Raw genomic sequence first — 144,179 nt, 5'->3', positions numbered from 1 at the left:
TCCTCAGCTGTGGAGAAGCTGAAAAGCTTTATGGGATCCTATTTGTCCGTTTTTTGCTTTGGTTACCTGTGCTTTTGGGGTGTTACTTGATAAATCTTTCCCCAGACCAATGACCTGGAGAGTTTCCCAATGTTTTCTTTCAGTAGTTTCATAGTTTGAAGTCTTAGATTTAAGTCTTTAATTTATTTTGATTTGATTTTATTTACAGTGGCTCACGCCTGTAATTTTTGATTTTTGTATATGGCAAGAGATAGGGGTCTAGTTTCATTCTTCTGCATGTGAATACCCAGTTTTCCCAGTATCATTTATTGAAGGCTGTTTTTCCCCAGTGTATGTTCTTGACATCTTTGTGGAAAATTCATTCACTGTAGATATATGGATTTATTTCTGGGTTCTCTGTTCTGTTCCACTGGTCTATATGTCTGTTTTTATACCAGTATCATGCTGTTTTGGTTACAATAGCGCTGTAGTATAATTAGAAGTCAGGTAATGTGATTCCTCTAGTTTTGTTCTTTTTGCTCAGGATAGCTTTGGCTATTCCGGGGCTTTTGTGGTTCTATACAACTTTTAGGATTGTTTTGAGCTTTTTAAAAGCAAGAATCATCTCTAAAGGCAGGGTACGCCAAGCACAGAAAAATGAGGGGTGATGGAAATTGAGCTCCATCTCATGCAGAGCATCTGACAGCTGAGACTGAGGGTCTGCCTACCACCTTATTGAGTGGACAAGCCCTTGAAGCAGGCTGCCCTGAGATGGAGCAGCCTCGGGAACACTTGCCACCTCAGCATTTTGTGAGCAATGCCTTGTTTTCCCCTCATCAAGAACAAAGCCAGAACTGTCCCCAATAGCTCCAATCCTCTATGCTAGGCAAGGGTAGTCTTCTGTCACTAACAGTGGGGAAACTGAGAAGAAGCAGAAACAGCATCACGTCTCCCCTGCCCCACCCCCACTCCACCCTGTGTTCTTCAGTAAAGACAGGTAGAGAGCAGAGGGAATAATAAACATTCATTTTAAAAGCCATCAACCTGGGCCAGGCTCACATCTGTAATCCTGGCATTTTGGGAGGCTGAGGCAGGAGGATCGTTTGAGACCAGGAGTTCAAGACCAGCCTGGGCAACATAGCAAGATCCCAGTCTCTACAAAAAACTTTTTTCTTTTTTTGAGATGGAGTCTCACTCTGTCACCCAGGCTGAAGTGCAGTGGCTTGGCCTCAGCTCATTGCAACCTCCGCCTTTCAGGTTAAAGCGATTCTCCTTCCGCAGTCTCCTGAGTAGCTGAGCATGTGCCACTATGCTCGGCTAATTTTTTGTAGTTTTAGTAAAGACAGGGTTTCACCACGTTGGCCAGGCTGGTCTCAAACTCTTGACCTCAGGTGATCCATCCACCTCGGCCTCCCAAAGTGCTGAGATTAGAGGTGTGAACCACCATGCCCTGCCTTACAAAAAAAAAAAAATTTAATAGCCAGGTGTGGTGGTGTGCACCTGTAGTCCCAGCTACTTGGGAGGCTGAGGGAGGAGGATTGCTTAAGCCCAGGGGTTTGAGGCTATAGTGAGCTATGACTGCACCACTGCACTCCAACCTGAGTGACAGGGAGAGACCCTGTCTCAAAAAAAAAAGAAGCCACCAACGTCATCTTTTTAATCAGTCTTGGTAGGGGAAACTGTTCTGAGACATAAGGAAACTTATTTTGGGTTTTGAATTCTAAACCCGAGACACCAAGTATTAAGTTCTTATAAATTGTTGGTTTGAGGAATTAGGGACAACTCTGCTCCTTATTTCAAGCAAATTGAACTATGCAGCATGATCACTTCTCTGATTCCGCTTTGCCCACTGGCTTGCTCTGTACCTCTGGCTTTTTAAATTTCCTGCTTAGACTTTGGGCAGGGACTGCTCAGACAGGCCTTAGCAGCGATTCTTTTTTTTTTTTTTTTTTTTTTTTTTGAGGCAGAGTTTCGCTTTTTTTACTCAGGCTGGAGTGCAATGGCGTAATCTCAGCTCACTGAAAGCTCCGCCTCCCAGGTTCAAGCTGTTCTCCTGCCTCAGCCTCCTAAGTAGCTGGGACTGCAGGTGAGCGCCACCATGCCTGGCTAATTTTTTGTATTTTTAGAAGAGACAGGGTTTCACCATGTTGGCCCGGCTAGTTTCAAACTCTTGACCTCAGGTGACTTACCCGCCTCAGCCTCCTAAAGTGCTGGGATTACAGGCGTGAGCCACCGCACCTGCCCTGATATCTATTCTTTAGTCAAGGAAATGAGACATTTGTTAAACCAGCTACTTTGGCAGCTCTCAGGCCATACTTGGCCCAGCAGACCATTCAGAACAAACAAATCCATCTCCAAAAGTTTGTAGAGGTAAGGCAGCTTTCACTGGATGTTTTACTAAAAGGTGCAATAAAGAAAAATTTATGCCACCCAATATAGCAGTTTCTCCCAGCACCGCCTCTTGTGGAGAGGGGAAGTCTTCTGCTTCATAAAACACACTCGACTCCCTCCTCTGGCCACTGGTGCTCTCTCTCCACATTCCTCTCCTCTCTTCTGTGCTTTCCTAGGCAGAACAGCCTAGCCTGCTATCAGCTTCTGCTCCTCTGCCTCTCATTCCAGCCATCCTGACTGGTCGTGACAACATATTTCCTGCACTTGAATGTTATCTGTCAAAACAGATCTGAAGGGCCTGGCACGGTGGCTCATGCCTATAATCCCAGCACTTTGGGAGGCCGAGGCAGGTGGATTACATGAGCCTAGGAGTTTAAGACCATCCTGGGCAACATGGTGAAACCCCATTTCTACAGAAAACACAAAAAATTAGTCAGGCAATGTGGCACACGCCTGTAGTCCCAGCTACTGCAGTCCCAGGCTGAGGTGGAAGGGTTGCTTGAGCCCAGGAGGCAGAGGCTGCAGTGAGCCATGAAACTGTGGTTGTGATTGTGACACTGCACTCCAGCCTGGGAGAGAGAGTGAGACCCTGTCTCAGAACAAAAACAAACAAACAAGAAAAGATGTGAGGGCCCACTCTCCCCAGTGACAGGACTCCCATTTTATTTACTGAGGTCTTTTGGGTTTGTATTAGTTTCCTATTGCTGCTGTAACAAATTGTCACAAATTGAGCAACTTAAAATAACATAAATTTAGTGTCTTACAGATCTGTAGTGCAGAAGTTCAAAATAGGACTTGCTGGGCTGAAATCAAGGTGTGGGGAAGGCTGCATTCCTTTCTGGAGGCTCAAGAGGAAAATCTGTTTTCTTGCAGTTTTTCCAGTTTCTAGAGGCCACTAGTTCCCTTGGTTCATGACCCCCTGCCATCTTCAAAGGCTGGCAATTGCATCACTGCAGCCCTGCTTTCATAGTCAATCTTTTTATCTGACTCTGGCTCTTCTTCTACTTTTCTCTCTCACATTTAAGGAACCTTTTGATTATATCAGCCTGCCCCGCAGATCCAGGATAATCTCCCTATTTTAAAGTTGGCTAGTTAGTGACCTTAATGCTATCTGCAAACTTAATTCCTATTTGCCATGTAACAACATAGTCACAGTTTCTGCAGATTAATACATGGACACCTTGTGGGGGTGGGGGGCATTATCCAGTCTACCACAGGGTTCAAAGGCCAATGTGGCTAGCAGTAGCTTGGGGAAGAATGGTCTCCTCTTCCTGTAGCCATAGACAACACAGGAGAGAGGCCGTGCTGGGTCCTAAGCCTGACTTGAATAGGTGACAAAGGGGCTAAGGAAAACCTTTCTCTAAGTTTAGCATGATGCCATCCTTTCTCAATTTTAGCTCTGCTCCAATCCTTGACCCTAACCTCCACATTCAGTAGGCAAAGATGGGTGGTGAGTGATTGTCAGAAGAAACAAAGAGAAGCAGACAACTTTATCCCCAGTTAAGAGATATTTGCTTTCCATGACCTCTTCCATCCTCTCCTGGTCCTCTTGGCTCACAAACATTGAGTCATTCAGATTTTGGTGGACGTCTTGGCATTTGATGTCTCTCCCATCCCCAGGTTAATGCCAGAATAACATTGACTTCTCGTTGACACAGGGAGGAGGAAACGAATCATCTCCCGGGGCTCTGATCTGTAGATGAAGAAATGCAAGATGGTCACCTACTTTGATTTGGGACCAATCATAACGCCAGATCCCCATGCTTCTGTGGTATAGTGAGATAGTCTCCAAAGATGGCTGTTGCCAATTCCCTTTCTTTCTTTCTTTTTTGAGACAGAGTCTCGCTCTGTAGCCCAGGCGGAGTGCAGTGGCATGATCTCGGCTGACTGCAACCTCTGCCTCCCGGGTCCCAGTTCAAGCAATTCTTCTGCCTCAGCCTCCCAAGTAACTGGGATTACAGGCACGCTCCACCATGCTTAGCTAAGTTTTTGTGTTTTTAGTAGAGATGGGGTTTCACCATGTTGGCCAGGCTGGTCTTGAACTCCTGACCTCGTGATCCGCCCGCCTCGGCCTCCCAAAGTGCTAGGATTACAGGTGTGAGCCACCATGCTTGGCAGGCTGTTGCCAATTCCTTATGTCCCTGAATCCACTGCTGCTCCTCACATTGAGATGTAGAGTCTAATTCCTCTCCCTGGGCTGACCTTAGTAACTTGCTTAACCACTAAAATGTGATGGAAGTGAGGTTCTAGGTCTTTTGAGGCTAAGTCACAAAGTTTTGCAGGGTCCTCTTGGGCATTTATTCTGTGAGAAGCCCAAGCCACATGGGGAGGCCAACCATAGGCTGTCTGGTTGATAAGACCAGATGAGCTCCCAGCCAACAGCAGTATCCACTGCTAGCCATATGAGTGAGTCATCTTGAATAGTTAGCCCAGTCAAGCCTTCAGGCAGAAAGTAGGCATGAGACAGTTTATATCTGAAAGAAGTAACATGGACAAAAATGACAAACCAAAAGAATGAGTAGATGAGAAATATGAATAGAGCTAATTGAGAACACTCATCTTTCAAGATTCAGTTCAAGTACCCTCTGCCAGGCAGTCACCTCCTCTTCCATTTTCCTAACTTCTGCCTTGCTTGAACTGCTTTTTTTTTTCCGCTTTAATCGTAGCCCCAGGAATATTTTGGGGTGCTATTTTTTAAATTAAATATTCCTGTTATGGTTAGGGTAAAGGTAAGTGTCTACAACAAAGATTTCTCAAAATACAATTGCTTAAATTATGTAGATGTTCCTTTTTCTCTCCCATATAAAAGTCAAGAGGTGAGGCCTCCTCCTCATGGTCATTCAAGGACCCTGATCCTTCCAAGTCATTGCTCCACTATCCTCCTTGGTAAATTCATCAACTGCTTTATAGAAACTTGGTCACCACCAGATCTGGGTTCCAGCCAGTCTGGAAGAGGGAAGACAGGCAGAGGAGGCAGGCCTGATGCCCTAGGCATAGAAGTGGCTGCATCACCTCCTTCACAGGTTTTTGTCAAGAACTTGGTCACATCACTGCACTGAACCCAAGGGAGACTTGCTGGTCCTTACAATAAGCCTGCCTCCTGATCCAGAGTGGAGCTTAATCTGAACCTGATGAAGGTATGAGTCTGTTGCAGCTAGCTAGGCTGGAAGTGATAAAGGTGAAAGCCGATGTGGGGACCTGGGAAAGAAGAAAGAGAAGACAGATGTGGAAGAATTTAACAGGGAAAATGCACAGGGCTTGATGAATCTTGCCAGAACCGAGAGCTTTGAATGTTATGATCCTTTGTGATCTAAGTTGACAGATCTTTGGCACAAGTTTAAAGAACTTGAGCTGAATAATTCACTTAACAGAAATTTGTTAAACACATTCCAAAGTTAGAAAATTCCTCAACTGTTTCAAAATCACAGGAAAAAGCATGCCTTGAGCTTGAAGGCTTTCAGGGTTCTCTGGTTTAATACTGCTACTGTTAACAGAGTTCAGCACCAAATTGCACATTAGGGCTTTCACCTGGCTGCCATTCCATACCACTGGCCATACCTTCCCGGCTTCAACAGCACCCTTCTGGATTGCTAACAAATGCTCCAGAAAGCAAATGTGTGCACTCATTCCCTGATGTCCAGACACTGGCTGTTTTCTAGGGAACCAGGCTCTGTGGCTAAGCACTGTTTGGACACATCATTCTTCAAAGTCGGCACAGGTTTTGGAATCAGCGCAAACTGAGTCTGAATTCTGGCTTGGCTACTTACTACCCACTTTAGTCACGTTGTTTCACTTGCTAAGCTTCTGTTAGTCTGTTAACTTACCTACTTAAGTTATAGCTCCTTCGCCTATAAAATGGAGACTGTATTGGGCCTACCTCACTGGGTGTATGGGAAGTGCATTAGTCCATTTTCACACTGCTATTAAAGACATACCCAAAACTGGGTAGTTTATAAAGAAAAGAGGTTTAATTGACTCATTCATCTGCATGACAGGAGAGGCCTCAGGAAACTTACAATCGTGGCAGAAGGCAAATGGGAAGCAAGGACCTTCTTCACATGGTGGCAGGAGAGAGAGCGAGTGTGAAGGAGAAACTGTCAAACACTTATAAAACCATTAGATCTCTTGAGAACCACTTACTACCACAAGAACATCATAGGGGAAACTGCCCCCATGATCCAATCACTGATCAGGCCCCTTCCTCAACATGTGGGGATTACAATTCAGATTACAATTGGAGATGAGATTTGGGTGGGGACACAGCCAAACCATATTATGAAGTAAATGAGGTTCTGGATATGAAGTGTCCCTTAGTAAATAAGAGTGAACAATAACCAGTAGCTCTTAAACTATTACAACAACTAGGTTTTCAGGCCTCTGTGACCTCTCGAGTCAAAAGGTATTACAAGTATAACAGAAATAATACCAGTTACAGCAATTTACTAAACTTAAGTGTGCAAAATGGAACCTTATTAATTTCGTGAGCATGTTTTAATTTCCAACTCAGTGACTCCAGCATGGTCCCTGGAAGATAACCTGACCCTGGTGCGTGCAGTCCCATGTCTTGACTTCTCAGCAAAATTTGGGATGACAAATTGGACTTGGAACTCCATCTTCACTTCCTCTTGTGCTCTCTTGTTTGGTGTAATCTGAGAATTTTGCTCATTGCATAGTCACCTCAAGGAGGGAGAAATGGGCCCCTTTTTAGGTCTCCTATGCTTTAGGGACTCATGTTGTTGTTTGTTACTGATGTTCTGTGGTCTATGATGCTCTTTCAGAGATGACAGCTGTGACAGCTCTCGTCAGTGGCACATTCTGTTCCATCCTACAGTCTTCAGTCTTGTTCTCCCCTCACTTCTAGGGGTCAGGCTCGTTCCTCCCTTACTTCTGGGGACAGGCCAACCTCATCCTTCCGGTGGGTAGGTATCTCTCACCTCACCCGGACCATGTTGGTTCTCACTACCAGCCAACTTGTGGCTCACTATGAGCTACAGAAGCCCTCCAAGCCACATTTGGACCTGTAAAAACCGGGACCTATTCATATCTAAATGCACCATGTCGCCATTCCTCTTGCTTCCCCTTAACAGAAGGTTATCCCAATAGAAGATATTTGCTCTCCATGACCTCTTCCATCCTCTCCTAGACCTCTTGGCTCACAAACATTGAGTCATTCAGATTTTGGTGGACATCTTGGCATTTGATGTCTCTCCCATCCCCAGGTGAAGGACACATCTGAGCAACTACAGCAGGGAAACTGAGCCTGCAAATCTTCCTTTCTCTTAGGTACCCCACCTCTACCCTGGGAAAGTTTCCTTTTTCCCCCTTCTCTTTCTCTTCACGTCAGAGCTCATGTTGGGGTTGGGAGGGGAATGTTCCAATACTTGTCATTATATTCTTCTATAATTCTGTCTCCTCTGCCTTTCTCCTCCCCAGCACAAAGCTCTTTTTATGTAGGTGAAAGGGACGTGTGTGTGTATGTGCATGCCTGCACACATGAACACACACACACATGCACACACACACACACACACACACACACACAGAGTGAAAACCAGTTCTCCAAGTTTATGCATACTTTGCAGGCTATTTTGTCTCCCATCCACCAGAGAACAAAACTTCTTTGAATTGAGAAGCTAAGAAAGTCTGCCATTCTTGTTAGTAGCAGGCCATTGGTGAATGCTGAGGGGGTGAACATGTTTTTGATGTCGCAACTATTAGTCTGCCATAAATGAATACTTCATGTTGCATCTGTCTTACAAGTTACGTGGGTGTTTACCAAGTTAGTGCATAGGAAAGAGGTCAGCCAGACTGCTCAGTACTTGGAGTGGGCAGAGGTCCCTTCATGGTGCTCCACTGGACCCTTCTAGTTACCATTCCAATCTTTGCATGTCATTTTTATTTTTGTCAAAGTTATACATACATATAGTTTAAGAAGTCAAATAGTTCTCTGAAATGCTAGAAAGACAACAGTCTTCTGGTCTCTTCTCCTGCCCTTCCCTCCCATTCTCACTGTACTTCTTCAGTTGACTCTTTTGATCTTTTCATCTACATTGCTGATTAATGGGATTACATTGCTGCTTGATTCTCCATTTTAGGGAATATCTATTGATAATGGGCATTTTACATCTTTTAGATTATTTTGGCAAATATCCATGGCCTATAGCTATTAAAGTCTGTTGCCATACTTTGCTTGCCAATCAACGTTAAATTCTGCCAAATGTTCACATATTTGTTAGCAAAAAGGCACAAAAAGACTCATAGCAATTATTTTTGCAACCTAGGGGATGTCCTCCCTTTCTACCTATGGGCATGTCATCCAGCTGAAAGACTGGATGCCCAGCTTTATCCTTTCCAGATCATAAACTTCATGTTTTATGCTTGGGCTGGGGAGAGAAGCTGGGCATCTGTATGCTTCTCAAAGAGATAATCATGTCTTCTATCCTTAGCCCTTCCTACATTCCTCCTTTCAGAGATACTTGGTGGCTCTAACTCCTGACTTACGTTTTTGCTAAGTCCGTTGCCACTGTTCTGCTTTCTGCTTCCAAAATGTAGTTACTGTTGTCTCTGTTCCCATTTCCCTTTGTCATTTGGTTTATGTCCTTAAAAAAAATCCCTTTCCTGCCAATTGAGGAGAGTTTAGGGAAATTGCAGAGATAAAAGTTGTGTTTAATCTGCCATCTTTAAGCAAAAATATCTCACTCTATTTTAGCCCCTTCTGGTTTCATTTGGGAACTATCCAAGCTAGATGCCATAATGTGTCACTTTAAACATCCTCTACAAGCTTGTTCCTTTTTCTTTCCACTGCTCTGTATTGGCATGCAAATATGAATTATTCCACAGGCCATCTTCTTTCTTTTTGAAAACAAACTGCTCAACACATAGGTTAGTGTTACCTCGGAGACTTCACTTACCAGTTTCAGCTTCACTCCCAACAACGCCCAGAACTTGAAGAGCCCTGGCCAATACTATCTTCCGTCCACCTCACCAACAATTACATATGTTCAACCCTGTTATCCATCTCCAACTCTACCCTACTCCTCTGTGCTTTCACCCAGAAATGACCTTTTTGATATTTCAGAGAGAATAGAAGAAACAAAATACGGATTTCCTTAACTTCTTTCTCCTCCTTCCCCACCCCACGTCTACATCTGAACCCATCCTGGCTGTCCTCTTCAGCAGTCTCTGGCCCCAGCACTGTAACAGACTCTGTTTATGAAGCTGCCTGAGATGTCCCTCCCACATGCAGACCACACTGTGCTTTCCAGTTCCAGTCCTTCCTGCCTCTTTGGGACATTGCTCCATCAGCTATCCCCTCTTATTTTTATAATCTTATATTGTATTCTTTTTCTTTAACTTTTATTTTAGGTTCCAGGGTACATGTGCAGATTTGTTACATAGGTAAACTCGTGTCACAGGGGTTTGTTGTACAGATTATTTCATTACCAAGATGCTAAACCTAGTATCCAAAATTATTTTTGCTGCTCCTTTCCTTTCTCCCACTCTCCACTTCAAGGAGGCCCCAGTGTCTGTTGTTCCCTTCTTTGTGTTCATGAGTCCTCATTATTTAGCTCCCACTTATAAGTCAGAACATGTGGTATTTGGTTTCCTGTTGCTGTATCAGTTTGCTAAGGATAATGGCCTCCTGTTCCACCCATGTTCCCATAAAAGACATGGTCTCATTCATTTTATGGCTGCATAGTATTCCATGGTGTATATGTACCACATTTTCTTTATTATATCTGTCTTTGATGGGCAGTTAGGTTGACTCCATATCTTTGCTATTGTGAATAGTGCTGCATTTCAATGCATGTGTCTTTATGGTAGAATGATTTATATTCCTCTGGGCATATGCCCAGTAATAGGATTACTGGGTTGAATGGTAGTTCTGCTTTGAACTCTTTGAGAAATTGCCATACTGTTTTCCACAATGGTTGAACTAATTTACACTGCCACCAACAGTGTATAAGAGTTCCCTTTTCTCTGTGACCTCACCAGCATCTGTTATTTTTTTTACTTTTTAGTAAATAGTCATTACTAAATAGTGTGTGAGATGGTATCTCATTGTGGTTTTGATTTACATATTTCTAATGATCAATGATATTGAGCTTTTTAAAATATTCTTCTTGGCTGCATGTATGTCTTCTTTAGAAAACTGTCCATATTCTTATATTCTGTAAGAGCAGCCTCATTTTGGACATGGTCACTTTTGGCACATTCCTTTTGGCTTAGAAAGAGCTTATATTTTTTTGATCTTAAAAGAATCCCTCTAAATCCCTATGGAGATATTGCTCCATCTCTCCCTACTCTTATATCAAGCTTTTTGAAAACATTGTGTTTAGTCCATTTTCATTATGCTGATGAAGATATACCCGAGACTGGGTAATTTATGAAGAAAAAGAGGTTTAATGGACTCACAGTTCCACATGTCTGGAAAGACCTCATGTCATGGTGGAAGGCAAAAGGCACGTCTTACATGGCAGCAGGCAAGAGAGAAAAAATGAGGGCCAAGCGAAAGGGGAAACCCCTTCTAAAAACATCAGATCTCATGAGACTTATTCACTCCCAGGAGAACAGTATGGGGGAAACTGCCCCTGTGATTCAATTATCTCCCACAAGATCTGTCCCACAACATGTGAGAATCATGGGAGCTACCATTCAAGCTAAGATCTGACTGGGGACACAGCCAAACTATATCGAACATCTTCTGATATCATGGTATCCACTTCCTTGCCTCCCCTTCCTTGTGTGACCTTTGCAGTCAGCTTTCTGCTTCCCACGGAGTCTCCCTCACCAATGCCCATTTTGTCAGCAGAGGCATTCAGCATGCCTCCATTCATGGCTTACCTCATTGCATTTAGCACAATTGACCACTGCCCCATTAACACACTTCTTTTTCTGGACACGATGACTACTCTTATGCTTCTCCTAACTCTCTGGTTACTCCTTCTCTGTAGTTTCTTATAGGATTACATGACCTTATTATATTTCATAATGCATGTTGCTATGGTTTAAATGTGTCCCCAAAGTCCATATGTTGGGAACTTGATCCCTAATGCAGCAGTGATGGAAGGTGGGGTCTAATGAGAAGTGTTTGGGTCATGGGGGCACCATTCTCATGAATCGATTAGTGCCATTATCTCAGGAGTGGGTTCCTTATAAAAGGACAAGTTTGGTCACATCTTGTGTCTTTCTTGCCCTCTTTTTGCCCTTCCATTATGGGATGACACAGCAAGAAGACCCTGCCAGATGTTAGCTCCTCATTCTTGGACTTCCCAGCCTCCAGACCATGAACCAATACATTTTTGTTCATTATAATTTACACAGTCTGTGGTATTCAGTTATAACAGCATAAAATGAACTAATACATATGTCAAGCATGCATTAGAGTGTCTGACATACTGCCCATGTTCAAGAAATGTCCTCAATCATTAGTAGTCCCAGCGGGAGGAAGAGGAGGGGGAGGAAGGTTAGCATTAATATTGCTACTAATCTCTATCCATCAGAATGGCACCACTACCAGCTATTTCCAGTCCAAACACTTGGGATTCATCCTTGGCCCTTGCCACTCACTTCCTACTTCCTCAAACTTTATTTAACCTATCATCAAGCTGTTGATCCTATTCCATAAATATCCCTCAGATCAGACCCTCTCTACCTGCTCCTCTGCCCCCATTTCCACCCTCACTGCCCTGCCCCGCCCCATTCAGTCCCCATCGTCTGTTACCCAGTCTATTTGAAAGTCAGAAAGCCATACTGCCTGGTGTCCCAGCCTCTGGCCTTACCATTTCCCCTCCAGTTCATCCTCTACATCTTCTCCGAAACGATCCTCTAACATGCTTGTCTGACCAGATCACATCTCTCCTAGGCATATTTCAGTAACAATTATAATTGGAACAGAGAAGAGAAAAGCTAATATTTAAAATCATAACAGACTGCAGCTGCATCATCCCCAAAGGCTTGCATGTCTCTGAGCACAAAGCTCTTTGTTTCAAAACACCTGGGTGGGGCCAGCCTTGGTGGTTCATGCCTGTAATCCCAGCACTTTGGGAGGCCGAGGCGGGTGGATCACCTGAGGTCAGGAGTTCAAGACCAGCCTGCCAAAGTGGCGAAACCCCGTCTCTACTAAAAATACAAAAATTAGCCAGACAGGTGATGCGCATAGTAACCCCAGCTACTTGGGAGGCCAAGGCAGGAGAATCGCTTGAACCTGGGAGGCAGAGTCTGCAGTGAGCCGAGATCGCGCCGCTGCACTCCAGCCTGAGCAACAGAGCTACACTCCTTCTCAAAAAACAAACAAAGAAACAAAACAAACAAACAAAAAACACCTGGGTGGACACAGAAGGTGAACAGTTGAATTTAAAACAAAGAGATAGCTAAACTCCTCTGCAGGAAATAAATCAGAATTTGGGGGCTGGTAGGCATCTAGAAAGGGAAGAGAATTGAGGAAAGCCTTAAGAGGCATGCTACCTCACCATCTCAGTGGGAGGCTGGAGGCATACCCTTAACCCCACTGTCCTTTGCCCTACATCTTTAATAAAGTTTATTACATAAACACTGCCCCTCATGAATCTAAATGGAGGAAAGGGGTGATGTTCTTTGAGGATCTGTTAGGAACAAGAACTGAGAACAGAGGTGGGAGGGCGTCCCTGTGACTCTGGAAATTCCAGGTAGGATGAAATCGGAGCCTGCAGACCCTAGGAACAAAGGGCTTGGACAGGGAGGACCTGATGTAAACAAAGGTGGGTGTTCAAGTCAATTATACCTAAATTTCAAAAAATATCGCCAGGCTCTTTGGTGCGATCTCATCACTATGGCAATAATGTGGCAGATGTTTTCTATGGGTCAGGCAATGGGCTGGCTGCTTTGAATGCACAATCTCATGTCATCCTCTCCTAAGGTCTGCTACAGAGTTGACATTACTGGATCCATTTACAACTTAGGACCTACCATTTACCTGGAGTCACAGAGTTGGAAGGGGTCAGGGAGTTGGGGTCTGAAACCAGATCTATATATTCTCGCTGTTATTCAGAGCTGTCTCCTTTCTCTTAGACAAACTCTCAGCATTTCCCCATTGGTTCCAATCTTCTAATTGTGGTCAAATAAAAAGTCAGATCCAGTCACAGGTCTGAATAAAAACATCAGGTCTATTCACTCATTTTGCAAATTGGAAGAGGTTGCTCCAAGGAAGTGCAGGGAACTGGGACCTCAAGGGAGCCAAGTGAATGAGGATATTTCTTTTCATTGTGAGTCTAATGTTCCTTTCACTGCACTCATTTCCCAAACTGGGCCTGCAGAACTGGTGATGCCAGTAAGTGTGCCATGAGAAAAGTATCCTGCAGTTAAATAAATCTGGACATTATTGAGTTAAAGTTAAATAGAGCTTCTCACAAGCCTCAATATATTACTGTGAATTTGATTTTCCAAAAGCAGGTGTTGGTATGTTCGTTTCCCACTTATTGGACAAAGACTTTGGTGGAACAATGATGAGCCTCTTATCAAGCTGGTGTATTGTGGAACAGAGTTTGGGAACTCTGGCTTCCTTTGCAGAAAAATCCTTGCTTTGAGGAAATACAGGCATTACATTCAGCAGGGGTTTCAAGTAATGCAAACTGACCACCCATAGAGATGGTATTTCCTGCAGGAAGGATGAGGAACTCCTGAAGTCCCGCAGGAGCTCACGTTTTTCCTGGTGGATATGAGTAGAGACAGACTCCATGTAGAAGGGATATGCTGAGTAAAGGAAGGAACTCCACAGAACAGGCTTTGGGAGAAAGGACAGGATCTAGCTGAAGGATTCTGAGAATGAGGCCAGATATAAAAGAACACGTAATAAACAGACGAGGCTGCTTTACAGTACTCAAAGCACAAGGATGATATACCTTTATTTTTCTCAAATAAAATCTGACTTTGAGGCCCACCCACTGCAAATGGCAAGAAGTCTTATACCAGACATTTTTTATTTTTGGTGACTCTTTTGTTTTGTTTTTGTTTTTGGTTCTTTTTTTTAGATAAAGTCTTTCTCCGTCACCCAGGCTGGAGTGCAGTGGTGCAATCGTGGCTCACTGCAACCTCCATCTCCCAGGTTCAAGTGATTCTCATGCCTCAGCCTCCCAAGTAGCTAGGATTACCAGGGCACACCACCATGGCAGGCTAATTTTCTGCATTTTTAGTAGAGATGAGGTTTCACCGTGTTGGCCAGGCTGGTTTCAAACTCCTGACCTCAAGTGATCTGCCCACCTTGACCTCCCAAAGTGCTGGGATTACAGGCATAAGCCACCCCGCCCGGCCATTTTCGGTGACTCTTACCCCATATCAGCATCTGGGGCTTGTCTAGTCCGGAACAACTGGGGAAGAGCCAACTCTGCTCATCGTGGATCCCCAAGAGAACCACTAGTGTAACTCCTGCTGTGCAAATTTGGACTCCAGCTTGGACCAGCACTGCCATTCCAGGCAGGATGCCAAAATGGCCCTCCCAGGGGTTTTATCACAGATAGGGATCAGCTACAGAGACCCCTGTGGTAACCAGGGCCACTACTTGGTGTCCACAGACATCCAGCCTCCTTACAGTGTCCGAGATACTCCTCTGCCCAGCCTCAGTGAAGTTTTCTTGGCAGCTGGCTATATTCTTCCTTCCCTGGACGCCCAAACTTCAGGCCCACTCCCACTCCCAATTCATCCAATTTCGCTTCTTTAACCAAGCTCTGAGAGCATGGGTCTGATAATGATACTCTGGGATTTGGGGAACCAGGTTGACCTTACACATTTAAGGAGAGCATGAACTAAACACCCCCTTGAATCAGGAGGAAAAATGCCTCGTCTTTCTTTGGCTAATGAATCCACAGCAGGCACTCCTAACATTTCCATTAAAAAAACAAAAACAAAAACAAGAACAAAAAAACAAAACAAAACAAAAAACCAAAAAATCAGCTGGGCACAGTAGCTCACATCTGAAATCCCAGCACTTTGGGAGGCTGAGGTGGGTGGATCACTTGAGGTCAGCAGTTCCAGAACAGCCTGGCCAACCTGGTGAAACCCTGTCTCTACTAAAAATACAAAAATTAGCCAGGTGTGGCAGTGTATGCCTGTAGTCTCAGATACTCGGGAGGCTGAGGCATGAGAATCATTTGAACCTGGAAGATGGAGGTTGCAGTGAGCTGAGATCATGCCAATGGACTCCAGCCTGGGTGACAGAGTGAGACTCAGTCTCAAAAAAAAAAAAAAAAAAAAAAAAAGATGATTTTTCTCAAGAATGCATCATGTCACAAATACACAAGAGAGGCAATTATATTTGCACTAAAAGATAGGAAAATGTTAGAGACAAATTTAGAATTTGGTAAAGCAATGAAGTCAGGGAAAGGAAATTCACTCCAGTAAGACCCTTGTCCCTTTGGAGTTTCTCTCCACATGGAGGGGTTGAAAAAACCTTGGAGTGATTCCGACACATGAGTAAGAATGACTCTGATGTGATCACTGTGATAGCACAGGTGCCTGGGAAGTATTGTGTAGCTGAGCACAGGAGTCAACATGCTGTAAACTTGCTTGACATCCACAACAATAAATAACATAAATAATCATGACCAGTAAAAAAGAAAAGAATAGAAAGGCTGGCTGTGATGGTTAATTATTATTATTATTTAATTTTTTTTTTTTTTTTTTTTTTTGAGACCGAGTCTCCTGCTGTCATCCAGGCTAGAGTGCAGTGGCACAATCTCAGCTCACTGCAACATCTGCCTCCTGGGTTCAAGTGATTGTTCTGCCTCAGCCTCCCTAGTAGCTGAGATTACAGGCACCCACCACTACGCCCTGATAATTTTTATATTTTTAGTAGAGATGGGGTTTTACCATGTTGGCCATGCTGGTCTCGACCTCCTGACATCAAGTGATCCGCCTGCCTCTGCCTCCCAAAATGCTGGGATTACAGGCATGAGCTCCTGCGCCTGGCCCATGTGATGGCTAATTATATGTGTTGACTTGGCAAGGCTAGGGTGCCCAATTGTTTGGTCAAACACCAGTTTAGAAGTTGCTGTTGAAGTATTTTGAAGATGTGATTAACATTTAAATCTGCAGACTTTGAGTAAAGCAGATTACTTTCGATAATGTGGGTGGGCCTCAGTCTAATCAACTGAAGACCTTAACAGCAAAGACTGGGGTTTCCAGAAGAAGAAGGAATTCTGTCTCAAGACTGCAAGACAGAAACTCTGCCTGAACTTATAGCCTGCAGACTCAGACTCAAGACAGCAACATCAACTCTTCTCTGAATTTCTAGCCTGCCAGCCTGCCCTACACATTTTGCCCTTGCCAGTTATCACAACCGCATGAGCCAATTCCTTGAAATGAATCTCTGTCTCCTATTGATCTGTTTCAGGGAAGAATCCTCACTAATGAAAAAGGCTTATGCCATTTTGCATATTATAGTGTCCACTAGAGATTAAGAATTAAAGACATGAGAATGGAACCAGGCAGCAAACTAGGTGCCCATATCTACTTTTCCTTCCCCCAGCACCAAATTCCACAAAGTGAACAACATTTAAAAGAAAGGGGAGAATGGAGAAGAGGTATAGAAGTAAGAGAAGGAGGAGGAGGAAGAGGCAGTGCATTTCTTCATATAGCACAATGCTTTGACTGTGACAAGAATTGCAAAGATTTTTCTCTCAGTTTGCCTCTTGTTTTTTGACTTTGTTTATGGTTGTGTTGTCATGCAGAAGTATTTTATTTCCTATAAATGAATTAGAAAAATGAAGACATCCTTTAAAAGACAGAAAACAGATGGTATCAAATTAACAGAGAAGCAAGATCAGAGAAAACCACAGCCTAAAATACCCTCAGTCCTGCTTTTGGAAGGGAAGTTGTTCTGGAACAGCTCCTAGTTCAGAGTCAATGGACCCAAAAAAAGGGATGGTACCCTGGGGCAACCACTGGGATATTCAATTTGGAGCAACAGGCCATGTGAAACCCTTTTCTCTTCTCCTTTTGTGCTGAGCAGGGGTTAGCAGTGGTGTTGTCTCCAGGCTAAAGCAGTGACTTGGGCACTGAGGTCAGAGATGCAGAGTGATGTCCCGGCAGCAAGTCATCCCCAGGATAGACAAGAAAAACCTCATGTCAAAAGATAAGCTAGCAGAGGTTCCCACACTCAGCAGAGGCACACTTTCATCACCATCTGCAAAATCCAATATAGCGTCACAAAAATAAGGATAAGCAGATGGTCAATAGTCAGGAAGTATCTGAGGAAAACCAATACCCTAAAAGAGAACAGCAGACTAACAAGCAGAAAGATTGATGTCTGAGGAAAGAGTTAAGAGCAAAGAGCAGAGTTTAAATACCTCTAATCAATTGCTTCAGAATGGTTAAGAACATGGACTCAGGAAACAAACTGCCTGAAATCAATTTCTAGTTCTATCCTGCTCTAAGATGTATGGATACCACTGGGGAAAGTTGTGCCTCAGTTTTCTAATCTGTGAAGTGGGAATTTGAATAATACCAATCTCATAGGATTATTTAAAAACTTAAATAAGATAATCATGAAAAAACAAAACTCAGTAATGAGCCAATAATAAGTACTCAATACATGTTCGATACTGTATTATTGTTTTTAAGAAGCAAGAACTGGCTGCAGTAGAGAAGCAAAAATTTGAGAATATAGAAATGAAAATCAATGTATGGCAAATTTATAAATGAGAAAGATGAATTAACCACATAATAGATTAAAAAGTGGGCCAGGTGTGGTGGCTCACGCCTGTAATCCCAGCAGTTTGGGAGGCCGAGGCAGGCGGATGACTAGGTCAAGAGATCGAGACCATCCTGTCTCTACTAAAAATACAAAAATTAGCTGGGTGTGGTGGCATACACCTGTAGTCCCAGCTACTCAGGAAGCTAAGGCAGGAGAATTGCTTGAACCGGGGAGGCAGAGATTGTGGTAAGCTGAGATCACACCATTGCACTCCAGCCTGGGCGACAAGAGCAAAACTCCATCTAAAAAAAAAAAAAAAAAAGTGAATTAGTTACTGAGGTTTTAGCCAGTGTGCCCAGAAGGTGGCGGTTTGTATATGAGGGGCCAAGCTTTCTAACCATCCTTTCCTTCTTTCCTTTCCCCTTCATGGAGGCAGAGCTTTTGACTGGCATGCCTGCAGGTGAAAGTGGGGGTAGAGATTGGTGTGCCTGGGGCTGAACTTTCAGTAGGTTTCAGTAGGTAGGGCCAGAAGTTTGTTTACCTATGGAAGGATTAATCAAATAAGCTGATCAGTTGAGGATAATGGGAACCAGGTTTTTGAGTTATAAATAGGGAATGAGGAAGGAATTGTGTGGCACTGGAATCAGAAGTACTGATGTGAACTCATGGATGTTACAGAGGTATGTAGGTATATGTGTACATACATATGCAGACATGTACATGCATACATACATTTGTTTCCTTGCTTTGTCTCCTGAAAGGACCTGCAAACAATATACAATGAGCACACCTAGTTCCCAAATCTTGGTTTCTAAATACCATTCTCTATGAAAAGGAACTAGGGCTGCTAAGAAAAAATGATTCCAGGGCTGGGCAGAAAAGTGCAAAAGGAGATAAAAATATTTTGTTTTTCTAAAAAGTAAGAAAATGCTCAGTGAATGCTAGAGACATATCAAAAGGACCCAGGAATCAGCTGCAAGGAGACCCACTGGCCAAACCTGGGACAATTCAAACATAAAAAAATATATAATGATAGTAATGGATTATAATCTACCAAATAATCTATGAATTCAGTTGATATAAATATATCAATCAATAAATGGAAGGAAAGGGAAAGTTCTCCCTTATGGTTAAATGCCAACTAAATATGGAAGAAATTAAAAAGTGAAAAAAATCATCAGTGGGTAATCAAACTAGTAGATAAAAGTTTGATGAGGAACAGGAGATTTATATAATCTCAAAGTATCTCCCCCAAAATTTCTTGTTAATTACAAAGGAAAATAACTTTACAGTGAGGAAATGTATTGGAGAACACCTTAAACAAGTATTTAACGTTAACATCACAGTAACAGACCAAGCCAATAACCCGTGATTCACTGAGAAGAAGATAGCAATTCTACAGTATTGCTGCCAAAACGTATAACCTGAATCTAATCATAAGGAAACATGAGGCAACATGGATTGAGCAACATTCTATACAATAACTGGTCAAGGGCAAGAAATTCAAGCAAAAGAAAGGCTAAGAAACTCAGATTAAAGGCGACTAAAAAGATATGACACATAAATGCAATTTATGATCCTAGATTGGATCCTGGACCAGGAAAAAAATAGCTATAAAAACTTTATTGAGACAATTAATGAAATCTGAATGTGAACTGTGGATAAGAAAATAGTATTATTATGAATGTTAACTGTCTTAATTTTGATAATGGCACTAGGGTTATAAAAAAGAATGTCCTTGTTCTTATGAAATACACAGTGAAGTATTTAGGCTTGATGTATGCAACCTATTCTCAAATAGTTCAGAAAAACGCCTGCCTGCCTGCCTGCCTGCCTTCCTTCCTTCCCTCCCTCCCTCCCTATATCTTTCTTTCTTTGTTTTCTTTCTTTCTTTTTTTTTTTTTTGAGACGGAGTCTCGCTCTGCCGCCCGGGCTGGAGTGCAGTGGCCGGATCTCGGCTCACTGCAAGCTCCGCCTCCCGGGTTCACGCCATTCTCCTGCCTCAGCCTCCAGAGTAGCTGGGACCACAGGCGCCCGCCACCTCGCCCGGCTAGTTTTTTGTATTTTTTGGTAGAGACGGGGTTTCACCGTGTTAGCCAGGATGGTCTCGATCTCCTGACCTCGTGATCCGCCCGTCTCGGCCTCCCAAAGTGCTGGGATTACAGGCTTGAGCCACCGCGCCCGGCCTCTTCTTTCTTTCTTTCTTTCGTTCTTTCTTTCTCACTCTTTCTCTTTCTCTCTCTCTTTCTTTCATCCTTTCTTTCTCTCCTTGATTTTAAAAATGGAGCTGATGGGCCGGGCGCGGTGGCTCGAGCCTGTAATCCCAGCACTTTGGGAGGCCGAGACGGGCGGATCACGAGGTCAGGAGATTGAGACCATCCTGGCTAACACGGTGAAACCCAGTGTCTACTAAAAAATACAAAAAAACTAGTCAGGCGTGGTAGCGGGCGCCTGTAGTCCCAGCTACTCGGGAGGCTGAGACCGGGGAATGGCGTAAACCCGGGAGGCGGAGCTTGCAGTGAGCTGAGATCCGGCCACTGCACTCCAGCCTGGGTGACAGAGCGAGACTCTGTCTCAAAAAAAAAAAAAAAAAAAAAAAAAAATGGAGCTGAGAATTTCCTGGAATTTCTGAAAGACACCAGTTCCGGGAATCTCAGTATCTCCACTTTCATACATCCCAGAGAAACTGTAGACATCAGTTTAAAAAACCTTTTAAGGCCGGGCGCGGTGGCTCACGCCTGTAATCTCAGCACTTTGGGAGGCCGAGGCGGGCGGATCACAAGGTCAGGAGATCGAGACCACGGTGAAACCCCGTCTCTACTAAAAATACAAAAAATTAGCCGGGCGCGGTTGTGGGCGCCTGTAGTCCCAGCTACTGGGGAGGCTGAGGCAGGAGAATGGCGTGAACCCGGGAGGCGGAGCTTGCAGTGAGCCGAGATCGCGACACTGCACTCCAGCCTGGGCGACAGAGCGAGACTCCGTCTCAAAAAAAAAAAAAACAAAAAAAACCTTTTAAAAACCCATAAGGAGGCCAGGCATGGTGGCTCACGCCTGTAATCCTAGCACTTTGGGAGGCTGAGGTGGGCGGATCACTTGACGTCACGAGTTCGAGACCAGGGTGGCCAACATGGAGAAACCCTGTCTCTACTAAAAATACAAAAAATTGCCGGGTGTGGTGGCTCACGCCTGTAATCCCAGCACTTTGGGAGGCTGAGGCGGGTGGATCACGAGGTCAGGAGATTGAGACCATCCTGGTTAACACGGTGAAACCCCGTCTCTACTAAAAATACAAAAAATTAGCCGGGCCTGGTGGCGGCGCCTGTAGTCCCAGCTACTCGGGTGGCTGAGGCAGGAGAATGGCGTGAACCCGGGAGGCAGAGCTTGCAGTGAGCCGAGATCGCGCCACTGCACTCCAGCCTGGGCGACAGAGGGAGACTCCGTCTCAAAAAAAAAAAAAAAGGAAAAATACAAAAAATTAGTTAGGCATGGTGGTGGGTGCCTGTAATCCCAGCTACTAGGGAGGCTAAGCCAGGAGAATCAGTTGAACCCAGGAGGTGGAGGCTGCAGTGAGCCGAGATTGTGCCACTGCACTCCAGCCTGGTGACAGAGCCAGACTCCATCTCAAAAAAAGAAAAAAACAAAACAAAAAGCAAGAGACAGATAATGTATCAAGGTGATCAAAGTGGCAGTGAAATATCATCGATGTTCTAGCAACTCTGAATTCTGTAATGAGTAAAACTATTTTTTCTTTAGAATAAGATAAGGCATTTCTACTCAAAAAAAAGCTGAGAGATTTTACCACAAAAGATCACCATAAAGTAAAATTTAAAAGATGAACTTCAGGCAAAAGGTAAATGTTTCCAGATGGAAGGTCTGAGATATGAAAAGGAATGGTTGTAAGTGTAACTAAGCAAGCACTGACAAAATCAAGTAACAATAACAGTATTAAACTTTTGAGCATGTAGGCATAGGCTAGAACTAAACTTGTGGACAATAAGAGCAAATGAGTAGGGGTGGTGGTGATCATAAAATGTTTTAATGTTCTCACGTTCTTCAGGAGGAGGGTAAATATATGGATTAAATTTAGACCTTGTTAAGTATGAGTTTCATATAACTAGAACGATCATAAAAAGAATAGCCATAAAGCATATGACTTCCACAAAAAGTAGAGACGAAAAAGTAAAATGAGAAGGAAAATCAATCCCAAAAAAAGCAAAAATTGGTTAGTGGCATGTGAGGAGAATAGCATAAGAAAGAAAATAGAAAATTTGTAATGAAATAGTTGAAATAAATCCAAATATACCTGCAGCTCCAATAATGTAGTGAACTAAATTCTCAAGTTAAAGACAAATATTGTCAAATGTAATCAAACAAAATCCACACTTAACACATTGGGACACAGAAATGTTGAAGCTGACAGGATGTAAAATGATATACAGGCAAATGCTAACAAGAAGAAAGCTGGCAAGCTGGAATGGCTTTATTAACTTTAGACAAAATAGACTGTAGGCAAAAAGCATCAATGGAGATAAAATGAGTCATACATAAGAATAAACAGCTCAAAATTTTCCAGAAGACACATCACTTTAAAATTTCTATGTCACTAATAATATAGTTCCAAAATATTCAAAGCTCAAACTGACAAAACTATAGAATAGATAAATCTATTATCTTAAGGATGAATTTGCATACAGTTCTCACAGTAAGAGATCAGGCAAAAACAGAAGAGTAAAAAGAAAGAATATTTGATCAACACAATAAAAAGGTTGATGGGTTGACGTAATGTACATTACATAGAACTTTGCTCTTAACTATTGTAGAGCATATATACTTTTCACATGAAACATTTATGAGAATTAAATGACATGCTACACCATTAATCTAGCTTTAACAAATTTCTAAAGATTGATATCTGAGCCCAAAGCTAATATCTATGAAGCTTTTAGATTTTTTTTTTTTTTCAAGAAGGAGTCTTGCTCTGTTGCCCAGGCTGGAGTGCACTGGCGTGATCTCGGCTCACTGCAACCTCTGCCTCCCGGGTTCAAGCGATTCTCCTGCCTCAGCCTCCTGAGTAGCTGGATTACAGATGCCCACCATCATGCCTGGCTAATTTTTGTATTTTTAGTACAGATGGGTTTTCACCATGTTGGCCAGGTTGGTTTCAAACTCCTGACCTCAGGTGATCCACCCGCCTCAGCCTCCCAAAGTGCTGGGATTACAGGCATGAGCCGCCATGCCCAGCCTTAGAATTTGACCTAGAGACACAAAAAGAACTGCCATGTCTCAGAGCTGTGGAAAGTTCAGTAGTTTCAACTAAAGAATTCCTAGAAAGGTGTACTGATCTGTTCTAAAATGAATTGTGATGGTGGTTGCACAGCTCTGTAAGTACGCTAAAACTCATCGAATTGTTAACTTTAGGTGAACTGTGGTATGCAAATTATATCTCAATAAAGTTTACATGTGTATCAACTTGAGAAGCTAGAAATCTGTGGATACTTCTCTGTTTCTATGAGGAATTTAAAAAAACTTTCAGAAAGAAACTACGAGCTAATGAAGCTAAAGTATTTGGGGGGAAAAAAGAAGTCTGACTTGCAAGACCTCAAAGAAAACATTAGACTTAAAAGTACTGAACACTTACTATAGAAACCAGGAGACATGACGAAGTGACATACTGCACTCAGTGAATTAACCAAGTAATAGTTGAAATCCTAAAGGCTTAGAAGAAGAGAATGAAATTGAAATATGAACTAATTGTATTCCACAACTAGAAGAACTGGAGGATCCCCAGAGTAAAATTTTAACAACTCAAAGATGATGGGCAAACAAACAAACTCCATTAACTCTAACAGAAAGTGATTAAAAACCATTTCCAACGCTAACTGAATAATGAGATATCAGCTAGGCGCAAGAGGAAGAACAAATTGAAAAGTTGCAATATGAACCTCTTTGCTTTATTCATCAGAAAGTTAAAATGAAAAATGTAATGGACAAAATTGTGTCCCTCCAAAATTCATATGTTGAAGCTCTACCCCCCAATGTGACTATGTACTTGGAGGCGGAGCTTTTTAGGGAAGTGATTAAGGTTAAATAAGAACAGAAGAGTGGGGGCCCTAATCCAGTTGAACTTCTATTCTTATAAGAAAAGGAAGTAACACCAGATATTTCTCTTTTTCTGTGGGGACACACAGTAGAGGTCATGTGAGGGAAGAGCAAGAAGGTGGCTATCTGCAAGCCAGAAAGAGAGGCCTCACTAGAAACCCATTCTGGCAGCACCTTGATCTTGGACTTCTAGCCTCCAGAACTGTGAGAAAATAAATTTCTGTTGTTTAAGTCACCTAGTCTATAGTCTTCTGTTACGGCAGCCTGAGCTGACTAACATAGAAAGCAAATACAGAAGCTTCTGATTAAAAATAGTAGAGTAAGAACATGCATTAATCTACAATCCCTTTTAAAATCCCTTGAATACCACCATTAAGAGATTTTTCAAAGGCATAAACAAACAGGACAAAAAATATGGCAGAGGAGACAACAGCAGGAAGATGTTCAAAGCTGGAAAGCAGGACATGTAGTAAATTATTTCGCTGATCTGAGAAAGAGGAATCCTAAGGCAGAAATAGGAAAAGCAGAGAATCAATCCAAAAGACTCAGGAATTGGTGGAACCAGTTAACTTCGCAAGTGAGAATGAAGATGGTATTGAAAATAAGAGAGTTGTTTAAATAGATTAAAGAGCTAAAAGGTTGTTAAACCTCCAGATACCTTCCTGCTATAGTTTGGGTGTTTGTCCCCGACAAACCTCATGTTGAAATTTGACTCCTGATGTTGCAAGGTGCATAGTGGCACCTGGTGAGAGGTGTTTGGGTCATGGGGGCAGATCCCTCATGAATAGATGGATGCCCTCCCTAGGGGTGAATTCTTTCTGTTAGTTCCTTCAAGTTCTGGTTGCTAAAAAGAGTCTGACACCTACCCCGACTTGCTTCCTCTCTTGCTATGTGACCCTTTTGCACATGCTGGCTCCTCTTCTACTTTCCACTGTTGAAGCAACTTCAGGCCCTCACCAGATGCAGATGCCCAATCTTGAACTTTCCAGCCACCAGAATAATGAGCCAAATAAACCTCTTTTCTTTACGAACTATTCAGTCTCAGATATTCTGTTATAGCAACACTACCTGGACTAAGACACCTCCCCAACTCAGCACAGCGAGAGGTCTCTCACTACCTCCCCCAACCTGGCAAAGTGCTGGAGTTTTAAACATTGGAGAGGGGCCGGGCGCGGTGGCTCAAGCCGGTAATCCCAGCACTTTGGGAGGCCGAGATGGGCGGATCACGAGGTCAGGAGATCGAGACCATCCTGGCCAACACAGTGAAACCCCGTCTCTACTAAAAAATACGAAAAACTAGCCGGGCGAGGTGGCGGGCGCCTGTAGTCCCAGCTACTCGGGAGGCTGAGGCAGGAGAATGGCGTGAACCCGGGAGGCGGAGCTTGCAGTGAGCTGAGATCCCGCCACTGCACTCCAGCCTGGGCGACTGAGGGAGGCTCCGTCTCAAAAAAAAAATTTGGAGAGGATAAAACTAAGGGCTAAGTTGAAGGCAAGGGTACCATATTAAATATCGGAAGATTTTGAGACATTTTATCTACATATTGATTTTAGGATTATGGGTCCTTCTTTTCCCTTGGCTGCTGGAATGCGATTAGTTGGGCCTGTACCCTTTAGTGAAGAGATGGGGAAAACATTCTGTGGGAAATTAGACCAGCCCAAAAGGTATGTGGAAAGATACGGACACTGGGGATTCCTAAATAAGTGGCCAGATGAGCCACTGAGAACTTCATAGTCAACAGATTCCATCCATGTCTATACAGTTTCCAATTCAGTTTTTAGCGCTCCTCTCTTCAATGAGCAACCAGGCAAGGTTGATTTCAGGAACTGGTCTAACAATAAAGTCTAAGATGAAAAACAAACAACTTAAAATAAAACGGAAAATTAAAACTATACAGAGAAATAAAACTTTTTCAAAAGTTTTTAAAAAGTGTTTTAAAAATATATTATTACTATCAGAGCTGTAAGAGAAGATAATTATTATGAAGCAAGAATATACCATTAGGCCTGGTGCGGTGGCTCACCGTATAATCCCAGCACTTTGGGAGGCCAAGGCGAGTGGATCATGAGGTCAAGAGATTGAGACCATCCCTGCCAACATGGTGAAACCCCATCTCTACTAATACAAAAATTAGCCGGGCATGGTGGCGGGCACCTGTAGTCCCAGCTACTCGGGAGGCTGAGGCAGGAGAGTCACTTGAACCCGGGAGGTAGACATTGCAGTGAGCCGAGATTGTGCCACTGCACACCAGTCTGGCAACAGAGTGAGACTCTGTCTCAAAAACAACAACAACAACAACAACAACAACAAAAATATATATATACACATACACACATATACACACACACATATATATACATACATATATACATATACTATATATATATACACCATTTAAAAGGACATTTCAGAGAACAAACAAGCTCTAGGAAATTAAAAATGAAAGCAGAAATGAAAAACTCGAGAAGAGTTATAAGATACAATTAAAGAAATTAGTTAGAAAGATTAGCAGCCAAAGAGATGCTTTAACAGCCAGAATATAGGAATTTTAGAAAGAAGATGGAAAACAGAGTGGGGATATCATCAAGGATATAATTCAAGAAAACATCCCAGAACTGAATAGCCAGTGTTTGCAGATTGAAAGGATCCGCAAAATACTCTAGACAACTGATTAAAATAGAAACACATCAAGGTGCACATTAAAAACTTTCAGAATATCAGGAATAAAGTATTCCAGATTTTTCCAGAGGGCAGAGGGCCAGGGGAGGAAAAGGAGAGAGGGAGAGAAGGTTTTATACAAAGGGTCAAGAACCATAATGGCATCTGACTTTCCAAAAGTTACACTGAAAGCCAGAAGACAATGTAAAAATGCCTTTGAAATTCTGAGGAAATGTTACTTTTAACATAGAATTCTATGCCTAGTCAGTATTATGAATAAAGTGTTCATAAAGATGTTTTGAATAAAGACTTTCAAATATGCAAACTCTCAAAATACTTATCTTCCATGTATACTTTCTTAGGAAAATGCTGGAAGAAGTGCCCACTATATAAAGAAGGCAAATCAAGAAAGAGGATGGTATCCAGGAAACAGGGAATCTAAAAACAGTTACACAAGGAGGTCCCCGCATGATGGAACATTGCAAGATGATCACTTCTAGGGAATACTGAATCCAGATGTCCAAGATGATGAAACTGATGGATCAGTTGATGTGTGTGAATAAATTGAGAAGGTTTAAACAACTGAGGGATGAATTTGGGCCTGAATTATTGATGAATACATAGAAACCCAAGCAAGTGAAGTACATGCTGACTTTAGCGGGGAAAAAGGCTGTGCAAGAAAGGAAAAATTATTGTCACATGGCTCAGCTGTGAATAGCATTTACACAGTCATAACTATATAAACAGTGTTTACGGTATGGATGGTAGTGAGAACAGGCAGTTTATATGTGTGTGGTATTTTGGAGGGTATAAAAGAGGGCAAAATATACACAGTTTTCTGCAGGGGCAAATCATTTTAATACATAATGCCCAAAATAGAAATATCAACAGGTTGGTCATATAAACATATTATTTCAAGTGATAGAAGTGAATAAACAGCTAAAGGGGTTTAAAGCAGCTGCCAGGTGAGAATGGAGAACAAGTGGTAATGTTGTTTCTTGGTAATATGCCTTGTAGAACGGTGGCTCACACCTGTAATCCAAGCACTTTGGGAGGCCGAGGCAGGCAGATCACCTGGGGTCAGGAGTTTGAGACCAGCCCGACCAACATGGTGAAACCCTGTTTCTTCTAAAAATACAAAATTAGCTGGGTATGGTGATACACGCCTGTAATCCCAGCTACTTGGGAGGCTGAGACAGGAGAATCGCTTGAACCGGGGAGGCAGAGGTTGCAGTGAGCTGAGACCACACCATTGCACTCCAGCCTGTGCAACAAGAGCAAAACTCCATCTCAAAAAAATAAGTAAATAAATAAATAAACCAACAACAACAAAAAACTATTTGACTCTTTAAACTATATTTGTATACAATTTTGGTAAAAATAAAAACTAACGGGCTGGGAGCGGTGGCTCACGCCTGTAATCCCGGCACTTTGGGAGGCCGAGGTGAGTCGATCACGAGGTCAGGAGTTCAAGACCAGTCTGGCCAACATGGTAAAACACTGTCTCTACTAAAAATACAAAAATTAGCCACGTGTGGTGGCGGGCGCCTGTAAACCCAGCTACTCAGAAGGCTGACGCAGATAATTGCTTGAACCCGGGAGGTGGAGATTGCAGTGAGCTGAGATTGAGCCACTGCACTCCAGCCTGGGTGACAGAGAAAGACTCTATCTAAAAAATAAATAAATAAATAAATAAATAAATATAATGATTTTAAAAACCCTAATTTTTTTTTTTTTTTTTTTTTTTTTTTTTTTTTTTGAGACGGAGTCTCGCTCTGTCGCCCAGGCTGGAGTGCAGTGGCGCGATCTCGGCTCACTGCAAGCTCCGCCTCCCGGGTTCACGCCATTCTCCTGCCTCAGCCTCCCGAGTAGCTGGGACTACAGGCGCCCACAAACCGCGCCCGGCTAATTTTTTGTATTTTTAGTAGAGACGGGGTTTCACCGTGGTCTCGATCTCCTGACCTTGTGATCCGCCCGCCTCGGCCTCCCAAAGTGCTGGGATTACAGGCGTGAGCCACCGCGCCCGGCCTAATTTTTTTTAAATAAAGAAAATGCCTGGGCTGGACGCGGTGGCTCACGCCTGTAATACCAGCACTTTGGAAGGCTGAGGCGGGCGGATCATGAGGTCAGGAGATGGGGACCATCCTGGCTAACACAGTGAAATCCCGTCTGCACTAAAAATACAAAAAATTAGCCGGGCGTGATGGTGGGCGCCTGTAGTCCCAGCTACAGGGGAGCCTGAGGCAGGAGAATGGAGTGAACCTAGGAGGTGGAGCTTGTGGTGAGCCGAGATCGTGCCACTGCCTTCCAGCCTGGGCGACAGAGCGAGACTGTCTCAAAAAAAAGAAAAGAAAAGAAAATGCCTGAAACATATTATAGCATAAAATAGAAACATTTAATGTTCTCTAAGCAGAAAGACATGACTCTGCAAATGTAGGTGACTTGAAACCAATATGAGAATGAAATGAAGAGAAGTTATCAGTTGTGGGAAGACCTAAAAGCTTATGAGCAGAAATTGCAAAAGGTATACACAAAATAAATTACAGAAAAAAGAGAAATATGCTGTCATGATAAGAAGGTTGGTGAAATCTGGCTTACTGCTTGTGTTATACGCTCTTACTTATTACCATGAGGACTATAGTAATCTGTTACAGTAGCAACAAAAAACTAATGATGGTGTCGCCCTCGATCAGTTGTACCTTTTCCTCGACTGTGGAGACCTCCTCACAATTTAAAAGAACATCACCTAGGTTTTCTCCTGGAATAAGGTCCTGTCTTCTGAGGGGCCAGACTAAATACATTAAATTAGGTTAAGACAAAGCCATTGTATCAAAGAGACCTCCAAATGGATTTAATACCATAAAAGTTTATTTTTCTGTCACATAAGAGTCCAGCCAGTCTCAGCTGACAGTTGGTTGTGCTCACGTGGCCCCGGAGGCTTCTGAGTTCGTCCTCCCTCGAGGCACCCTGCTTACCTCTGCAATCAAGGGGAACCGTCGCCACTCACACAGGAAGTGAGGAAGCAAAAGCTGCACATATCACTTTTGCTCACATTCTACTCGAAAGAATTTAGTGAAGTACAGGGAAGGCTGTGAAATTAGCACAGCAAAAATTCTATGAATATGGACAAAGGGGAGAATGGATTTCAGGGTACAATTTGTGTCTATCACCTGCATGACCCGGTCTTTAGATTCTTAAGTCCCTCAGCCTAAGGAAGTTTCTTCACTTTGGCCCCACATTGTGCATCCCCGTTGCAAGGTTCTGGACCACCTACCTCATTCTTTTGTGAGATGCTCACTTTCTTCCAACTTAGCAAAGATCCCTGGCTCCCTTGTAGGATAATAAAGAGGCTTCTCTAGGCTTTCAGCCCAAGACACTGAATAGGAATGTTTCTCATATTTCACATGCCAATGTAAAATTTACTTTGATGATAGACATCATTTTTGCAGAATTTCTTTTTCACCTTGGGGTGACTAAAATTCTGCACATTTGAGCTAAACAATTCAGCGTTGAGGTTTGTGGTTAAAAAAAATGCTTATGACAAGTGAAGATCCCCTATAATACTGTGACTTCTCATAGGATCATTTGCCTATTTTAGTTTCAGTTACTGCAGGTAATGCCATTTGGCAATTGTTTAAAGTGCTATGAAAAATGTAATTTTTAAAATCAAATGCTGAACAATCTGGAACTAATATCTAGATCAGCACTGCCCAATAGAAATGTCAGATAGGCCATAGACGTAATTTTCTAGTAGTTAAGTCAAAAAAGGTAAAAGAAACATATGAAATAAATTGTAATACTATATTTTAACACAATATATCTAAAATATTACCACTCTAACATTCAACCAATATAAAAATTATCAATGAAATATTTTACACATATATATTTTTTTAATACCAAGTCTTCAATATCGGGCATGTATTTTGCACTTACAGCACATCTTGATTCCTACTAGCCACATTTGAAGTACTTTACGGCCATGTGTGGCTAGTGCCTGCTGTACTGGCCAGTGTAGAACTAGATGATCTCAATGTGGAAGGTATGTGAAGAAAGAGGGAAGTGAGAGCAGGCTGAAATTCCTGTTTTGTTTAAAGTTAGATATAGCCACTAAGGAACATTCAGTAAATGTAATAAGTAGTGTTTGGTACAAATGGTTAGCCACATGGAAAAAATAAAATTGTATCATGTGCCACACATAAACATAAATTCCAGATAGATTAAGGAGCTATTTTTTAAGAGAAAAAGTACAAAATACAAAAAGTGTTAATTGGGGGCCCTGTGTAAGACACAAAATGCAGAAACCATAAAGGAAAAGATTGTCAGATTTATCTAAAATGGAAATCCAACATTTAAGTTAAGCAAAGAACATCATAAGAAAAGTTAAATGACAAGGGATACAGTAAAAGAAAACATCCATAAATCAACAAGAAGACAAACAAGCCAACTAAAAAATAGAAGAAGTGGGCAGATATTTCAAATAGTAATTTGAATAGGCAATAAGTATATAAGATGCTTAATCGCACTAGTGATGACAGCAATGCAGATTAAACAACAATAAGCTATTTTTCTTTCGCTAGACTGTCAAAAGCAAAATGAAAAACACTGGCATATTACCTTGTGTCTCTCATTTATGCCACTGTTGGAAATGTATATTTGTAAAATCTTTTGGAAGGCAATTCAGCAGAATCTATCAAAATTAAAACATAACTCCTTTGGACTTAAAGATTCCATTTCAGAGAATCTGTTCTTCTAAATATTTATACATGTGCACAAAGATGTATGTGCAAGGATTTGATGTGTATTACCAGAACTGGTGAAATCCATCAGTTCATCCCAACCAAAAGAACACCATAGGGGTGCCTCCGTATGCCCTGTCACGAGAACGTCCTCGAGATCTCAACTTATTTAGATCAGTCAAAAAAGCAAATCCTATAGACAACAACTTTTTGCATGATTCCATTTCTATAAGACTGAAAAAGAGCACACACATACAATTGTGTGTTTAAACACATATATGTGTAAGTAACTGCCTAGAGAAAGGGTTCTCAGAACATACACCAAACTGGGCAGTAGGTAAGAGAGAGGAGAGTATATGTGGAGGGACATATTTCTATTTTACTTCACGTACTTCTGTGCTGCTTGATTCTTTTACAATGCAAATGGTTTAATATATTAGGTTTACAGTGAGAGCCACATTCCCAACTGCTCCTGGCAAAAGAAGAGGCTGATTTCAGGACTTGGCGCTACCCCTTCTCCAATCACCTGCCCCCGCCCAGCTGAGTGGTCAGGTCAGGTCCACGTTGCTGAGTTGTCTCTGGGTGTCTGTCCTTGTGGGCACCAGGTATTCTCAGCCCACACCAGAGGTCAAACATGGAACACCCGTCATCTCTGTGTAGCCATGACCCCATGCTCCCACCTACCCATCTACCCTTTGGCATCTCAAGCCCAAGACTGGCTTTTTAAAGCACAAGTCCTGCTGATGGTATTTCCTGGCCATGCTGAAATATGTCTCCTGGAGGAGGAGAATAAGGTCAACCACCGTGACAAACAAAACCAAGAGCGGAGGGCCAGTGTGTGGATTGTGTTGATGACTGTGGCTTTCATTTCCCCAAGGCAAACCTCAGGAGGCGGTGGTCAGGGTTTCTCATTTTCATGCTGAGGCTTTTTGGGAAATTTCAAAAGTTGCCACCCACACCTTGTTAGGGGAGGGAGAGGAAACTTCCTCTTCAGGGTGGGTTGGGGATTGTGGGAAGGCCTTTGTGTGAGACCAAGTGTCATCAGAGACAGCAAGAGAGAGACTGAGAATCAATTCCTCCTCCGAGGGGTTAATTAAGGTGTGGGGAAGTTTGCGATCTTATTCAGAAGTTAACATCTGAGTATAGATTTGAAGGAGGTAAGAGATGAAGCCATGTGGGTGTCAGACAGAAGAGCACTCCAGAGACAGGGAACAGCAGTGCAAAGGCCCCGAGGTAGGATTGTGTCTGGTTTGTTGGAAGAACAGAAAGGAAGCCTTTGTGGTGTGGCAGGAGCTAAGGGAGTAGGCGGTGAGCAGAAGACAAGGTCAGAGGAAAGGGAGAAAGGTGGAGAGTGAGAACTACCTTGACATCCTGGAAAGACTTTGCCTTTTATTCTAGGTGAGTTGGGGAACCACTGGTGGTCTGAAAGCCAGAGAGTACATGATCAGGTTGACGTTTAACAGGATGCCTCTGTCTGCTGTGTTGGAAACAGACTGAGCAAGTAAGGGAGAAAGTGGGCAACTGCAGCTGACCAAAAGAGAGACAGGAGTGCTGAGATACTAATGGAGTGACCTGCAGCATCAGGAGGCTTGGGAAACAGATTGCTGGGCCCTAGCCCTGGAGCTGCTACCTGTTAGTATGGGGGGTGTACAAGGAATTTACATTTCTACAAGTTCCCAGGTGATGATGATACTGCTGGTCTGGGGGCCACACTTTGAGAACTTGTCTTTGTAGCACTGATGAAAACATTTGTTTATCAAAGTTCTCAAGGAAGCACATTGCTCGCTCCTGTGTTCCCAGCACCTAGTGTGATGCCTGGCACCAGTCTTGATCGAGCTCAGGCTCTGGGCCATGCGTGGTGCTATTGAATGAGGTTCATGAGGATCCCAGGTTTGAACTGTTTGGAGGTAACTGGTGATGAAACTTTCACAGGAAGTGGTCATTAAAGGGAAAGGATTCCTTGTAATAACAATAGCAACAGGTGTGACAGCTACCCAGTGTCTGCCTAGGTGTTTTACTTGTATCTCTCTCCAATTAAATCCTGTAAATGCCCTGGAAGTCGGGCATTATCCTGGGATTTTTATGAATGAGAGAACCAAGGCTTGGAGAGTTTAATTTTCCCTGGTACAAGATTAATAAGTACCAGAACCCAGCCAGGCCTGACTGTTTAATCACAGGCCGCCTCAAGAAGTCACTGACAAGACCTAGTAATTAAAGAACCTCGAGAAGATAGGAGTTTCTTTCTTTGTGGACTGAGAGCCTTTTTAAAAGTGCAAAGAATATGCCACCCTTTAAAAACAAAATGCTTCCCATCTAAATTGAGATTCCTGTTCACACATGTTTCGAGCCTCAAGCCCTTCCTGGCAGAACCCTGGTAGCAGTGGCTGTCCCAACAGAAGTATTTTTGCTTTTTTGCTGACTTTTGTGGCTTTTAGCCTTCTCTGATGGAGCACTTTTCCTTCCGTCTCCCTCTTCTCAGCCTCCTTCGGTAGGATGAAGGGTGTAAGACTTTGTGCTGAGGAGCTGAAGCTTGACAAATTGAAGTCTAAACGGAATCCGTGTATCTTGATAGGGAAGAAGAAAATCAAGTTCCAGCACTTCCCTCCTTATCCGCCTCTCTTTTTCCTACCCTTCCCTGAGGATAAAAATAGCCGCTTCCCAGGGCCTCACTGCAATCGAGCGTGCTGAAGCTGGGCCTAGCGTGAGAGCAGCTGCTCCCCGAGGCATGGGCTCCGCGAGAGCCCTGGGGTCAGGACGGGGGCCTGTCCGCCGGGACGAGGTGTCCCCGGACAGGGCAGGGGCCCTTGGAGCCTCACCAAGAGAGGGGGCACTGGTGCAAGTTTGACCCCGATGGTGGGCGGCTCACAAAAATACATCAGGAGGCCCGGAAGTCCATGCACTGGCCGGCTCCACCGCCTTTAAGTACACGAGGTCTATCTGCAGTTCTTAACCTCTTTGAGGGGACAAGGACTCCCTAGAACAAATGATGACATACCACCTCTCTGTGTGCACTCAAGCACACATACAACACACAGAAACATGGACGTGGACACAAATACACACGGAGACACATACACTTCTGCACACAATTTCATATTATTGGAAGGCTGTCGAAGCCTGGTGTGGACCACAGATTAACAACCCCAAAGGCAGGTGGATTATAATGATGCAGAACGATTATTAAAAAATAACAATTTGGCCGGGCGCAGTGGCTCACGCCAGTAATCCCAGCACTTTGGGAGGCTGAGGTCGGTGGATCACGTGAGGTCAGGAGTTCGAGACCAGCCCAGCCAACATGGTGAAACCCCGTCTCTACTAAGAATACAAAAAATTAGGCATGGTTGCGGGCGCCTGTAATCCCAGCTACTCGGGAGGCTGTGGCAGGAGAATCACTTGAACCTAGGAGACAGAGGTTGCAGTGAGCTGAGATTGTGCCAGTGCACTCCACCTTGGGCGACTGAAAAAAGCAAGACTTCTCAAAATAAACAAATGAAAATATGAAAAATAAAATTTTGTAACATGTAAAAATAGGGTTACTAAAGCGTGCTAAGATCTTTCTGGAAAACAAATGTACGTAGTATAAATTCTAATAATAGATACGGATATGATAAAGTTGATCACCGACGGTAAGACAAAGGATGGTTTCTATATAATTTGAGTTTTCCCACTAAACAGGAAAGCATGTTGCTCTTTCGAAACCAGAACGGCCGCATCCAGGCGTTTTCGGGGACCTGGGGCGCCCACTGAGCTGCAGGCGCGGCCGGTGGCTCCAGCCTGGCCCCTCCGTCGGGAAAGGAGGGTTAGACAATAGACAAGCAAAAATTAGACGCGGTGACCGCGTGGGGCGGGACCGGCTCTTGGGGAGAGGGTGACCCGAGCCCTTCGCCCGCCGAGGCACTTTAAAACTCCAACGCGCTGCCCAGCCCGGCCTGCACAGAGAGAACGGTGCGTGCGCGCTCCCGGGGAGGTGGCGGCGCGCACGGGCGCGTCTCCGCGGGCAGCCCCCTACTCCGGACGATGCCGCCGAGGAGGCGGCGGCGGCGGCGGCGCGCTCTGGAGGTCTGAAGCCACTGCTGGCTGCCACGGGCCGGCGGCGCGATGAGCTGGGCAGCCGCCCCCGGCTCGGGGCTGTGAGCGGCTCGGGGCCGGGGGTGGGCGGCGGTGCGGCGGGCGGCAGACGCTCCTCTTCGGCGGCGGCGGCGGCCATGCGCGGGGCGGCGCGGCTGGGGCGGCCGGGCCGGAGTAGCCTCCCGGGGGCCCGCGGCCTGAGGGCCCCGCCGCCGCCGCCGCCGCTGCTGCTTCTGCTGGCGCTGTTGCCGCTACTGCCCGCGCCTGGCGCCGCCGCCGCCCCCGCCCCACGGCCCCCGGAGCTGCAGTCGGCTGCCGCGGGGCCCAGCGTGAGTCTCTACCTGAGCGAGGACGAGGTGCGCCGGCTGATCGGTGAGTGGGGCCGCCGAGGCCGGGGCGGGCAGGTCAGGCCGGCGGGGGCAGCTTCCGGCCGCCGGCGGCTCAGTCTGCGCTCCGTGGACCGCGGGCGAGTGCCCTCCCCGCCCCCCGCGCCCGGATTTGCCTCGCGGCCGGGTCTCTGCCTGCCGTGCTGGCTGGGAGGTGTGGTCCCTGCCCGGTCCCCCGCTCCGGCTCAGCCTTCGTGCTGCCCTCGCTGCCCTGCCGCGATAGACCCACATTCACCCCATCCCATCCTCCTTACTGCCTCCTTAGCCCTTTTCCCTAGAAGAGTCAAGCGCCCTTACAACTTTTCTTCCTTGCTATACGAAGTTTTTTTGACCCTTTCTATGCGTGTCACTCTAGGGTCCTCGATTTTGAATACCTCGAAATTTACGTTTTAGACTGAACTTGCAAACCCTTTGCTGTGGTTTTGATGCCCCAGTAGAGGCCACGGTCTGTGCTTACCCTTTTACCAAAAAAAAAAAAAAAAAAAAGAGAAAGGGGGAGGTTATAAGGGCACCAAATGTTCGTGGCAGCCTCCAAATCTTGGGACGCAGATTTGGAGCATATGCTTAGATTCTAAGCATATTTTTAGTGAATGAATCGCCAGGTAGCAGACCTTTTTAGTTTCAATACCTTTTTGGTTTTTGCATTGGGTGTGTTGGGAGTTTGGACTGATTCTGTACTTCTGGGCCGCTCTCCTACTTTGAATACCTTGAAGGGAAGCAAGAACTTAGTCTTGGGTCGGACTGTGGTTCCATTTACTTGCTTAGCTTTGTTGTTTGGGGAGTTAATTTGAAAAATTGCTGGGGTCTTACGTTAGGACTTTGTGGATTCTGGAAATGACCCTTTAGAGGAAGATCTGACAGGAACGACCCCCCAAAAAGAAAGTCCTTGGTACCTAGACATTTGCATTCTTTTGTTATTATGGCAGTATCTTTATTTCATCTCAAGGTGGTGCTTCTGAGTGTTTGAGGGGAAAAATTATTCTCTGTTGCATCATTTGTCAGTATTATTTTTTTAAGTAATAAGACTTTGTTGAGGTGTGTTGAGATTGACTCAAGGTAGAAATGGAATTACTTATAGCAGACTCTTCAGACACTACATGTACGGATTTGCAGTTTTTAACCAAAGAAGAATGCTGTAAGTCGTGCCATTCTTAATCCTTCTTAGTCTAGTTGAATTAGCTGAATGTAGTTTAGCTGAATTAAAACTGCTAATTGGGGTAATACTTGGAACACAAGACTAAGACTTAGGAAAAATAATACAACACGACTCATGTCACATTAATTTTAGAAATATTAACGTATTGTCCGGGCGCGGTGGCTCACGCCTGTAATCCCAGCACTTTGGGAGGCCGAGGCGGGCGGATCACGAGGTCAGGAGATCGAGACCATCCTGGCTAACACAGTGAGACCCCGTCTCTACTAAAAATACAAAAAAAAAAAAAAAAAAAAAAAATTAGCCGCGCGTGTTGGCGGGCGCCTGTAGTCCCAGCTACTCCGGAGGCTGAGGCAGGAGAATGGCTTGAACCCGGGAGGCGGAGCTTGCAGTGAGCCGAGATCACGACACTGCACTCCAGCCTGGGCGACAGAGTGACACTCCCCGTCTCACAAAAAGAAAAAAAACATTAACGTATTATGCATGGTTTTGTAAAGGCTTTTTAGTTAAAAGCACTTATATAGCTTGTGAGTTTGTTTACATGGGTAAACAAAGTCAGAGGTGAAGGTAGGGGACAGAGGACAACCAGGGACTGACATTGAATTCTTGCCGTATACCTGCCCCTACATGCTTTATACATGCTTTATACACATAATTTCTTCTAATTTTCTCATGGCCCAGTGAAGTAGGTGGCATTATTCCCATTGTAGAGATGAGGAAAGTGGGATTTTTAAGTAACTTGCTCAAGGTCACACAGTTCATAATTTTTTTTTTTTTAAGACGGAGTCTCGCTCTTGTCGCCCAGGCTGGAGTGCAGTGGGGCCATCTGGGCCCACTGCAACCTCTGCTTCCCGAGTTTAAGCCATTCTCCTGCCTCAGCCTCCCAAGTAGCTGGGATTAGAGGCACGTGCCACCACTCCCGGCTATTTTTTGTATTTTCAGTAGAGACAGCGTTTCACCATGTTGGTCAGGCTGGTCTGGAACTCCTGACCTCGTGATCTGCCCACCTCAGCCTCCCACAGTGCTGGATTACAGGTGTGAGCCACTGCACCTGGCCTAGTTCATATTTTTTTTAAAAAAGAAACAGTGTTGACATAGGCAGCAAAGTTTTATTGAATGAAATGAAGATATTGTGTATAGAAGTTTGATTATGGCATGGTGGAAAATAAATCATTGCTAATTAGCACTTGAGTTATGTATCTGTTACCTTATTTGGCCTGGAACTAATTTTCTTAGCAATATTTGCAGCAGAGGAAGCTCCTGATTGATGAGCATCCAATTTATGCCCAGAAATACTGTTACTGGGAGGGTAGGAAGCATTGTTTTGATTAACTCCCTTGTCTACCCTGGGGGGCAAGAGAGACTTCTAGTAGTATTTTCTCTAGTGCAAATAGGGTTGACCTGTTACAGAGGATCTCTAAGTCACTTCATCCTGCCAGATTCACGTCGTTTGTACTTTCCATCCGTTCCCATCTCCCTCATACATTCTACCTTTAAAATAACTCCTTGGCTCCTCCAGGTAGGGAAGAGCCAAGTGGGTAGGACTGAGATGTATACAAGGCACTCCGAGTTCTCAGAATACAGTCTCTCACAGAAGCTGTTATGATACTTAAGGCTTCTTGGAATAGTAACTTTGCACCGTATTTTAGAATCACTGTAGATTTTGTGCCTTCTGAATGCTGGCATGGGAAATGAACCATTATTTTATAATATTTTTAAGACAGTTTAGTGTTCCAAGTAAGAAACTTAGAAATGAAGTTGACAGTGACAACTTTATAACTTGAACTAATTACCATTGATATGAGAATAAGTTGTTTTAATCCAATTAACATATGCATATAGTTTTAAGAAAACCCAGTAGCACTAAAAGGCCTTTTTTTTTTTTTTTTTGAGACAGAGTTTCGCTCTTGTTGCCCAGGCTGGAGTGCAATGGTGTGATCTCAGCTCACCACAACCTCTACCTCCCAGGTTCAAGCCATTCTCCTGCCTCAGCCTCCCCAGTAGTTGGGATTACAGGCACACATCACCACGCCTAGCTAATTTTGTATTTTTAGTAGAGACGGAGTTTCTCCATGTTGGTCAGTCTGGTCTCGAACTCCCAACCTCAGGTGATCACCCACCTCAGCCTCCCAAAGTGCTGGGATTACAGGTGTGAGCCACTGAATCCGGCTTAAAAGGCTTTTGACAAACACAGCAGGCTCTTGCTTTTGTCCTTTTTATCCCCCAGGCTCTACTTTCCAGGGGTAGCTACTACCTCAACTATGTCTGTTTATTTTTTCTTCCTCTTTTTTTGCTTTTGTAATTCTAAATCAATGTAGAATAAGTCTTTGACTTTCTAGTATCATAACTGAGCTCTTTATTATTTCTCTCTTAAATCCTCCAGTGTAGTTACATAACTTTTTTGTAAAAATAGTATTTACATTATTGTGTACACTTGTATTGCTAAATAGGGACTTATGGTTATGTTTTTTTCTATACATTTTTGCTTTTCCCAGAGCAAATAATTGCATTTTGATTAGTTATCTATTTATCTTTGGCTGTGTTCCCTCAACTACTCCAAGAAGTATATTAAATGCCTTTTGATTTTTTTTTTTTTTTTTCCAGGTAGCACATTAAATCATCTGTCAGTTACACTTGGTTTCCTCTTAGAGACTTCTTGGTCTGGAGCATTCCATTCTCTTGCTCCAATCTAGATAGTAGGATTATTTTTTCTGGGACTTCCTGTTACTTCTTTCCTGTCTGGGAACCTCTGTGTCTTGGATCTCCTGTCTTCCTTTTTCTTGCTTTGCTTCATTTTACTACTACGTATGTATCCTCAGTAGTTTCTTAAGAAGGAATGATGGGAGATAAATTACTTGGGGACTTGAATGTTTGAATATGTCTATCCTATCCTCATATTTTATAGATGGTTTGGCTGAATTTAAAAGATTAGGTAGAAAATACATTTTTTCATAATTTTGATGGCATATTCACAGTTTTCTGTCTTAAGGGTTTTTGATGAAAAGTCTAAAGCCATTCTGATTCCTGTTTTTTACTCTTGTTTTTTTGAAGCTCAGGTTCTTTTTCTCTGGCATTCTGAAGTTTTATAAGTTTTTGTGTGGTTGGTTGGTTGGTTCTTTCCTTCCTTTCTTCCTTTTCTTTCTTGTATTACCTTAGTGGGTCGTTTCAATCTAGGGACTCCTATCTTTTAGTTTTCAGAAATGCCTTTTTTTTTTTTTTTAAATCCCATCCTTTATTTTTTCTCTCTCTCTCTCTGTGTGTGTGTGTGTTTGTTTCTGAGATGTCTGTTGGTTTGGTTATTGAACCAAAATAACCAAGTTTGGTTATTGAACTACAAGTGATCTTCAAATTTTCTTAACTAATCTCACCTCTTGCGTATTTCTTTGTACTGGAAAGAGTGGGCAGGGGGGGAATGGTTCTTAATTTTAATGATCATGTTTTTAAATTTTAGAATCTTTTTCTGTTTCCATTTCATTGCATCTTATTTTATGGATGTATTACCTTACCTCTGATGTGTGTATTTTTATTTTTTCTTTGTGTTTAATATATTTTTAATATTTCTTCTGTTTCCTCCAGTGTGGCTGTTCATTTCAGGAATCTTTTCTTTGTTTAAATCATAAATATCTGTTGATCCTTGACTATCTATAATGAAGAGAAAGATCCTGAGGAGTTGATTGCAAAGGAGAGAACATGTGTGTATTGGTGGTCTAGTGACTTGTGAGTTCAGGTGGACTTTTCATTGGGAGTCTGCCCCGAATATCGACACCTTTACATCTCGTTTGGGGCCAGTGTTCGCAACGAAGAAACCGTCATCTCGTGCCTCTGGTATGCTTGGTGATATGCCAGCTGCCAGGGTTTGGGTTACCTGGCTGAGGGAGGGATGGAGGCTGTAGCCTTTGACTTCTAGGTACACTTTTCCTGTCACTGTGATTCAGTTTCTTCAGAAAAAATTTTGGGTCTCCTGCTGGAATTGGGGGTCCAAAAGTTTTGAACACCTCTTTCAGTGGCTCCTGCCTTGTCTAGGCTGAGCCTCAGATCAGCCTTTGGCATCTCCTTGGTGCCTCAAGACCTGAGCCTCTTAGAGGCCCTGAGGGACAGTGACCATTCCTTCAACTACTTTGCCATCTCGCAAAAGTTTGTTTAAAAAAAATGTTGTCTTTCCTTTTATGTTTGTCCTTGTGGTTTGATGTCTTTGTGATTTCTTTTTTTTTTAAACTAAAAAAAAAGGAGGAATTTTGGAGGTAAGGGATTATGGTCATTTCACAATGTGTAAATGGCAGTTAGGGTTTGGGTTTAACTATTGAAGATGATGTGTGTCTTTTTGTATGAACAGTATTAAGAGTAGTTAGTAGTGGTGGTTGTAGTAGTAGTTGACACTTTTAAAAGTGCTGTCTTTTGTCTGTGTGGGGCATAGAGGTCATCCCTGTGTTACGTACTGTCATTTCCATTTTACAGATGAGTGTTAGTCTGCTCTGGCTACTGTAACAAAGTACCATAAATTGGGTGGATTGTAAACAACAGAGATTTATTTCTCATAGGTTTGGAGCTGGGAAGTCCAGGATCAAGGCTCTGGTAGATTTGATATCTGCTAGAGCCCTGTTCCTGGTTTATGGATACAGCCTTCTCCCTGTGTTCTCACGTGGTGGAGCTCCCCTGGGTCTTTTTATAAGGGCTCTAATCCTATTCGTGGGGACTGCTCCTATGAGCTAATCACCTCCCAAAGGGCCCAGCCTGCTAATACCATCGCCTTAGGGGTTAGGATTCAATGTAGAAATTTTCAACAGAGAAATGAGAAAACAATAATCTTAGAGTAGGTATGTATTAATAACTAGCCTGGCTTTTTGGTAGTAGTAGGGCACGCAGTCCTGATGGAAGTGTATCTATTCTGAAACCCCAAAAGCTTCGGGAGCTTTTCAACTCTGGTTGGCCTTCCTGTGTTCCTGGGCCCTGGTTCATCGCTTGCATTTACTTCTCTTAACAGGCTGCAATGTAGGCATTTATTTCTGCATTGTACTGATGAGGACCCTGATTCAGGGCCTTTTGGACAGTGAGTAGAAGGCCAGGTCTTGAGTCAGTCCTGCCTGAGACCTGAATTCATACTGCTTCTTTATCAGCTCTGGAGGAGTGCAATTAACCAAAAACTCAAGGAGTAGAATCTGCAAGCCTGCAGGTGGTTGTTTGTGGTCTTTATTATTATGCTAATTATTCTTGCATCCTCCCATGTTCTCTAATTGATAATTTTCATAGTACTGAGCTCTGTGAAATTCCAGAGCCTGTGAAGGTGGCATATGGCTGGGCAGTGCCAGAAGCTTGGGAAGAACATGCTGGTGGGTGAGGGGAATGATATAAACTGGTTATGGCAACAGTGGTGGTGGTGATAGGGGTCGGGGGGGACTTTTGGGAAGAGACCCCATTTCTACCAGTTAGAAATTCACTTTGGATAACTTGCTTCTCCTTTTAAAATAAATACCTTTTGAAAAAGTTAAGCGTGTTCACATTTTATTTAAAATCAAGTCAATACTAGTTGGGATCACTGTGTCCCAAATCAGTCCAGAAAATTTTTTTTGAAGCTAAACCAAGTACCATATATTGTGGTAGAAAATGACAATTCAAAATTATTACATTCCTTTCCCTGAAGATCTCGGAATTTTGTAGGGGAGACTTGCATTTATGACTGCAACAGAGATAAGTTGCTGATTGACATAAGTTATTATAGGAGTACTTACTTTTGACTGTGGAAAGGGCGGAGGAGAGAGAGGCTTAGAGAGTTTAGGAAAGTTGTCCCAGGAAAAAAAAAGACATTTGAGCCTCATCTTGAAGGATGAATTTGATAGGCAGAAAAGAGCAGTTCAAACCAGGCAGAGAAAGTAGTGTGAACAAAGGCATAGAGCTGTGTGAAATTATGGGGTAGGAAAAATCTAATGTGGCTGAGGTGAAAACATTAGCAAAGCCATGGAGCGTCACAGGATAAAGCTGGAAGGTAGGCTGAGGTTAGAGTAGGAATTTGAACTCTTATAGGTGAATTCTTCAGTGAGCTGCTGAAGAATGCAGACTAGGAGAGTGCGCAGTCAGGTCTGGGTTATAGGGAAGATAACTTTGGCCCCAGTGAAAAGGATGGCTTTGGAGAATGAAATGCTGGATCTGGAAAATGGGATGGAGCCAACCTTGTGATGATAAGAGGGGTCAACTAAGGCAGTTGAAGGGGTGGAATGGATTTGTGAGGAATTTGGTGAGTTTGGAGAAGACTTAGCAGAAGAGACTTTAGGGCTAAAGAAAGGGGAGGAGTCACAGAGGAATCTAGGGTTTCAGATTTGGGCAACTGAACCAAAGGACCCTTTCCTTTTGGGAGAAGTGGTTGGTCAAGGGAAAGAAAAAGGAGATGAACCATGTATTTCTCTCCTCCCAGCACCCGTCTTTCCTAAATCCCAGAGCCCATGCTTGGTGTGGGGGAGGGGTGGAGGGTTGAAGGCGTCCTCTGCAGGTGAGTCTGGCATAAGCCACCAGAGGGCCCAGCTGCTGGGTGGGTTGTTGGGAAGTTAGCACTCTGCAGCAAACCCTTAACCGTAGGCATTTTGGTGGAGTTGGTATTTATTTGAATCCATGTGTTCTTCATTGGGAGACAGGCAGAGACATTGTGCAATTGTGGGTTTGAGGGTTGTTGTTTTTTCTCCTTATGCGACACATGTGAGAGAACTCTAACCAATTACAGCTAAACCTGTCCCCTGTGAGTCACATCCTGAGTTGACTGGTCAATTCCGAAGGTGCTGCCTAAAATGCTGTTTGGATTTTAAGGATCACTTTTGGGACAAATCAAACATGTGAACGTTTATTCAGGCACTTGAGTTGAGAAGTTCCATAGCATTACTTTTGGTGTTTTGATGCAGTTATGCCGATGTTCTGAAGAATCTTGCCAGCTACACATCCTAAAGCAAAACAAAAACTTGTACATGAAACAGAACCATTAGCTATTCTAAAATTATATCACACTTAAAAGTATACATTTTTGTGCGTTGTTGATGTAAATCAAGTACAATATTTTCTAATAAAAATTTTATTAAACAGCATTCATGTGTGCAGGACCTCTTAAAATGTGCCAAAATAAATGTGTATTGCTCAGTTACATAATAAACAGTTGTTGAATGATTCTTCTTGTGTGTTCAGCAGTGATAGTGCTGAGTGGATTTCATAGGTGTCATTCTTCTATTTTTTTTGAGACGGAGTTTTGCTCTTGTCACCCAGGCTGGAGTGTAATGGCATGATCTCGGCTCACTGCAACCTTTGCCTCCCGGGTTCAAGCAATTCTCCTGCCTCAGCCTCCCGAGTAGCTGGGATTACAGGCGCCCACCACCACTCCCAGCTAACTTTTGTATTTTTGGTAGAGACGGGGTTTTACCATATTGGCCAGTCCAATCTCGAACTCCTGACCTCAGGTGATGCGCCTACCTCGGCCTCCTTTCAAAGTGCTGGGATTACAGGCGTGAGCCACCTCACCCGGCCTCATTCTCATTCTTATATAAATTTTAAGCTGGAATAGACAGCACACAAGTCTCTAGTTAGGGATCACCTGTAATTTAGGGAGGAGGAGGAAGAGCGTATCTTGCTGTATGCCAGGTACTTTACATGTGTTCTCTTTTATCAACCATAGGAAGTCGGTGGCATTGACTGTTTTTTGTTTGTTTGTTTTTTAAGCAGATAAGGCTGAGACGCTGAGGTTGTGGGCAATTACAGAATTTACTGTAGGTCACAGAGATGTGTGGGGCTATGTGACTGCAAAGTGCATGCTTTCTGTACTGTGCTGCCTTTGAAGATTAACAGTTTACTTAGTCTTTAACCAAAATCATCTGAGAAGCTTTACCAAAAAAAATACAGATTCCTTGACCTACCCTGAGCAATTTGTTGAATTGACTGAGATGGGGCTCAGGTAAATTAACATTTTAAATGCCATGTTTAATTGATTACAGGATGTACAGTTTTTCCACATTTGAACATCTCTGAAATCAGAACCATGTTATAATCGGTGGTGAGTCATCAGGCAGTTGATAGCTTTTTTCTTTCTTAGTGGTGCAAAAAATAATGATGTACTTTAGATTAAATGAAATATGATAGTATAAAAAGATGATACTGTAAAGGGAACTTAAATACACAGTTTGTCAGCTTTCTTCCTTTCTTTTTTGAGAGGGAGTCTTGCTCTGTCTCTTAGGCTGTAGTATAGTGATGCGACCTTAGCTCACTGCAGTCTCTGCCTCCCAGGTTCAAGCGATTGTCGTGCCTGAGGCTCCTGAGTAGCTTCGGACTACAGGTGTGCACCACCACGCCTGGCTAATTTTTGTACCTTTTTTTTTTTTTTTTTTTTTTTGGTAGAGATGGCGTTTCACCATGTTGGCCAGGCTGGTCTCGAACTCCTGACTTCAAGTGATTCCCTCCCTTCCAACCCCGTCTCGGCTTCCCAGAGTGCTGAGATTACAGGCGTGAGCCACCATACCAGGCCTCCACCTTTTTTGTACGCGTATGTGTGTGCTTGTCACAACTTTCAGAATTGTAAAATTCACTGGTGGTATTTATTATTTGCTTATGGCAATAGCTGTGTAGTAATGCCCTTCTGAGGAAACCATAAAATGAATGAGATATTGTCATTAGATTAAGAGCAATAGCAAGGTTACTTTTCAGCCAAGAAGCTGCAGGCAAGGAGAAATGTCAGTGGTTCTCAACCTTTTTTTGTGAAAGCCTCAGGCCCTTTCCCTAGAAAAAGGCGTGAATGTCCACATATACCAAATTTTGTATACTGTGCTAGGACCTCTTAGACTTTTGGGGCCTTTGATGGACTCCTGATGAAAAGCTTAATGGGTGTACCTGAGTGTCACAAAAACTGGTATATATCATATTCTGTTTTACATCCTAAGATCTGACCTCCTACATGAATTTTTTTTAAATTTGCATATATTAAGATTTACTTTGTTGTAAAGTTATGTAGGTGTTGACAAATGCATAGTGTCCTATATCCTCCACAGTATCATAGAGAGTAGTTTGCACTTTTAAAAAATCCCCTGTGAATGGGGCATTTGTGTTTATAAATACTCCCTCCCTTTTATTTTAAATAAGGTGCTTTAAAAATGTATTTATTATGGAAAATTTCAAAAATTCAAAATAAGGCATAATAATATAATGAACTTCTATATACCCGTCATCCAGCTTCAGCAATTCTCCACTCATAGCCAATTCTGTTTCATCTCTACCACCTGACCCCCTACTCCACTCATTTGCCCTTACTCTCCCTATCCTCTTCTTAGATTATTTTGAAGCAAATCCAGACATAATTTCATAAAAAATATTCCGATATGTATATATGAAAGAAACTTAAAAAATCTAAGCATTATTGCACATTATTAAGAAATTACGAATTTATAAATATCAAATATCTAAGCTGTTGAGCTTTTCCTGATTTATAAATATGTAAATGTATATGTAGAGACTCTTGCCTACCACCAGGATCCACTTTTATCCCTGACCCTCCCTGCACAACTCACTTAGTTCCCTTGGTGCCAGACTCCTTCTCACCCTAGAGTCTACATTAGATGGCACCTCTGCCTAGGGTTCTTTTCCCAGATCTTTACATGGCTGGTACTTTCTAGATCTCAACTTAAAATGTCAATTCCCCAGAGAGGCTTGTCTTCCTAGGGTTGATCCCTAGTGCCTCTCTGTGCTATCACACTGTTTTAAGCATCCGATACTTTTTTGGTTGTTTCCATCTCCTTTAGTGAAAGTTAGTTCTGTTTGAATAGAGACTGTTTAGGTTGTTCCACTTTATATTTTTAGCACATGAAACAGTACCTGACATGTAGTAGGTTTTCATTAAAAGTGGAACAAATGAGTAAACGAATGAATCATACTTAAAAAAAATTCACTATCCTGTGCCTTACTGGAGTCATTATTCTGTTGATCATTTCCCATTGCCTGCTAAGTTATTATCCAAAAGGAAATTAGACTGAAGCTATACTTACTAATGGAAGTTTACATATGTTAATTTTTTATAGCTGCTTTTCTTTTTTTTTTTTTTTTTTCCTTTTTGAGACAGAGTCTCACTTTGTTGCCCAGGCTCGAGTGCAGTGATGCAGTTACGGCTCACTGCAGTTTTGATCTCCCAGACTGAAGTGGTCCTCCTGTCTCAGCCTCTAAATAGTTAGGACTACTAGGTGTGAGCTACCATACCCCACTAATTAAACAAATTTTTTTGGTATAAATGATGTCTCCCTATGCTGTCCAGGATAGTCTGAAACTTCTGAGCTCAAGGGATCCTCCCACCTTGGCCTCCCAAAGTGCTGGGTTTACAGGTGTGAGCCACTATGCCTGTTCTTGATAACTTACTTTCTTTCGAGTTGCCTAATTTGCCTCTCCCATTCCCTTGCTGTCTCTGGTGCTCCCATGTCAACTTCCATAGCTCCATACCCTGCATAAGCAGACCTGTATCACTGCACCCATCATATTTTGTCTCCCCCTCCTGTACCAAGGCTACCTCATGGGTTGGCGCAGAGCAGTCTCTCAATAGACTGTTGGCCCACACTACAACTGGAGGATGTGAAATATTCAAGAGAGATTCTGGCAGAAGCCTTTATCAGTAATGAAAAGCTAGGAAATACAATTTCTAATTTTTTTCCCCAAAATGCCTAATCTGCTATCCTATCCAGTCTATTTTCTATCTTATTTACAGTATAGTTTTCAGCCCTAGAAGTTTGACTTGGGTCTTTTTATATTTTCCATGATTCTACTTAACTTTTTGACCATGTGGAGTACAGGTATAATAGTTGTTTCAGTGTCCTTGTTTGTATTCTAACATTTGTGCCTGTTCTGTGTTGATTTTGACAACATATCATGTTTACTTCCTCAAGTGGCACAGTTAGGAAAGATTCTTAGTGCTTGCAGATTCCTGGCTTTTCCTTGGGAGGAACAGGAGATTCCCTTCCATGTCTTCTTGAAGCTGATTTCTAAACCACCTATCAGGACCAAAAGGGTGGGCCTACCTGCTTTTCCTTGGGCAGAAAGAAGGCAGTCTGAAGGAAGGAGGGGAAGAAGGGGTATATTTATGTTGTCTGCTATTGTTGATCATGCATGTATTCTTTCTCTGGAAAGCCCTTTTTAATCCTTCTTCTGTGTGAACATACACTCTCAAGACAGTTCTATCAAGACACTTAGGGTTGCAGGACAAATATATGTGGAAAATGCTGAAGAGTGTGGCAGAGAATTACGTGAAAAATCACATTTAATCCACAGATTATTGCTTGAACAGCTATGGGATTGAAAATTTACATGCTTATTCGATTATGAGGAAAGGATGCCCCTGTTCTATCTACGGTCTAGTATTTTAATTCCTTGTAGTTAAACATTAGGTCTCAGCTAATTTTCTAGGTATAATATGACCACAGCTAGATTTATTAGATTCTGATGAACAAACTGTTATTTTATCGATTTCAGCTTGTTACTTTCCATAACCTAAGAGCATTTGAAATAAGAGCTCCTTGTTTATTTTCCTTTTAGCATTCATTAACGTGTTTCCTTTTAGCATTCATTAACGTGTGTTCAGTGGTTTAATACATGTTAAGTGATTTTGGTTTTCTTCTCTGATTAGTGGCTTATATTACCACTGTCCTCAGAATCTAGAAGATTATCTTGACTAAATGAATTTTTACTTAAGGTTTAACTGGCATATGGAAACTGTGGATGATATAATAAAATAATAGTGTTTTGGCTGACACTAGGAAACCATGGATGATATCATAGAGTAATAGAATTTTGCGGCTGAGGAGGGACATTAACTCATCTGGTTTAACTTTTTTGTTTTGTAGTTGAGAAAATTGTTGCCTAGAGAGGGCAGTTAAGTAATTGGTTGCCAAAGGTCATTCAGCTACCTAGTAGTGAAGCCAGGGGAGGAGAAGTAAGAACCATGAACTCTGCTTTATAGTTCTCTTTCTACAACATCACTTTTTGTTTTGCCTTAACTAATGGTTCTTGACATTTTCTTTAAAGTACCATTTTCTTTAAAACCCATCTTTGATGTAGTTGACCTTTATCGACAGCCAGCCATTCATGCATCTAATATTTAAGTAGTTACAAGTAAACTAAGACCTCAGCCTTGTTTGTAAGATGTGCAAGGTAATAGGAAGATGGACATTTGAAACAACTCCCTGAAATATGTTTTGTTAAGTGCTATAAAGGTGGCTTTTAAAATAAAGAGAGATGGTTTGCTGATTTAGCACGAATGAACCATGTGTGCAGCTTTGAGAAACCAATAGTCAGCTTTTAAAATCATTTGGAAAAAATTTTTGAACTGTTGAATTATTAGAACCTGAGTTAGGCCAGTTCGTGTGAATCACAGGCCTTGAAATAACTTTGAACTTAAAATCGTCTAGGGAAAAATGAATTTTTTTTTGATGAGCCTTAAGAGTTTTGCAAGAATAACTTTGGTTTTTTAGCTTTGAATTTGGGTTGTTTTAAAAAAAAATTATGAAAAAATGCCGTGCTTTCTAACAAGAGAGCAACATTTTTACTTTGCTGGAATTGGCAGTGGGAAATTGAAGTCTGGTTAATGTAACTGAACAGCTGAAGTATTGTCATCCTAAATCAGAAGTTAAAAATTCTATGCATTCTAATGACAAAATGCTACCTCTTTAGTCCGTGGCTGTCCATTCTTGTTCTTGTCTGCTTTCCAGCAGAGCCCCCTTTTCTCTCGGCATCCTTGTCAAAAATCAGTCAGCCCAAAATATGTAACTTTATTTCTGGACTCTCAGTTCTCTTCTGTTGGTCTACATGTGTGTCATGCCAGTACTATACTGTTTTGATTAAAGTAGCTTCGTGGTGAGCTTTGAAACCAGGAAGTGTGAGTCCTCCAGCTATGTTCTTTTTAAAAATTGTTTTGGCTATTTTGGGCTGCTCACAATTTCATATTAATTTAAGGATCTGCTTTTCCTCTTGTGCAAAAATGGGAGTCAGAATTTTGGTAGGGATTTTGCTGAATCTGTAGCTCACTTTGGGTAGTATTGTTATGTTAACAATGCTGAGTCTTCCAGTCCATGAACATAGGGTGTTTTTCCATTTATTTAGGTCTTTAATTCTTTCAGCAGTGTTTTGTAGTTTTCAGTGTACAGTTATTCCTAAGTATTTTATTCTTCTGGATGCTATTGTAAATGGAATTGTTTTCTAATTTCCTTTTTGGATTGTTCATTGAGGGACCAGCTCTTATTATGCATTATACCTCTCCTTTACTACTTGGATTGTTTTGCCCCAGGACAGCGTCTTAGCATTCTCTTCTCTTTTGATTTCTATGATCTTTACTTACATAACCTTTGACTCATTAGGATTGTTGGAGTCACCAGACCTCTACAAAATGATACTCAGTGACTTTATTTCCCTGACTCTAATTTTCATTTATTCCCTCCCTTTATCCCAAAGGGATATTAGAACCTACCCTGATTTTTTTTTTTTTTTTCCTTTGACCATGCTGGTGTCCCAGTTCCCAGTTTTCTTTTCTTTTTTTTTTTTTTTTCCCCCAAATAAGGCACTCATTGGAATGACTACCTTAGACTCAGCCCTTGGAATTTCCTAACTATAGCATCCAACCTTCCTTCTCAGTCACTCCCTTCTACTGGAACCAGGCTCTGTTTCCTAGTCTCATAAAGAGTTACCCTGCTCCTAGCTTGTCTCAGAACTGGTTCATTAAAGCATTACTGAATAAATTGTTTCCCTCACTACCTCTCTAATCAGTTCTCACTACTCACTTAACCTCTGTGACGCTTAACACTCCCTGACAGTAATAACCCCTACTGTCCACCATGCCTGCTTTCAGGCTGCATTTGATTGCTATTGTCATCTTTGAAACACTAATAATTAATAGCATTTAGAAACAAGTAGGTTATCTAGCCCCTATCTTTATGTGTCTTTTACTTTTCCTTGAAATTTTTTTCAAGCATATGATGGGGAAGGAAAGAAAAAGGAGTTAAAATTGAGAGATAAAGCATGATATTCTCTATAGATTTCATCTTTTTCTAAAAATAAATTTGTTTAAAATTCTTTTATTTCATTAATTTTATTTCCTGATTATTAGGGTAAAATATACTAATTTATAGACTATTTGTAAAATATACAAGAAAATATATAGACTGGAAAATATATTCATTATAGACTATTTGGAAAATATTTGTAAAGAAGAAAAATACCATGTATTATTTAACCATGCATTGACAATTTTTGATAAATGTATTTTCAATTTTTTTTTTATGTTCTTGTTTTTTCTTTATGTAGTTGAAACCATTTGTGAAGGTTAAGAATATAGGTAACTCTTTGAAATAGATGGTACTTAAAAATGTGTATGTTCAGTTTTGCCTCACTCCCTGCCTTCTTCCCATTGCCTGGTGGTCATATTATGGGCTATACATTTTCTCCTTTAAGAAATTGATTATGCTTTTCCTTATAGCTGATCACATTTTATAAATATCTTACAGATGATTTGAAGTAATTCACATTTCCTATAGAGTACCATCTTGATGTATGTATTAATTATGGCTATACCTATAAATGATATCTTTTATATGCTAATATCATTCATAGACTGATAGGTTTGTACCATGGTCATACTTATATTTGGTTCTCCTCATATTTCTACTATTTTGGTTTTTAAAATTCTTTATAGTTTGATACAGAACAGTGATGATTCATGATTATTACACATCCTAAAGCATACCTCTTCTCAGTGTAAAACAATTCTCTATCCCCTATTAAAAACAAAAGTTTTACTAATCTCTCAGTATGTTTTAGAGAAACTTTTTGGGGAGAATACATAATTGAGGTGTTTCCTGAGGCGTTCTGAGTACTGTTTTTGCATATGATGAGAGTTTGCCTGGAAATAGAATTCCTTGCCTGCTTCCTCTTCTAAAAATTAAAGCTGTGTTCCATTCCCTATCGTCCTCAGGGTTTTCTGTTATTCTCATTCAGATAGCATGGGTAACTCAATAATTTTATTTCAGTCCCATTGTCAAATGTTGCATGTGGAAACTTTTCCCAAGTTTTGGTCTTCTCTTTTGGTCTCTCTCTTCAGTTTATCTTACTTTGCCAAATTTTGCTATTTGATTTAACTGGGTATTTTAAGGGAAAGTTGGAGGAAGGTGTTTTAATCATTAATAATTTATCATTAATGGTGTTAACATTAATATACCAAAGATAATGTTTTTACAAATGTGATTTTTTTAATTGAATTTTATTTTTGAGGGCCTTTTCTCTATCTCTTATCAACCTTCATGGATTATTTTAGACAGTAGTTGATTGTATTTTTGTATCAATGAGTTGTTGCAGCTGTATGCATATTTCTTTAAACACTTTTATTGTTTTTCCAGTTTAACTTTCATAGAAAATTTAAGAGAAGAAAAAGAATAAAAGCGTATAATAAAAATAATCCATAATCCACCATTTATATTCAACCACTGTTAACATATTTTGTTATTTTCCTTTTTTTTTTAAAGTGGAACACCATGCATATGAATATATGTTTAACTTTGATTCACTGGATGTTTATTGAAGACCTGTTACATACATGAACTATTCTAGGTGCCAGACATTGTTGAAAATTTGCTGTATACAGTTTGTGTGTTGTAATTTTCATTTACTGTTATATTCTAAGCAAAACTCATTTTACTACATTATTTATAACAGCTTCATTCATGGCTTCATAGTCTTTTTTCAGTGTTTTTTAGTTACTTATTTCGTCGTTAAAACCTGTTTTCAAAGAAGAAGCCCAGTATGTTAGATAGATGAACAGGGAGCAATTTAGTTGAAAGGATATTATGACTTGGGGTATCACCTCTCTCCTCCAAAGAAAAACTGTTGAAAACTGTTGTTCTCTCTTGTGGATGTATTATAGTTTATTAATCATTGCTCTGTTGCTGGTAGTTTATATTATTTCTTTTCTTCAGTTTTAATTGTTTCTATTAATATATTTGTACATAAAAATTTGTGTCTGTCTTTCATTTCCCTAAGATGAATTTTAGTAATGGAATTACTGGGTCAAAGAGTATAAATGTTTATAAAACTTTATATAGAATCACAAATTACTTGTCGTAACCTGTATAACACTCAGTATTATTTTTAAATAAGATAAACATTTCTGTTATAACATCAAATGCATTCCATAAAAAACCCTTCAAGTTTACCTAGTCACTAAAAATAACAAGATTTATGAGAAAAATAAGGTTAAGGGCAAACCACTCAAGACCTCTGCAATTTTCAAAGCAGAGCACTAACAAAAGCGTAATTGGTACCTTATGAGATGACTTGGGCAGCCCAGTTAAACCATTTAGCATGGCTTGTGTTGCCTCAGAAGAGAGTGAAAGATGCTAACATACAAGGTGTGGTCTTGAGACAGTACACATGAAAGTCATTTTCTAAGCCAATGTGGTTGCCATAAAGGTGGGCACCAGAGGAAGTGCAGCTTGCTGTGCAAAGGATGGGAATGCTCCTTTGGGATTCCTGGGTACAGGTGCTCATTTTAAATGTTCTTGAAATAGAGCTGAGAGGGCTTCTGCTTGGCAGCAGCTGAGCTGAATGAGGATCTTTTTCTTTCTCACTGAAAGTTATATAATTCTATTCCTGCTATTCCAGATCCCCTTGCCTAGGAAAATTAATATGTGAACCCACTTCCTTGTTACACTGGAATGATCTTATTTACAAACCACTTGAAAGCTCGTGTTACAGAAACATGTCTCACAACATAACAGACTGTATTTGCTAATTTGATGCGTGAAAATTTGAATAGAATTTTATTGGTTTCGTTCAAACCTTTTCAAACTGGAAATAACTACCTTAGCTAATAAAGAATGGAATATCTGTTTCAAAACATGTTTTCAAAACCTATAGTCAGAAAACAGCAACTGTGTTTAATGATTGATTGTACTGCCATTTCAACACCTCAGTCTATGGTAGTGAATTTTAAATTTGCAATTTATTTTGGTGGTCATCAGGTGTTCATAGAGATTTGGATCACAGGGCTTTAAATTGTCAGCAGCTTATAAATATTTATTTGCTGAGGGTACAAACATCATCTTGTAGTGAGTCATTTGTGGCAATGGCTTAATCTAGGATTATGCAGCATTCAATTATAGCACCAGAAAGGACAGGAAGTAGAAGAGTGAGTTCAAGGTTGGGTGTCTTTTTCTGAGCGGATTGTGTGTGTCAGACGTAGGCTGTGGTGGGAGAAAGTGGAAACCTGCACTGCTAAGAAAGTAATTGAAGTAATTGAGGTTGAGGCCTGTAAGAAGAAACTGAGGAAATGATTGGTACAATAGAATGGGAGAAACAAGAGGATTATAGATACTGGAGACAGAATGACCCTGGGAGCAGCGGTTGTAATAGTAAAGGAAAGAGCTGAATAACACTAGCTGTTGAGATACTATAGTTCAAGATTTTAGAGGCAGAGTAATTCGCATATTGCTGCTGTCCATAGAAATGAGTTTCTTTGGTATGGATGGAGGTTGTTGGAGTTGAGGAATAAAAGGAATAAAAGAGTCATTGAAGGGCAGATTGGAAGTGGGTTAGTCTCAGGGACATTGGGAGCCTGCCCCAATGAGACATAGAAGAGGAATGTATAGAACTTGTATAAACTGGTCCCAGAATCCTCAGTGAATGAGGTAGCTGAGATACTGAGAAGGATAGAGGGTGGCATAGTTTGATGGCATGATTGTAAAGAAATAGAACTTTTGGTAAGGATGCTCAAGCATGACTTCAGTCATCTGAGTGGCCCTGGCGATCCAGGGCAGTGTCCACTGAGGGTAGGAGAATGGGCCCTTTGGGCTCCACAGGGCCAGGGGGAAGTTGTACTTCAGAAGGATAAGGAGGTTGGTGGAAGTCAGAGTGGTGTTAATGGGTGACAGTCTAGAAGCAGATCATTGAAAGGGGATAAGGAGTGGACAGCCAGGGTGCTAAGCCTACCAGCACAAGTTGAAGTCCAACTAGGTTTTAGAAGCCTGAGAAAGTTGGCTGACTGCAGTCTTTGCCCTGTCTTCAGTTGTAATGTGAAGTTGCTCTGATATGTTGAAAAAGAATATTCTCTACTTAGGAGGCATAGTTTCTGCTGAAGTTGGTAGTTGCTGTTTGGGCTGGTAGAACCAGAGAGACCTTGAGCAAATTGGGGAGAACAGATGTTCCCAGGAGGCTGGGAAGAAATTGGTTATATCCACCAGTCTACTTGACAGATAAGATAAAATTTCTAGTAGAACAAAACCACGAATTATCAAATGACTGCATGTATGACTTAAGGATGTGCCTGCATTGTTTTTTTTTTCTTGTCTGGCTGCTTACAGGTCCTTTTTATCTAGCTTAACGTGGAGTTGAATTTACAGAACTCCTAGATGCTCTTGATACTTTGAACTGTGTCTGGAAAACTTACTCATAATTTTTTGTTATTATTACCAGTAATAACAAATTGTTATTTATTAGAACAGAGTTCTTTATTTTCCTGGGAAAGGTGTTTTGAAGTTTAAATATGGAAGTTGGTGATCACTTAAGATTAATTTTTTCTAAAATTTTTGATGTTAGTACAAGTACTATGCTATGATTTTGCAAGCTTCTTGAGATAAGCAGAGGGGTAAAAACCGTTGAGTTTTCCATCTTTTTCTATCTTTTTTCCATCTTTTAAAAAATTTAGGTAAAGTACGTATAATGAAATACACAGATTTTAAATGTCCTGCTGGTTGAGTTTTGAAAAATGCATACACCTAGTAACTATCACTCCAACCAAGATATAGGACATTTCCATCACCACAGAAATTCCATGATGCCTCTTTGCAATCAGTTCAACAGTTTCCCTTCCACTCCCCTTTCCAGGGTAACCATTGATCTGATTTTTGTCACCATAAATTACTTTTGCCTATTCTATAACTTTACATAAGTGGAAATACTAGTATATACTTTCTTGTGTAGTTTCTTTCACTCATACAGTCTATGAAATTCATCACTATTGTTACCAAGTCTATTTTCATTGCTGATTAGCATTCCATTTATATATATGCCACAGTTGGTTATCTGTTCATCTGTTGATGGATGTTTGTGTTGTTTCCAGTTTTGGCTCTTGTGGCTAAAAGGGCTGTGAACATGGCCAGGCATGGTGGCTCACACCTGTAATCCCAGCACTTTGGGAGGCCGAGGCAGATGGATCACTTGAGGTCAGGAGACCAGCCTGGCCAACGTAGTGAAACCATGTTTCTACTAAAAATACAAAAATTAGCCGGACGTGGTGGCAGGTGCCTGTAATCCCAGCTACTCTGGAGGCTGAAGCAGGAGAATCGCTTGAACCTGGGAGGTACATATTGAAGTGAGCTGAGATCCTGCCTGGGCAACAGAATGAGACTCCATCTCAGAAATAAAAACGTTGTGGGGAGGGATATGAATATTTGTGCATAAGTCTTTTTTTTTGTGGACATATGTTTTCTTTTCTTTTGGATAATTACTCAGAAACGGAATTCTTGGATCATAGAATAGGTGTATGTTTAACTTTATAAGAAACTGTGTTTTCCAAAGTAGTTGAAAGTTTTTTACACTTTAGCAATGTGTAAGATTGTATAATAGTTACCCCACCTCCTTGACAATGTTCAGTGTTATTTTCTTTGGTGCTAGTGGCTCTCATTGTGGCGTTCGTTTGTAGTTCTCTGATGACTAAAGATGTTTAGCACCTCTTCATATGCTTATTGGGTATGTATATAATTATGAAACGTCTGCTCACATCTTTTGTCCATTTTATCTAATTTGGTTAAAAAAGTTTTGGTTCTTTATATATTCTAGAAACAAATCATTAAAAAAATTTAACCAACATCTCTCCCTTCCCCCAGACAAGTTCTTTCTTACATATATGTGTTGTGAATATTTTCTCCTAGTTTGTGACTTTAATTTCATTTTCTTAATGTTTTTTGAGGGACAGAAGTTGTTAATTTTGATGAATTTCAGTTTTTAATTTTGATAATTTTTAAATTTTGATGTTTTTAAATTTTGATAATTTTCAGTTTTTTCTGGTTGCTTTATGTTCTGTGTCACCTGTCCAGGAAATCTTTGCTTACCCCAGGTTGTGAAGATTTTTCTATCCTACATTTTTTTTTTTCTCAGCCCGAGGGAGAGCAAGGGAGAGATGGAAGGAAAGACGGAAAGGGATGGGGGAAAGAGAGAGAGAGAGAAAGAGAGAGAGAGAGAAAGAGCAAGCAATAGAGAGAGTCCAAGGCAGAGAGAGAAGAAGAAAAAGAGAGAGGGCGAGGGAGCCAGAGAGCAAGAGCGACAGGACCCCAGAGAGGGAGCGTTCCGCTCTGGCAGACATGGCCCCTTCTATCCTACGTTTTCTTCTAGAAGCTTTATAGTTCTGGCTTTTACATTTAGGTTTATATCTCAGATTGGGTTTTGTATGATATGTAAGATAGGGGTTAAGGTTTTTTTTTTTTTTTTTTTTTTTTTTAGTAACCCTAGGAAGAGTTTTTTAAACATTTATTTTTTCAATTTTTATTTACACATTATAATTGTACATATTTATAGGGTACAGTTTGGTGTTTTGATACATATCTCTGCTGTATAATGATCCAATCAGGGTAGTTAGTGTATTCATCACATCATACATTTATCATTTCTTTGTGATAATAAACTTGAAAAGCCTCTCTTCTAGCTATTTTGTGATATACTGTGTTTTGCTGTTAACTAGTCACTCTATTGTGTGTTAGAACATCAGAATTTATTCCTCTTATCTGACTGTAAGTTCGTACCCACTGACCAACCTTTCCCCATCCTCCACTTTCCCCTCCCCTCCTCAGTCTCTGGTAATAATTACTCTGCTCTATTCCTATGATACTAACTTTAAAAAAAAAAAAAAAAAAGATTCCACATATGAGTGATATCATGCAGTATTTGTCTTTCTATGTCTGGCTTATTTCAGTTAACATGATGTCTTCCAGGTTCATTCATGTTGTAGCAAATGACAATGTCCATTTTTTTAAAAGTCGAATAATATTACATTGTGTACATTTACCATATTTTCTTTATCCATTCATTCTTTGTTGGACAGTTAGGTTGATCTCATATCATGGCTATTGTAAATAGTGCTACAATAAACATGGGAATGCAGATACCTCTTCAACATACTAATTTCATTTTCTTTTGATATATACACAGTAGTGCGATTGCTGGATCATATGGTAGTTGTTGTTGTTGTTGTTGTTGTTGTTGTTGTTTACCCCCTACACAGTCTTGTTCTGTCTTCCAGGCTGGAGTACAGTGACACAATCATAGCTCATTGCCGCCTTGAACTCCTGGGCTCAAGCCAGCCTCAGATCTCAGCCACCCAAGTAGTGAGGACTACAGGCATACATCACCATGCTTGGCTAATTGTAAACATTTTTTGTAGAGACAGTGTTTTGCTAATGTTGCCCAGACTGGTCTCATACTTTAGAATGGCCTAAGTGATCCTCTGTTCCCGGCCTGCCACACACTGGGATTACTGGCATGAACCATCATACCTGGCCTTACTTTTAATTTTTTAAAGAACCTCCAAAGTCAGGCCAGGCACAGTGGCTCACGCCTGTAATCCCAGCACTTTGGGAGGCTGAGGCGGGTGGATCACGAGGTCAGGAGATCGAGACCATCCCGGCTAACACGGTGAAACCCTGTCTCTACTAAAAATACAAAAACAAAATTAGCTGGGCATGGTGGCGGGCACCTGTAGTCCCAGCTACTCGGGAGGCTGAGGTGGGAGAATGGCGTGAACCCGGGAGGCGGAGCTTGCAGTGAGCTGAGATCGCACCACTGCACTCCAGCCTGGGCGACAGAGCGAGACTCGTCTTAAAAAAAAAGGGCCTCCAAAGTCTTTTTCGTAATGGTGTACTAGTTTATAATCCTACCAGCAGTGTAATAGCCATCCTAACTGGAATGAGGTGGTATCTCATTGTGGTTTTAATTTTCATTTTAAGGTGTTTTTTTTTTCTGTATATTTATGCATCTAGTTGCTTTATATCTCTTGTTGAAAATACTAAAATTAAATTGCTTTGGTTCCTCTTCCAAGGCATTTTCATTTTCAAGATTGTTGTTGGCATGTAAATTTTGTGATTAATTTTTCAAAAAATCTCTTGAGATTTTGATTAAGATTACTTTGAATCTGCAGATCAATATGAGAGACTTGACATCTTAACAGTATTGAGGCTTATCTAAGGAGAATTGTACAGTATGGCTTTCCACTTTTTAAGGTCTTCTCTAATTTTTCTTAGCCATGTTTTACAGTTTTCAGTGTAGCGATCTTACATAGCCTTAGAGTTATTCCTAGGTCCCTGGTATTTTTTAATGTTACAGTATTGACTTTTTAAGTTTTATTTTCTAGTTGTTGCTAATATAGAAATACAATTGATTTTAAAGTATTGGCTTTGTATTCGGAGACCTTGCTAAATTCACTAGTTGGTTTTAATAGTATTTTAGTGGATTTCGTAATGCTTTCTATACATACCATTATGTCATCTGTGAACAATGACAGTTTTGCTTCATCCTTGTGCTTTTTATGTCTGAATACATTGGCTAGGACCTCCAGTACAAGATTGAATAGAAGTTGTGGACGTGGACATCTTTGCCTTGTTTCTGATCTTAGGTATAAGGATTTAATAATTCACCACTGAGTATGATATTAGCTCTAGGGTTTTTTTTAATGTTCTTTACCAAACTGAGAAAGTTTCTGTCTGTTCCTAGTTTGTTGACAGTTTTTATCATTAACAGGCTTTGAATGTTGTCAAATGTTTTTTCTCTATCTATTGAGATGATATGGGTTTTTATTTTGTTAATGTGGTAAATTATACTGATTTTTAGAAGGTTAACCTTTCATATATACTTGGTCATGATGTGTTAATCCTTTTATGTATTCTTGTATTGAATTTGCTAATGTTTTGTGGAGAATGTTTTAATCTATGTTCATAAGGGATGTTGTTCTGTAATTTTCTTTTCTCATAATGTTTTAGTAAGTTTGTATCAAGATGATGCTGCTGGCCTCATCAGATGACTTAGGAGGTATTCTCTTCAACTATTTTCTGACAGAGTTTATGTAAGATTGGTGTGGTGTCTTCCTTAAATGTTTGATAGAATTCACTAATGAAGCCATCTGGACCTGGAGCTTTCTTTTGGGATAGGTTTTTAATTGTTTGAAATTTTTATTTCTTTTAGTTTGGTGAATTTTGTTTTTAAAGGGTCCTTGTTTCATCTAATTTGTTTATTTTATTGTCAAAGTTGTTTATACTAATCTTTTTATCTTTTTAGCATCTATAGGATTTGTAGTAATATTTCATTTTCATTACCAGTATTGGTAATTTGTGTTTGGTGTTTTTTCTCTTTTTTCCTTGATCAGTCTTGTGAAGTGTATTAATCTTTTCAAATAATACTCTTTTGGTTTCATCCTTATAGTTAATATCTTTATCATATGGTGTTTGATCAAGGAAGGTAGCCTCTATGATTTTGGTTTGAATCTGTTTTTATATTTAAAAAAATTTTAAATATATGTGGTCTAATTTATGATTAATCCCCCCTCACTTTTTCATGTCCCATAATTATATGTTCAGATCATCTATGTCCACACTCAATTTGTATCTGTTTTGATCTTATTTTTTAAAGAGAGAGGGTCTTGTGTTACACAGACAGGAGTGCAGTGGTGTGATCATAGCTCACGGTAACCTCAAATTCCTGAGCTCAAGCCATCCTCACGCCTCCTGAGTAGTTAGTACTACAGGTGTGCACCACCACTCCCAGCTATTTTTTAAAAAGTTTTTTATAGAGATGGGTTGTTGCTGTGTTGCCCAGACTGGTCTCGAACTTCCAGCCTCAACTGATCCTCTTGCTTCAGCCTCCCAAAGAGCTGGGATTACAGGTGTAACACTATGCCTGATTGTTCTGATCTTTTGATTTCTGAGAGGATGTTAGTTTCCATTTGTGGTTGTGGATTTGTGTTTCTTTTTGCCTTTTTGTCCTGTTGGTTTTTACTTTCTGTATTTGGAGCCCTTTTTTTTCAGTTGTACTACTGTATCCTCTTGTGGTTTTTATTAATATGAACTCATTAATACATTTTATATTAATACAATTATTTTGAAATCCTTTCAACTTGAGTTCTAGTTTGTCTCATGTCAGTACTGCCTCGTGTAACTTTCTTCTTATTTATTTATCTGACATATATTTCTAACTAAACAGCACCTATCTAGACTAGAGTAAGACCCAGACTTAAGAAAAAAGGCAAATTTAAATTATTTACAATTTTTCCTCTAATGCCTTTCTCCAACACCACCAATCCTCCATTCCTGGATATTTGCTAACACTCCTGCCAGCAGGGAGAGGCTTTTGCAAAAGGGTCTACATTTCTCTCTCTGCTTTCAATATCTTTTGTAGGATAAATAAAAGCAGTACTACCCAGCTAGTGCTGTGGGTGGCAAGCCACCCAGGTGCTGGGGCAAGAGACTGAAGGCACAAGCTGTTCCAGTATAATAAAGAAAATGTATGGAACAAGAATAGTTATACTAGAAATAGAATATAGATATGATTACATATGAATATTATTAATCATTAGTTTGTAGCATTACTCTTTATTCCAATGTTATAATAATCTGTCTTCTACAATTATAACCTAGGAAAAACCAGGCCATACAGAGATAGGAGCTGAGGGGACATGGTGAGAAGTGACTAGAAGATAAAAGTGTGAGCCCTCTGTCATGCCCGGATAGGGCCACTAGAGGACTCCTTGGTCTAGCGGTAACACCAGTGCCTGGGAAGGCACCGTTACTTAGCAGACCTTGGTCTTGTGGTAGTGCCAGTGCCTGGGAAGGCACCGGTTACTTAGCAGACCAGGAAAGGGAGTCTCCCTCTTCCCCGGGGGAGTTAGAGAAGACTCTGCTCCACCACCTCTTGTGGAAGGCCTAACATCACTCAGGCCCACCTGCAGTCATCTGGAGACCTAAATGTCTCCCTGCGATGCTATGCTTCAGTGGTCATGCTCCCGGTCCACTTTCATGTTCCACCCTGTACACCTGGCTCTGCCTTCTAGGTAGCAGTAGCAGAAGCAGAATTAGTGAAAGTATTAAAATCTTTGATCTCTCCGAGAAATGCATAGAAGAAATAACGACATAAGCTGGCCCCTCTCTGTCTCCACCTAGGCTACCAAATAGGGAAGGGCCCCCTGTTTGTTGGACACATGACTCACGTGACCTTACCTATCACTGGAGATGACTCACACTCCTTACCCTGCCCCCTTGCCTTGTGTACAATAAATAACAGCACAGCCAGGCATTCAGGGCCACTACCGGTCTCCGCATCTTTGTGGTAGTGGTCCCCGGGCCCGGCTGTCTTTTTTTCTATCTCTTTGTCTTGTGTCTTTATTTCTATGATCTCTGGTCTCCACACACAAGGAGAAAAACGCACAGGCCCTGTAGGGCTGGACCCTACAAGTGCAGCAACTTCCCCCTATGTAGCATGCCTTAAATTTCATTTCTGCATTAATGATTTTATTACATCTAGTTCAGAAACGAGAAAACGAATTTTACAGGATAAATACCTGTAGCAGAGTGATTTGTTTCTAGATCTCTATTCTTAGGAGGTATGAGATCTCCATCTTGACCTCTCTGCATACTGTGAGGTTTCAGACCCCATAGTGCCGGCTCAGTAAATGTGAAATTTGCATTTTGGCTGTTGTCATCAGTATCTTTTCCCCCTCTAACTTGTGGAGTATATATGTCATGTATTACTAGAGGGACACCTGGATAGAACTTCAAATAATAGTAAATCAATTCAAGAGAAAGTTACTCCCTGCTTTTAGTCTTTCAGTTCCTTGGATGATCATGGGGAAATCCTGTGTGAGTTTTTTTATTTTTATTTTTTACATTTCTCAAATGCTTGATTATACCTCCCTCCTCCCTTTTTATAAACAATGAGCTAGGCTCGAGCTCACTGCCTTCTTGGTAGGCACCAGAATTGAGCTAGAATTTAGTACATTTGTTTTGTTTTTCTTTTGTTTTTGGATAACTTTTTTTTTTTAACAGTAACTGTTGATTTGCCACTGAAAAGTAGTGTTTAAATTTTGCCTTACAAATTCTTATTTTAACAAATTAAATGAGTTTTAAAGAAAAATATTAAATACAGGTAGGATAAAAGAGTGTGACAAAATTGAGAGCCTGATACATTTGGGAGATTGCATGTGCCCTGGTTGAGAAGGTGGTATGGGAGTGAGTGAAACTTGGGAGTCACTTCTCTGGCATTCCAGGCTCTTCATTTATTTTTGTTTTGTCTGTAGTACTAACCTCTTGGTTAACAAGTGTTTATGTTTTGTGCAGAGAGCTGTGTCCTGCAGATACCGTGAAAAACATAGTGTTCTTCCCTTTGTAGTCTTGGTAGGCAAGACAGCATGTGCCTGCAAGACACCTGGTGCAAGTGTGTACCATGGTAAATGCTATCAGAACAGCAAGGACCTTGTGTTGTCAGAGGAAGCAGAGGTCATCTCTGGCTGGGGGCTTGAGGCTTGGCTCAGGCTTACATTTTATCTGAGGCGCCTTTCTCCCTTTCATTTTGAATCTCCCTTCCTAAGTCTACATAAATTTTTTGGGAAAAGGAGCATTTCTTTGTAGCTGTTACTCTAAGAAGCACTGTGTCCAGAAGAAAGAACATCACACTGGCCCTCGGAAGACAGAGTGGCTGCCAGAGTTCTAGTTCTAGCACACCTGTTTTCGGCTGGATAACTGCTTAATTGTTTCAAGTCTCAATTTCTTCATCTTTCTTGGTGATGATAAAACCGTGTGTCTTTCTTGCTTCATAAGGCAGCCCATGGGAGGGCCATTTGTGATGTTCATTTGCTTATCAATATTATCTTCACTCTATTATTTGTATTTGAAATACTGATAGGGATGATTCTGAGGGTATTTTAAGTGTTTAATTATTTTTTTCCTATTTTTTTCTAGGTCTTGATGCAGAACTTTATTATGTGAGAAATGACCTTATTAGTCACTACGCTCTATCCTTTAATCTGTTAGTACCCAGTGAGACAAATTTCCTGCACTTCACCTGGCATGCGAAGTCCAAGGTAAGAGAGTGACTAACCACAGACATCATGACAGGGTCACCCAGCCACAGAGGCAAGGGCTGTGTTTGAGGACTGGGCTGCCATCTGTACCGAAGGGTCGGCCGGTGATGCGATATAATAGTACTGAGTGTTTTCAGATTTATATTTCAAATACTTGGCCTATTCCTCTAAAATTTCTCGAATCCTTTAAAACGAAGGTGGCTGTCATTTAATTGATTAGCATATGACACAACACTTACATCCTTTTAGGCTCTTCAAACAGAGATCCAGACCTAGCTTGAAAAGGGTGAATTTGGACCCAATGATGACAGTGCTGCTGTGGTGAAATGATACGGGCGTAGGGGTGGGGATTGGTAAGACAGGCCTTTTAGACATGTTGGACAGAATGGATACAGTTCTCCCACTCATGGAGAAACGGTTTAAGAAAGGTACAGCAGATGCAGCCACCCATGTGTCCTGTGGCGAGGCTTGTTTGCTCCTAAGGGCTAAATCCAATCACTTAAGAATCTCTCGCCTGGGCTACTTGTTGCTGAATTCTTCACATTTGCTCTGACTGCCTGGGTCCCTCAAACTTAGTAAGTTTTCTCCTAAGTCAGAGAGTCGGAGGCTGAGCCTGGAGGTGCCTCCTATACCCAACCAACTTCAGTTTCTTTCATCGACTTTGTATATAGGCTTTTGAATAGGATTTTATTTAGGAAATAAAAATAATCTTGCTACTATAAATAAGAATACCTATTGTAGAGTTGTTTTTTTAAAAGTATTATAGAGTAGCGTCTGTCATGATATTTGCTGCAAGTTATTTAAATTGGCCACTTTAATATAGATTTTTTTAAATCTTCATTTTTTTTCTACTTAGAAAACAACAATGATTTTTGGGAAAATTCAAATATTACAAAAATGTTTTAAGAACTCTAAGACTAGGCCTGGCATGGTGGCTCATGCCTATAATCTCAGCACTTTGGGAGGTCGAGACAGGTGGATCACGAGGTCAGGAGATCAAGACCATCCTGGCCAACATGGTGAAACCCCGTCTCTACTAAAAATATGAAAATTAGCCAGATGTGGTGGCGCACACCTGTATTCCCAGCTACTCAGGAGACTGAGGCAGGAGAGTTGCTACCCGGGAGGTGGAGGTTGCAGTGAGCTGAGATTGCACCACTGCACTCCCTCCTGGGCGACAGAGTGAGACTCTGTCTCAAAAAAATAAAAAAGAAAAAGAACTGTTAAGACTTTGTAGTTCTGTATTCAGAAGTAATTGTTTATGGTTTGGTATAACTTCTTCAAGGTCCCCTTTTTTTCCCTTTTTAAACAAAAAAGGGATTTTTAGATGTGTATGTTGTATAGTACTTTTTCCCCTACAGAATAACTTATCTAGGCATCTTTCTTTTTCTCTCACTCCTTCTCTTTAATGGTTTTATAATATGATATTGTACGGATGTATGCTATATTGCTTTCTGTAAAGTACCTCATTGATGGGACACATGGATTTTTAATAGCATTTTATTATTTCAAACAATGCTTCCCTTCACTGTTACATAGTTTCCCTCATTTCATTTTGTAGGCAAAATCTAGGTAATGGGATGATGAAAACAGTTGGTAGTTCATCTTTTATTGATGTTTCTACCTTTGCTATTTCTTTTATTTAAAAATTTTTCAACCTTTGCTTTTGATGAATATAGAAACACAAAAAAAAATGTGTTAATGTGTATCCCTGTGTGTGTATATGTACATATATATGTGTGTGTATGTATATAAATATGTTAAGAACATCTTTGTTCAGAAGTTTTTGTGCACTTATGGCCTTATTTCTGAATAGTAAATTACTGCTAAGAGGTGAAATGACTAGCCAATGCGTGTGCGTGTTTAAAACTTTGAAAGGTACTGCCACATGTACCAGTGAATAAGTGCTTATTTTTGATCTTCATTTCCTAATACCAACATTTTAAGTATACTTGTTTGCCTTCCAATCTCCCTCTCCCTCCCGCTCCCCATATGTCAGTGTGTATTTTCTAAGAAAAAGGGCGTTCTTTATACGACCAAAGTACAATGATCAAAACCAGGAAATTTGACATTATTATGTTATTATCTAATCCACAGTAGTCACATTTTATCAATTATCACAACAATGTTCTTCATAGCCTAATTTTTACTAGTTGATGTCTCTTAGTTCCCTATCAGTCAGGAACGGTTCCGTAGCCTTTCTTTATGTTTTTTGACCTTAACATTTTTGAAACATATAGGCCAGTTATTTTGTAGAATGCCTCTCAGTTTGCGTTGTCTGAGGTTTCCTCATGATTAGATTCAGGAATATCTCTTTGGCAGTGATACCACAAAGGTGCTGTCCTTCCCAGTGCACAAGGTGCCAATTTGTCCTGTAACTGGTGGTGGTGACTCCGAACACTCTCCTCACCAGATTTCTCCCGTTGAGTTTTTCCCTTTATGATTAGTGTGTAATTTGTGGGGAGATAATTTGAAACTATCTTTTAACAAAATCTCATTCCTCATCACCCTTTCAACCTCTGCTTTTTGCGTCTGTTTTTGAAACTAGTTTTGTATTTCAGCCTGTGCTGTGGTGAGGGCAGTGTGTTTCCTCTCCCTGGAAGAGGTCAGACCTACGCTGGATAACCATTCAGTAAGGCTGTTGTAGAAGGAATTCAAGTATTTCTGGAGTGGTTGTTACTGAATTTTAAGTCCCTTGCAACTCTGAGGTCCAGTGTTTCTATGAACATCTTTCAGGCAGAGAAGCTTCTTATATTCTCCAAAAAATTGATAGCTAATTCTTTGTTATTATTCTTACCTTTGATGTTGATACATATAAAAACAAATAATAAATGTATTTCGAAATGGTGAAAGGTTTATTAGAGAATTCTGTTCTAGGTGCTTCTATTGACTTTGAGCAGAGTGTAAATATTTCTGGGCACACTTAGGAAAAAAGAATGCTGATATGAGAAGGTTTCCTGGGCAAGTGTATGGGTAGTGATTTGTGAGTACAAAGGCAATGTGGGAAGTGGCAGTCAGGACTGAACAAAATAAAACCTTCTTATACTGATTCCTTTAAAACAGTTAATATACACTGTTTGTTATTTGGAGTGAGCGCAGGGCCCTGACATTGCTGGTAATGGGTGTCTGAGTCTTAGGAGCCTGTTACAGGAGGATATTGGAGTGGGAGAGAGCAGGTAGGAGGGGCTCAGGTGAATATATATGTTTGAAGGGAAACCTGTGTTTGTGTGGTGCATTTTGGGTTAGGAGAAGCCTTGGTATAGCTGTAATTGTACTCCCATATCATTCACATTATTTTATAGCGCATAATTTCCAAGTTACTTCTTTGGCAGGTATAAATATCATTGTTAGTGCACATTTGGGCTGCCACTGTGGTATGATATGCTTTGTGAGGCAGAAGTTTCCTTATTTTTTTGGAGGGTATGACCATTTATTTACATGTCCAGGCCAGAAATGTAGAAGGGATCCTAGTTTCCTTCTCCTACACTTTCTAAATCTAGTTGATTCTCTCTAATAATTACATCTTAAATTCATTTCCTACCTCTCTTGTGACCCAATGCCTCACCCTTAGTTTGGGCCTTCATTGTTTCTTGCTGGGTTCAGAAGTGGTCTTCTAACTGGTCTCCTTTCCTCTGGACTGACCTCTCGTTGCACCCTCCACAAAGCCACCCTAGGCTTCTCTGTTGCTACCGGAATAAAGCTCTTGGTTTTGTCAGAGGCCTTTATGGTCTGGTCTTGGCCTTTCTTTTCTGCCTCCTATCTAGCCAGTCATTTAGTGTCATTTTTTTCTGTCTTGGAATTTCTTGAATGCTCTTTGATCTGTCACAGTGCTGCTGTTTGCCACAAATGCCCTTTCTTCATTCTTTACCTGAGTAACTCCTGTTTATCTCATAAAGCTGTGACCTGGTGTCACCTCTCCTCCAATGTGTCAGGTGCCCTTTTCTGTCTGCACGGTGCCCTTCTCCTCTCTCATAGCCCTAGTTATACTTTAAGAATATTATACTGGTTTGATTTTCTTTTCTTTCTCCCTCCTATATGCTGAGCACCTTAAAGGGTATCCTCTGTGCTTGGTATAGCACGTGGTACTTACTGCAGAAAAGATGTGCAGGTAGAAGCCACAGGGCCTGGCTCAACAAATGGGGAACTTCTGAGCAGTTGGGGCTTTTCAGAGTTGGAATGTGTGGCTTTAGGAGTGGTGACTTTCCTATTTCTGGAAGTGTGAAAACATATAGGCTGGGTACACTCGACAGTAATTGCACAAATGGGATGTTTCAGATATTTTACTCTTAATAGAGTGAGGTTATAAGTTTGGAAAAATGAGTGGGTTGAATATAAACCTAAACTGATTTATACCTGTAACAGGTATAAAAATTTAGAGGAAAGTAACCATCTTATAATATTTTTTAGTAAAAAACTAAGGAAATATGTCTGTGTTAATCTAGTTTCAGGCTTCAGGCACTATTGCAGTTCCCAGTTCTAGGTAATAATCTCTGGTGATTTTAGCACAGTTGATTACGTTTATTTATTTTAAAAATTAATCTTATGAGTAGATAATATATGCACATAGTAAAAATTTAAAAAGCATAAAGGGTATACAGTGAAAAGTAAGTCCCCTACACCTTCTGGTACCATCCCTGAGCAATCCAGCCACTTAGGTCCCCTTGCCTGAGTCAGCCAATGTTGCCTGATTCTTGTCTTTTCTTTAGAAATAGTTTGTGTGTATATAAGCATCCATGTGTATATGTATATATACATCTTTCAACAACTAACATACCACATACTTTTCTGCAGTTTGCAGAGCACTGAACGATATCCTGGTCAAGGATCTCTGTCACTTGATACAGAGTTGTACTTTTTCCCCCTTCAAATGGCTGTATTATTTATTATTATATGGTTGTACTTTGGTTATTGATCAGTTCCTGTGAGGAAATTAAGACCCAGATTTGGAAAGGGACTTGCTTAAGGTAGGAGAAGTAGGGTTAGAGGAAGCAGAAGATAGAGATGACCTGAAATGGGAAAGTCACACATGAGGGCAGGGGAGGCTTGATGAAGGGTTTGTCACCTGATCGTTTAACCCTGAGGTGTAATCATGAACTTTCAGAAGGAAACTTTTCAGAAGGAAAATTAGATGAAGCTCTAATTACTTCATCGGAAACCCTCGGTTCTTTCTTTAAGGTTTTGCCAGAAGACGAAATATTTGCTTCCAGAGATCTCCTGGCTCCCTGGCATATGTCAGTTCAACATTGTAGATATTTTAACATTAGTTTTCCCATATCACAGCTTCTGGTAACAGTGTTTCTCAGTGTTTACGCGGTTTTGTCTTGCCGCACAGATTGTGGTCTCTTCAGGGGCTTGAAGCTGTCTTACTCTTAGTGCATAGGTCACACATGCCTTAGCGAGTGGTCAGGAAAGACCATTGTGTTAATTGCATTTTGAGCTGGGAGTAGAACTCTGGTATTGCTTCTTTTTCACAGGACCACACACTTAAAAGCAGGCTACTGAGAGGCTTTAACAGATAATTAGTTTCTTCTGTATTCCAGCACATTCCCCAATATCCAGGAAAAGCATGTAACTGTGTCTGTTGAGTGTCAGTAGCTTTTTTTTTTTTTTCTTTGAGACAGAGTCTCACTGTGTCACCCAGGCTGGAGTGCAGTGGCGTCATCTCAGCCCACTGCAAGCTCCGCCTCCCGGGTTCACGCCATTCTCCTGCCTCAGCCTCCCGAGTATCTGGGACTATAGGTGCCCACCACCACGCCAGGCTAATTCTTTTGTATTTTTAGTAGAGACGGGGTTTCACCATGTTAGCCAGGATGGTCTTGATCTCCTGACCTTGCGATCTGCCCACCTCGGCCTCCCAAAGTGCTGGCATCACAGGCACGAGCCACTGCATCTGGCCGTCAGTAGCTTTTTAGATACCTGAAAAGCAAAAATTTGCCAGGATGTAGCAGAATATTCCCACTCCCCACCCTCACCGCGTGGCTGTTCTCTGCTTTCAGGAATTCATCATCATTTTCTAGGAGTTGCAGGGAACTTGTCCAGAGTTCCAGCAGACACCGCTGGAGGCCAGCGGCTGTGTCCTGTGCAGAGTGAGGTTTCTATGAGAAAGGCATTACTTCTAGTAAGTTCAGAGAAATTAAAGGGCTATTTAGCTGTAGACAAGTGTATTCACTTTAAATCTGTACTCTCTGTGTTCCAGAAGGAAATGTCTTTACTTGCCAGCTTCCTACTTGTAATTGCCATTTGTTTCCAAGTAAGGGAACATAAGCAAAAATGTTTATTTTTCAGTTTATTCAAATGTTTATATTTTTGGTAGTTTCTGGTTTTTTTTTTTTTTTTTCCTTTTCTTTTCTTTCTTTTTATTTTTTTTCCTTTTTTTTCTTCTTTGAGACTGAGTCTCACTGTGTCACCCAGGCTGGCATGCAGTGGTGTGATCTCGGCTCACTGCATCCTCCGCCTACCGGGTTCAAGTGATTCTCCTGCCTCAGCCTCCTGAGTAACTGGGATTACATGTGCCCACCACCATGCCCACATAATTTTTGTATTTTTAGTAGAGACGGGGTTTTACCATGTTGGCCAGGCTGGTCTAGAACTCCTGGCCTCAAGTGATCCACCTGCACTGACCTCCCAGAATGCTGGGATTACAGGTGTGGGCCACCAGGCCTGGCCTGTAGTTTCTTTTCTGAAGTATTTTGGCTCACTCTACACCCTGATAAACAACTACTGTTCAGATTGCTTTGTCCCAGTAGACTGTACATTTAACTTTTGAGCAGATCTGTTTCATTAAAGGATTATTGGCAAGTGAGAGTCCTTACAGATTGATACATGCCCAACTAGAGAAAATTGGATTTCAATAATTGGCAATTTCTTCTCTAATCCCAGAAACTGCAGTTTTAAAATTTATATCCTAAAGACTACAGAGGGAAAAGAGAACTACCTTGTGAATGCCCCCCATTTTTAGACAGTTCCTCAAAAAAGGAGCCAGCAAGCAGGCGTCCGCAGTTTCATACTTCATATTCCTCTAAGCTGCTGATAACGACCAAAGGGGCTGCCTTCTCAGATCTCCTCCTCAGCCCTTTGCACCTCTCCCTGTGCCCTCACTGGCCAGCTACACTCACAACCTTGTGTCCCTCCCTTCTCTCCTCCTTTTCACCTTGCCACACTGAAATGCTCAGGTGCCAGTCTTACCCCTTTTTTAACTGCAGTTAGCGCCCTGGACCCCTTTGCTAGACCCTCTCTGCTTCCTTAGGGGTTCTGGTCTCTGGTCTGCTGCTTCTCTCCTTGTGATAACTGAGACCTGTGATAAAGGAGACAGCAAGTTTCTGGGGAAATAGTAAGTGTGGCTTTGAATTTGTTAAGTTGGAAGGCTGTAGGATAATTAAGTAGATTTGCCTAGTAGGTAATTGGACACTTGGGAGGGATTGAAGATAAAAGAGAGTGAGAGAAATGGATGATTAAGATATTCTGTCAGTGGTGAAATGGGCTAGAACCTAGTGTACTAGGACAGAAGGATTTACATTTGGAGAGGAAAATGGACCTTTCCTTGGGAGTGGAATGAAAAGAATGGATGCTCTAACAGATCTGCCTGGGTGTTGAAAAGAAAGGCGAAAATGGAGTTCCTCTGTGCTAGTGGAAAGGGACAAAAACATTGAGTGTGAGGAGGCGGGGAAGGTCTGTAAGGTTGGAATAAGACTAGGGAAGAGAGGGTCAGTGAGGAAGGGATTGCTGAGCGGAACTAAAGGCCTCCCCTGAGACTGGAGGTCATAGTTGTGTAAGAGCTCCTTCTCTGTAGGATGGATTTCCTTCAGCAGTGCCGAGCAGCAGGAGTAGAGTAAGGGGTGGTCAGGATGCTGGAGCTGCCCTTTGAGAGTTTGGAAGGAGTGAACCAGCTGAAGGTGCCAATATGACTGTCAGTAATGTTGCCTTCTTTAGGGCTTAGGCTGTGGGAAACATAAAACTAGGTGTTTGTGGCTATACTGGAGAGAAGGGAAGTGGCTTTAACTGGCTACTGCATCCTGTTAGGAACACAGCTCCTGGCTCATAAATGTGCCTCATAAACTTTGGCTGACTTGGAGTGATGGAGTCAGAACTGGTTTTGTAGGAATCAGAGGTGGTGATGGGATCTTTGATAGAATGGCATTTTTGCATTTGTTTTGGTTATGAAGTAGTTCTTTAGTGTGTCAGGATATTGAATACTGAATATTGAAGCCAGGGAGAACATAGCAGGACACCAAGGCCTCTGCGAGTCCTGTGTGGGTCATTGGTGTTGATGGCATGAGAAGTAGCCATTATGAGTAGAAGCTGTGAGCTTCAGCTGGGCACGGTGGCTCACGCCTGTAATCCCAGCAATGTGGGAGGCCAAGACAGGTGGATCACTTGGGGCCAGGAGTTCGAGACCATCCTGGCCAACATGGTGAAATCCTGTCTCTACTAAAAATACAAAAATTAGCTGGGCATGGTGGCGTGTGCCTGTAGTCCCAGCTACTTCGGAGGCTGAGGCAGGAGAATCGCTTGAACCCAGGAGGCAGAGGTTGCAGTGAGCTGATATCACGCCACTGCACTCCAGCCTGAGTGACAGAGTGATACTCGGTCTCAAAAAAAGAAGTTATGAGCTTCAGAGTAGAGGGGATTTGCATGAGGGCATGAGGAAGGGATGTCTGGGAAGGACCTAGTGATCCTAAAGAGTGTTGACCCTACTGTCTAGGCCCTGAGGGTCGGGTGTTATAGGAACTGAATGATAGAAGAACAGATGACTTCTGAGAAAGCCAGGTTGTGGGAGAAGGTGGGAAGACATTTGTGAAGAGGCAGAGAGTGTAGGAGGTTGTTCTGAATAGGGAGGTTCTCAGAATGGGGGAAGAAACAGAAGGCCTGCAACAGTGTTTTTGACAGACCCAGGAGGTTTCGTGTCAGAATCCCTGGGGCCAGCAGTGGGCTGATGATTATGAAGAAGGGCAGCATGGCAGTAAGGTGGCTGTTCTGGAATGACTGCTGATGCCGCTGATGTCTGCATTGATCAGAGGAGACTTGTGCCAGGCTAACAGTTAGGTGTATTACGTTAATGATCCTATTTGATCCTCATAACATGTATTACCCTCATTTTACAAAAAATGGAAACTCAGAGAAGTTACTAATTTACCTGAGGGTCACATGGTCTCATGGTTCCGAACCCATTTCTTGCTGGCGGTGCTGGTTTCTTTTGTGCACCTACCCTTCATGTATAGTCCTGTTCAGAGAGAGCATGGGTGTAGGGATGTATAATGAATGCATTCTTTGATGTTGTATTGCTGGAAAGCTTGCTCATTCCCTGCCCAAACTTGCTTGACTGTGGCTCTGTAGCACCCCCTGGTGGCAGCAATGGTATTGTGGTATGCTAAGGTGAATGTGAACACTTTGTAGCCAAGGTACCTCTAAGTCACTGATGTGCTGCAGCAAGAACATTTCCTTTGTTGGGAATGTGGCACTTATCAAACACAGCCTTTAACAGTTGTTTATGTACCTATCTTAACTGCAAAGGAAGAGTTTAATGTTTGTATACCCCTACAGTGTTTAGCTAAGAGACTTTAAATACAGTGTGAAAGGAGAAACCCCAAGGGGAATCAAACTCTAGATTGAGCCCTTCTTATTCACGGGTAACAACGCCTTCCACCGTAGCCCAAGCGTAAGGGCCATCCCTTCCCTTATATCTGGGATGATACTCTTTCCCTCTTTTCTTTCATCTTTATTATGTACCATTTCATTAGCTTTATTCACCAGCATGTATACATATTTGAATATCTCATCTAAAAACGAAGAAAGAAAAGCTTTGGAACACCCCCCACTTCACCATCTGTCTCCCATTCTTCCAGTTAAGTTTCTTGAAGAATGGCTTATCGAATGTCTTTCTTCCCACTCTTTTCCCAACCTGCTGCCTCATGGCTCTGCAAATCTCAGTCTGCCACCAATGACACCTTTTGTGACCACCGAATGGCAGAGGGATACCATACGTATCAAGAACCTGTGGGCAGGGCAGAGAGTGATGTGAACTGTAGGACCTCATTGAAGGTCTTGATGCTGGCAGCCATTCTGAATTTCAGCTATTGCTTTGCAGTTTGAGCTGCTTCTTTCATGAATTCTCCATAGCAACAGAGCCATAATTATTGATGTTGATTGGTTCTATTAAGCCGCATTGGGTAGGCCAGGTATTGATAGATAATATTGGTGTTTTAGAGACGTTTCATGGGTTGCCTTTCTTCCCTCTGGATTCTGAATCACTTCTCAAGTTAAATGGGGATCTAAATATGAACTTCCTTTTTGGTGGGAGCAAGACTAGAGGATGTGACTTAGATATTCTATGAGAAATCTACCTTGGCATCTGCTTATTGTGTGAGTGGGTCTGCAGAGCAGACCTTCTTCTACCAGCCACAAGGAGGCCCTCCGAGCTTGGCTTTCATTTATCAACCAGAGAAGACATTGGTAGCTATTTATGGTCTGTCAGTTACATATCTCACCGCTCTGGTTCTTCACATCTGGCTCTTCATGGCCTCTCTGTCAGTGCTGCATAGTCGTCAGCAGGATTTCTGACCCTAGATGGCAGGTTTTATGGAAGAGTGGTGGTCCTGTTCTGGACATAAAATAGAGGATGGCTTACTGGATTGAATTTTTATCCAACTGAAAATTCTTGGGACTATTTCTGACAATTTGGATTTTTTTATAGCTAGATTATTTGTACATGTGAAAGGCTCATGCATTGATTAGTTAATGAGCTAATTAATGAAGTCAAGCTGATAGTATCTTTCTTCTTATCACAGGTCCGTTTTGCTTATTTCTGTCTATTTTACAGGTTGAATATAAGCTGGGATTCCAAGTGGACAATGTTTTGGCAATGGACATGCCCCAGGTCAACATTTCTGTTCAGGGGGAAGTTCCACGCACTTTATCAGGTAAGTGAGTTTCTTCAAAGACAGAGTTAACATACTTTTTCAACTGCATGCCCTGTGTTCCCAAAACAGAAGTTTAACTACTGATGAGTAATGTGTATTACTTGATAGGCATAAGATGTGTAAGTACTGTGAAAAGTAATTTTTGTAAATATTTGCGCTGTGTTCTTAAACCATTCTCTCTTTTCTTTCCTTCTAGAACTCTCTGTGCTCAGCCCTCCCTCTCTCCTTTTCTGCATTGCTGATACTTACCTCCACATGAGTCCCTGTGTCTGATCTCGTTTCGCTTTGATTAGGCACCACATTCCACCCTGTGGCCCAGATGGTCTTTGCATGGTCATATTTGACCCTTTGACCTGAAGCCCATCAGTGCCCTCCACCCCCATCAGCTGAACATTCCATACTCACCACCTTGTGTCCTGGATCCTTTACCATCTGCCCCTGTCTGCCTGTCTAGCCTTGTTGCTGCACTTGCCCGAGTTCTAGCAGTTCCAGACTACATGAAGTTCTGATCTTTAAGCCTTTGCATGTGCTGGTCTCAGTATTTGGGATCATCTTTTCCTCTTTCTGCTTGTGAACTCCTTTCTATTAATCCTACTCATTCTGCAAGACTCAAGATCTACATTCTTTTTCCTGCCACCTTCTCTTCTTTCATTTGTTAACTTCTATTCTTCCTACCCCTTTGGAACCTTATATTTAACTGTTTTTGCACTGATTACATTATCTAGCAATTCCCTTGATGCTTAGCATAGAGTATGGCGCAGGATAGGCACTCAGTACAGTCAGAGTAAGTGAATAAATATCTTATTTACACCAATTTAACTACTTTTGAACTAACTTCTTAGGCTCTTTAAGTTGTAGTATTTGTAAGAAATAGAAATTTTTAAAAATTGAAAGTATCAGCCACAATAGTGTTGTGAAACTTTTTCTGGCAGTCATATTCACTGTTATCAGTCACATACATTAAGCTTGAAGAAAGCACAGGAAGGCTGCTTAAATTTTTGTGGGCAGTAAAGGAATTTAGAAATGCCCATATCTTTAATGCACTCATATAGATGGTAGAATGATATATTTTAAATTTGTAGGAAAAGAATCTTAAAGATTGGGGAAAAAATTATATGCACTGAAGTCTGTTATCCCATTGCTACAGTTATGAATTAAAATCAGTTTCTATTGAGAAAGGTGTTGTTTTTAAACTCATAGCTGAGAATTGATCAGATTCATTTACAGGTTTATATTTAATCTTTTTATGAAGAGCAGACATGCTTGCATTTTGGTGGTGAGTTGTCTTTCCATTTGATCATGTAATTTCTGTTGTTACTACTGCTGATGTGTCTGCTAAGGTTTGCCTGATGATCCTTTAGCTTTAGTGTATTGGAATAGCAGGACTTATGAGACAAAGTGATATATTAAAAACGATGAGCAAAAGTTGAAAACAATTATCTCTTCATTGATGTCTTGGTTTGTTCTTTAATACTAACTTTTATATCCACAATGAATTAAATGCTTAATGTCTAGAGGTGTGGTAGCCTGAAGATTTCTAAAAACTTCTGTTCAGTTACTTTATTTAAATGTATTATTTTTAGTTTTCTTGCAGCAAAAATAAGTAATTCTAAAATGTTTAAAAGAATCATTTTGGGGCATTAATGGTGATTTTTAGAAAATGTAAAATATTTTTCTTATCTTTTTTAAACAGTGTTTCGGGTAGAGCTTTCCTGTACTGGCAAAGTAGATTCTGAAGTTATGATACTAATGCAGCTCAACTTGACAGTAAATTCTTCAAAAAATTTTACTGTCTTAAATTTTAAACGAAGGAAAATGTGCTACAAAAGTAAGGAATTTATTTACCAAAATATGTTTTACGTATATGTGAGAAGGTGAAAAATAGAGTTTGTTGTTTTTTCACAGATTTGATTATGACCAACTCGTGATTATAGTTGCAAGTGAGAAAAGAACACTGACAGATGAAGTTTTGAGATAATCCCAGATAGTTGGTAGCCAAGAATCTCACTCAGGCCTCATTCAGTCCATGCTTTCTCAAATCTTTTGTCAGAATTGCTAAGATGTTTTCCATTAGGAATAGTGCTAAAATGATTGAAGAGGTAAAGAAATAAGAAAAATCTGTTGGGACTTCTGAGTAACTATGTTAATTGTGTTTCCCTTATCAAGTTACTTTTATGCAGAAGCATTGCTGTGGGGTGAAGACCTGGGTTGGAATGACAGCTCTGGTCTTTTCAGGATATTGGTACAAGTTCCTTAACGTCTTTGAAGCTCAGTTTCCTTCATCTGTAAAATGGGCATAATACCTGTTTCAGAGGTTTGTTGTTTTTACGATTCATTAAATCTAGCCTAAAACTTAGAATACCGTATGTGGGTACTTACCAAAGTTAGTTTTTTTTGGTTTTGAATTATAAACTGAAGAAATCAGAGTGGATACGAAAGAGTTCCAGCATGCTAGGTCATAAATCAAAGAATTTTGGAGTTCTCCTTACAAGTTTAGTTCAACACACTCACTGTAAGTTCCATAAAGCTAAAGTGACCCAAATTTACAAGGTCACATAGGTAGAATTGGTTAGTATCTAAGATGGGGGTGAGGGGAAATCCTTAAAAAAAACCTCCCAAACCCTGAGTGCTTACTATGTTCTAAGTGCTTGACAGATATTACACCTGTTTAATCCCTACAGCAACCCTAGGCAATGGGTTCTGTCATTGTTGTCATTTTCAGAAAAGGAAGCTGAGCTTCAGAGAATCTAGCTTGCCAAGATCAGATGGCTAAGTGGTACAGCTAGGATGCAGACCTGTTCTGTCAGTCTCTTTGTTAAACTGTCTTTTAATAAATTTCCCAGTTGAAATCAGTGCTGAGTGTTATGAAAACACCTAAGGCCAACAAGTGAGTTGTAATGGCTAATGTCTGGGTACATGCCAATAAAAAAGCTTCACTACATTTGAATAGACATTTTAAGAAAGAAAAGCTAGCATCTTTCAGCTTTAGTGTTTTGATACAATTTTCAGTTCTACTATATTCAGTTATGTACCAACTTCCATGTAATTTTAAAGACAAAGGAGATTTCAGAGACTCCTTAGTCCAGTGTGGTCATTGTATGTTTGATATAAGGAGATTGGACCCTAGGCCACCTAGGCTACCACAGCTAGCCAGTGAGGAGTATAAAACATTCAGTTCGTGATCCTCAGAGAGATGGACATGACTGTACCATGGTGCTTCATGTTACTCTTAAAGGCAGAATGATAACCAGACTTGGTGTGGCCTCTGGATCCCACCAGTGCTAATATCTGCTAAGGTTAATGATCAACTGATACTCAAAATGATCATATACCTTCTCCATTTTCTTTAATATGTGTGTGAAATTAACATTAAAATTCTGTGTTGGAGTAATTTTCTATTCTGTTTTAGACTTAAGTTTTTCTCTGGCCCTCTGTATTTATTGGTCATGGTTTTGGCCACCCTAGTCACCCAGTTCAGGCTCATGACTTTTACTTTGTTATGTGATCCTAATGTTTTTATTTATCTGGTTTTCCAGCCTACTATATTTAAAAAACTGTCTGCAACAGAAAACATATCTGTACCATATGGAATGTTAATAGGTGTTACTAGCAAGAAAAGTTTCCTTTATCATATGAGGATGGCAATTATGGATTAGACAAGTTTTGTGACCCCATGACTCCTTTTAGTCTTTACATTCTAATGTTCACTGTGAACCTCCAAAGAGACACTATAGTATGTGGCATTTCCCAAACTTCTTGACCACAGGAACATTTTCATTGAGCATCTAGAAGTAACACCCATTGGCTAACAGTGGTATAAAATATAGATTGATGACTGTAGTGGTGATTATCGGAATAGTAACGTAGCTTTCATTATCTTGCAACAAATACCTGTTGCTGAGTTCCAGCAATGTTCTGATAATTATTGTAATTAAGGATTTTCATGGAAAAGAGAATTTCTAAAGCATCATTTATCTCCTTTTAAATTCAGAACTTGAAGAAGTAAAAACTTCAGCCTTGGACAAAAACACTAGCAGAACTATTTGTAAGTGTTAATGTATTATCTTTATCCATTATTAGAAATGAAAAATGGTTGACTGCATATAAACATGATTGCATGAAGCTTGGAGGCCTCATGGTTTCCAGTTTGTCAAATGATAATGACACCATGCTGTTATTTTGCTGGTGCTTTGTAGACTGGTGGATAGGTCATGAAACTTAGAATATTGACTATTTTGAGAACTAAAATTTATACGTATTTTGTGACAAGTAAGCTAAAAAGTTTTACAAGCAAGAATATCGTATTTTTGAGTAGTCCTAATTAAAGTATGACCATGAAATATATGTAAGATCTTTATTAGCAGAGGGTTAGAAAATCTGGCTTGCAGTCTAGACCTAATCTTAAGCTAATTTCATCCAGGTGAAAGTGTAAGCTTAAAGATACTATGTTACTTAAAACTACAGAGCAGATATGTGAAGTAGATTTTTATTTTTTGGTATTGGTTGTGTTTAGATACTATTACAAACTTCTTTTTTTCTTTTCTGACATGAAGACATCATTGGGTCTTACTCTTCTTGGGGTTGTGTTAATAGCAGTATCTTAAAAGGATACTAGATTCTCTTCATGCAAGTAGACTTTTAAAAAATTGTTTTTCGAAAATTTCAAGTATATAAAAGTTCAGAGTACGCTTTGATGAACTCCACGTGCCCATCCCCCAACCTCAGTAATGATCAACACTTTGCCATCGTTCTTCCATTGATTCCCTCCTTTTGTGCTGGTTAGGGGTGGAGGAAAGTATTTTCAGGCACATCCTAGGCATCAGATTATTTCACCCGTAAATATTTCAGGGTGGATCTCTTTTAAAAGGGCCTTAAAAAAAGAAAAAACCACAGTCACCTAATACCTATTCATTTTGATTTGTCACATATAACGAAATTAACAGCAGTTGCTTAGTATCTCCAATAGATAGTCCATGTTCAAATTAACCTGATTGTCTTAAAAATGTCTTTTTTTCCCCCCTGAATCAAGATCCAAATGAAGCCTACACAACTGTTTGGGTGATATGTGTTTTGTTTTAATCAGAAACCACCAACCCTTTTATTAATATTACTTGTTTATTGAAGAAATTATATCATTTGTCCCATAGAATTTCCCACATTCTGCATCTTCCTGAAATCATTGAACATGTTTTTTTTTTCTCTCTCTCTCTTCTGTAAACTGGCAGGTAGATTTTGCACTTGATTAGATTTAGATCTCTTTGGTAAGAATAGTCTATAGGTGGTACTCTGTGCTGCCTATTTTGTCTTTTCATCACCTTGGGAGGCACAGAGTATCTGGATGTCCCAAAGTAGAAATTTTTTTCCTGTAAAATAATGTGACATATTGTCTACTTGCTAGAGTATTTCTGAAAAGAAAGAAAAAAACATTAAAAAAAAGTCACTGTTGCCAAAGTTTACTTTTAAAATTCTGGTGACTTTGCCCATTTCTTTTATGCTAGTAGGATATTACTTCTCACAAAGAGCAGTATTGCATATTCTTGACCTCTGTCTGTCTCTTCCTTGCTCCCTCTCATCTTCCCACCTTTTCTATTTATTCAGCCACCCAACACCTATGGAGAGTCTGTGGTGTGTTAGGTGGTATGACTGAAGGAGAGGACTAAACTGTGAGCAAATAGACCCTGTCCTCGGGGGTTTATAATGTAGTGGGAGAAATAGACAAGGCGATAGGCAGTGATAACAACATAGCATGGCAAGCTATGATATGGCAAGCACAGGGGGATTTGGGAACCCAAGGATAGCTTCCTGAGAACAGTGACAGCTCTTCTGAGAGCTGAAGGGTGACCAGATGGTGGCAAATGGGGAGTGGGAAAAATGCATAGGGAAACCTGGAATTTGGAGGTAATTGAGCAGGGTACATCTGGGGGGATCTGCCCAGCAGAGCTGTATCCTCGGCTCTGCTCTGGAAAGTATTTGGACAGTGCTGCTAACACATACCTCCAGAATTCAGAATTTTTTTCTGCCCCTCCCAAGACTGAATAGCTTTCCCATGGCATAAGGTAATTCTTGATGAAAGTCATGCCTTCATTCAGGCTACAGCCAAGTCTAGCTGCCCTAGAAGTCATTTGGTCTCTTTGCGTTAATCTGTTCTGATTTATTGTTTGTTGATTGAAAGTTTAAATTTTAGAAAAGTTTTATTTTTCTTATTTCCATGTGTTTTTGAAAGCTATAACTTTTATCTTTTATCCCAAAGTATCCCCAGAACTCCAAACTTCTGTATCTGTCAATTTAACATCTATGCATGGAGATATGAGGTACCTAGTTAGTAGACTAGGTACTCCAAATTTAACTTGGACAAAACTCCTGATTTTCACATCCCCAACCTGCTTATTTTTATCTTTGTAAAGGTACCCTTATCCAAGCTATCGCTTAAGCCAAAACTTTTCATTCTTCTTTTTCTTTCTACTTTGGTACAATCCATTTGTAAGGTCCGTTGACTGTGTTCCCAAATCCATTTACTTCTCATCTTCACTGTAACACTCTTGTTCAAGCCACTGCTCTCTCCTCGAATTACTCTGGTAACCTTCTAACTCGTTCCCTGCTTCTGCTCTTGCATTCTTCACACATCATGCAGTCATTTTTTGTTAAGTGGCCGTGTGAAATTGCTTTGCTTGAAACCTTGCAATGATCCCCCATCTCATTTAGGATAAACCCCAAATGCCTCAAGTTTTGTTCAGTAGAGTTATGATGTGAGTACTTGTGATCATATCTTGCATGAATCTCCAGGCACACCAGTTCTGCTTCTGTTTGCATCTTCCACTCTGCCTGCTTCTGTCATCTGTATCTTTGTTTCTGTGTGTTTTTTCTCAGTTTGCTTCTGTGTGTGTGTGTGTGTGGCTGTGTCTATGTCATTGGGTTATTTTCCCTCTTGCTGAGGCTTTCTGTTTGTCTCTCTTTCTTATTTATTTATTATTTTTGAGACGGAGTCTTGCTTTGTCGCCCAGGCTGGAGTGCAATGGTGCGATTTTGGTTCACTGCAACCTCTGCCTCCTGGGTTCAAGTGATTCTCCTGCCTCAGCCTCTTGAGTAGCTGGGACTATAGGTGCACACCATCAGGCATGGCTAATTTTTGTAATTTTTTTTTTTTCAGTAGAGATGGGATTTCACTATGTTGGCCAGGCTGGTCTCAAACTCCTGACCTCAAGGGATCCACCCACCTCGGCCTCCCAAAGCGCTGGGATTATAGGTGTGATCCACCGCGCCCAGCCTGCCTCTCTTTTTAAAATAATAGAAAGCCGAGTATCATTTTATTTAATGAATAGAGTCTTTAAAAACAGAAAAGCAAAACAATTTCTGTTACTCTCAAAAAAGAGTAAATGTTTTTTTTTTATAAACTTGTGGACCCTTCTGTCACTCAGTCTTCTGTGAGTCAGTGGTCCCTGGCAACAAAGCGATGTCTGATCCCTCTAACCCAAACATCATTGTTGAAGGGATAGGAAGAATATATAGATCTGCACTGTCTAGTATGGTGCCTGCTAGCCACATGTGACTTTCTAACTTAATTACAGTGAAGTCAAATTAAAACATCAGTTCCTCAGTTTTACTAACTACATTTCAGTAGCTTTAGTTGTATTTACATTTGAATGCTTAATAGCCACAGGTGACCAGTGGCTACTGTATTGGACAGTAAGTACTCTAGAGAACATTTTCGTCACTGCAGAAAGTTCTGTTGGACAGCACTGCTATAGTATATTTTATGCACTGGTATGTGTGTTTTATGTATACCATTTGTGAGTGACTATTATACTCATTAGCCAAAAATTCTATTGAAAAATTCTTTTTTTTTTTTGAGTTGTAGTCGCACTCTGTCGCCCAGGCTGGAGTACAGTTGAGCGATCTCGGCTTGCTGCAACCTCTGCCCCCGAGGTGCAAGTGATTCTCGTGCCTCAGCCTCCCGAGTAGCTGGGACTACAGGCGCCTGCCACCACGCCCGGCTAATTTTCATATTTTTAGTAGAGGCAGGGTTTCACCATATTGGTCAGGGTGGTTTCAAGGTGATCTGCCTGCCTTGGCCTCCCAAAGTGCTGGGATTACAGGCGTGAGCCATCACACCTGGCCTAAAATATCTTTTTTAAACTACAACAAAAACATCAAAAAAATTTTGTGAACTTACACCAATATGCTACTGGTAACTGATCTTACCAAAGAATGGGCACGTGAAAAGAACAGAATACTTATTTGTGTATATTGGATCACAAAGCAGTCATATTTCTTTAAAAAGCTAAATGTGCTTTTTGTTTTTATTTCAGATGATCCCGTACATGCAGCTCCAACCACTTCTACGCGTGTGTTTTATATTAGTGTAGGGGTTTGTTGTGCAGTAATATTTCTTGTAGCAATAATATTAGCTGTTTTGCACCTTCATAGTATGAAAAGGATTGAACTGGATGACAGGTATTGTACACATTTTGGGAAAGAAAAAAAATGAAAGCAGTTATTTGTATATGTGTGGGAGCCCGTACATACCAATGCGCAGTGGTGCGGGGGAAGGAGGGAGGATGACCAGGCCCCAGCCAAAGGAAAAATAAGATGACCTAATCACTGACTCTGTGTTTCTCTGATTTTATTTTTATTTTTTAAAAATTATGAAGTCAGAAATTTGTTTTTTAGTTGTTGGGGAAGAAGTGGAGAACAAGTATGTTTTTTCTATTCCCTTTGACATGACTCTACTTCAGAACATTGCCTTTTCAAAATAGCCCTGTTTCTTCCTTCTAGCTCTTCCCTTCATCATTCTCCCAACCTTCTCTTCCTGCCTCCATCCAGTAAACATTTATTGTGCACCTGCTCTGATTTAAACCATTGGTTCTCAACCTGGTTACACAGTAGAGTCAAGGAGAAGCTTTTAAAACATGCTAGTATTTGGGTCCACCTTCCAGAGATTTTGATGCAAGTGGTTTGTGGTAGTATTTGGGGATCAGTATTTTTCATAAAGCTTCCTGGATGATTCTAATGTACAGCCAGTTTGAGATATACTGGGTTAGATACTATGCTGAGTGCTGGGAACAGACAGAAATAATGATATGCTTCATAGTTTCAAGATTTAATCTTTTGCATTAACCTGTAATTATAAAAGTATGTAATTTGATGACTGTGATATGTATAGTAAAGTGTGTGAAAACAAAAGGTGCTTGTCCAGCCTCAGTGAGTCAGAGATGACAAGGAGGACATTATAGTCAAGTTAGGGTGAGAGGTACAGATGGAATGATAGGTTTATTTTCATAACACACACTTCTTACTTCCCTCCTCAGTGATTCCCAGTTGCTGACTGAAGACATGCCCCAGCTTTGTGACTTCTTTGAAAGCCCTCCTTTATGTGGAGATGTATCACCATACTCTTTGAACCTTTTCTCCTCTTCTTGCTGTATCCTTACTTGCGCTCCAGTCAAATGATTACTTATTCCTCACTTTTGCCCCACACTTTGCCCTTCAGGACTTTTGTTCATTCTTTCTCCTTCCCATAGGCCACCTCCATGCATTTTCCACCAGTCCATACTTGGTCTACTCTTCAAATTCCAGCTCCATTGCTGTCTCTTTCATGAAGTCTTTCCTAAGCCTCCCAAACACCCATTTCTCTTTGCCTCTGTCTCTCTCTCGTAGCAGTTATTGTACTTTTTCTTCTATAATTTTTGGTGTGATTGTCTTACCTTTAGAATGTAAGCTTTTTCCAGTTAGGGAGCAGTGTGTCTTACTCCTTGTTGAGTCACCAGTCCTAATTGGTCTTAACATACAGCTGGGAGGCATGTTTGTGGCATAAGACTATGAAGGGGAAGGGAGCTGACTGGATTCAGTACTTGCCCCTAAGTACTCTTTGTCCCCACTGTTTTATTTTCCATTTCTGTGTGGAGAAAGAGAAAAGGGATACGAATGAGAAGGAAGTACATATATGATTTGTTTCAGAATATGTTTTGTGTACATGGTGGTGGTGAAGTTAGGTTTAGATTTTTACAGGGGAAGAAATGGCATTTGGAAGCAATTAAGGGAACATTTTGATAGGACTTTGAGAGAGGATACAGGTAGAGAGGTGACTGAAGAGTATGACATTTGGAAGTCAGTCTTGATGTACCCAGAGAGTTTTCCTTGAATGCCTGCATGTGTGCTAGGGCTGTGAGTCCACATAGGCCAGAATTGTGCAATAACTTTCAGATTCCGTGGGGCATCTACCTCTGCCTGCTGAAATAATTAGTTACCATCCATGAATTGGTGGTCCAGTTCTCTATAGTTTTCAGGCAAAAGTTTCCAGGCATTACTTCAGTAAAACCAACTTATATTATCACATGTTTTCAGAGCATAGCCTAGTGGTCAAGAGTATGGACTGTAGAGCCAGACTATCTCTGTTCGAAGCCTGGCTGTTCTGTTTACTAGTTTTATGGGCTACATGGAGTAAGTTATATAGCCTGTGTGTGTCTCAGTTCTCTTCTGTAAAGCAGAAATACACATCTAGTTAGTTAGGTATGTTGTGAGGTTTTAATGAAATAATACTGTAAGCTCTTAAAACACAGTGCTACGTATAGTAAATGGCATTTTTATGACGTTTTTAATAAAGCTGCAGTATGCTAGTAGTGATGGACAAAGTTCTTCTTCAACCCTTTTCTGTCCTATTAACAATTATTTATTACCTGCCAGGCAGGCTAACAGTGGTGACCAGAAAGCTCCCATCCAGTTATCCAACAGCATTTAAGAGACATCTGCTGCTTCTCACTCTATATAGGGGCCACTGGGATTACCATTTATTGAGTGTTTTCTGTTTACTAGTACTGTTCCAGGTACTTTATATATATTATCTTAACACTCACAGCCACCTAGAAATAGGCTTGAAGAGATTAAATAACTTTTTCAGGATTGCTCTTCTAGGAGCAGGGCAGAGCAGGTGGGACTCAGTGTTGTAATAGCTATATATTAATAATCCACTATTGTCATTGCATAAAGCACTTGCTCTGTGCCAGGCACTGTTCCCTGTGCTTTACATTCATGAACTCCGTTAATCCTCACACAGTCTGGTGAGGTTGGTTGGAGCCCATGGCTCCATGGAATTCCTTAGAAAGGGATGGTAGTGTTCTTCCATTCCAGGCACTTAGGAGCCACTGCTTGTTATGAACAGATCTCCTTAGAGGCAGAGAATTAACACTGCCTGAGATGTGCTCATGCCAGGGCAGTTGGAGCTCATGTGTGTGGCTTTACCTCTCCCAGCACTGCAAATTGATCTTTTCAGTCTCTGTGTTATGCCAGATGAGCCTGTCCTGGATAAGCAGAGCTTCTCTTTATATTCACCCTGAAGTCCTGCAGAAGGGTTGGTCTGCAGCGTGTCTCTACTGTAGTCTTTCCCTATTCGTTTGTGACTGTGGGAAAGTTTATTACTCCTTTGTGGGATGCTTGATTTTTCTCTTCCAGTTTCCATTGTCCCCACCACCACCCCCCTGCCCTTACTGGTGATAGTTTCCCTTTAAAATCTTTTATTTTCTATCTAATGCCTAACAGTGTCGGACACATAGTAAAATACACAGTAACTATTTGGCTGAACAACCAATGAGCAGAGGGAGGAAAACAAACATTTTGTTATACCAATCATTGTTTTTTTTTTTTCACAACGATTTGTGTCAAAAATGACCATTCTGTCTGGTTTATGTTTTCTGTTCCAGGGAAGTGTGGTTTTCTCTGGTCATTGATTGACTTAGTATTAATTGAGCTCTCACTGGGGCTCACTTTGGCCCACTTGGGGCTTCTTGTGCCAGGCACTGGCTTAAGTGCTGGGGAAGGAGAGGTGAATAAACAGGCACTTGGCCTGCCTTTGTGGAGTTTATAGTCTGATTGGGTGAGACAGACATTAAACAAACAAAAAAAATCCCTGCTGGAATGTAGGGGTCACAATCTTTGTCTGTTGCGTTCACTGCTATATCTCTAGCACCCAGTACAGTACCTGACATGTAGTAGATACTTAATAAATATTTGTGGAATGAATAGATGAAGTGGAGTTACAGAGAAAAACAGAAAAGTACAAATTGTAGTAAGTGTTTTGAAGGAAAATTATGATCTTTCCCAAAGTTCTGACTTCATTCTAAGACAGGGTTAGTATCTCCATACATAATTTTACTTGCTTTTGAAAATCAAATGAGATAATTTATTCAGATTGATAATTTATTTAGACCGGCTATAAACTATTAAGTGCTGGCAAATATACATTTTAATCTCATTTTCTACCTCTTGTGATATAGCTGTGTAGGTGTTGACTTTAATGGATGTCAGGGGTAGGTCCCCAATTGCTTCTTGCTTCACTCGTAACAGTAAGTCTTGGATTCCAAAAAAAAATTTTGTTCTGACCACTTAGCATAGTGCTTTGCTTATTTTAGGGACCCACTTAATATCTGTTGAGGGAGTGAAAAATTGACATAGATGTCCCTGTAACACCTTTGTGTGCCTACAGGCTTTTCAAAAATTCTGAGGTAGCACAAGAGTGCCACCTACTGTTCAGTTAATGGAGAGAATGTGTCTGCGCACTTAAGTCATCAGTGATGTTGGTATTTAAGTAGTATTTTCACATATCTCATACAATTTGAGCCTCACAAAAATCCTGTGAGGTAGATTATCTTAATCCCGTTTATTTCCTTCCCTTTTGAGGATGGTAATGCTCCTCTTCCCTCCTCATTATTGAAGTCTGGACTTCTAACAGCTTTGATATCTGGTTTGATTTTTGAGTGGTACTCAGCTGTAAAACAGGGTCCTGTAATTGCTTTTTGTTCTAAGGACTGGGGATGCATAATATTCACATAATTAATATAATTATAGTATATATAGATTAGTAATAATAATTTATGAATATATGTTTGAGGGCCAGGCACTAAATGCTTTACTTACTTATTTTTCATGTAATCGTTTTAGCAATCTTACCAGAGGATAGTATTATGCACATTCTGTCCACAGGGAATTTGAGGTTCCAGAGGATTAAACAGTTTGTCCTAGGCCGTACAGCTAGTAATCAATGATACTGGCAGTTCTGACTTCATGGTTTATGCTCTTCATCTCTTTTCTATGTTGACCTATACCCACTGCATTATAAACCCATATAGATCAATTCTGGAATAACATCGAGCCTAAGAAGCTCTTCCAGCACTCTGACCAGATGATAGCCTAATGAATCTTTATTATAGTCTCTTTGAGTTGCAAAGTATCTTTGCAGAGTTGCTGGGGAAACAGGGCTAACTGCAGCTTCACAAGAAGTATCAGGTTGGTGCAGTAATTCCAGTTTTTTTTTCGTTAAAAGCAATGGCAAAAACTGCAATTTGCAATTTACTTTTGCTCCAACCTGATAGATAACCTAAAATGATAGACATATTCAGGGAAGGCATGCTGGAGGGGCATTTCGTTAGGCAGACATGTATCTTGAGATCCATGGTTGTGCTGAGCAGAATGGCTTGCATATTATAAGTGCGCTCTAAATGTTTATTGCAGGACCTTCCTATCTTAATTTTTGCTATGACTTTCTACAAATGTTTTGGTTACAATAGCAGATAGTAATATATTGTATTAGTAGCAATAAAAAGGCTACATAAAGACTTACGATCCTCATTGCCTGGATGTTACATATTTACATTTTTCAGTTTTCTGTATGGGCTCTTGAAATTGATAGAATACACTTTCATATATAAATGTTATAGATTATATAGCAGCCCTTTGTCATTTTGTGTGTGTGTGTGTGTGTGTGTGTGTGTGTGTGTGTGTGTGTGTGTGTGTGTTTTGTTTCAGAGACAGGGTCTCACTATGTTGCCCAGGCTGGCCTCAAACTCCTGGACTTTATTATGTATTTTTAAAAATCACCAGTTTTTGAAAATACAGACCTATTATGTGGGAAGTGGTCAGTTAAAAGATTTTGCACATTAAGGAAAGTTGGAGACTTGATTGGGCACTGCTGATCCTGTAGCTAAGAGAGACATTGAAAGATCTATCCTGCCATCTGGTTTCACTCTTCATGCTGAATTTCTATGTTTCATGTCTCCACTGCTGCAAAATTATAAGGACTAAGGCAGTGAGACTGAAATGTACCCAAGAGACAAGGTTTCTCCCCCCGAATAGGCAAAACTGCATGCTTGAGCAGCATTACTTTGCAGTAATCTTGAACACAACAGTATTTGAACCTGTCATCTTCTTAGTGTTGTGTATTATTTAGAGAATATGGTGTAATGCTTCAAGTACTAGAGATTTCCCAGAAGTTGGATAAAAAGGAGGGATTGGGGAAGTAGAAGCAGCAAAATGTATTGTGATTAAATGAACTTAAACCAAATTTGATACTTTTTTTTTTTTTTTTTTTTTTGAGATGGAGTCTTGCTTTATCACCCAGGCTTTAGTGCAGTGGCATAATCTTGACTCACTACAACCTCCGCCTTCCAGATTCAAGCAATTCTCCTGCCTCAGCCTCCTGAGTAACTGGGACTACAGGCATGCGTCACCATGCCAAGCTAATTTTGTACTTTTAGTAGAGACGAGGTTTCGCCACGTAGGCCAGACTGGTGTCGAACTCCTGACCTCTGGTCATCTGTCCGCCTTGGCCTCCAAAGTGCTGGTATTATAGGCGTGAGCTACCACACCTGGCCAATACTCCTTTCTAAGCTCTGAGCATGTTGGCACATTTGACTTGGTTTGCTCTTCCTTTGTCTGTAGGCCATTTGATATTGGACCATCATTGAAACAACCCTGTCTTTCTTCTTCTTTTCTAAAAAGCAATCTAATTGAGTGGCATGGGCTCTTTTTTTGAGAGATGATCCGTAGTTCCCTAACATATCTTTGTGTGAAGTTCAGGACAATTATCTGAGGTGTCTGAGCACTAGTACCTACATTTCTGAATAATTTTGATAAGCTGAACTTGCTTAATGATTTTGGAGATAGAAATGAAAGAAAAAATAGAGCTCTATAGGAGTTAGATTAAAATTTCAGTACGGAACATCATGAATTATTGTGGTCTCCATCAGGATTTTAGGCTGGTTACAATGGCTATGTGCATTTTATATGTATGGAAAAAGGAAATTTCTCATTGAAACTGACTTGTCAAATATTTCTCTCAAAAATTGTTTGCAGCATTAGTGCCAGCAGTAGTTCCCAAGGGCTGTCTCAGCCATCCACCCAGACGACTCAGTATCTGAGAGCTGACACACCCAACAATGCAACTCCTATCACCAGTAAGAGTTAATTTAATTCTAAAGCCAGTTTACTAAAGTTGTCTATGCTGCTTCCCAGTGGTCTTGCATGGTTAGTGTTCTTGTGAAACATGTTGTGTAAATCGTATCTAAAGCATGCAAAATTAGGTATGCTCTTCAACTTTTGCTTTCTAGAGCATTGAATGAAACATTCTAAAATTGAGGTGTCAGAAATGAAATTTAAGTTTGCTAGAAATGGTGTGGCTTTGGGGAGATTTCCATAGATTTATTATACTAAAAGGGCTACTAAGTCACTTCTGTAGAAATTCAAAAGGAAGATTTTCAGGTAACTATATTTAATTAACCATTGAGCTACATAAAGACAGAGACTTTAGATTGTGAGGAATTGTTTGATGGTCTTATGGGCCATGATAAAGACTACATTGTTTTTTAATCATAATAGGAAGTTATTCTCAACTGGAGAGTTGAGAATGTCGGATCTGATTTCATTTTTTGGACTGGCATTTATTCTTTAGTAAAATAAGATGAAGAATATCTGTCCTCTACCCAGTGCCCTATTGTGGTTTTCTAGTACTGTCTCCCATGAAAAAGAACCAGGATTTTTTGGAGAAATGGCTGATTGCAGGTCTGGGTCAGGAAGTGAACAAGATAAGCCTGGGACATGTTGCTGAGTCAGATATCAAGGAAATAGCTAAGACTTGAAGAACTCCCACTGGCTAAAGATGGGACCATTCGATCATCAAAATGAATAATGACTATAATAAATTAAGATGTAAAATGTGTAAAAATGCACAAATTTGTAGCAATACCTTGTTTAACAAAATTGTTCATTATGAGAGGTAACTAAGGCTCCAATGAATACCTTACTCTACCAACTTACTACATGAACTGTATTTCAGGGTAACCAGATGGTGGTGGATGAGAGAAAATGTTTCTTTACAGATGATTCTCAGCTAATAAATGTGGAAGGAATTATATAATTAGAAAAATCGCATGTGCAACTCCTGATGAAATAGTTGATTCAGAAAAAGATCATCAGTGATTAAAAAGAAAATGGGGAACTCTGCCATTGAGGGATGAGGCTGTCACCACCTGAATACACTGATGAACTCAGTGTTACTAAAAGTAGGGACCTAGATATTTTGTACCCAAGGATATTATGTACCATTCATGGAGCGTTCTTTTCTCTCCCTACTGCACCCCCTACAAGTTAACCTGGATCTAATCAAGGTTATAGACCTGACTTACAGTTTATAGGAAATACTACTTGAAGAAGTAGAAGCCAAACATTTTCCAGGGTAGCCGACCCAGTTTCTTCAATAAGACAGTGGCAAGAAAAAGGAGGGGGAGAATGCATAATGGAGTAAACGAAATTTAAGGGAAATAATAATAGCAGCTACTCTTCCCACTAATGAAGAAAGAAATATATGCTTTTTAGGAAATACGATAGATGTGAAAGTAGTTTAAGCTACTCAGAACAGGCACATCATTGCATTTGATATTTAGATCTCAATCTTGGCTCATTAGAATGGATTCTTAATTGTTATATATGACCTCAAAGAGGCAGGTAATTGTTGTTACATATGCTAAAATACTTTCCTAAAAAAGTCAAAGAGGCCGGGTATGGTGGCTCACGCCAGTAATCCCAGCACTTTGGGAGGCCGAGGCCGGCAGAACACGAGGTCAGGAGATCGAGACCATCCTGGCTAAGATAGTGAAACCCTGTCTCTACTAAAAATACAAAAAATTAGCTGGGCATGGTGACTTGCGCCTGTAGTCCCAGCTACTTGGGAAACTGAGGCAGGAGAATGGCGGGAACCCAGGAGGCGGAGCTTGCGGTGAGCCGAGATCGCGCCACTGCACTACAGCCTGGGCAACAGAGTGAGACTCCATCTCAATAAATAAATAAATAAATAAAGTCAAAGGAAATAAATTTATCTTTTAAAGATTGTTGCCATCAATAAGAAATTTACTTGTTTGTAATTGTGGCCATTACTGTAAGGAACTAGATAATTTACTTACCATATATATGCTGAAAACAAATACTTTTTAAAAAGGTCAATAGAAATACATTTGTTTACAGATAGAAAAAGAGGAAGAAAAAATTATTTGAAGACATAGTAGCCAAGAATATTCTAAGATAACAGAGCGCAACAGATCACAGATCCAAGAAACTAAGAGAACTCCAAGTAGAATTAAACATAAACATTCGCATGTACTCCACACACCTAGATAGTCTATCACAGTCAAACTGCTGCCAATCAGTGGTTTCAGGTGGTGTCAGCCTACATCCTTTGTAAAGTTGCCCAAAACTTTTCATATGGTTCTCCTGACAACCATCGATGATCATTGCGTAGGTCCACTAATTTTGAGGGGAGGTTTCTTCTCAATATCTGCTAAAGCTAATAAATCATTAGAGATGCCATTGCAACTTCTACTTGCTAACACCAGATTTTCCTTTTATTCTAACATTTTTTTTCTTGAAGTGAAAACTAATTTGTAACTAAATTCTGTTTTTGCTGTCATTGAATTAAGAATGAATGGGAATTAAGGGAACTTAATACATTTGAATCTCACAATGGTTTTGCTAGGATTACCAGAATAATTAAATTGATTATGTATTTTGTTTGTAAACAAAGCCTTTGCAGACAAAAATAACTTTTTGTTTGAAACTTTTTGTTTGTTCAAACAAACCCAACTTTTCAAATGAGATGTTTGAAAAAAATCTTCATTTGAAAAGTTGGTTTGTTATGAGATTATATTAGAAAATCTTTTGGGAGAAAAACTGTCCATAAGAGGGATTAAATGAAATTTCACAGGTCAAGCTTGTTTCATTTGGCTAAAAGGCAATTGAAGTGGTGGTCATGGTAATGCTATTTTTAGGATTTCTTGTTGCAGTTTAGAATTTTAACATTTTGGAATAGTGTTGTGGTGGGCGAGAAGACATTTCTTTAACATTTAGTGTGGGCTTCAAATAACTCTCCTAGTTCATATATATGCCTGTTTCCTTTTATGATTCTTACACTCATTCCTGCGACTTGAGTCCTGAGGTTCTAACTGAACTAGTTGACCCCAATACCATAATAAGGGTATTTATATTGCTTGGTTTGGCTTTGTTGGCTCCTTAGGTTATCCTACCTTGCGGATAGAGAAGAACGACTTGAGAAGTGTCACTCTTCTGGAAGCCAAAGCCAAGGTGAAGGATATAGCAATATCCAGGGAGAGGATAACTCTAAAAGATGTACTCCAAGAAGGTATTTATTATCTCAAAGTCAGTTTTTTAAGTATGATTTAATGTTACCGCTATAAACACTTTTTTCAAAAATTTAAAAACTTTCATCTCGTTTTGTGTCTAAGATAAGGATAAGAAGCAGTGTATGGTTTTTCTCTTACAAAATTATTTTTATTTTTTCTTTATACTTTAATGTGCCTTGTACAACTTTGGTGCAGTTCTTTATTTTCAAGTATATTAAAGCATGTGTATTATTGTTTGCTATGTTTAAGGTGTATTATCTGTTTAGTTTTTATTTAAAATGATTACTACCTGGCAGGTCTCTTTGAAATATTCTAAGTTACCTTCTCTCTGACAGATGACTTAGGGGTTGTAGTGTAAGGAGTGGACATGGGCTTTGGTTTTGGTCCTAAGTTCTAATCCCACATTTTATTCTCTGTGTGACTGGAGAAATCACATAATGTCTTCAGTCTCCAGCTTCCTCTTCTATAAATTTGGACTGCGTTGTCATCTCTTAGACTAGTTATAAAGATGAGATGAAATTAGGTACAGTAAATGAACTAACACATAATAGTGTTTGCCGGGTATTAGTATGCTTCTCTTCCCCTCTCACTGGGCCTTGCTTTCCTTTTTGAGTTGGAGGATGTTGATTAGGGAGATGCTGAAAGAAGAGGACAGAAATTAATAATAAAATACTGCACTGAGCTCTTCATGTTGTTAAATAGAGAATTACTTTTTTACTCCCACCGTAATTCAGCTTGGAATGCTTTGGATACTTTTGAGTCCTCCTTATGTATTCCTTTGCTGGTTGGGACACATTTAGGTCAATCACAACTAAGTCAGGTACTTAAATTGTCCCCACTAGCAAATGGTAATTAATGGAAGCAGATTTTCTGAGATGTCTTAAAATGCATGATCGCCACTTGTTACAGTTGACTGATTTCTAAGCATAACTAGTTTGCAGATCTGTTTGCAATGTGAAGAGAGTAAGTAGACCAGGTAGCATTTCCTAAAGAATAAAAAAAAGAGAGATCAGTTAATAATGTTATGTTTGCAGTTTCTTTTGGGCTCTGAGTGGGATAGAATAGGCAATCTGTTGTAGTGGTATGGTTTGAGAAGAAGGAATTCTGAACCAGGTAGAGTTTTTCTTTTTTGGTCTTTTCAGGCCCATAGTAGTTTATTTTAAAATTCTTTTGATTTCAGAAAAGAAAATATGGTGGCTGATTAACATTTAAAAAGGTGGTCAGGTTCACTGGAAATCTGATAAATGCAAAGAAAACAATAGTTACATGCGATTTTTTTTTTACGTTAGACTGTGAAAAAGTAAAAATAATTTCTAGGTTGACGGGGGTATGGAGGAACACACACTCTTTTACGTTGCTGGTAGGAATGTGAATTGCTGTAACATTGTGGTAAAGTAATATGTACATACATATTTTTGTGTATGTTCCTTATATCCGTTGTTTTTAAGTATATGTAAATCTATGTTTGGCAGTAATATTTAAAAATGGGACTAGGTACTGGGAAGAGGAGACAGGAGATTTTGCAGCGCTGCAGTGCAAGAGAGTTACAAAGCTCAGTCAAGCAAGGTGAACTTGGGTGGAGAGAGAAGGGAGAACCTTTGTGAGGAAGACAGGTCAGGGTGTGTCGCTCTATGTATTGACTAGAGTGTTTGAAGGTATTTACTCAGCTTCAAGCAAAATGTCTTAAATTAAGATTATCCAAAGTCTTTTCTGCCTGGAGCATACAAGTTACTCTGTCTCTAGGCCCCAGTGAGACCTGATATATGGATACAGACAACTCCACCTCATAGAGCGAAAGGCATTAGAGCAAGCCTATTTGTATGCACGGCAGCCGCATCTAAGTGAAACTATTTGCGAGCTTATCTTTTAAATTGTGAAGGAAGGAAAGTAAACAATTTTCTAGTGAAAAAGAGTAAAATGAGATTGATTTTCAGCGATCATCTTGTTTGGGAGCTTTTTATGGGCAATTACAAAATTGGTAATAAAATCTAGGTGGATTTTCTTAGTTCATTTTTAATCACTCCTTCCCCAGCACCCCCAAAGGTCATAACTAACTTCTCTTATTACTATAAGAGTTTTTTGTTTTTGTTTTTGTTTTTTGAGACGGAGTCTCTCTCTGTTGCCCCGGCTGGAGTGCAATGGCGCAATCTTGGCTCACTGCAAGCTCCACCTCCCAGGTTCACGCCATTTTCCTGCCTCAGCCTCCCAAGTAGCTGGGACAACAGGTGCCTGCCACTACGCCCAGCTAATTTTTTTGTATTTTTAGTAGAGACAGGGTTTCACTGTGTTAGCCAGGACGGTCTCGATCTCCTGACCTCGTGATCCACCCGCCTCGGCCTCCCAAAGTGCTGGGATTACAGGCATGAGCCACTGCGCCCAGCCTCTTCTCATGCTAAGAGTTTTTAGGAACACATTTTACTAGTGAACCGAGAGTCTAATTGGCTTGTCTGAGACCTTCTGAGGAGAGAGTGGTAGAAGGAATGGAACCTAGGACTGTCTGGATCCAAAACTTGTACCCCTTGGCCTTCCCTTGAAGCTACTTTTTAAGGCTCTGCAGTAGAGAGGAAAGTTCATTTTTGTCTTTTCGTCATTTCTCTGAGGCTAAGCCTAGAAACTCATAAATGCCATTGTGGATACTTCATTACTGAGCTCCAGTGCTCCTGGCTATATCATTAGTTTATTTAGTATAATTCAGAAAATTTTCATATACTTAGTTTAAATATGGTGTTTCTGAAAACAAGGTGTGTAATAGTTACAAAAAACTTTTTAACAGTTGTTAAAACCAAAGATTTGGGTCTTTTTACTCTAGGGCTAGAATAATGTTGTTGATCACATATGCCCTTGTTATTTTTGTTTTATATTATATTGTGCCAGAAAGTTTCGTACCATAATTTTATGAAGGTTATATGATCTCATTAATTATTACTTTTCCTTTTAGGTACTTTTGGGCGTATTTTCCATGGGATTTTAATAGATGAAAAAGATCCAAATAAAGAAAAACAAGCATTTGTCAAAACAGTTAAAGGTAGGATCTTTTTTCCATAGTATTTCCGTGATGCTCTTCTGTCTCAGGTGGCTCATGCCAGCAAAATTCTATCTCAGTTCCCCAGTGTGTGCCATACCTTTTAAATCAATCCATGTTAATTTAGCTTAAAACAAAAATTATCTTATAGGAGCCTAATTGTTTTGGAAATTTGGGTGGTTCTCATTAGGTATAGAAAAACAGAAGTCTGCTAAATTAAGACATGAGACATTTGTTAGATATTACTCAGTTAATTGCAAGTCAAACTGCATCCACTTGATTTCATTGTTACTATATCTAATGTTGGTATACTTTTGCAGGTATAGCCATAGTTGGAATTGCTGGCCTAAGGGTGTGTACATTTAAAATTTTAATAGAGCCCAGGTGCAGTGCTTACACCTGTAATCCCAGCTACTCAGAAGGCTGAGGCGTGAGAATTGCTCAAATCCAGTAGGCGGAGGATGCAGTGAGCCGAGATCATGCCACTGCACTCCAGCCTGGGCGACAGAGTGAGACTCTGTCTCAAAAAAAAAAAAAATTAATAGATATTGTTAGATTGTCCTCTAAAAGATAGCACTGGTTTATATTGTCATGAACAGAATACCTGTTTTTACTAAATATTATTCTTTTGGGCCATCATTTGAAATGTGATACCTAATTTTTAATTTATTGATGTATATAAGTTATTTAATTAAAGATTCCCTATCGAGATACTACAGTGTTACTTATGCAGGCATATGGCTTATTTCCTATTACTGGTAGATTAGCAAGACTTTAAAAAATATTAGAATTGTAATTACAACAGATACTTGTAAAAGCTTAAATAATTCTGAATTAAGAGCTGCATGCAGTGGCTCACAATTGTAATCTCAATGCTTTGGGAGGCTAAGGCAGGAGGATTGCTTGAGCCCATAGGTTCAAGATCAGCCTGGGCAATATAGCAAGACCCCTGTCTCTACAAAAAAAAAAAAAATTAGCTCGGTGTGGTAGCATATGCCTGTGTCTCAGCTACTCAGGAGGGTGAGGTAGGAGGATTGCTTGAGCCCAGGAATTCAAGGTTGCAGTGACCCCTGATCATGCCACTGTACTCCAGCCTAGGTGACAGAGCAAGATCCTGTTTTAATTTTAAAAAATGATAATAGTAATTCTGAAGTAAGTCTTATTTGCTTATTTAGAGAGAAAGAAAAATGTGATAATTTATAGGGTACTTAATGTCTGTCAGGTCTGATGTAAATTGAGAAGGCATAGTAATAATTTCTAAAAACAAATTTGGCACTTTGCCTTCAGAAACTGAAGGGAAGACTAAATTCAGTTTTATGAGTAAAAAGCGATAAAATTTTACAGTTTATGAAGTTAATTTATAAGAATTGTTTCTAAATTTACTTAAAGGAATACATGGGAAGTACGAAGGGTTTATGTTTATTGTTTGTAAAAAGTTGGCTTGTGCCAATCTAACAAAAAATCTTTGGAATTGCTTTTAATTGAACAAAGTTGTTTGTTTAAGGCTGCTGCAAATACGTCCATACACACACACCTCTTTGATCTTGTCTAAATAAATGGTTTAACTTACTGTATCATTCAATATTTATTTTATTCATTCACCCCTTCCCAGCACCAAAAACACTTTTACAGGGGAATATTTACGTTAGGTCCATCCCTTCTTGTCCTTTGACTGAGACCAAGTGTAAGTTAGGTCCCAGTAGGTTTTCTAACTGGGAGAGTTTACATATTACTTTTTGTAAATGTAAAATTTGAGCCATAAGGTTATTAAACAACAGCCTTTTGTTACTCTTTTCTCATTTTTTTTTCCCTAAGGAGTCTCCTTAATTCAAATATTTCTTCTGGGGTTTGTAAGTATTCTATAGACTGTGTGGAACTGAGCTATTATTGACTTGTTCTGAATTAAGGCAGGAGGTTTTTATACAAAGTTGGGTTGATTTAGGATTGGAAGGGGAGATAAAAGGAAATAATAGTGATAAGAAAACACAATGAGTATACTTGGACTGTTTCACGAGATAAGACTTCTCTTTCCGTATATGCTTGACCTGTAGTCACTGGTTGTTTCTATGCTTTACCTCTGTAATTATAATGTTCTTTGTGAGTTGTGCGGAAATAAGAGAAAGCACAGTGAGTCCTTATGGGGGACAGAGGGGAAGTGCGTTGACCAGGATACTTGCCTCGAATTTGTTAGAGAGATAGCACCACATGACTGTCTCTGAGATTGATTATTTTGGAATTCTGTTTTTAGATTTTGTTGTAGCCACATAGAGCTGACCAAAGTCTCACAAATCTGTATGCTTTGTTACATGTTGCACAATTAGAAGTGTAGCATAAAATACAAAAAAAAAAAAAGTGTTTTAGAAAGCACTGACCTTTGCCTTTAGGCATAAGTAGAAAATTGGAGTTTGACTTTTTAAAATATTCATAATTTTTTTACAGAGACTTCATAGATACTCCAGTATAAATTTCTGGAGATTGAAATTAGCAGCCTGAATCTTACACAGTAAATATTGTGAAATTGAATTCCATAAAATAAGCGAATCAGTTTGGGTTTATTGGTATTAAATTCTTATTTTCTTTATTGTAGCTACTAAATTTTTATAGTTTTGTAAGTAAACAAGTGCTTGTTTTTAAAAATCATTTTGTGCATCCTTGTAACTTTTAGAATATATTTAATTAGTACCCTTTTCAAATGTATACATCTTGAAGATAGACCTTTCATTATGTAAAATTAAAAGACTATTGAGACTGGGAAAGGAATCCAAGAAAATGAGTTTTTCTTACTAAATGGATAAAAGTTATTTTATCTTCAATTGAGTTTTCTTAGATCATCATTCAAGCGTCCTTTGCTTTAATAGAACATGCTTATCAAAATTAAAAACTTGAAAAAAGTAAGTACAAAATGACACATTCTGAAATTACCATTTGTTGTACTTAGATCTCCTTACCAGTTGAGGGAATAGTAAAGTCTTTTTAACTGGGCGGGGACCTCCAACTATTACTAGTTTTCAGTCTTGAAAAGATCCTACTAGCCCCCAGTAGTCCTGGCCATAATTTCATTAGAAATTATTTAGGTTATAGAAAGAGTAATAAAGGCACATTCTGCCATTTACTAAGAAATCCCACATTTTAAGCAGTTTGTAGACACGTAGAGTTTATTCCGGCACACATTGGTATGAAGCATCTTTTCCAAAGAAGTATCGAATGTTTCAGATCCTTGGCTTTTTGTCCACCCATTTTACATTCCTACAATAGTCTTAACTAAGAGAAGCTGCTTGGAAAGGGAACACTTAGTAGCGAGTAATGGAAGTGAAGCAAGAGAAGTGAAGTAGGAATGAGATTCCAATGGGTAGATGTGGAAGTAAATGAAATTTGAGATTTCTCAGCTTTGACAGTTCCACATTTAAAGACCAAATGTGACAATCATAGTATCTGAATTCAGTGGGATGGGTTTTATTGTTGGTTCAGCATTTTCCTAGGTGGGTCTAGAATATGAATCTTGGCTTTGCCAGTCTTTCATATTTCTTTCTGCCTCTTATTGCATTGGTCCGAAGCTTTATAAATTATTATTTAATTAATTTATTTATAGCCAGGGTCTCACTTTGTCGCCCAGGCTGGAGTGCAGTGGCGCAATCATAGCTCAACCTCCTGGGCTCAAGCAGTCCCCCTACCTCAACCTCCTGGGCTCAAGCAATCCCCCTACCTCAGCCACCTGAGTAGCTGGGACTACAGGTGTGCGCCACCACACCCTGCTTACTTTTTTTTTGTAGAGATGGGGTTTCACCATGTTGCCAGCCTGAGCTTTACAAATTGTTATTGCTGTTTTTACTACTGATGTAAAAATTCATTTTGGGTTTCTTTGAAAGGGTTTTTAAGAATAAATAGTATTTTATACTATTAAGTTTGTTTTAACATTTAAAAACTATTTTTTAAAATTCAAACTCACTTCTTATTTGTTTATTATTATTATTTTGGGAGACAGGGTCTTGCTCTGTTGCCCAGGCTGGACTGCAGTGTGGTGCAATCGTGGCTCACTGCAACCTTGACCTCCTTGGCTCAAGCATCCTCCAGCTTCAGCCCCCTCAGTGGGTGGGACTGCCAGTGTGTACCACCATGTCCAACTAATTAAAAAACTTTTTTTAATAGAGATGGGGGCTTGTTGTGTTCCAACTCAGGCTGGTCTTGAACTCCTGGCTTTAAGTGATCCCCCTGCTTCAGCCTCCCAAAGTGGTGGTATTACAGGTGTGAACCACTGCACCTGGCTGCATTTGCAATTTTATAATAAGAAATATTCTTTTCAAGTAGTGGAGAAATTCCTTTTTACTATTAAGGTTGTGTTCCCTATAAGATGAGGAATCCTTGTGGATTTGTACAAATATTTGAAGGCCTAAAAATTCCTTTGGAGATGTAGACTTAAAGATATTGGTAAATTGCATTATCATGTTTTTGTTTCAAAAACTTTGACCTAAAAGTTAATTTGTTCTGTTTTGCTACTTTGGACCAAAAACCGTAAGTTTAGAAGCTAAAAGTAAAATGGCATAATTCTAATTTTGGTTATCATATGAAAGTTAACTAATTTTTACTACTGTATTATTAGTTCTTTTTGTTTGTTTTTAACCACAGAGAAGTAAAAAGAAGCGAGCAACAGAATATGCCATAATCTCCAATCATACCTTTTGTAGTCATTTTATACCTGTAATGTTTGTTGGGTTAGCAAGTATAAACAGAATAGAAAACGTAAATTCTCCCATCTTGAAAAGTAGCCATCATACATAAACAATTCCTTAATATGTAAGAAATATTAGGATATGTAAACACAAGTTGTACCTTGTTTTTGAAATTTAATATACCTTAGAGATCTTCCTCTGTCAGTACATATAGCCCTATCTCATTTTTTAAAAGTAGCCACATAGTATCCCATTGTGTCAGTTTAATTAGTTCTTTGTTAATGGGTACTTTGGTGGTTGAGTTTTTTGCCACTGAACAGTGCTCTTGTTACATTATACATAGATGAGCTTTTGTGACTATATCTGTTAACAGTGAGATTGATGATGCAAGGTATATCTGCATTTCAAAATTTTGTTACATGTTGCTTTCTCTATCTATCCAAGGTACTATTGATGAGCCTGTTTTCTCACACTGTTGCCGAAACTCTCAATAGTAGATAGTGGAATTTTTTGTGTTTCAATTTGACAGGGGAAATGGCATCTACTGGTTTAATTTTCACTTCTTTACTTAGGACTGAGGCTATCAGTCGTTTTGTATTGTGTGTCATTTGTTTTTTTTTTTCTCAGTAAACTGTGTGTTTATATCCTCTGCCTCTTTTTCAAATTTTTTCCTTATTGATTTATATGAGCTATTTAAATAGGAAAAAAGGAAGTTAGCAATATATATGCCTTATGTGTTGCATATATTTTTCCAGTATGTAATTGCATTTTCTGCTTTGTTTATGGAAACTTAATTGATTTTAATATGAAAATTTCTGGGAAAATTGACTTGTTTAATGAGACTGCAGTAGAATTTTTATCTAGATCTATTTAGATTTACCTGTAACTTATAATGAAAACCTACCTACCTTATAGTCCAAGATAATTATTTACTAATAGCAGAAAATGTTAATGCCATATATGTAGTATTATTATTCAAGACAATTTCTTTTCTTTATATATAGATCAAGCTTCTGAAATTCAGGTGACAATGATGCTCACTGAAAGTTGTAAGCTGCGAGGTCTTCATCACAGGTGAGAGGAGAAACCACCAGCATTTTGGTGTTGAGCGTGGCAACACTTGATGCTGCATCATTTTTATGTGCAGGACATTGTGATGACTTCTGAATTGAACGTTTTGTGGAATAGCTTAATTTTTTTTTTTCTGAATATAAAAGTGAAATGCATTCTCACTGTACAAAACTTAACAAAGTATAAAGAAAACAAAGAATAGTATGTAAGCCCACATCTAGATAATCATAGCTAATCTAGCTAATCTTCCCAGAAATAGTTTATACATTTTATGTGCATATTTCCCTTTACAAAATAGGATGATTGTTTACATATGTTAAAAAATATTTGTTATGAGATTTTGAACGTATAGGACCTCAAAGTCAAGTACAATAAACATGAATAAATTTTCCTTCTAGATGCAATGATAGTTAACATTTTGCCATATTTTCTGTGTTGTGTATGTTTATGAGATTTATATCTCTAGATATTAGTATCTATATATTCGTGTATATAAATATTTTACCATAAATTAGACATCTGAGTACTTTTATTGCATATCCAGCATTTATTTTCAATAAAAAGAATATATTTTTCTTTATAATCATAATACCATTGTTGTCTTTGACAAAACTAACATGCTTCTTAATTTAACAAAACAGTGTATCTGACTTTTGATGTTGGCAACTGTAAATCCATATAGCCATTTAAAGAAGCTACATAGTGGTCCACTGAATGGACGTACAGCATTTTATTTAACTAATTTCTGGTATACAATCATTATGCCATGGCATGATTTAAAAAAAAATACTTATAGTTCTGTATGAAGACCTTTTTCTTTTTGTTTTTTCTTCTTTTTGAGACAGAGTCTCGCTCTGTCACCCAGGCTAGAGTGCGGTGGTGCATCTCAGCTCACTGCAATCTCCACCTCCCTGGTTCACACCGTTCTCCTACCTCAGCCTCTTGAGTAGCTGGGACTATAGGCGCCCCCTACCATGCCCGGCTAATTTTTTGTATTTTTAGTAGAGACGGGATTTCACCGTGTTAGCCAGGATGGTCTCGATCTCCTGACCTCGTAATCCACCCGCCTTGGCCTCCCAAAGTGCTGAGATTACAGGCGTGAGCCACTGCACCTGGCCATGAAGACCTTTTTTAAAAGCTTGATATTGGTGCTGTTCACAGAACTATAACAAAAACTTCTACCGTTTGAGCCAGAAACAGCTTAAATATAACATCATAATGTGTGACAGTATCAACATTAGAGCAAGTTTTTTTTAAAGCACTATGTAGAGTCAACATAATTTGTATGTCTGCTGAAAATTTGATCACATGTTTAAAAATAGAACTGTAGTCATCCCTGTTGGAAGATGTTTATGGGCTTCTGAAAAAATACATTTTAGTTTCTGTATAATTTAGACAGTTCCTTGAGTTCTGCTGAAAAATAAGGTGACTACCCAGAGTCTTACTCTTGAATTTGGTTATATTTTGGTTCATATTCAAAAGAATTTGAGGACCTAAAAAGAATGTAGCCACAGTAAGATAAATAAAATGATAATGAAAATGAAACTGAGTTTTTGGGCATTGTGGTGGTAGAAAAGAAAACCAATAAGCCAGCAGTAAGGAGAACAAATATTTTTACTGTAACTGAACATAAAACATCTCCTAGCTTCTGGGCAACCAAGGGTGAAGGAAACGCTAAAAGTTGATAATCGCAGTAGCAGAAGGGAAGGAAACAGTTGGAATATTGTCCTTTTTGGCAGTGTTGAAAGTGCTTAATGGTCTATTACACTGACTCTAGGGAGAAGGGCCAAAGGTGTTTAATCCTAGTGTATACTGTTACCCTATTACTTAGGTACCTAGCCAATGTTTTTACCCCAGTGAAAGGTTTGCATCACCTCAGCACAGACATGAGTAGCAGGGATAAGTGTAGAGAAAGCCAGAATTTTCCCAAGAAACAGTTTTATATTCACTGTAGCCCTAAAGATGCCTTGGCTGAAAAATGCTCAGTGCAAGCATTTGCCGTGTTGTGTCTCATGCAGTTTTAGATTGTAAGGTTTTGCAGCATCCCACCAGGATGAATTAGTAGTCTCAGGAGGTCCTTAGGGGATGACATGACATACTAAATTGGGGTTATTTGATACTGGGCATTCAGTCCTTGAGGAAAGTCTTGTAAAGGTAGGTTATAGCTTGATTATGCTTAATAGTTCTTCCTTCTATGAGGTGATAGCAGGACTCCTAGTTACAGTGAATAAAACACATTGTCAATATGTAGAAAGTATATTATTATTTCCATTTGCTGTAGCAGTTCATTTCATTTTTAAGGTGACCAGGGCCTATCACACATTTGGTTTTGATCCCTGATATGTATAGACTATTCATAGCTATACTTATGTATTTGTTTGTTCATTCTTTTATTCTAATTCATTCAGTACCCATTTTGCACTTGGAACTGTGTTAGGTAGAAAGAATGAAAATGAAATGATCTTCAGAGATCATATTATAGAATTTATCAAGTAAACCCAATACATTCAGCAAGAAAAGACACCTGTTTTCAGATTTTACCTTTGTAGCTGGTTGTGGTATGTAATACAGCATGTTTGCTTCATGTTTTAACATTCCATGGTTAAGGATTTTACAAGTATTGAGGTGTTTTAAAGCATTTTGAAATCCTTTCTTTTCACACATTTTCCCCCTGGAATTTATGAAAATAATTTTATTATAAGTGAAAATAGCTGTATAAATAAAAGATATCAACCTATTCTAATTTCATTAGAAGTGCTTCGTGTCAAAGTACTCTTGAGCTATTTCTGCTTGTGGTTTGGCCCCTTCATTGGCCCAGGGATGCCTGATGGTGAACACTTCCACCAAATGCTCACAGCTCTCCCTCTGCAAGCACCCTCAAAAAGACTGAGAATTAGAGGCAGTTCCTACATCAAGCCCCACAGAACCTACCCTTCCTCTACCTTCGTTCTTCTCTATAGCACCTCCTGCTTTCATTTACTCTTCTTAGAGATCCAGACCTTCCCCTTTATCCTCCTTTTCATTATAAAATGGGCAGAATAAAAAACAGCCATTTGTACTTTGAAACATTTTCATGAAGTTTGTTACCTCTACCAGTGGATTTTTAATCCTATGGTAGTGGAATAAAAGATTTGACCTCATCCAGCAAATCTAATGGATAAAATGCTTTAACTCTGCTAAATGAATTTCAGTCACAAAGAAAGAAACAGAAGTAATCTTTGGTGGGTTAAATAGATTGGGCAACAGTGTTTACCCTGAAATCATGGTATGCCCAAGTTAATCCTGAGTGTAAACCCGTAGTCATTTTGGTGTTCGTGGGAGTTGGTGGAAAGGGGCTCTGTAATCTCCCATGTGATCTCCCTTGCTCCTCTGGAGAGAAAGTCTAGTGGTCCGGGGTAATGCAAAGATTATTGAATCAGATGAAGATTGTATTTTTTCCTCCGTGTACTTGCTCTTTGTCCTTGGGAGGTTACCTAAACTTTCTCTCCCAGCGTGGATTTCCTTGCATATAAACTGGAACTCCTAATCGCTGCCACTCAAGTGGTTATAGAGAGATTGCCTGTTACAGGTTTACTGATCTCTAAGTCCTCATTTTCCCACCTCCTCAGGGTCAGTGCTTTCCATGTTAGCAACTTCTACAAATATGAGGGGAGCACACAGCTTTGCCACTTGTGCATTGGTGATTGTGCCACGGTTTTATAACTGGGGTTTAAAAAGTGATACATGCTCAATTAAGATAATTTTTAGGAAATGCAGAAAACAAGGCTGAAATTATTTATAGTCTCACAACTTAAAGCAACTCAACTCTTTGCATATTTCTATGCAGACCTTTATTATTATTTTTTTCCATTTTTATAATTATCTTGCAAATGTGAATTTTGTATCTTTCTTATAAGATAAGCTTTTACTCATATTCTCATATCGTGACCAATTGTGACATATTATCCTGTTATTCTTTCATTACTTTTGAACATTCAAGCTGTTTGCTACTTTTTACTAATATCACATTAACTGTCCTTATTCATTAACTAGTTTTATGTTTGATGTATTTCCTTATTAAACATCCTTAGAAGCAGAATTTGCTAAGTTAAGGAGTAGGAATGTTTTAAGGCTATTTGTTACTGTTATTTGTTATTAAATGTTTGTTTTATATAGCATAGAATACAAAGTGTTGGGTGTAAAAATTGAGTTTACCTTAGTTTTTGTCTTCTAGCAATTTTTAGCTTAGTGGGGAAAATGATATAATTATGTAAAAAGTTATATAACCTTGGGAAAAATTAGCAGTTATTTCCAGATGTCAGTGGAGGAGGTATTATTAGACAATAGGATGAAATGTACGTATGTGTGCCATAGAAATTAAAATAGGAACAGGATTGTGCACTACATGCTTGGTTTTATTTTGCACATCACAGCAACCTTTTATGGTTGGTGGGGTCCCTATGTTATAAGAATGGAAACCAAAGCCAAGAGACAGATGGTCACTCAGATAGTAACTGGTAAATCTAGGATTCAAAAATCTGATTCTAAATCCAGTGTGACCAGCTAAGGACTTTTTGGCTTTTGTGGCAGTTTCAGCCTTTTAGAGACCTTTTTGATGATCATATTCTTGACCACAGTCTGGATTGGGCCTTTTTTTTTTTTTTCTTTTTCATGTGTGATATGGAGTAAATGGGATTTTATTATCATAATACACTCTTGGGCAAGTCAGTTTTTAGATGTCTCTGATGAATTGCCCTTTGGAGTAAAGATACGGTGTGGTTAGAGTGTGCCTTCAGAGAATCCAGCCCACGGGAAGCAACTTTGAGTTTATGACTTCGCCCTACCAAGAATGTGCATATATGGCGATATGTGCACATATATGGGGAACACTTAAGTCTGGTTTAAAATACAGAGCACTTATAGTTTTACATTTTTAATGGTAATCATGTTTTTAAGTATTTTGGGGATTTTGTTTTGTTTTAGATTATTTTTATTAGAAGTAAGCCCCTAACATTTTGGATTCCTTTGTCTTTCTCCCAATTTTTTATTATTTTATAGAAATCTTCTTCCTATTACTCATGTGTGTATAGAAGAAGGAGAAAAGCCCATGGTGATATTGCCTTACATGAATTGGGGGAATCTTAAATTGTTTTTACGGCAGTGCAAGTTAGTAGAGGCCAATAATCCACAGGTGAGAAAAATTTGCCCAAATACCAATTATTTACCAGAAGTTTCTGATAATGTCTTTGAAAGTAGATATTAACGTTCTTGAATATAAACTGTTTAAAGGCCTGCAAAAAAGAACCTCAAATGAACCCCAAGATATTTATAACCTGTTGGTTTAAAGGAAAATGTTGGCTTATGTTCCCGCCTTGAGGCTTACACTGTGCTGATGCTGAAGTTTTCCTTATATTTTCCTTGTGTACTTATTCATAATCAACTCAAACCCTTTGTAATGCCATCTCAGGTGTTTTCCTGATAACTGAGGGTACTTGTCCTAGATCTTCCTCTTAGGAATGGAAACAGACTTTCTAGAGCCATTTGGTTCATACTATATATACCAAAGCCTGGTGATGACCGGAGGTCTAGATTGTGGGAGGTAATTGGATGTATTGTAAATATGCTTGGCTGTAAGTTGGCAGTCATCTAAGAGTGTTTCTCTTCCCTGCTTGTGTTTATAACTGTGAAGCAAAGGTCAGATACCATGCATATTATGATGGTAGTGGTAGTAAAGCCTAGTGGGTTTTTTGCTGTCTGCTATATCTTGTAGTCCAATTAAGTTGCTTTAGGATTTATAGTAGTATAGTTATTATAGTTGCCAGGAGAAAATGGGTTCAAAGGCTGCATTGAGTATTTGGCTTAATATGTATGATATGCTTTATAAATTGACAAGACTAAAGCTGGGATTCTCAACAAGTGGTTAGAGCCTGTGGCTCATCTGCATTACCTGGGGAAGGATTTTATTCCTCCACCCCAAGTACTGTCATCCACCTAGAGGAGCACGTCAGCAGAAAAAGCTAGGGGCTTGTACTTTGGGTTTTTTTGTTTTTTGTTTCGTTAGACAGGATCTCAGTCACTAAGGGTGGAGGGCAGTGGTGTGATCACAGTTCACTGCAGCCTCAACATCCCATATTTAAGCAATCCTCCCACCTCAGCCTCCTGAGTAGCTGGGACCACAGGAACATGCCACCATACCTGGCTAATTAAAAAAAAAAAAAATTTGTGTAGAGACAGGGCCTCAGTATGTTGTCCAGGTTGGTCTCAAACTCCTGGGCTCAAGTAATCCTCCCACCTCAGCCTCCCAAAGTGCTGGGATTATAGGCATGAGCCACTGCACCAGGCTTAGACTTCGGTTAATTTGAAAATAATCCTGAGGAGAGAATCTCCTAATAAAAACTACTGTTTTGGGAGAAAAAAAGATTACTGAATTATAAACATTTGAAATATTACCTTGAGAACTCAGCATTCACTGAGCAGATGTATTGAGCAGCTGCTTTGTGTGCTGGATATTGGGGAGACACATCTAACAGATGAAAGGAGACAGAGAGTAAATGGTAGATTATAGAATAATAAGGACTATAGTTGATATAAGTACAGGGATATATGGGAACATATTCTTGGTCAAGAAATAGCTTTTAAAAATTCAGTGTGTAGGTTTAAAGCAGTATATTTGGATGGTGTAGGATTGTGGAATGAAATAAAGTAAGAAAGTGCCATCATATTTGTGTGCTATTTGCAAACCATGTCATTTTTTGTTACCACAGGCAATTTCTCAACAAGACCTGGTACACATGGCTATTCAGATTGCCTGTGGAATGAGCTACCTGGCCAGAAGGGAAGTCATCCACAAAGACCTGGCTGCTAGGAACTGTGTGTAGGTGCCATGAGCTTTACGCTGTCACTTGATATAGAGTGCTTCCTGGATTTGGGGTTCTCTGCAAGTCACAGTGGGACTTGTGTTGTATTTAAGGGTGGTGGTAATCCCTACTTTTTAATACTCTTGATTGCATTTGATGTTCATGTCTTTACTTTTCAGCATTGATGACACACTTCAAGTTAAGATCACAGACAATGCCCTCTCCAGAGACTTGTTCCCCATGGACTATCACTGTCTGGGGGACAATGAAAACAGGCCAGTTCGTTGGATGGCTCTTGAAAGTCTGGTTAATAACGAGTTCTCTAGCGCTAGTGATGTGGTAAGTGCTGAGACCCCCAGATAGCAAAAGAATAGAGAAATAGCTTTCTGTTTCTAAATGTTTTACTGTTTTTGTCTTTTGGGTTTTTAAAAAATCTGCTAGCTGTTCCTGGAAATTTTTATCCAGAAAGCAAGTGTAATTAGCTGCCAATCAGCCAGTTTATGGAGAGGAGCTGTGACCCAGACCATAGGCCAGCACTGTGTGTAATCTCATTTCATCCTCACAGTACTGCTCTGACAGAAGCACCAATTTTTTTTTTTTTTTAAGACGGAGTTCTACTCTTCTTGCCCAGGCTGGAGTGCAGTGGCGCCATCCCAGCACACTGCATCCTCTGCCTCCCAGGTTCAAGCGATTCTCCGGCCTCAGCCTCCCAAGTAGCTGGGATTACAGGCATGTGCCACCATGCCTGGCTGATTTTGTATTTTTAGTAGAGACAGGGTTTCACCATGTTGGCCAGGCTGGTCTTGAACTCCTGACTTCAGTTGATCCACCTACCTCCGCCTCCCAAAGTGCTGGGATTACAGATGTGAGCCACCATGCCCGGCGACAGGAGCACTATTAACACTAGGAGGGAGGCTGTGGTATCCCAGTTTTAAAGGTGAGGATTTTGAGACTCAGAGAGGTTACAGTAATTTCATTATTTTTTTTTTTTCTTATTTAAGAGACAGACCAAATCGTTTCCAGATCATAAAGGTGTTTTCTTTTTCTCAGATGACCTCTTCTAAGTGTTATGGCCCGTAAAATTTGTAATTCCCCACGTCATCCTCGTCCTTTTGTCAAGTTTCTGGGTGGTTTTGCCCACTTAGCCAGACCATAGTTGGGTCCTTTGTACTTAGTGATGCATAGTTTCAGAAGCCACGTGCACTTGTGGATATTTTAGAGCCATTTAATATTTCTGTCACTTGATTTCTTAGTCTTATTTGGAAGACTAAGCATAATTTATTTTCCTATCTCTTGCCTGTTAGACTTTATTATTGTTGCAGAATATTTAGGGATTAGGTAAAACTTCTGCTTATAGGGTCCCACCTATGTTCACTCAGTGATAATCAGTTTGTGTTACATGTAAAGTCCTATAGAATAATTTGCTTCTAAGCTTCAACTGTAAGAATTGGGCTTACTGTATCATTGTATTTTGTGTCTTTATATTTTATAATTTAGGGATACTCTTTTGCTTCAAAGTCTGTATGTTTTAAGGATTAATCTTTAAATCGTGTATTACTGTATGCTAATTAATTATATTAATTGGTATATACTCATTTCCTCGGTGTATGAGTTTTCTATGGCTGCTGTAACAAATTACTACAACCTTGTTGGCTTTAAATAATAGAAGTATAGTCTCTCATGGTTCACTTCTGAGGCCAAATGTCTGAAATCAAGGTGTAGTCAGGGCTGGGCTCCCTCCAGAGCCTCTAGTGGAGAAGCAGTCCTTTCTTTCAGCTCCTGGTGGCTGTTGGCATTCTTTGGCTTGTGGTTCCATCTCTCTGTTCCAAGTTCATACCATCTTCTCCTTCACATATGTCTTTCAGACTCTCTCTGCATATGATTTAGAACCCACCTACATAATCCAGAATAAACTTTTCCTCTCAAGGTCCTTAATCACATTTTGTCATATAAGGTAATTACAAGTTTTGGGGATTAGGACATGGACATATCTTTGGGGCTACCATTCAGTTCACTGGAGTCAATAATTGAAATGATCTAAGATTTCTTTACTGAACGACTTATGGAGAGGAGCTGTGACCCAGACCCAGATTTTCTGATTAAAAATCCTTAAAATAAGAATAATTTGAGAAAGGGGAAAAATCCTTTCATTAACTCTAACTACTAAGTAAATTTTTTTTCTCCTTTCTGGAAACTATGTTTTATTTGATATTGATATAGTTTGGCTATGTCCCCACCCAAAATCTCATCTTGAATTGTAATTCCCATAATCCCCACATATCAAGGGTGGGACCAAGGGTGGAGATCATTGGATCATGGCGGAGGCGGGTTCCCCCATGCTGTTAGAGTCTCACGAGATCTGATGGTTTTATAAGCATCAGACATTTCCCCTGCTTGCACTCACTCCATCCTGCCACCCTGTGAGGAAGGTACCTGCTTCTCCTTTTCCTTCCGTCACGATTGTAAATTTCCTGAGGCCTCCCCAGCAATGCAGAAATAAGTCAATTAAACCTCTTTCCTTTATAAATTACCCAGTCTTGGGTATTTCTTCATAGCAGTGTGAGAAGGGACTAATACAGATATATTGCTCCATTTACATACGAAGTATTTTGATAAAATGTGTTCACTTAATGTAAATGCAATTTACTTACACAAATTTTAAACTTTTTTTTTTTTTGAGACGGAGTCTCACTCTGTCACCAGACTGGAGTGCAGTGGCGCGATTGCGGCTCACTGCAACCTCCACCTCCTCGGTTCAAGCGATTCCCCTGCCTCAGCCTCCTGAGTAACTGGGACTGTAGGCGTGCACCACCATGCCCAGCTAATTTTGTTAACAAGGTCTTTATGTATCTTCAAAATACTTTGTTTTAACTCAAGATAAACTATTCTCAAACAGTTTATCTGACACTTGTGAGATGAACAAAGTAAATATGAATGATTATGAGAAGGGATGTGATCTGCTTCACAGAGCAGTCTCAGAAGCTAACACTGAATGACAACCTGTTTCATGTTGTCCACAGCCTCTCCTAGCCAGAGAGGCATGGGGCATGGTGGGCCAGGATGAGGAAAATAAAACCAGACTCTTGGACACTGAATCCCAGGGTTCAGCTTGTAGAGCAGTGGGGTACTAATCCTGGTCTGTTTTTCCAGAGCTTTGATGATAAAGAAAAAATGTCTCTCTAGCATGAATGTCTAGAAGTTAAACATACCAAGTAAAGCAGTAGAAATATGCAGAGCAGCTTAGATACTTTTAATGGCTATCTAATGAGAACCTGGGCTTTTTTTTAGGGAGAGAAGGGTTACATTTTTGGTTTTGATTTTGATTTTTTTCAAATGACATATGAAAGGAAAGCTGAGTTTGATTTTGGACCAATGCACAGCTGCTGTACTAAATGACAGGAAGGACTAGTTCTACCCTTTGATAAGGTTTTTGGTTTTAGAGTTGCCAAATCTTTATTCAGAAATTTTGAATTGTATCTGGAACTGTTTACCAGCTCTACATTAAGCAAAGCTATTTTCATGGAGTGGGAAGGGGGGCAGGCAGGAGGAATCAGTTTGGCTTTGGTTGTAGAATGTAATTTTAAAACATAATGTCAGTTGAATTAGAGTAGCGTGGTTCTCAAATTTACTCCTTTAGTGAAAGCTCACATCTAAACATTTTTAAATGTAGAAAAGTAAAAGAAACTTTTCTTAGTGTTTACATTGAAAATTTTATTCCATAGTTGATTTAAAAGGTGGATTCACTTGTCTCTTTGGGATGTTAATTTTTTTATTTCCAGTGGTTGATTTAAAATTTTTGTTATTTATTGAAATATAGTATAGTTGCCACTGCTGAAATGAGATGGCAGTTGTGGTGGTGAACCAAAACTAGTTCGATGGGCAGAAAATGGAAGATAATTCTTAGATGATAATCTCTAAGTATTTCGTGTAATTTGAAGAGGTTGGAAATTTTTTTTATTATTCTCTTAGAAAAAGGAGCATTGATAGCTTGTATTTCAAAGGGGTATGCAAGATGATGAATAGTGCTATTTGCTTGCACAGTGGAGGCCCCCAAAATATATATTACTTTTTTTTTCCTTAGATACAGGGTCTCACTCTGTTGCCCAGGTGAGAGAGCAGTGGTGCAGTCATAGCTCAGTGTAGCCTTGTACTCCTGGGCTCAAGTGATCTTCCTGCCTCAGCCTCCTGAGTAGCTAGGACTACCAGTGTGTGCCACCACACCTGGCTAATTCTTTTATTTTTTGTGGAGATGGAGGCTTGCTGTGTTGCCTAGGCAGATCTTGTACCCCTAGGCTCAGGCGATCCTCCTGCCTTGACCTCTCAAAGCACTGAGATTACAGTTGTGAGCCACTGCACCCAGCCTGTATTACTTAATTTAATGTATATATGTGTAGGTATACCATCGTATAATTAAGTGATGATAGGAGTTTTTTTGGCAATATTTATGATCAAATATTTTGCAGGACCTACAGAGTGAAAATTAAGTTAGATAATATACTTTCAACAAATGAGGGTATAGCTAATAATAAATCTCCAAGCAAGATGCTCCTAGAGTGTTGAGTCTCTTCAGCTGGATATTAACTGGCAAAGTTCATGTTGAAGATACATGGCATGGTTTGGTTAAGCAGAACATTTCAAATTATATCAGAAATAGTTATTTTTATGGTTATGACATTTTGCAGGAGTTCACATATTTTATGTAAGAATCTGCCATCATCAGAATGCAATTATACCAAATAGTTGCTTGTTCATGTGGCAGCTTTATTTTAAAATATCACCATTAACTTAATGGTGATCAGCTTCACAAGAGAGTTACTTTAGTTATTTAGTTAGTTAGTTATTACAGATAAAGTTTTTTATTCATTATCCTCCTCCTCTGCCTCTTCCTCCTCGTCATCTTTGCCTTTCTCTTCCACCTTTGTCCAGACAACTTTAGCAGGACCCTTTGTGCCATCAAACTTTCCTTTAGACTTGCAGTTAGCAACATCCTTCTCATACTTCTCCTTCAGCTTTGTTGCCTTTGTGATGCAAAGCTGCTTTTCAGTGTCACTTAAATTACTCTACCTCTCACCTAGCTTTTTTGCCACATCTCCAATAGAGATGCCAGGGTCTGAATTCTTGGGGCGGAATTCTGTACAGAACAGGAAGAATCTGGACAGTGACCTTTTGGGGACATTGAGGTCCTTTTTGTTTTTTATTTTTTTGTTTTGCCTCCCTTAGATGGTCCATAATCCTTCATTTCTGAATCATAGCATATTTAATCCGCTTTTGCCATTTCATCAGATTTAGACTTCTCTTTCCCAGACACTGTCTTCCACTTCTCAGTGCACTTTTTGGTCAATTTTGCAAAATTGACAGGGATATCTGGGTTTTTCTTCTTAGGTTCTCTGCATGCCTGCACAAAGAAGGCATAAGCAAACATCTTGCCTTTTGGTTTTCTGGAGTAGATTTTAGCCACCCTGACTCAATTGTTCACGAGTCTGGGCAGCACAGGGCATGACACGTAGCATAGCGATTCCCCAGCCTCACGCTAGCTGCCTCTGCAAGAGGCACCTCAACAGGAGAATTACTTTAACATCATAACTACTTTCAGTGTGTTTTGGCATAAACTTACTTGAAATAGCTGTGTGACCCAAATTTTCTGAGCTATACTTAGCATGTGATGTTAAAATATCCTTTGATTTGCATTTAACGTGATTAACTCCTAGAAAATGCTCACATTTTTCTTTTTTAGATTATTATAAATTTGTTTCCATATATATATGTGTGTGTATATACAATCCTACACACACATATGTGTGTATTGCCTTTGCTTTAGATAATTGGAATTGAAAGGACTAGGTACACCCTTCTGTTTTCCATGACTATGATGTGACTGTTCATGTAAAAATCCTGCCTTTTAGTTTTTTGGGATTGAATTTTTTTTAATTCTTAAATATTTCAAAGTGCACATGTTGAAGATTGCTTTTTAACATTTGGGTTGGAAATACATACAGTCATTATGTTCTGTTACCACTTTTTCTTTATGGGTGAAGTTGGGGGCTTAAAAGTTACATTTAATATTCTATTTTTGGACACTTCCACCAGAGTCTATACACATGTGAAATACATATTTTTAGATGTAAATGTAGCACCCAACAAATGATACTGCTGCCTTGGAGGGAACATTTTCTCTGTCCTTTAAGACATCCTTAATATTTTTGCATTTCTTTATAATTAAAAATTCTACATAATTTATTTAGAAATACATTAATGTTTTCCATCATAAAAATAATACATTGCATCTCTAGGTTGTATTTTCAGAATTTCTACTGAAAGGATTCAATATTTCAGTATGTCCAGATTCTTATGTTAACATCAACTTTTAACTATTGAGCTTAAGAACTATGCACATCAAGATTTGACTAGTTATAAATGTCTAATATTATTCTAAGATATGATATCATTGTAGGCATTCTTAAGAATTTCTGGATATTGTTTTTATTGTGTTTTCATCAAATGTGGATACCTCCATAAATTTTTTTATGTGACTTTCTTTTCCTTTTTTTGAAAATAGAGCTCTTGATTTACATGTTCTTTGAATTATTTAGCTAACTATAGTAGCTAACGTAATTCTGCTCTTAAGAACTACTTTCTATTAGGAGATTACTAAATGTAATCAGGAGTCCGCAGTTATGAATTTCTTTCTTATTGGTTTTCTTGTCGTTATAGTATTACATTGTGTTTAAGAAGCATGTTCTTAAGAAAAACAAGTCAAGGAAATAACTTCCATGCCAAATATTGTCAGCATGGTTTATGGCAATGAAGAGATCCTTTTAAAGGTATTTGAACAGTTTTTAGAGGATAGGACACATCAAAATGTGTTGCTTGTGCCTTTACATTATTTATTTTGTGAATGTTAATGATTACCTAGAAAATAAAGGGAAATCTGAAGTTATCCAGAGACTGCATCTGCAGCACATTGCTACGTATGACTCTTTAACTTCCTATTTGCCCAGTGCTGTGGAGGAAGCCCAGTGCTTGTTGTATCCTGAGCAGACCTGAGCGGGAGAGTCTGACATTTATAATATACCCATGAAGAGTAGTCTGCTGAACTACTGTGGTATCAAAGAGAAAGCTAGAGTTATGGAGGATGCTTATTGTTTTTTAAAGTATAGAAAACTTTATTCATTATTAATTTTAGAGTAAGGCATAGATTCCTAATATTTGTTTCCTTTATAGTTGCTGATTTTATATACAATAATCTTGGAACAATTATTTAAGTATTAAGTTCACATTAAGAGGAATAAATATTAAAGACAGGAAAAATCTAGAGGTGCAAGGATTATTTCAGACTTGAAGAAATAAAAATTTTAAATTTAATATTAACGTTAAGATATTGTTTAGTTTTATTTAATGGTATTGTTTTATTCATCCTAATATTTCCTTAGAATGAGGAATAAATGGATTTACTTTAGGAAGAGTTGCTGTATTTTCAGAGGTGAGCACTTGCTGTCCTGTGATCAAATAGTTGACCTAGGTATGTTTTCTGTCGTTGGCTCTCCCTCAGGATAATTTACCGATAAAATCTTGTAAACAACTCTTTACATTCCTTTAAAGAGACTTGTTCTTATTCTGTTTAATATTCCCTTCAGATAGCCCCAGTGTTCTGATGGAGTAATGTCTGTGCATCTGATGCAGTGGCAAAAAGTGCCATAAATAACAGATGCGTGTAATGGCCTGGTTAGCATCCAGTGTTGGCTCCGTGCATCTGATGCAGTGGCAAAAAGTGCCATAAATAACAGATGCGTGTAATGGCCTGGTTAGCATCCAGTGTTGGCTCCTCTGTCTTTCCTAATCACAGATCGTAGGGCAGGTTCATAGCAGAAGTAGTCACTTTTCAATCATGTGTAACACTCTGCTTAAAGATCGCTGATGTTTGAAGTTGAGTTGGTGTCTTAGTGTATTGGGGCCACTATACCAAACTGCCGTAGACTGCCGTAGACTGGATAACTTAAATAACAAGCACTGAATTCTCATAATTCTAGAGTCTAGGAAAATCCAAAATTAAGGTGCCAGCAGGGTCAGTGTCTGTTGAGAGCCTCTTTCCTGGTTCGTAAATGTCTATCCTCTCTTTGGGTCCTCATGTGGCATAAACAGTGAGGGAGCTCTCTGGTGGTCTCTTATTTATAAGAGTACCAATCCCATTTATGAGGGCTGCACTCTCATGACCTGACCATCTCCCAAAGGCCCCAACTCCTAATACCGTTACTTGGGGGTTAAGGTTTCAGCATATGAATGGTGGCAGGGACACAGACATTCAGTCCACCACATTCTGCCACTGGCCTTCCAAAATGTATGTCATTCTCACATGCAAAATACATTCATTCCATCCCAACAGCCCTAAAAGTCTTAACTTATTCTAGCATCAGCTCTAACGTCTTAAGTCCAAAGTGTCATTTAAATATCATCTAAATCCGGTATGGATGAACCTCAAGGTACAGTTTATGCTGAGGCAAATTCTTCTCTAGCTCTGAACTATAAAAGCAAACAAGTTATGTGCTCCAAAAATACAGTGGTGGGACAAGTAGTGGGTAGACGTACTCATTCCAAAGGGAAGAAATAGGAAAGAAGAAAGGATGAATGCATCTAAAATAAGTTGAGGCCGGGCGCGGTGGCTCAAGCCTGTAATCCCAGCACTTTGGGAGGCCGAGACGGGCGGATCACGAGGTCAGGAGATCGAGACCATCCTGGCTAACACAATGAAACCCCGTCTCTACTAAAAATACAAAAAAATTAGCCGGGCGAGGTGGCGGGCGCCTGTAGTCCCAGCTACTCGGGAGGCTGAGGGAGGAGAATGGCGTAAACCCGAGAGGCGGAGCTTGCAGTGAGCCGAGATAGCGCCACTGCACTCCAGCCTGGGCGACAGAGCGAGACTCCGTCTCAAAATAAAATAAAATAAAATAAAATAAAATAAAATAAGTTGAAAACCTAACCGAACAAACAATATTAAACCTTAGGACTCAAGAATAATTCTCTTTGGCTTAGTACTCTGCTTTTCAGGCCTCTTGGGGTGGGAACATCATCTCTCAGCTAGGTGGGAAGGCACCTCAGTGGCTCTTTGCCAGGGTCCCACCCCAGAGGCACTGAGATCCTTTTTTGGCACTTGGGACACACCAGACCTGAAGAGGCATCTAAGAGGAGGCATGTCCCTCTGGACATCTGCTCTAGACCTGGTAAAGGGCATCTACAGAAAAACCTATAGCTAACATATTTAGTGGTGAAAGGCTGAATTCTTTTTATTTAATATCAGGAACAAGACAAGGTTGCCCACTATTATCATTTCTGTTACTCAGCACTGTCCTTGAGGTTATAGCCAGTGCACTAAGGGAAGAAAAGAGTGGATAGAAAAAAGTAACTATTTGCAGAATAGTATGATCATTTATGTAGAACATTCAGTATGATATACAAAAACGCTACTAAAATTAATAAGTGAGTTTAGAAAGATTGCAAGATCAATGTACGAAAATAAATTGTATTTTTAAACACTTAATGAAAAATAAGAAATTAAAGTTTTAAGAAAGTTTATAAGAACATCAAAAATGTGAAGTTTTCAGGAATAAATCTGACAAAAAATGTGAAAGAGCTGCACAATACATTGCTGAGAGAAATTAAAGAATACATACACAATAGGAGAGGTACACCGTTTTTGCCTTGGTCAGAAAACTCAATATTAAGATAGTCTCTCCAAGTTTGAAAGATAGTATCAGCATTATTAGTCATTCATTAGGGAAATGCAAAATTAAACCACAGTGAGATACTGTTGGTTTGGCTAAAATTGAAAAGGCTGACCATACCAAATATTGACAAGGATATGAAAGAACAAGAGCTCTTTTACACTGCTGGCAGGAATGTAAAATGGGATAGTCACTTTGGAAAACAGTTTAGCAATTTCTTAAAATTGATATATATGTACCATATTCAGTCATTTTGCTCTTAGAGAGATGAAAACGTGTTCTTACCAACACTGTACACAGATGTTCATAGCAGCCTTATTTTTAATAGCTAAGTCTGAACATAATTCAAATGCTTATCAACAGGCAAATTGGTAAACTGCAGTATTCCTATAATGAGCTATACTACTAAATAAAAAGGAATGAACTGTTGGTACATGCTGCATCATGGATGAATCTCAGAATGATTTTTCTGAGTAAAAGAAGCTAGGAAAACAGTATACAGCTTGAATAATTCTATTTATATAATTCTAGAAAATGCCAACTATATAGTGACAGAAAGCAGATTAGTGGGTACTTGGGGATGGTAGTGCTGGTGGTAGGGAGGGATGAAGGGAAAGGATCAAAACAGAATCTTTCGGAGGTGATAGCTATGCTCCTTACCTTGGTTGTGGCAGTGGTTTCAGGAGTGTTTATGTGTGTCAGAACTTACCCAGTTGAATACTTTATGTGCAGTTTCTTGTGTGTCAGCTGTACTACAATAAAAATAAATGAAGGCCGGGCGCGGTGGCTCACGCCTGTAATCCCAGCACTTTGGGAGGCCGAGACGGGCGGATCACGAGGTCAGGAGATCGAGACCATCCTGGCTAACACGGTGAAACCCCGTCTCTACTAAAAAATACAAAAAACTAGCCGGGCGAGGTGGCGGGCGCCTATAGTCCCAGCTACTCGGGAGGCTGAGGCAGGAGAATGGCGTGAACCCGGGAGGCGGAGCTTGCAGTGAGCTGAGATCCGGCCACCGCACTCCAGCCTGGGTGACAGAGCAAGACTCCGTCTCAAAAAAAAAAAATAAATAAATGAAAACTGTCGTCGCTGTCTGATCACTGCTGCTAACATATCTAAGACTACTTGCTAAATTTGCCCATTCTTAAGACCTGCCAAGGACTTTTGTTTAAAGTGATGTCATGGTGGCTCATGCCTATAGTTCCAGCACTTTGGGAGGCCACAGCGGGTGGATCACTTGAAACCTGGAGTTTGAGACCAGCCTGGCCAACATGGTGAAACCCGATTTCTGCTAAAAATACAAATAAATAATTAAATAATGTGATCCAGGCTTCAGAATTATTGAGATAGGACTGGGGAACTGTACTTTTTAGCAAGCACCCCAGATAATTCTTCTCCTTCTAATAAAACACTTAACCCAGATTTATTTAATTGTACTTCGGTAATCTGCAGCCATGTCTTCATATGAGAAAGAGATATAAGGTTTCTAATATGAACAGAAAGGCCTAGCCATGGAACACCTGATGATACTTCCACTGTGGTCAGATAAGATAATTTACAATTGAATGGAATTATTTTCTTTTCAGTTTATAGTTCACTGAAGTGAGCCTTGCATTGTAAGTTCCTGAAGTAATGACTGGAAATGTCTTAACTCAGTAGCCCCATCTTTAGTTAATGCTGCACTAAAAGAAAAAAGGAATTTTACTTATATAGTTTTTGACAAGTCATATTCATATATGTTTTAGTGGAAAAACCATTTTACATCTTATATATGGAAGCTATAAAATAACACATGTTCTGGGGAGAGGAATAAGATGAATAGAATAACACTGTAATTCTCTAAATGTTCTTTAGCCACGGCCTTTCATAAAACTCTGGAAAGAACAGCATGACCTTCTTATTGCCCCCTTTCCACCGACGTCAAACAGAAGGAAATTATAGAATAAGTCTGTCTAAATTTTAAATGGTTCAGTTATCAGAAGACTTTAGAGCAAGTTTTCCACAAATCATCTCTGTGCCATTTTGTCTTGATTATTTTTTTAAGGGTTGGTTTGCCAACATGTAATTAATCACTTTTGTTAGTTTTTAAGGAAACGAAACGGCATTGTTCCCTTTGGCTTAACTGTTCTTTTCGATGGCGTCTTTTAGTGTTGTAGTTGTAATATGAAAACCTTAGGTAAATGTTAGGCAGTAATAATGTGAACAAAACAGTGGGAAGGGAGTAATTTTTAAAAGCTTATATATATTGCTGCTGTGATACTTACATTCAACTCCAGATCTCAAATACCACGAACATTACTATCAAAGTCCCTTATAGTCAGAAGGTGTTATAATGTCAGTGGATGGGGTTATTCCCTGTGTACAAAGGGTCAAGATGCACTTGTCACCAATTCCCATCGTTTCTTCTTCCAAAATCTAGTTTGAATGGATCATTTCATCTCAGAAGGAAGGGATGGGAGCACCCTTCCGACCAGTTTCATTTCTTTGGGCTCTGTTCCATCTGTGCAGGGAACTACCTTCTCTATGGAAATTGGATACGATTTTAAAAACAAAGCACTGCATTTACTAATGACTGTCAGTATTAAGATTTCATATAGATCTTGTTACTTCTCAGAAAAAAGTTTCATATAGAGTAAGGTTTTAAAGATAGGCAAATAACTAGATGTGAGCAGGCACCGTCCTTTAACTTTTATTAATTTGAAATCATTTTTCCATTTTTAAGCAGAATAGAATGTCCCAGTAGGTGTAAGGGAAATTTTAGTAGCCTCCAAGACTCTGTGGAGATTTTGAAACTATACACAATTTAGGGTAATGCTGCCGTCAAAGTGATTGAGATATACTCCTTCCTCTGTGTTCTGAAAGTTTATGTAGGATTGGGTGTGTAATGAATGGGTTGAATTGTGTCCTGCCTCTCCGCCAAAAAAAAAAAAAATCGGTTGCAGCCCTAATCCCTAGTACCTCAGAACATGACCTTATTTGGAAATGGGGTCATTGCAGATATAACATTAAGATGAGGTCATACTCAAATTAGGATGAGCTCTAATCCCCCCTAAGACAAGAGACACACACACGAGGAGAAAATGTCATGTGAAGATAGAGGCAGGGACTGCAGGGCTGCAGCTGCAAACCAAGGCACACCAGGGGCTGCCGGCAACCACAGGAAGCTGGGAATAGGCAAGGGAAGATTCCCCCTCCAGGTTTCCAGGGAAGCACAGCCCCGCTGACACATGGATTTGGACTTACAGCTATCAGAGCAGTGGGACAATAAATTTCTGTTGTTTAAGCTACTCGTTTGTGGTATGTTGTTATGGTAGCCCTAGGAAACTAATACAGATTTGTATTTTCTTTCAAGTTTGATAGAATTCACCAAACAATGTTGAGTTTTCTTTGTGGAAAAGTTTTGAATTGTGAATTCAGTATCTTTAATAGATGTAGGGCCATATAGATGTTCTGTTTATTCCTGTGTGTTTTGGTAATTTGTATTTTAAGAAATTCGTTTATTTCATTTAAGTTACTGAATTTATTGGCATAAAATTGGATTGTTCATAGTATTTTTTGATGTCCTAAAGGATGGTGTTCCCTCCTTTATTTCTGATATTTACAATTTTTTGTTGTTCAGTCTAACACAGTGGTTCTTAACTGGGACAATTTTGCTCTGGTTAAGGGCATTTGTCTGTGCCAAGGGACGTTTGGCTATGTCTGGAGGCATTTTGGGTTGTCACAGCTTGGAGGATGTGCTACTGTCATCTAATGGCTAAGCCCAGGGAGAATGCTACACATCCTACAACGCACAGGACAGCTACTCACAGCAAAGAATCCTCCAGCCCACGATATCAGTAGTGCTGAGGTTAAAAAACCTACTCTAGGCTTTACAATGTAAACCTTCTATTTTCCAAAAATATTATATCATTTCATGTTTAATAGAGTGTTTCCATTCATCCCCTTCCAGTCTTCAAACTGTTTGTGGGCATACCTTTTACTTCTCTGTATATTATTAACCCCACAATATATTGTTGGCTGTTTTTCCTTTAAATAGTCTCTCAAGGAAATTTTAACATAAGAGAATATGTTCAGTTGTTATTAATATATTTTCAGCACTCTATATTCTTTGCATTGACTCAGATTTCCATGTGGTATATTTTCTTTCCACATGAAGAACTGGTTTCATACATCTTACAGGTCTGCTGGAAACATAGTCTCTCTGCTTTTATTTGTCTGAAAAACTGTATTTTATCTTCATTGTTGAAGTATATTTTGGTTCTATATAGAACTTTCTATGACAGTTTTAAATTTTTTCTTTTTCTTTCTTTGAGACAGAGTCTCACTTTGTTGCCCAGGCAGGAGCGCAGTGGTGCAATCTCGGCTCACCACAACCTCCGCCTTCTGGGTTTAAGCAATTCTTCTGCCTCAGCCTCCTGAGTAGCGGGGATTACAGGCATGTGCCACCACGCCCAGATAATTTTGTATTTTTAGTAGAGATGGGGTTTCTCCATGGTGGTCATGGCTGGTCTCGAACTCCTGACCTCAGGTGATCCTCCCAAAGTGCTGGGATTACAGGTGTAAGCCACCGTGCCTGGCCCTAAAATATTTTAAAATATGTCATTTCATTGTTTTCTTGTTTGCATAGATTCTGGGGGGAAAATGCAGCTGTTGTTCACTATTATAAGGCTTTTTTAAAAATCTGTGTATTTTACAAAGTATTTTGGGATTTTGTTACTATTGAAAAATAATAACCTAAAATTTAATGCATCATGCTTAGATTTTATAAATAGACTTGTATTTGACTCGTGTTTGGTATTTTTCTTTTTTCCTTTTCTTTTTTTCACGTTTTTCTCTTTTACTCATTAAAATACGTATTTTGGGGCAAGCTGTTTCTCTGAGCCTCAGTTTTCTCGCCTGTAGAATTGAGCTACCAATGATTCTCACAGGTTTGTTGAGGAAATTAAATGTATTGAAGAATGCAAAATGCCTCGAACTTGTAGGTACTCATAAACCTGATACTGCAGTACACAGGTATCCCCCTCCTCATCCAAGTTCAGTTGTTCTGACCTCAGGGTTCACACTTGGCGGCAGATCAGTGGATGTACCAGATCTGAGTCCTTCCCAGCCACATGGCAGCAGCTCTGTGTAGACATGTTGCCTGTCCCCCTGCCCCCTGCACGCTCTCCAGGAGCTGAGTACAGCCAGGAAGTGGCCAAAATGGGGAGCTCCAAACAGACCATGAGTGGACACTGTTGGCACTGTTTACTGTTCCTGTTCCTTTCTGTAGTTTACATGTTAAATTTAAATAAATCTGATCGCTTACTCAAGCAAGGTTGGAAGTTATTTTAATCCTTTAATTTAAAACTTTATAGTAAAAATCCATGCCTTCTTATATTTCCCTCATTTGCATATTTCACTTAGGATGCTCTTCCCTTTAATTAGACTAAAATTCCGTTCATTTTCCACTTCTCAATCATGCAGACTAGCTATAGTATTTACAGTTACAAATTCTCATATTAGAAGAATCTTAGACATAATTCATAATACATAACTTGTAATCAGCAGTAAACTATTACTTCCAATGGATCTAATTACTTAGAATTTATAATATTAATGTTGGATGCACTCTTTTTTATCTTAGCAAGGGAAACTAACTGTGTATGATAGACTTCTTTTTGTAAATAACATTTCACTTTTCCGAAGCATGAGTTGAGCTGCTCTTTTTTGTACTGTAGCTGGCTGTGGGCACTGGCCCCCTGACCGTTGTTTTAAATGTCCCCTCATTGTGCTCCTGCTCCTTTCCTAGTGGGCCTTTGGAGTGACCCTGTGGGAACTCATGACTCTGGGCCAGACGCCCTACGTGGACATTGACCCCTTCGAGATGGCCGCATACCTGAAAGATGGTTACCGAATAGCCCAGCCAATCAACTGTCCTGATGAATTGTGAGTTTTTTTTTGAGCTTGAAGGCATGAGTTTTATTCCATTTACTATATTGGAATAAAGGAAAAAGAGCAGGTTTCCATATTCACATAGAGCCTTCCCTTTTAAGAATAATGACTCTTTGGATTTAAATTAGACTCTTATAAAGAACCACAAAGTCAGGGAGATTCATTCACTCTTTCATGCATTTGGTATTAGAATGCCTTGCATTTTATTTTATAGTGCATAATCTAAGCACTATAAATTAGTCTGAGAGGGTGTACTAAGAAAATTGAATACTATGTCAGTTATTCTATACAGAGTGAGTACCTGACTTTTGTAGTTATAAAGTAATTATAAAGGACATAGTAGTTATAAAACCTTTCTCATTGTCATTTTGCCTTGCCAGTTAGTATCAGCTGATACAGGGAAGATGATCTGGACTAGTAAGCAAAATAGTTGCTTTCTGTTTCCTGCTTCTATCACGTAGCTTATCTTGCCATGTAATGAGGATGGGATAAACAGGAGGCTCTTCAGGGTGATTGATTGTACAGATGAGTATGTTCTCAGTTCCAGAACTCCCTGAAGTTTCTGCACCATGACAAAGTGGCAGCTTTTGTACTGATTTTACTCTAGATCCAGGGTTCATACAACTTAGATAAAACTTTCTCTTCCTCCAAGTTCTTTTTCTTAATTTAACTACAGGAAAACACAGGTTGTTCTTTTTTGACTGTATTTTAGGTTTTTATATGAACTCTCTGTATTTGCTGAAATATTTTGATATGCTGTCATGAAGAATTGAAATTCACACATGTAATCCAAATAATTTCTTTTAGCTTCTTTCTAGAGCTGCCAACAGATAGTAAAATGAATCCGTTTTTAATATATCATCCTCTCGATACCCACCTTTAGACAGGCAGCATAACTGGCATCAAACTGACCAAAAGTTTAGGAATACTGTATCCTTACTAGTCCAAATTTTCATTTTTGTCACTCTGCAGATTTGCTGTGATGGCCTGTTGCTGGGCCTTAGATCCGGAGGAGAGGCCCAAGTTTCAGCAGCTGGTACAGTGCCTAACAGAGTTTCACGCAGCCCTGGGGGCCTACGTCTGACTCTTCTCTCCCAATCCCGCAGCATCAGGAGGAAGGTGCCTGTCGCGGCTCTCTTGAAGCCTGTCATGGATGCTTCCTATCTAACACAACGCCAACAGAAGCACATTCGTCTTCCAGAACGCCGTGCCTTAGGAATGCTTTAGAATCTGAACTTTTTAAGACAGACTTAATAATGTGGCATATTTTCTAGATAATCACTTTTATTAGGTTGAACTGAAAGGGTTTTTGTAAATTTTTTGGCCAAAATTTTTTAAAACATAGTTACTTTGGACTAGGGGTACATTCTTACAAAATAAATAAACAGTTTTTAAAATTGTTTAGACACAGATATTTGGAATTAGCTATCTTAGTGCCAACTGCTTTTTATTTTTTTACTTCATCAAGGTGATGTAAGTGACTCACCTTTAAAGTTTTTTTAACGTTATTTTTTGTCACTACTCTGGGAAATGGTTTATCTTCAAAATGCAATGCTTTTCTTAGGAAAGGAAAAACAGCATTAAAAGATACCTGGTTTGCCTTGTACAAGAAAAGGCAGTATTAGAGGAAGAAAATTTAAAGAAAAGCTAGAGGAAAAAAGCAATTTTTTTTAATACTTACTAGAAGCAAACTGCCCTTGCGTGGAAAACTGTTTATTTTTTTCAGTGAAAAGGAATTCTGCTTTCGTATTTTTTGGGAAAGCAGGAACTGAGTTCATTACATCTTTAATTTGGCAGAAATTAGCCTTTCTGTGAACCAGAAGTGGTTTGGGGCAGATCTGTAGTAAACAATGGTGATTTTATTTATTTTTACTCTCTGGAAAAGGAGATAATACCATTCCAGAAAGTGAACTCATATTTCTAAGGTTAAGATTCCCTTTTATTGCACCTAGAATAGTGCTATGCACAGAGTGGGTGCCTGAGTTGTTGTCATTCTTTTAAAAAAAAAAAAAAATGTAAACTGGTAAATTTTGTGCTTATCTTCAAGGCTGGCTTAAGTATAAAATTGTTTTTTTAAACACTTGAAAAATTAAAGGATTTGTTTTATATTATGACAGTATTGAAATTATTTTTCATAATGAATGATTGCTTATTGCGTCTGGTCAGTCTTTGAACATTCAACAGCTGGACATGTGTGTTTTATTTCATGATGTTTCAGTCAAGTTCCAAAGCCCTAACACAGTTACAGCTGGCTCAGTCTCCAGGTTCTAGTGAAAAGTTGGAATTAATGTTATAAGGAAGTATTAAAACACTGAAACATTTCTCCAAAACCAGCAAGTAAGGGGTATGTATGTATTTATGCTCAGTTTTAGTTGGCCTAAAGCAGAGTTGAATGGGCCTCCTAAGTAGCTAGGCCTGCAGGTACTGCCACTGCTCCCATCTTCACAGATATATGAGGGAGAATGTGCAGCAGTTGGAGGCTTTCGCTGTTTTTAAACAAGCTTTATGAATCAGCAACGCATCTGGAAAGATAGCTCACACAGTGCCTGGTTTTCCACAAGTAAGCTCAGGGCATGATTTTCTGTGTACATTTGTTAACAGTTCTTTGGTTTTATAAATACTCATATGAAGCCAGTCCCTGGAGGACTGTTTTTTAAAAAGTCCCTTTGAACCATTTGTAAATTATATTTTCATTCATAACCTGCATTCTTAGAAGGCATTCAGTCAACATTTATAGCACTTACTGTGTATTTTCCACATGGAGTGGTTCAGCTCGAGCGTCCCTTCCAGTATTCAGGGCAGTCTTATTTTGTGTTCAAGTGAGTGCATTGTTTAAAAATCACAGTTTATTAACATGTACATGATCTATTTTAAAAAAATAAGTACTGACACTTGACTTCTATCCCCAATTAACAGATAGTAAGAAATGTCCTCAGTTTGGTGGATGCTGTGGTGCTTGTAACCTTATCTTTTTGTGTTTGTGAGCACTTTTATTTTATGTATGTATTTTTATTGTAGATTTTTCTTGAGCTACTTGGAGTCTTTGACATGGGAAGGGAAGAGCAGTTATAAGATTTCCCTGACTCATCTTCTTCCAGTAATTTTGTTGTAGATTGTGAATGTTACTGAAGTTTTACATTTTACTGATTTTGCAGAAAATATAATTTTTATGGAAAAGAAGCAAATTGACAAAGCACTGTTGTGGTATTATAAGCTGGCTCTGGTGACCTAGAAGTGCATTCTGTTCTGTTCTTTCTTGTAATCCTCCTGTTGTAAGAATTTTTTTTTTTTTTTTTTTTGATAGAAGGAGGATTAGGTTGGTTGCTCATTCAGTGTGTATTTATTGAGTGCCCACTGTATCCTGACTGTCGGGATAATGCAGGGAACAAGATAGATGAGGTTCTTCCCTTTCTAGATTTTGCATTCTAGTTAGGAAAAGCAGGTAATGAACATAAATAAGATTTTGGTAAGTGCTATGATGGAAATAATAGAGTGATATTAGAGAGTGTAACTTTAGATGTCATAATTAGCCAAGCTTCTCTAAGCAGGTGGCATTTGAATTGTGATCTGAATGGCAAGAAGCAGCCAGCCATGAGAACACAGAGGCAGAAGGCACATAATTGCAGAAGCCTTAAAGCAGAAGCAAGCTGGCCTCCAATCTCAGCCCTTCCCATTCATTCTCTAGCTGCTGCTGTTGGAAAAAGAGAAAGGTAGCTAGCGTGGCTAGAATGTAGTTAGTGCGGGGAGTGGTACAAAGAAACAGGTCTTTGTAAACTGTGGTATACATTTATATTTTTTGCTGAATACAATGGGAATTCATTTGAGGATTTTTCAAATAAGTAGCAATATGATCTGATTTGTCATTCTGAAAAGGTTGTGCCAACTCCTCTGTGAAGACTGGATTGTGAGAATTCAAAGGAAGAAGTAACGAGACCCTTTAAGAAGCCATTGGGTAGTTCAGGAAAGTAAAGATAGAGGTTTGGACCCTTTGAGCAGTGAGGACATACAGAGAGAAGGGGCAGATTGGAGATACGTTTTGAAGATACACCAGGACCTGGATCCATTGGATGTTGACGGTGGGTTGAAGAAGGAAACAGGGAGGTCAGGAATGACTAATTGGTTTGGGGCTTGAGCATCTGGTTTTATGGCCAAGCTATATACTGAGATGGGGAAAAGTCTAGGAGAAACTGGATTTTGCATTGGCCAGATAAATCCATAATTTGGTGTAGACTGCGTTTGAGATGCCAGTTGATCATCTGTATGGAGATTTTTGATTGACAGATTGAGAGTCTGCAGCTCAGGGAAGGTCTCATTGAACATATGAATGTAGGCGTATAGCATATAGACTATTTTTAAAGCCATGGTACTGGATGGAGTTGCTAGGGAGAGAGTGTATAGATGGAGAGGAGATCCTAGGACTGAGTCTTGAGCACTGTAACCTTCAGTTCCATCTAGTGAAGGAAGAAGAGATAACAAAGACTGAGAAGCCACTGTGATTGATAAAAACAACAACAAAAAAGTGAAAATGAGGTGTTGCAGGAGCCCAAGTAAGGTCGTGTTTCAAAATGGAGACGCCTCCATCAGATTTGGCAATATGGAGTTAACTGGCAGGAGCATGGGGACTGGAGCAAGTCGAGTGTATACACAGGTGGGTATGTAAAGGCCTACTATAGTCAGCCCTGCTGTGAAGGGAAATGGAGCAATAACTAGAGGAGATGAAAGGGGGGTTTTGGGAGAAGAGGGACAGGAGTGTTTTCCAGATGAAGGTACAGTGCCAGAAAATGTTTCACGGGCTCATGGGAATGATCCAGTAGAGGGAGAAAAATCCTCTGGGGTATGGGCCACTGCTTTTCCTTGCCATTTGGTCCACAAGCATGAAAGACTTTCACTCTGGTCTCAAGCCCTTTTGTTGTGTAAGGGTTGTGTGTTTACTGGGGGAGAAATGTGAGGGAGGTAAGGTAAGGGAGGTGGTACACAAAACTCTCACTGTCCCATTACCCAACAGCCTACCTCTGTTGAGGGGCTTTCCTGGGACTTCAGACTAGCACCCTCATTGTGCTTGCAGCTGTCATGTTTCCTCGTCCAGATTGCCCCATAGCTGCTTCCCTGGCCTTGGCCTTGAGCCCCTCTAGCCAGCAACTGCCCAGGTAACACTTTCTAAAACTGAGCTGCTGTCCCTGCTTGGAGCCTTCAGAGTAGACTTCAGACCTAGGCGGAGTATCCACTCAGCTCTGCCATTTCTCCTGCTCCCCACTTCGGGCCTGAGTGCATCCCGCCGCTCTGCATGCTCCTTCCCCTTCTCCGAGAATGACGTGCTCCCCGCACCCCCTACACCCCCCACACCCCCGCTGCCGGGGCCCAGGGACCAAGAAGGTGCCTGTCACACCTGACTGCTCTCCACCCGGCTTCATGGTTCCTTTGCAGCCTTTTTCCCTGGGTTTGAACTTTAACAAAGGTAAGATGGAGGTTTATTTTTCACCGCTTGGCTGTGAGTTCCTTGAGGATAGGAACTTGTGTTTTACTCAGATCTGAATCTCCATTGCTTTAGTGGTGTGCTCAGTACATGGTAGGGGTGAATATTTAATGAATGAACGAGTGAAGATACCTATATTTTGCACAGGAGAGCAATTAGAGAGGCTTAAAACGAAAGGAAGTCTTCTAATTTCTTAAAAGCATTGTCTCATATTTGAAGAGTTCAAGTTTGATGCAACATAAACTGATAAAGTTTGAAATAGAAAGAGACAGGTTGGTAGGAAAGACCATCTGTATCCTATCCCCAAACTGGCTTAAGTCCACTCCCACTGCCCCCAGCTACCACCTTTTTACTTCATTCTACCTGCTTTTTCTTTGGCCACCGGAATAATAAGCCTGATGTAAATTCTGTTTCATACTCCCACAGGTCAACTTTTTTTGGAGTTTGACAATAATTATTCCAAGTCAAGTAATTCATTGATTTTAGTGGAAGATTGTTTTCCAGGTGTTATTCTTCCATGCGCCTCATCCCCAACTCATACAGTAGAAAAGAGATGATTTAATTTAGGGGTCTAGAAAATAAAAATGTAAATACTTGCTTGTTAAATTAATAATTTTTTTCTACCTTCATTTTTGCCTATAATATTTCAAGATAATATTGGACTTAATTCTCTGGGACACACAAACATCCTGCATAAGTATATTGACAACATACATTTTATATGTAAGTGAACCGTATGGGTGAGCCTCTGCTTTCTCCCTGACAGCACTGTTCTTTAAGAAATTAAGGCTAACTAGGTCTATAGGGTTTAATGGGAGATGTCTCCTAACTTTTCAAAGACCAGATGTTCTTGTTATACTGGTAAAAACTTAAAAAAAAAGAGGGATTGATGATGTTCAACGTTATTCTCTTTGAACAAATACATCGTTTTGTTCATACTTGGTTTCTCAGTCTTTCAACACTAAAGCATATTTTAATGATTTGTCTTTAGAAGGGTGAGCACTCCTCTGGGGATATATTACAACTGGGGAAAAAAATAGTTTGAAAATAACTGTTTACCCTTAAAGAGGTTAACTCTATGATGCCTTAAGTTTACATTTGCGATAAACTTTTTTACATCTTTCTGAGTCTTTTGTTTTTTGCTTTTTGCCTTCTTGGTTCTGAGAATAAGCATAGGCTGCTATTAGATAGGTTTGTATCATTAGGGATAGCATTTAGCTGCAAATAATGGAAAAATTCAACCATAATCACTTAACCAAATGCAGGTCTATTTTTCTCCCATAACAGCTCCAGAGAGAGAGAAACCAAGGCTAATGCAGTGATCCCAGGGTGTCATCCATTGCCAGTCTCCTCCTGTTTTGCTGCTCTGCCATCTGTAGGATGCTGTGGCTCTTAGGGACCCCAGGGGCCTAGAGCTTGCTCCAGATAGGAAGATGAGCAAGGGCAAAAAACAAGAGGCGTAAGTTAGTTAGCTGAGTCCTTTTTGTGAGGAAACTACTAACTTCCTGTAGTATGCGTCCACCAACAACTTAATATCCTGAACACACGTGAGCACTCCATGTAGTAGGTATGCCAGGAAATTAGATTTTGTTCTTTTTTGAAAACAGCTTTATTGAGATATAATTCTAGTATCACCCACTTAAAGTGTATAATTCTCAGTGATTTTTAGTGTAGTCACAGAGTTGTATAATCATTACCACAATCTAATCCATTTTTATTACCCTAAAAAGAAACCCCATGCCCGTTAGCAGTCACTCCCAGTTCCACTCTCACCCTCAGCCCTAGGCAACCACGAATCTACTTTTTGTCTGTATATATTTGCCTGTTCTGGACCATTCATATAAATGGAATCACACAACGTGGTCTTTTTTGTTTGGCTTATTTCTTTTTTCTTTTTTTTTTTTTTGAGACGGAGTCTTGCTCTATGCCCCAGGCTGGAGTGCAGTGGCGCGATCTCGGCTCACTGCAAGCTCCGCCCCCCCGGGTTCACGCCATTCTCCTGCCTCAGCCTCCCGAGTAGCTGGGACTACAGGCGCCCACCACCTCGCCCGGCTAATTTTCTTGTATTTTTAGTAGAGATGGGGTTTCACCGTGTTAGCCAGGATGGTCTCGATCTCCTGACCTCGTGATCCGCCCGTCTCGGCCTCCCAAAGTGCTGGGATTACAGGCTTGAGCCACCGCGCCCGGCCGGCTTATTTCATTTAACATAGGATTTTCAAGATTCCTTCATGTTGTATCTTGTATCGGTACTTCATTCTTTTTTTTACTGACAAATATTCCATTGTATGGATATAAATCATTCAACAGTTGATGCACATTGGAGGAAATTGAGTTTTGAGTTGGCCATGTTCTCGTTGTGAACAAAATTGGGCTTCTGTTGGTAAGGAAGGGGCAATGGCTCTTGGTGAACAGCTAGCAGTGTCTGCCCCTTTGCAGAAATGTGCTGGTATCTGGCTTCCTTCAGCAATATATTTAATGCTTCAAAAGTTCTGTCAGAGAAAGTACAGTGACAGTGAAGAGTCTTAGTGACTGTAGGGAGTGTCCACTCAGCTTGGTGTTTTAAGTTGGTGAGTCCTGCCATTATTTGAGACGAAAGCCTGATAGGAATTACTACCTTACTTTTACCTTCTAAGTCTTTGTCCAGAAAACTCTACTGCTGTATTCCATTGTGAATGCTGTTACTTTGGCCTCTGGCCCACTGTTTTCCACCTGTTCATAATGCTGCTACCACCTTATGGCTTTGAGCTTGCAAAGTTATTTATGTTTTCTTCAATATTTGGCATACAGTATCTACCACCAGGTACCTTTTTGCTAGCTTCATGATCTGACTATTTAGGGCCTTTGGAGGTAAGCCAGGGATTGGCTGTGTGTCTCCATTGAAAGTCTTATTAAAGAGCTTAAAACATATTTATTTAATTATCTATTACATAGATTTATTATACTGTATTTCATATGTCTTTAGACAATATTTGCATTCATACTAGGTTTTTTGACTTTTGAATTGATACTGTTTGGTCACAGCATTACTTAATAGGCATCTGAAGAACAGTTTAGACATTGTCTGCCTAATTTAGAGAGCAGGATACCGTCCTGGAGACTCTATGACGAATTGGTTGTGGGCCCTCATTCTAGAAAAACACTAAAATTAATATCCTGAGAAAATTCCTCTAGGCCAATGTGGTTCAAGCCAGAATGGGTTTGACTTACCCATAATCTCTTTATCAGAAAGTGCAGTGCTTGATAAATCTGTGTTTAAGTTTTGTGTTGGGATCTCTAGGCAGTGCCCCTCTGGCCTTTGCTCTCAGTCCCCAGAACGGCCTACAGATAACTTGCTTAAAGGAGAGGGGCAGCTTTATTTGACCTGACCAGCATTCTTGGCCAGCTGAGCAGACTTGTCTTGTGGTAAGTATTCCCTTAGGGTCTTTCTCACCTCTTCTGGGAAGGCAGGAAGAGGAAGAGACCGGAGCTTGGCACTGCCGGGCTTCGTGGAAACCTGGACGGGCTCCCACTGAGGGGCTTCGCCTTCTCCATTTTCCTCTGTGTCCACTCTGGACCTTTTATTCTTTCGTGTCCCTTTGTTGCCAGCCTTACCTTCTGGCTCTTGTCCTTATGTCCCTCTTAAAGGAACTTCATTCCCTTTCCACAGGGTATAGTACTTCAAGTGCATTTAAACAATGTATTAAGACTTAAAGTAGATACAAAGATTAGTTTTTTCCACAGCCACCTTAGCAGGGCATCACAGTTTACAGATGAAAGGAGGATTACCTGTTTTATTTTACAAATAAGGAAACTGAATTCCGTATCACTTCCTAGACACGAGATTGAAAATAGGCTCTTTTTCATGTTGGCATGTTTTTAGGAGGTAGTTGGAATTCCCCAGGAAGGGAAATTAATTTGTTAAGTGCTAACCAGCACTCATTTGACAGACATATATTAAAATGCCCGTCAAATGAGTGGAAGTTGATAATAGATTTGTGGGGAGTTTGGTATCATTGGAGCATAGTGTTTAAAGCATAGGGCGGCAGACGATTCGAAGAGTAAATGGCAGATATGCTGTGAGAGCCTAACATATTAAGGAGTTTAGACTTTGTTCTGGAGGCTTTGGAAATTCAGTAAAAGGCTTTCATCAGGCAGTGACGCAGTCACATTTGTTTTAGCAATGTTAGTAGCAGGTGGTCATTGCCTACTATACAGGCCTTGTACTGATTGCTGTACATGCATGATCTCATTTAATCTTGACAACAATTGTTACTAATTTCCATTTTACAGTGGAGGAAATGGAAGTTGAGATAGATTGCACAGGTCATAGTGGAGCTGTGATTCTCATCTAGGGAGTCTGACCAGAGCACACATGGGACACCTGGTTGGGATGAGAGGAAAGAATTGCAGGATGTGTTAGGAGAGCCTACTTGGTGTTCTCAACATTTAATGACATAAGAGACGGTATTGTTGGTTCAGAGTGAGAGGTGTTGGATAGGAGTCTGTAAGTATGTAAGAGTGTGAAGGTTTTTCTAAGGGAAATCTGAAAGGGAGCTGACCAGGAACAGTGCAAGTGAGGTCAGCTGAGGGTGGAGACAGGAATTTATAGTGGTACTGCCCTGATTGGTTATGGCATTCTTCTCCATGAATTTGGCTGCGATAGAATCTGCTGTAACACAGAGTGGATTAAATAAGATGAATTTTCTGTCTCCTATATGACAGTCCAAAGGGAGGAGAGTGGCCCAGGCTGGTGGTGTGGTTCATGTTCCGGAACCATTCAAGATCCCAGTTCCCTTCCATCTTGTTCTATGATCCCATGGCTATGTTAATGTGGCTGCATGGCCAAGGCTGAGTCTCTGCCACATCCCAGCTTCTGGGAAGGGGCAGGGGCAGAAGTGAAAAGCAAGTAATTTCCTTTTAGACAAATACTAGAGATGTTGTGCACATCACCTTTGCTCACATTTTATTGTCAAGAACTTAGGCACCTGGCTGCAAGGACCTCTGAGAAAGGAGTCTGGTTGGCATCCAGGTTCCCAACTAAAACCATTACTATGGAAGACGAAGATAATGGATTTGAGGGGCCAGCTGATAGTCTGCTACAAAAGAAAAGACTGGCTGTGGAGGATTGGAGTTTTTCTGGACAGGTGTGAGGATAGTGGGGCAAGAGAGTTTTAGGGTATTGGTGAGATGTAGCTCAGGTGGACAGCCATGAGCTCCAACTGGGCATGGTAGTTAGGTCAGGAGATTGAGGACCTGGAAGCCTGCAGAGTAGATGTGGGACTAAGGGAGAAAGTGGTTGCAATGGGATTAGTCATTTGTGGCTAGAGTAGGATCTGGGTTGAAGTCCAGAGGTGGCCGAGTTCTGAGAGATGACAACACCTGGAGTGAAGCCATGGTTAGGGAAACCAACCATGGTGAGGTGGAGGTTTCCAGAGTTGAAGCAGGCACAGAGCATGTTTGGTGTTCCTGCACAGCAGTCAGACTGCCTACGCATATACTCTATTCTCATCATATACTTATACCACACCCCACTTCGTGTCCATCTGGATATCTCCTCCTCACCTACAAAACCCACTTCCCACAAAGCTGTTCTTGATCCCTCGGCTCTTAAAGTCTCCACTTTGTTTCTCTGGCTACCAGCTGGCAGCTTTCTCTGCTTCTTTGTAGTTTGTAACTTAAGCTTACATATGGCCAGTTGTATTAGGGTTCTCTAGAGGGACAGCACTAATAGGAGATATATACATCCTATTTTATATATATATGTATGTATGTATATAAAAAGGGGAGTTTCTTAAGTATTAACTCACATGATCACAAGGTCCCAGTAGGCCGTCTGTAAGCTGAGAAGCAAGGAAAGCCAGTCCGAGTCCCAAAACTGAAGAACTTGGAGTCCAATGTTCAAGGGCAGGAAGCATCCAGCACAGGAGGAAGATGTAGGCTGGGAGGCTAGGCCCATCTAGTCTTTTCACATTTTGTTTTTTTTTTCCTGCCTGCTTTATATTCTAGCCATGCTGGCAACTGATTAGATGGTGTCCACCCACATTAAGCGTCTAAGTGTCTTTCCCAGCCCACTGATTCAAATGTTAATCTCCTTTGGCAACACCCTCACAGACACACCCAGGATCAATACTTTGCATCCTTCTATCCAATCAAGTTGACACTCAGCATTAACGATCACAACAGTTCCAGCCTTTCTAAGCCACTACATATACACTGCATATCTGCTGCAACCTGGCAGTTGCTGTGCTTATTTTCACACCAAATTCCCAAGACAGGCAATCTGATTGGCCCACATCTTTTCACACTGGACCATAGCTAGCAGGTCACTTGCAGGACAGAATGGGCAGATGGCTGCTAACCCAGCTGCTCCCCGTGCTGGGTTCAGTGCCAAGCCTATGACCCTGTGGGTGCAGAGGTGCAAAAGAATACAGCCCTATCATTGCTTTATCTTTCTGCCAGCCCTTGGGTGTGGGAGGGGTTTTTAGAGAGATGCAAGTTGGCTGTGTCTCCTTGCTACTCAGAACAGTAGGTTTATACTATACCAAACGGGATTTGATCAGCTGGTTGAGAATTCAGTCATCATCGGTCTGTTCATTAAACTAGAACAGTTGAGGAGCTCTGCCAGGCCCTGGGAAGGAAGAAGCCAAGGAGGCCATCCTGTCCTCACTGTTTGGTGGGGCTGGCGGGGAGGAGTAACGTGGGGGTTTGGGACACATAACCAGCCAGTTACGGCACAGTTTATGTGGGAGGAGCAGCTATGAAGCTGTGGCCACCTCCAGGGTTTCAGCCCCAGAGAGCCTTCCCCAAAGGGCTGGTAAAACCTAGGAAACCTAAGCACATGGGGAGGGCATCTCTGCCTCCCTGGATGGGAGGCAGCCCCTTGCCCTAAGAGGGAACTGCTTGAGCTGCTGCCTCTAGGACAGGAGTGCTGCTAGAGTTTGTGTGTGGTGACAGGACATGCATGGCCATCTGTTCGTGCAAGTGGCCATCACATCTGTCCTTGGGTATGGCTTTCTCATTGGACACAGTGGCGTGGTGAGAGATTGCATCTCTGAACTTCATACTACCCTGGTCTCAGGGTGTGACTGCAGCTTTGCACACACCCTGGAGTGAGCCTCAACCTGAGAGTAAGGAAACCACTTCTGGCATCAGCTGGAAAAGTTTTATTTTATTAAAACTTTTTTTTGCAAAGCCCAATCTTTTAATCCAAGAATCAGTTTCTTGGAAAACAAATGCTTTATTTCCCAGAGGTAAAAACAAAAAAATGCTCTTGTGGAAAACTGTGTCATATTAGGTCAGGGAAAGAGATTTTTTTTTTTCAGGTTAGTGAGAAAGGTCTGGCCAGTCCTTCAGGTCCAGATGGCTATCATTGCTTCCAGGGCAGGAGTTGGGAGATGGGGGGCTGGAACCAAGGTGGTCCCACCAGGATGGGCCCCCTAAAGCCACCACAGAACTGGGCTCAGACTTTGGCCCCAAATGTCTCAGGGAAGTCCCTGCAGAGACTGGACCTGAGAAATGGCCCCTCTCATGCCTCCATCCTGTCGTTCAGAGGCCATGTTCACCTTCCATCCCCTCTCAGGAAAGCAGACATCCATTCTCTTCCCTGAGATTTCCCAGCCTTGGGGAAAACACACTCGGGTGTCACACCCTCACCTAGTGCACTTCTTATTCAGAAGCCTGTCATCCAGATGACAACATCCAATGTCACTGGTATGAGACGAGCCTTGTTTTCTCTTTCTCTCACCACATACTAAATCCACTACTTATAAATTTGCCTCTGCATCTCTGTCTTCTCTTCACTCCATCACCATCCTTCTGGACCACACAACCCTTCCTCATAGGGCTGCCTCCAGCCTTCCCAACTCTAGCCTGTTCTCACGGCTGTCAGAGCCATCCCATCATGGGGGGATCCAAGGGCCTGTCTGGGTCATCACAGTGGGCAGGAATGGCACAGCTTGTCTCTCCAGGACAGCTAGAGACTCCCACGAGGCTGGGCAGGAATTCCAGGAGGAATTGCACAGGAAACATCACCTCACTACCCTGGAAGTTGTGGGTGATGGGAGGAAGCCTCAGAAACAAACCAAGAAGCCAGAAGGACTCACTGGGTTGGGGGCTGTGGGGAGTGTTCCCAGAAGAGAAGCTGCCACTAGACCTCAAGGTCTCCACGGCTCTAGAAAAAGGAGGGCTGACCCCAGCGTGACCTCAGGTTCATTTTCTAAGCAGCAGGTGAGGCCGGGGGCCCTCTTGAGTTTGTGCTGTGGTCTGTCCAGTTGGTATCCAATCCCACAGACTCTCATCACTGTCATCTTTGTCCTCTCCCTCACCCTCTGACCCTGCCTGGCCCTCTCATCCTCTCCTCTCGCTCTCACCCTCCTTTTCTGACCTTCCCCCGTTCCCCTTTAACCCTTTAACCCTGCCTTGTCTCAACTCTAGTCAGCAGCTCCAAATCTATCCAGGGCTCCTAGTCAGCCTGCTCCTCTTTCAGAAGAATGTTCTCATCCCTCTGTCCCTCCTGTGAATACTACTGTCCCCTTCCACCCTGGATTCCCAGACCTTGTTCTATTTATGGTCTTTTCTAACCGTGATTTTCCCATTGTTGGTCACTCTCTTCTTGTCTACGTGTGAGTGGAGCCGTGAGGGCCCTCCGCCCTCCACTCCCCTGACCTGGGGCCAGTGCTCTCACTTTCTGGAGCTGCTCCCTCTGCAGGCTGCAGACTACAGCTGCCAGATTCAATGACCTTTTCTCAGTCATTCTCCTGACTGCCGACCACATCACCCTGTTTAAAACCCTCTCTTCCTTCAACACTTCTCTCTTGGGGCTTTTCTTCTTCTCACTTTATGCACAGGCTTCCACCTCTCTTCCACTCCCCAAAACATCAGGAGTTTCTAAGGTTCCGTTCCCAGTCTTCTCCCTCACATCTGTCCCTCAGTGACTCCATCTGTGCTCAGATACCTGCTCTGTCCCCAGCACCCCACACCTGGTCTCTGGTCCAGGACCTCTGGACATCTCTTCCTGACGTTGTCCCCCTGGTCACACAGCCACCTCAGCTAAACTCATCCTCTCCCTTCCCTGCCCTCTACCAGGGCCACCCAGGAAGCCACCTCCACTCCTTGCATTGTTTTTCCTGAGTCATCCAGGGGTAGAGCTTGGGGTCTCTCTGACAAGCTCTGTCCAGCCCCCAGTCCTCTTGAGAGTGCCTGCAGGGTTGATGGGGCCAGCCTCTCCTACCCTCTCCACTCTCTTTCCCAGACGTTGTCAGTACATCCTGTTTGGGCCTTCTGTCCCCCATTTTCCTTAATGCTACACTGGCTGCCAGAGTTACCTTCATTTTCCTGTTCTGAATATCACTCAAGCATTTATTTCAGACATTTGCAATACTGTCATGAGAAACGTTTTCCTTCAACAAGTGTGGATGCATAAAATCATGTGAAAAAGACTTTTGTTTTTTTGTTTTTTGCCTATTTTATGTTGTAAGCTCCCCAAGGAAAGATGAACCACTCCACCCACTTCTTTGTGACTTCCGGTAGCACTTTGGCTTTATTAAATATAATGATTTCTGAGAGTGAGAGAGTACTTCTACTGACCAAAGAAAGGTAATCCTACCGCAGCTTACCCAGAAATACACACACACACACACACACACACACACACACACACACACGGAATTCGTTATTCAAAGAGTTCCTACTGACAAAGAAAAAACCTAAATGCATTCAAGACTTGGAGAAAGATCTGCCACAGACAGGGTTGGTTTCCAAGATACACATTCCCAAAAGAAATACAGACATGGACATATCCTTAATGTTTACACACAGGGCTAGATGGCCATGTGTTGGGGGGTTTTACACCAGCCCCACGGATGGAGTGCCTTTCCCCCAGCTGTGTCCACGTGGCAGTGCACAGGCTTGTAGTGTTTATTTACTCAACCTACACTTATGCATGTGCATGATCCAGCCAGAGTCCCAGAGTTGCTTTTCTAGTGGTGGCAACAACTTCAGCCCAATGGCCTTGACCTCTGGACCCAGACCTGAGACCACAGGGCGCCAGCTGGGGTTGGGCTGCAGCCTGTGACCATGAGCCACTAAGGAAGTAACCCATGAACGAATCGCCACCTCCTTGCTCTATTTCGCCAGCACGAACATCACCTAGAGTGTTAGTATGAAGGTTTGACACTGTTGGCTGACCTACCATGAAAGGGAGGTACCAACAACTGTGAAGGTGATTTCATGACAAATGACACTTCTGTTATTCTTTCCCACCTCAGGAATTAGATTCCTTGATTTATTTTTAAGTTAAAAAAATTTTCTGCGGTGAAATTCTAAAGTACACAGTGCCTTTGTTACAAATACACTGTCTTATCTAAGCACAGGATACCAGGAAGTTGCGCTGTAATTGTTTTTGAAGATCTAAGGAAAATATTATTTTATAACTAGTGCATTGCTACAATTAGCATTTGATTCACTTCCTGTTGTCTAAGAGAAAATGTCAAGCTGTGGATTTAGAATCAGAGTTTAGTGCTGGGTTAATTAAAGCCTAACAATAAGAGAGAGAAAACAAATATTTTTGAAAGCTGATATTGCTCCTTCTTATTTTATCTTCCATATCTCTTAACCTCTTTTTAAAAAATATTTTTCCTCTTTTTAACTTTCTTTACTGCATTCGAGGTTTACTTTTTATAACCTACCTTCTGAGTAATCAGTTATTTTTTTCGGTTTTGTCTTTCTGCTGTTTAATGCATTTGGGTTTAAAGTTCGATGTCTATATTTTTCATTCCTAAAAGTTTTCTTTTAAAACTTATCTTTTTAATCTCAGTAGTCGCTTTTGTTTTTATAGCATTTATTGTTTCTTTAATCATTGTAAACATGCTTTTTAAATATTCTAATTCTGTTAATTACTTTTTTTTTATGGAGTCTCGCTCTGTTGCCCAGGCTGGAGTGCAGTGGCGCAATCTTGGCTCACTGCAACTTGCATGTCCCAGGTTTAAGTGATCCTCCTGCCTCAGCCTCCTGAGTAGCTGAGATTACAGGTGCATGCCACCACCCAGTTAATTTTTGTATTTTTAGTAGACACTGGGTTTCACCATGTTGGTCAGGCTGGTCTCGAACTCCTGACCTTGTGATCTGCCCACTCGGCCTCCCAAAGTGCTGGGATTACAGGTGTGAGCCACCGTGTCTGGCCAAGTTCTTGGAATTCTAAAGCTGCTTGTGCTTTTGCTGACTCTCATTCATGGTGGCCTCTTTTCTCACATGGTCCATAAGCTTGACTGTGACCTCACATTCTCCCTGGCCATGTAGTTGTGCAGTTTTAAGTGAGTTTCTTAATCCTGAGTTCTAATTTGATTGCACTGTGGTCTGAGAGACAGTTTGTTGTGATTTCTGTTCTTTTACATTTGCTGAGGCATGCTTTACTTCCAATTATGTGGTCAATTTTAGAATAAGTGCGATGTGGTGCTGAGAAGAATGTATATTCTGTTGATTTGGGGTGGAGAGTTCTGTAGATGTCTATTAGGTTCACTTGGTGCAGAGCTGAGTTCAAGTCCTAGATATCCTTGTTAACTTTCTGTCTCGTTGATCTGTCTAATGTTGATAGTGGGGTGTTAAAGTCTCCCACTATTATTGTATGGGAGTCTAAGTCTCTTTGTAAGTCTCTAAGGACTTGCTTTATGAATCTGGGTACTCCTGTATTGGGTGCATATATATTTAGGATCATTAGCTGTTCTTGTTGAATTGATCCCTTTACCATTATGTAATGGCTTTGTCTCTTTTGATCTTTGTTGGTTTAAAGTCTGTTTTATCAGAGACTAGGATTGCAACCCCTGCTTTTTTTTTTTTTTCTTTCCATTCGCTTGGTGAATCTTCCTCCATCCCTTTATTTTGAGCCTATGTGTGTCTCTGTATGTGAGATGTGTCTCCTAGATACGGCACACTGATGAGTCTTGACTCTTTATCTAACTTGCCAGTCTGTGTCTTTTAATTGGGGCATTTACCCATTTACATTTAAGATTAATATTGTTATGTGTGAATTTGATCCTATCATTATGATGTTAACTGGTTGTTTTGCCCATTAATCAATGCAGTTTCTTCATAGCATCAATAGTCTTTACAATTTGGCATGTTTTTGCAGTGGCTGGTACCAGTTGTTGCTTTCCATTAGTGCTTCCTTCAGGAGCTCTCATAAGGCAGGCCTGGTGGTGACAAAATCTCTCAACATTTGCTTATCTGTAAAGGATTTTATTTCTCCTTCACTTATTAAGCTTAGTTTGGGTATATATGAAATTCTGGGTTGAAAAATCTTTTCTTTAAGAATGTTGAATATTGGCCCACACTGTCTTCTGGCTTTCTGCAGAGAGGTCAGCTGTTAGTCTGATGGGCTTCCCTTTGTGGGTAACCCGACCTTTCTGTCTGTCTGCCCTTAACATTTTTTCCCCTGTTTCAACCTTGGTGCATCTGACAATTATGTGTCTTGGGGTTGCTCTTCTCAGGGAGTATCTTTGTGGTGTTCTCTGTATTTCCTGAATTTGAATGTTGGCCTGCCTTGCTAGATTGGGGAAATTCTCCTGGATAATATCCTGCAGAGTGTTTTCCAACTTGGTTCTATTCTCCTGGTCAATTTCAGGTACACCAATGAGACAAAGATTTGGTCTTTTCACATAGTCCCATATTTCTTGGAGGCTTTGGTCATTTCTTTTTACTCTTTTTTTCTCTAAATTTGTCTTCTCACTTTATTTCATTAATTTGATCTTCAATCACTGATATCCTTTCTTCCACTTGATCAAAGCAGCTATTGAAGCTTGTGCATGTGTCATGAAGTTCTCATGCCATGGTTTTCAGCTCTGTCAGGTCATTTAAGGTCTTCTCTACACTATTTATTCTAGTTATCCATTTGTCTAACCTTTTTTTCAAGGTTTTTAGTTTCCTTGCGATGGGTTGGAACATGCTTCTTTAGCTTGGAGAAGTTTGTTATTACTGAACTTCTGAAGCCTACTTCTGTCAACTTGTCAAAGTCATTCTCCATCTAGCTTTGTTCCATTGCTGGTGAGGAGCTGCGATCCTTTGGAGGAGAAGAGGCACTCTGGTTTTTAGAATTTTCAGCTTTTCTGCTCTGGTTTCTCCCATCTTTGTGGTTTTATCTACCTTTGGTCTTTGATGTTGGTGACCTACAGATGAGATTTTGGTGTGGATATCCTTTTTGTTGATGTTGATGCTATTCCTTTCTGTTTGTTAGTTTCCTTCTAACAGGTCCCTCAGCTACAGGTCTGTTGGAGTTTGTTAGAGGTCCACTCCAGACTCCGTCTGCCTGGGTGTCACCAGCAGAGGCTGCAGAACAGCAAATACTGCAGAACAGCAAATATTGCAGAACAGCAAATATTGCTGCCTAATCCTTCCTCTGGAAACTTTGTCCCAGAGGGGCACCTGCCTGTATTGAGGTGTCTGTCGGCCCTTACTGGGAGGTGTCTCCCAGTTAGGCTACACGGGGGTCAGGGACCCACTTGAGGAAGCAGTCTGTCTGTTCTCAGAGCTCAAACGCCATGCTGGGAGAACCACTGCTCTCTTCAGAGCTGTCAGACAGGGACATTTAAGTCTGTGGAAGTTGTCTGCTGCCTTTTGTTCAGCTATGCCCTGCCCACAGAGGTGGAGTCTATAGAGGCAGTAGGCCTTGCTGTGCTGCAATGGGCTCCACCCAGTTCAAGCTTCCCAGCCACTTTGTTTACCTACTCAAGCCTCAGCAATGGCAGACGCCTCTCCCCCCGCCAGGCTGCAGCCTCACAGGTTGATCTCAGACTGGTGCACTAGCAGTGAGCAAGGCTTCATGGGTGTTGGACCTGCTGAGCCAGGCACGGGAGAGAATCTCCTGGTCTGCCAGTTGCTAAGACCATGAGAAAAGTG

General features: G+C 40.4%; 1 protein-coding gene and 1 pseudogene across 2 annotated transcripts; one reads left to right on the top strand and one right to left on the bottom strand.

Moving 5' to 3' along the window:
* The first annotated feature begins 35,586 nt into the window (after window positions 1-35,586).
* RYK (receptor like tyrosine kinase) lies at window positions 35,587-126,951 on the top strand. Of its 2 annotated transcripts, none has more exons than XM_015445101.3 (15): window positions 35,587-35,971; window positions 64,105-64,226; window positions 75,043-75,142; window positions 76,836-76,970; window positions 79,134-79,187; window positions 83,449-83,593; window positions 90,263-90,363; window positions 93,471-93,596; window positions 96,536-96,622; window positions 102,291-102,360; window positions 107,395-107,527; window positions 109,101-109,210; window positions 109,373-109,532; window positions 124,698-124,834; window positions 125,813-126,951. In XM_015445101.3, the coding sequence occupies exons 1-15, from the start codon at window positions 35,737-35,739 to the stop codon at window positions 125,922-125,924; spliced, it is 1,827 nt and encodes a 608-aa protein (XP_015300587.2). In that variant the 5' UTR covers window positions 35,587-35,736; the 3' UTR covers window positions 125,925-126,951. The 2 variants fall into 2 exon arrangements, with proteins under 2 accessions (XP_015300587.2, XP_065396000.1); XM_065539928.1 differs by having other exon boundaries at window positions 90,263-90,364; window positions 93,463-93,596.
* Window positions 114,050-118,419, bottom strand: LOC107128727 (high mobility group protein B3 pseudogene; annotated as a pseudogene).
* Window positions 126,952-144,179: the final 17,228 nt, after the last annotated feature.

Source organism: Macaca fascicularis, chromosome 2, assembly GCF_037993035.2.
Source record: "Macaca fascicularis isolate 582-1 chromosome 2, T2T-MFA8v1.1".
NCBI classification, from domain to species: Eukaryota; Metazoa; Chordata; class Mammalia; order Primates; family Cercopithecidae; genus Macaca; species Macaca fascicularis.
This window is presented reverse-complemented; position numbering and strand designations above follow the sequence as displayed.

What these genes read in the sequence shown, in the direction of transcription:
- RYK (XM_065539928.1), top strand. Translation starts at nt 35,737, where the DNA reads ATGCGCGGGGCGGCGCGGCTGGGGCGGCCGGGCCGGAGTAGCCTCCCG. An exon ending in AATGCAACTCCTATCACCAG is followed by an intron (nt 90,365 to 93,462) that starts TAAGAGTTAATT and finishes TGGCTTTGTTGG; the next exon opens with CTCCTTAGGTTATCCTACCT. An exon ending in CTGCGAGGTCTTCATCACAG is followed by an intron (nt 102,361 to 107,394) that starts GTGAGAGGAGAA and finishes ATTATTTTATAG; the next exon opens with AAATCTTCTTCCTATTACTC.